The sequence below is a fragment of the Haliotis rubra genome, unplaced genomic scaffold (assembly GCF_003918875.1).
Source record: "Haliotis rubra isolate DU_JTF1 unplaced genomic scaffold, ASM391887v1 Scf35, whole genome shotgun sequence".
NCBI lineage: Eukaryota > Metazoa > Mollusca > Gastropoda > Lepetellida > Haliotidae > Haliotis > Haliotis rubra.
The window spans coordinates 259481-403659 of NW_025767024.1; the positions used below are offsets into that span (position 1 = coordinate 259481).

A 144179-nucleotide genomic window follows, 5' to 3' on the forward strand; every position below is an offset into this window, starting at 1 on the left:
GGCGTTGCTGTCCACAATTAAATGCCGCAGTAGTACATGGGCACACTATACAGTATACTGACTCCGTTAGGACCGCTCCTTGCTCCACCCCGTTAATGCCATCTGTCAGTCATGGTAACAACATACGCTATACTGAGCCAGGAACGCTCCTTGTTCCACCCTGTAATATCTGTCTGACTCATTCAGGACCGCTCCTTGTTCCACCCCGTTAATGCCATCTGTCAGTCATGGTAACAACATACAGTATACAGACTCATAGGACCGCTCCTTGTTCCACCCCGTTAATGCCATCTGTCAGTCATGGTAACAACATACAGTATACTGACTCCGCCAGGACCGCTCCTTGTTCCACCCCGTTAATGCCATCTGTCAGTCATGGTAACAGCATACACTATGCTGACTCATTCAGGACCGCTCTTTGCTCCACCCTGTTAATGCCATCTGTCAGTCATGGTAACAACATACAGTATACTGACTCATTCAGGACCGCTCTTTGCTCCACCCTGTTAATGCCATCTGTCAGTCATGGTAACAACATACAGTATACTGACTCATTCAGGACCGCTCTTTGCTCCACCCCGTTAATGCCATCTGTCAGTCATGGTAACAGCATACACTATGCTGACTCAGTCACGACCGCTCCTTGTTCCACCCCGTTAATGCCATCTGTCAGTCATGGTAACAACATACAGTATACCGACTCCGTAGGACTGCCTCCTTGTTCCACCCCGTTAATGCCATCTGTCAGTCATGGTAACAGCATACACTATGCTGACTCATTCAGGACCGCTCCTTGTTCCACCCCGTTAATGCCATCTGTCAGTCATGGTAACAGCATACAGTATACCGACTCCGTCAGGACCGCTCCTTGTTCCACCCCGTTAATGCCATCTGTCAGTCATGGTAACAACATACAGTATACCGACTCCGTCAGGACCGCTCCTTGTTCCACCCCGTTAATGCCATCTGTCAGTCATGGTAACAACATACAGTATACCGACTCATTCAGGACCGCTCCTTGTTCCACCCCTGTTAATGCCATCTGTCAGTCATGGTAACCACATACAGTATACCGACTCCGTCAGGACCGCTCCTTGTTCCACCCCTGTTAATGCCATCTGTCAGTCATGGTAACAACATACAGTATACCGACTCCGTCAGGACCGCTCCTTGTTCCACCCCGTTAATGCCATCTGTCAGTCATGGTAACAGCATACACTATGCTGACTCATTCAGGACCGCTCCTTGTTCCACCCCGTTAATGCCATCTGTCAGTCATGGTAACAGCATACACTATGCTAACTCATTCAGGACCGCTCCTTGTTCCACCCCGTTAATGCCATCTGTCAGTCATGGTAACAGCATACACTATGCTGACTCATTCAGGACCGCTCCTTGTTCCACCCTGTTAATGCCATCTGTCAGTCATGGTAACAACATACACTATACTGACTCATTCAGGACCGCTCCTTGTTCCACCCCGTTAAAATGCCATCTGTCAGTCATGGTAACAACATACTTGATGCAGCGCAAACCTCGCCCACTTTAAGGTGGTATTGAGATCTGAACCATAAACGCCAAACAATTAAATGCTATGAATCACTTGCGATGTTTTGATAATGATATGAACTAACAAATAATCAAAGTTGTCTGATCAGATTGAAGGCCAGGCAATTCTGATTGAAGACACTCAGAATCATTGCCTGAATCAAAGCAACGGACATACATAGGACACAAACGCAATGTCTGTGGACCACCTCGGTCTATGGTGATCCTAAACTTAAAATCGAATTTTATTATTCTATGGACAAACACATACAAAACATTACTTAATGCAATAATCGGTTACTCGTAAATCGACACGTCATGTCATTTCATCGTATCCAAACATTTCAAAATCTGAAGCATATTTATCGCGAATTGCTGCGATTGTTGTCAAGGAAAGCGAGTCATATGCCTGTTTCAGATGTAGCTCTTTTTGTTGATGTAAATCAACTGAAGATATATTTTGTCTCTTTGATGCATCCATAAGAAGAGTTTTAATTCCCTTTCAGTGATCGTGTCATGGTTTGACCAGGATGAAGACGTGTGATTCATCCGGGCATTTTCTGTCTTTGAAGGAATCAAATTACAAAAGGGACAAGCTATCACGTTGAAACATGTTCACAGAGCAGTGAGAACATGGATGGATTGAACACATGGTGCACACATTATTATATACAGGCCTATTTTTTAGGAGTTTTAGTTAGAGAACTGCGAGATTTTTCGTGTTAACATGTTACATTTACACATTTCAGAATCAAAATACATTTGAAAGGAATTACAGCTAAAACGTGGATAAAATGCATTTCGTAAGAATTTACACCTAAAACGTGGATAAAATACATTTTGTAAGAATTTACACTTAAAACGTGGATAAAATGCATTTGGTAAGAATTTACACTTAAAACGTGGATAAAACGTTACACCGACCATATACGTAATCTATATTAACAGTAACATTTGCTTGATAACGGTGTTCGGATCTACACTGAAACGTGGCATCTATTGCTGTAAAGCAGTTGCATCCATAACAAGTGTCCCTCTTCATCATACCAGCTTCTAAAGGCCACTTAGAGAAGTCACACTCCATATGTTTGCATCTGTTTGCGGTTAACTTGTGCGTCGCTCTCTGTTCAAATACCTGAGCCATCTTCAAACAAACATGAGCAAACATTATGGATTCCCATCGTGTGTTGGACAAATATACATGTATAATAGCTTCCTTTGTTGGGTTGTGCAGTCTTTTTTGTGTGTTTGTTTTCTCTTTGTATTCATGACAATTTCATAAACAGGGATAATTAAACGTTGTTTATATAAGCGCTTTGGTGAGTGAGTGAGTTTAGTTTTACGCCGCATTCAGCAATATTTTAGCTATATGGCGGTGGTCTGTAAATAATCGAGTCTGGACCAGACAGTCCAGTGATCAACTGCATGAACTTCGATCTACGCAATTGGGATACGATGACATCAACCAAGCCAGCGAGCCTGACCACCCGATCCCGTTAGTCACCTCTTACGACAAGCATAGGTTACTGCAGATCAGTTCTAACCCGGATCTTCACGGCTGTAAGTGCTTTGGGCTCACGAAGGCTTGTAATAAATTCAATATAAATTGATCTATTATTATCATCATAATTATTACCCTTGATGTTGTTAAGAAGATGAAGAAGAAGAAGGCCTACATCAAATAATCGCCATATTGCCAGACGACACCACAAACTGTGTATGTTTGAGCTCTCTGTATTTAACCTCAGCGTTAAGAGAATCGCAGTAAGGAGCTTGAATTGGAGAGATCGACAAAACACCCGTTGCCATGACGACGGGGTGTATTTTTCCAGCTGCACATGACTGCGGGGGGGTATTTTGGAAATGTAACAATATGTTAATGTCAAACACTCCATGGAATACCCTCCGTGTGTCACAATGTGAAGTCAGCGAACCTTTTCTGACTTCATGCTTCAAACTGAACACATTACTGTTACTGTTATAGATACTGGACAAAATAAGTTAGGGATATTGGTATTTTTATGATTGACATTTATTTTATGAGTGTGTCAATGAAAATAAATAGATCATTATTCATAATTTCAAAATTTACATATATCCCTAACTATTTTTGTCCAGTATAGATTACATTTCTACGTACAGTTGATGGTCTCTGGGGGGGTGTAATGTTTTATCCATGTGTTAGGTGTAAATTTTTACAAAATGTATGTTATGCACGTTTTAAGTGTAAATTTTTACATAATGTATTTTGATTCTGAAATGTGTAATTATAACATGCTAACACGAAAAACTCCCAATTCCGGAACAGCAACGCATTAAAAAGATAAATATTCGTAAGAATTATTTGTGTTTTAAAGTCTGAATTTTGTTAAAGTCCCAAGTCAGTACGTGTAACACTATTTGTCGTGCAAACTTGCCAGACATATGTCAAGCTCATAAAATTATGACCAGCTACAAAGCTGACTAGCTATATCTGTCCATCAGAACTGACGGCCTACGCAGATTAGTTGTTCATTTGCCTTTAAAAACGGGACGGACAGGCAAACAGAGCCGACAGACAGCGAAAAGAGCACGGGCAGATCAGAAGTATTAAGGCCAGCCACGGACTGGAAGGGCGAACTGACAATTCAGCCCATCTTCTTCCCCAGAGTCAGTCTCACTTCCATGTTAGCCTTCCCCTGGTAGTCTCAATGGGGCTCTGTAAGCTGTGTGTAAACTGTTCGGCTAGACTTGCAAAAGTCTCTAAGGCAATAATTACTAGTTTGAATGATAATTTCTAAAAAATATAAATATCTTTCTGTCAGACTTGCCTCTTTAAAGGAATGAATTACTATACATCAATGGCCTTAATCGTCAGTACAGTTTTGGAGCAAGGCTACTGTACGCCCCACACCTCAAGTTGTACAGCAAGAAATAAAACACCCATTCTTTGTACGTGACTACACCAGGTGTAGTGTCCATGGCACCATGGATGTACTAAGGGCCTGTTCGATTATTGCGAAACTGGTTTTGGTTTCTGAAACTGGTTTCTCCTGTTATAAACGAGTGTCCAGTTTCGGATACATGGCTTCAAAGTGAAACTAGTTTCTAGTTTTATAAACGAGTGGATGGTTTCACCATCCGGTTTCAAAATGGATACCCCCAAAAAATGTCTCAGCTAAATATGTGGAACGAATTGGATGACAGCATTGCCGAAGGTAATTTTTTGGTCATTTTATCAGTGAATTCACAAATAATATAGAGATGAGATACTTTGGGAGGTAAATATTTGCGTATATGTAATTATACTGCTACAAGTAATTATATATATACAAGTTACATAAAATAGTCATGTTCAATAGACTGGGGTTTTAAATAATATTTTCCTAGTTCTCAGTTGATTTTTATCATTTTTTGGTTACAGAAACTGCTGCTCTATTTTGTTGTGAGAGAAGCGAAACCGAAACTGAGAAACCTGCCTCGGAGATGGTTTCGAAGTTTCAGAACCCAGTTTTAGGTTTCGACATAATCGAGTGCATGGTTTTCCAGAAACCAAAACCGGTTTAGCATAATCGAATAGGCCCTAAGTTAAACACTGAACTGTTCAGGAAAAGCTGTAAGCATCCAGACCCGAACCGAACCATCTCATTAGCCTTATGATGCCGAGTTGTTCAATTTCCTCTCTCTCTCTCTCTCTCTCTCTCTCTCTCTCTCTCTCTCTCTCTCTCTCTCTCTCTCTCTCTCTCTCTCTCTCTCTCTCTCTCTCTCTCTCTCTCTCTCTCTCTCTCTCTCTCTCTCTCTCTCTCTCTCTCTCTCTCTCTCTCTCTCTCTCTCTCTCTGAGTAGATCGGTGTTCATCAAACAATACAAAGACAAAACATAGGTCACCTACAGTTAACCACCAAAGGTACTATTATCAAACTCATCCTATGTTTAGATCGATACGCGCCATACGATATTCTGTCATCGTTATGGTCGTCGTTAGCCTGCATCGATGTCAACATGGCCATCCTCCCTGTATTGTATCAGCTGTGTAGACTTACATCGTATACACGACGCATCACAACTAGACACTCAGCCAGAACCTCCAACACCTGCAGCATCCATTTGTTTCACAGAAAGCCTTGTGCCGACTCCCGTCTGTTGACAAGGCAGTCTCCAGTACTTCGCCACTGTAAGTAAAGTTGTGGTTGTAATGAATGCATTGATACCTTCGTAATATACTACCAATCAAAAGTTTAAACTCACTAGTGTAAATGTCGCCACTTACTTCAGTCAACTGTTCTAAACTTGATTTTGCGAATACTCCATTCAGTTTAAAGGTACTCTTTACTCATGAACTAATGTATTGAAAAACAAATTCGTAACTTTGAAAAGATTTTTGTTCAGTTCAGTAAATGATGAAAATCAGTGAAAATTGGCGAATTCTTAACAAAACTTTACACCAAAACGCAGCTGTTCACATGGACGATATTTGCACATGCTTTTAAGCAATTTGATGCATGATCCTCGTACAATTCATCTGCATAAGGTTTGCAGTTGGTTCCCCCAAGTTAGAGAAGAGTGAGTGAGTGAATTTAGTTGTACGCCGCTTTTAGCAATATCCCAGCAATATCACGGCGGGGGGCACCAGAAATGGGCTTCACACATTGTACCCATGTGGGGAATCGAAGTTAGAGAAGAAATTTACGATGTAACCATACATATAATTATAACATATAGTGAGTGCTTTAGGTGAGTCTAAACTTTTGATGGGGAGTATACATTAAACGCCCGTTAATCGGAACAGTTTTTAATGATTTTAAAGTCTTTGGCTAAACATCAGCGTCCCCGCTTCACCTTTAGCAAATGCCTATCGTACGCCTGTATAAAGCGAGATGACTGCAGAGCTGTGATGCTGGGTCGCAGGGCTGCAGCCTCCGGCCGCGTCCAGACTGGAAGTCCAGTGAAGTCATCGCATAATTGCAGATTCTCTCCTCAGAGAAGTCACTGCATGACCATTTTGTTCTGCTTGTACTGTTTGTACTGCTTGTACTATTTGTACTGCTTGTACTGTTTGTACTGCTTGTACTGTTTGTACTGCTTGTACTGTTTGTGCCGCTTGTATTGTTTGTACTGCTTGTACTGTTTGTACTGTACTGTTTGTACTGCTTGTACTGTTTGTACTGTTTGTACTGCTTGTACTGCTTGTACTGTTTGTACTGCTTGTACTGTTTGTACTGCTTGTACTATTTGTACTGCTTGTACTGTTTGTACTGCTTGTACTGTTTGTACTGCTTGTACTGTTTGTACTACTTGTACTGTTTGTACTGCTTGTACTGTTTGTACTGCTTGTACTGCTTGTACTGTTTGTACTGCTTGTACTGTTTGTACTGCTTGTACTATTTGTACTGCTTTGTACTGTTTATACTGCTTGTACCGTTTGTACTGTTTGTACTGTTTGTATTGTTTGTACTGCTTGTACTGTTTGTACTGCTTGTACTGTTTGTACTGCTTGTACTGTTTGTGCTGCTTGTATTGTTTGTACTGCTTGTACTGCTTGTACTGCTTGTACCGCTTGTACTACTTGTACTGTTTGTGCTGCTTGTATTGTTTGTACTGCTTGTACTGCTTGTACTGTTTGTGCTGCTTGTACTACTTGTACTGTTTGTGCCGCTTGTATTGTTTATACTGCTTGTATTGCTTGTACTGTTTGTGCCGCTTGTATTGTTTGTGCCGCTTGTACTGCATGACCTTTTTGTAGTGCTTGTACTGCTTGAGCTGATTGTGCTGCTAGTTCTGTTTCTGCTGCTTGTACTGTTTGTGCCGCTTGTACCGCATGACCTTTTTGTAGTGCTTGTACTGCTTGTACTGATTGTGCTGCTAGTTCTGTTTCTGCTGCTTGTACTGTTTCTGCTGCTTGTACTCATACCTTTTGTGTTTCAGAGGAGGGAGCAACTAAATGACGAATTCATCTTCACTGAAAGCACCGATGATATCAGACATACTTTGAACATGTGGTGCTTAGAGGAGCTTGTAAATGTGTGGATATTACTGAGGTTTGTAAATCTATGGATATTATTGCGGTTGATAAATATATGGAGATATTTTAGGTTCGTAAATGTGTGGGGATTATCGAGGTTTGTAAATGTGTGGAAATTATTGAGGTTTGTAAATGTGTGGGTATTATTGAGGTTTGCAAATGTTTTGGAAACATCCTCACGTTGGACTAGAGATCGAGTGGCAATAAAATCCAATGGCCCCATGGTCACGGTGAGAACAACACGATGAGGTAGTGAGCACAGAAGGGAACATAACCAAAACATGGTAAGGGACATTCGGAGGGTATGGGACATACTTGAAGCGTATGGGAATCAGCGTACAAAGCATGCAGTGACATCTGTTGATTCACTCTGCGAAATCCAGTGGCACTTTTACACATTATTTCACTACAGAACACGAGCTCACAACTACTATTTGTGTTCCAGTCAATGCTGGAAACATACTTTGTGGCACCCCCGGACAGTAATCGATACTACAATTTAGTGATAAATCTAAATAAATGGATTTGTAATTTACTCTATTCCAGCCTGGTTCCCTGGGTCTGTTGCGCCTGCGCTAACGCTCCGACACTGAGTCGGAGCGTTAGCTCAGGCGCAACAGACCCAGGGAACCAGGCTGACTCTATTCCACCTTGATATTTTTGTTTTCCAGCCGCCGATGTTCCAGTAGGCTGGGTCTGTATTTCATCCTGTTCCTCATGCTTGTAGGGCTGTTGCTCGTAGTCCGACCCTACACAGTAGGTAAGTGGCTGGTGATAATCCCAGTCTGACAATAAGACAACTTATACCAACATAAAACTATTATCTAAAATATCCAATTCTAGACTACTGGGAACTTCACGCATTTCCAGATAATGGCTTGACCAAAGTTTGTTTTGTTTCTTTGTTGTTGAACGCCGCTTTCAGAAATATTCCACCTATATGGCGGCGTTCTGTGAATAGTCGAGCCTGGATCAGATAATCCAGTTATCAACAGCATGAGCATGGATCGGTGGCATACGGTGGCATATGTCAACCAAGTCAGCGAGCCTGACCATCCGATCCCGTTAGTCGCCTCTTGTTGCAGACCAGTTCTAACCGGTATCTTCGCGGGGTTTTAACCAATGGAAGACCAAGTGGTTATTATGCGCCCGGTCATGCCCCGGGATGATTGCTCATGTCATTATATTACTTGGTGTTATTAACGACATGCTCTTTCGGACGGTTCTTTTGCTTGTTTATTGTTTAACGCCCTGTAAACATTCCAGTCTGTCGTGACTAACGTCATCAGAAACGACACACGCCGCCGAGGTAGAATGTCTCACTCACTCACTCTCTCTCTCTCTCACACACACACACACAACCACCACCACCCATCCCACCCCACCACACCCCACCACACTTGGCCACTCCGTCGTCACGTGCTACACATGTACATGCAATCATTGCAGGACATATTGTATTTGGAATCACCATGTGTAGTAGGTAGACCGGTCTGGCAAGGAGGTGCTATCCCAGATATAATTGTTGCGGTTACCATTTATTGAGTAATATCCGAACGGTCACGATATTAAACTTAAATATTTCTCAAGAAATATGACTTTCAGATTACGCAATGTCAAAAACCAAACTGGATTCCAATGAACAACGCATAGCACGGATCTACAAGTCCTGTCGGAAACCTAACGAGGCCAGCATGGATCTGATATTCTACAGCAAATCACATAACCTGTGTTATTGTGGCACCGCTAAAGCGGGATGCACCTTCTGGAAACAGATCATCAGGTACCTGAACCAAGATACCGGGAGCCAAACATACCACCACCCAAATGACATACCAAGGCATATCGTACACTGGGGGATGAAAAACACTACCCAAACAGACTTTTACGAACTGCGAACATATTTTTCGAATTACGAACGATTTATGTTTGTAAGGAATCCTTTTTCAAGATTGTGGTCTGCTTATATTGATAAGGTATTCCTACCAGACTTTTGGAAACAGTTAGGCCCTGAATTTACTTCGGATACATGTCCTTTGAATGTAACGTTTGGGGCCTTCGTCAGATGGGTTTTGGATACACCACCGGATGTAATGGATACCCACTGGAGGCCCATGTCCTATTCGTGTGACCCCTGCACATTCCAGCCGACATTCCTTGGGAAGATGGAGACATTTGCTGCTGATGCTCGTCACCTCCTCTCTAGACATAACCTGTCTTGGATCCTTGATTCACACACGTCCAAACACAATGAAAATGAAATGCTGATGTTGATACAGTATAATTTCAATTTACTTATTCATGGCAAGGTCCAGATGTGTATAGATGCGAGAGGGCTCGCACTGAGGTTATGGAGGGTGTTTCAGCTGAATGGACATCTTTCAAATGACGAACATCTCAACTTGTCAAACCATGACACTATCACTGAAAAGGAATTTAAAACTCTTGTTATGGATGCATCAGAAAGACAAAATATATCTTCAGCTGATTTACATCAACAGAAAGAGCTACATCTGAAACAGGCATATGACTCGCTTTCCTTGACAACAATCGCAGCAATTCGCGAGATATATGCTTCAGATTTTGAAATGTTTGGATACGATGAAATGACATGAGGTGTCGATTTACGAGTCACCGATTATTGCATTAAGTAATATTTTGTGTGTGTTTGTCCATATAACAATAAAATTCGATTTTAAGTTTAGGATCACCATAGGCCGAGGTGGTCCACAGACATTGCGTTGGTGTCCTATGTATGTCCGTTGCTTTGATTCAGGAAATGATTCCGATTGTCTTCAATCAGAATTGCCTGGCCTTCAATCTGATCAGACAACTTTGATTATTGGTTAGTTCATATCATTGTCAATAAATCGCAAGTGATTCATAGCATTTGATTGTTTTGCGTTTATGGTTCAGTAAGAAGTAAATACATAGATCTCAATACCACCTTAAAGTGGGCGAGGTTTGTACTGTGTCACGGATGTCAATAATTTCATACCGTTGTCTACAATTTTATGTGTTGACAATTAAACAACTTGTTTAGACGTTAGATCGCCTCCGCGGTGTAGTGGATAGAGCATATGCCTAAACAGCGAAAGTGCGGTATTCCAAACACCGTTCTACTTGTTGTTACCATGTCTGACAGATGGCATTGACAGGGTGGAACAAGGAGCGGTCCTGAATGAGTCAGTATACTGTATGTTGTTACCATGACTGACAGATGGCATTAACGGGGTGGAACAAGGAGCGGTCCTGACGGAGTCAGTATACTGTATGTGGTTACCATGACTGACAGATGGCATTAACGGGGTGGAACAAGGAGCGGTCCTGACGGAGTCAGTATACTGTATGTTGTTACCATGACTGACAGATGGCATTAACGGGGTGGAACAAGGAGCGGTCCTGAATGAGTCAGTATACTGTATGTGGTTACCATGATGATCATGACAGATGGCATTAACGGGGTGGAACAAGGAGCGGTCCTGAATGAGTCAGTATACTGTATGTTGTTACCATGACTGACAGATGGCATTAACGGGGTGGAACAAGGAGCGGTCCTAACGGAGTCAGTATACTGTATAGTGTGACCATGTATTACTGCGGCATTTAATTGTGGACAGCAACACCATGACCAGTCATATATATTTTGGCATTGTAAGTGATGTATACTTAGTTAATGATGGCATTTCATATATATAATCACAACGATTATATACATCTATTATAAATACATCTCTCGGAGCACGCGACGGTGGTCTCGTCTTCGTCCTTTGCTGAACTGCGTTCTTTGGACACACTTTGAACCAATGATCATGATGTCACGAAAGTGGTAAATATTTGAGACCGCCATCACTTCGTGCTGTCCTGCCACATTTAGCAGACATACCGTGATATAATTGGAACACTGTTACAAGCCTACGTTAAACCATTCACTCACACTAATAATAAAGAGTTGCGTCCCTTTGACTTACCATGATCCTATGATAGCTGGCCTATTTTGTTAAGTGACAAATTTCATATTGAGTTGAAGGACACGTGGATGACCATAGGTGAATGACCTTATTGAACCTTGGCCTTTACGGCCTGGCAATAAGTGGGTACCTGGTAGGAGATTTGATTGAGTAGTACTATTATATGTGAAGCTTTGGGGATTCTGATGATCGTGAAGTGGGTTTTTCACGTTCCAAGGAGCAGATATAACGTGTTGTCATTCAGGCAGGGTAAACGTTGGACATATCACTGACCTATACTAGCCCATGTCGGTGCCTGCCAGATATCATTAAGCTGCCAGTAGAGGTGAGGTGAAATTGGGTTTAACGTCGTGGTTGAGAATATTTCGCTCATGTGACGACCTGCATACGTGTGTATGTGTATGTGCGGCTGCTTGTACTAGCCCAGACTTAAGCTGGTTTTATAGTGCTAACCCACTGAGATACCATGCCGCAGTCAAGCATGAATACCCCACTCAGACACATTATACTGACTCCGACCGACCAGTCCTTGTTGTACCCATTAATGCCGAGCGCCAGACAGGGACCAACAAGTACCATATTTTAACGTCTTTTGGTATGACTCGGCAGGGGATCGAACCCGCGACCTTCCGCTCTTCGGGCGGACGCTCTAACCACTACACCACGGAGGCGGTCTGCCAGTAGAGGGCGCCCATAGTCTGTCCCCGCCCATCTGACGTCAGGTTATTCTACCAGCGCCGGTAATGTTCGCTCTCAGACTGCACTGACACGGCCTGATTTATCTAGGAGAGAGATATAGGTTGTAGGATATGTTTTCACAAACATGTGGTTTGTTGGTTTGTTGTTTAACGCCGCATTTTGAGATGGCACAATCAGGTTTTGTGACAGAATCTATCTATGCACAATAGTTATAACCGTCCACGGTTTCCAAAGATAAACATGTTGGTCCCATAGTCCATTTGATGTCATAAATACTATGAATATTAAATAAGTGGACTCTTCGGTGCCTCAATTCTCCCTGCCGGTTTACTAAAATTAAACTATTTAATCATGGCATGGTAGCATCATACCACTTCTCACTCAGCAATATTCCAGCTATATGGCGGTAGTCTGTAAATAATCGAGTCTGGACCAGACAATCCAGTGATCAACAGGATGAGCATCGTTCTACGTAACTGGGATACGATGGCATGTGTCAACCAAGTCACCGAGCCTGACCACCCGATCCCGTTAGTCGCCTCTTACGACAAGCACGGGTTACTGAAGAAAGGTGTGCCACCAATTGCAAAAGAAGAATTAATCTTTGTCAAAACTGACCCTCTCACCAGAGTCAAGTAGATGATATCACTAAATTGCTGTTTGGTATCTGGGTTATTTGGTGCTTTGAAATGTTGGAAAAATTCTTCCACCATCTGAATTTTACCTGTGCACAATGGCAAGGTTTGATAATAGTGAATGTAATTTTACGCCGTTTTACGCTAATAGTCCAACAATATCACCGGATATTGGCTGCACACATTGTATCCATCTTGGGAATCGAACTCTTATGATCATACGAGTATACTGTTATGTGGGTCTACCGATTCATGGAGCATAAACAATAAAAACACAATTGCGAAAATCATATAAAATCAGTGATGATTCCAAGTGATTGTTAAAGGGGTAAATAAGTGAGTGAGTGAGTATGGTTATACGCCGCCTTTAGCAGTATTCTAGCAATATCACGGCGAGGGACACCAGAAATGGGCTTCTCACATAGTACCCATATGGGGAATCGAACCCGGGCCTTCTTCGTGACGAGCGAACACTTTAACCATTAGGCTACCGTGCAGCCCCGTCTTTCTGAGTGAAAGAGCATGGTTTTATACCGTTTTGGCACCCTTCCTTCAGCATCACGCCCGAACATACCATAAATGGACTCTACATATTGTATTCATGTGGGGAATAGAACCTGGGTCTACGGCGTGACAGGCGAACGCTTTAACCACTGGGCTACACAACACCATTATTCATGAAAAGACTGTTGATAGTATCAGCTGAATCGCGTCTGAATCTGATCTAAATGGTATTTTCTCATCAAGAATTGAGAAACGTAAAACAGTAAATGATACTTGTTAAATATACAAATAGGTTTTCCCCAAGCTAAATCATCTACATAACATTCAACAGGCGCTGAACAGATTATACTCTTAGCATAGTCACCTTCCAGTTTATATATCGTATTGCAAACTGGAACGATACTGATTGTTTCATGGCATAATGTTAACGCAACTGACCAAGAGGATGGTGATTCCTATGATTAGATATTGGTTCCCAGTAGTCAAAGTCCCCCTCGTCAAACACGTCGTCCAGGGTCTCGACGTCGCACCAGGCCTGAAGCCCGTACTCTGAGGCGAATCGAAGGATCTGGAACGACGAGTCGTTCCACAGGTCGGCGGCATAATCATAGAAGTGAACTGTGGAGAAAACAAAACATCTAAAATATAGACGCTGAAACTGATCTAACATAAGGCTGCTGAATCTGTTCTTAAATAAAGATGCTGAATCTCATCTTAAATAAAGATGCCGAAAATGATCTTAACCAAACCTGCTGAATCTGTTCTTAAAATAAAGATGCTGAAACTGATCATAAATAAAGATGCTGAAAGGATCTTAAATAAAGATGCTGAATCTGATCTTACATAAGGCTGCTGAATCTGATCTTAAATAAAGCTGCTGAAAGGGATCTTAAATAAAGATGCTGAAACTGATATTGAATATAGATGCTGAATCGCATCTAAAATAAAGATGCTGACAAACCGAAACATGAGTCTCATTAACCTATTCAGACAATGACCTACTTTTCAGCCGATCTGAATTTTCTCGTGTGACAGTGAAAATAGACATAACAAACAACTATGGTTACACTGAATTCCAATGTCTTGTTTCATACGAAAATGGTATTTACAAATGAATTATAATTTTAAACTTTAATAACATCGTATTTCTATATTTTATGGCGAGGTTTAGGCAGCATGACCTTAACTAAGACGTCACAGACTGTCCCAGGTTGATGAGGTCGTAAAATGATTCACAATGCATCTTGCTTACTGGTTACACCTGTGATGTGTTTTTTTGCGCTTATTCAGTGTAGTTTTGTAACGCACAATGTGATTGATATCATATCAAGTCCGTACCAGACAGCCCAACTTTTCTAGCGGCAGAGCCTCGATTTGAGACTTCCACGATTTCCAGATTTTCGTTTGTCAGAGCACGCTGTACGACAGAGCACGCTGCACGTCGTGTTTGCAAGGATTATAAGCAGCGTAGTGTTGCAATATACAAGTGCTTAGATGTATCAAATAATACTGATTAATATTTATGTATCCAGTTAAATGAATTGTCTCAAAATTCTGGACTGGTTATTGTACAAAGTTGCGCAATAGCACGCAACCCAGTCAACAGGAACGAGACTGTTGTGTACTGTTTTGACTTGACTCATCATAAATATCGCTGCTGAAAAGGATCTTAAAGATGAAACTGATCTTAAATAAAGATGCTGAAAGGGATCATAAATAGAGATGCTGAATCCCATCTTAAAGGTCACATGCAACCAAAAAATCAAACATAATTAAATCACAATTATCACTTATTCATGACATATAATATACATTGCTGGTTATGAAAAAACATATAAACAAAATTATAAGCGTACAATCGCAAATCAAAAGTGCAATATTGTACTTGGGTTTACTTCCCAAGAAACGAAGCAGCCGGGATACCGAACCCAGTCAGAGCGGGTGGGTGTGCACTCAAGTGTAACGGCTGGTTCATTTGCAGATGCCCTCACGGCTCATTGTGTGTGTATATATAGAGATGTTGGGTTTTGTAAATACATGCTCATTTTTTGTGTATAACATTTTACAATCAACAGACATCATAACATGTCATGTGTTCAAGTATCACACCTGCCTGTCTGTGTAATTACATAATGTGACAGAGACCGACCTCGGGCCATAAATCAATGCATTTTGTTTATGGTGTATAGCCTGATAGGTGTTTAGTTCAAATTGCATGTGGTCAGTGATAGCAGCTGTGTATTGAATATTGTCATTAGCAGACAGGCAAGCACACAGGTGTCAATAAAACAAGACATTGAGTTTTGTCTGTGACAACGACATATCTATATCACAGTTAGAAAGTCTGTCAAAGCTAAATAATGACATTGCTTTTAAGTATCGAACTGAGAAAGTGACTCGGTAGGAAGAACGTGTGGTGAAATAGACAAATGAAATTATATAAACAGTTAATTTACTGTCATAACATATAAAAAGCTCGCGCCTGTGAGATATCAACAAAACATTAGAAAAATAGCTCACACCAAAGCCTTCACCGAGTATTCATGCACCGGACAACCCGCTTCCAAGCTGCGCGAACCTATTTCACTGCGCACGTGCTAAGAGCGCAGCCCAGCTGTTGAAACCAGTTTTCCCCCCGAAAAGTCGGGGGGATATTAGTGAAACGTTTGAACTCCGATTTCGCGCGGTTTTTTCCATCCCGTTATTTTTCAACTTTATAAGTTGAATTTGCATTTTTGACGATTTGTTTCAGTAAGTCCATACCGAAAGGTATCAGTATCTCCAAAGTTGTGTTTTACGTTGCATGTGACCTTTAAGTAAAGACGCTGAAAAGGACCTTGAATAAAGATGCTGAATCCCATCTTAAATATAAATGCTGAAACTGATAATGAACGACGAGTTATACATGTTTGAAAATATAACATTTTCGCAACAGATTTCTGGGCTATGCGTTTCCTTTTTGGGGAATAGTATATTTATTGACACCGACATTCCACACTAGTCGATATTCACATGTCCCCAACCCACAACCTGTGTTCTTTTTTCTCTCTTTGGCATAATGTGAAATGTATTCGAAATTTGGATAGTTTATCCTTGAGCGAGACGGTTTGTTGGTTTGTTGTTTAACGCTGCACTCAGCAATATTCCAGCTATATGGCGGCGATCTGTAAATAATCGAGTCTGGACCAGGCATTCCAGTGATCAACAGCATGAGCATCGATCTTCGCAAGTGGGAACCGATGACATGTGTCAACCAAGCCAGCGAGCCTGACCACCGGGTCCCATTAGTTGCCTCTTACGACAAGCATGAGTTACTGAAGACCAGTTCTAACCCGGAAACTCACGGGTAGTGTGTAGGCTAACATCATGTGAAAGTAACGTATATCATCGAACACTCGGTGTCTGAGATACCTGGTGTGTGATCTCTTGGGACACTGTATCAAGGAAGTCTGGAGTGGCAGGGTAGAAGTCATCGCTGAACATGAGATCGTGCCAGATCATGATTCCATACTCGTCGGCCAAATCGTAAAAATCGTCTGATTCATAAACCTGGAAGAAGAAATATAACGTATAAAATCATTACAAAAACACAGTTACTGAAAGACAATTGAAAAATTGACGGCGTGCTCTCCTGGTTTTAGTTTTATACCCCTACAAACGGGAAGAAGTTAATTCTGCTTAGATAAACATACACAATAACTAAAAGCGTCCATTGCATTTACAGTACATCTGATGTCAGCTCTGCACATACATATAATTGTTTTCAGTGACTCATATATTCATGTAAGTGTGTCAATATGTACTCTTAAAAACGTAAGGGAACCTGAGGTGAGGTGAAATTAGGTTTAACGTCGTGCTTGAGAATATTTCGCTCATATGACGACGTGCATGCGTGTGTATGTGTACTAGCCCAGACTTAAGCTGGTTTTATAGTGCTAGCCCACTGAAATACCATGCCGCAGTGAAGCATGAATACCCCACTCAGACACAGTATACTGACTCCGAGCCGACCAGTCCTTATTGTACCCATTAATGCCGAGCGCCAGGCAGGGACCAACAAGTACCATATTTTAACGTCTTTTGGTTTGACGCGGTCGGGGATCGAACCCGCGACCTTCCGCTCTCCGGGCGGACGTTCTAACCACTACACCACGGAGGCGGTCCGCATCAATGGGTTTTTGTTGTTTTGTTTAATTGTTATTGCGATGTTTTCACTGTAAAACTTCTAAATTGATTTGAGTATATGGCAGCAAATAAATAATGGTTACTACCACTATAAATCTACTGTCACTGTTATTTTACTTACTCCTGGTCGTCTTTTGCTTGTATAATTCTGTCCTATCGGAACGATAAACAGTGCTGTGGTTAAGACATGGATTTTACCTCGATGACTTTCATCTACATTTTCTTTATGGAGAGTGGAGAGATTTGTTTGATAAGCACCAACACTCAAAACACAGTGTACGTTAAATTCGTAATATATTATTATGAAAGAAAGAAAGATTTTCCAAAACATTCTGCCCACATTCAAACTTTATGAGGACAGAGTGCATATTCCTCAAGCACTGGTACAGTGTTTTCCATCTAATTGCCTTATCTTAGAGTGTCACATTATTCGATAAATTCTTGTTATGTCATTAACGTATGTGGCCATGTGAAGTCTCCATATGGAAGTCATGTGATTTGTAAAACTGTGTCCGTAGTGGTTGTGTGTCACATGACAACAACATGGCGGGAGGATTCAGCTGTGCGCTGATAGCGGCTCTTGTGTCTGTTTCATACGCTGACGTTGTGCAGCTTTCTGGAAATTGGACTCTTCTTAACAATGTTAGAGGTGAGTGCCACTCGGTGATTGATGAACTTGTCATACTCAAAGCAAACGTGTGAGTTTTGTGTTTTCCAAACTTTTCACTTCACAGAACCAGTAAACATGCAAAAACAATGTAATCTTTCAACAGGTGTTGACAGGTGACTCGTTTCCTAATTGTGATAAGCCTAAGTTTAGTTCTATGATTGGCATTCTAGAAGTTTAGGAGATGAAGAATGAAGACACATTTTATGGATATACAACTTCTTTATTCTGTACAGACGACGTTTTGTCGAAACGTCTCCTATACAGAATAAAGAAGTTGTATATATATATCATATCCATGTCCTCATTCTTGAGCCTGAGTTTAGTTTATGTACAGAAATTTAATAATGAATTACATAATGTCGTGTTTTATAGAACCATAGGGCGTGTGTGTATCGATATGGAGTAGACGTTTTAGGATTATGAAATATTTTTATCAGTGTATTAAACTTGTTATTGTTTGGCTCACCTAACATACAAGTAGGTTTACGTCATGCCACATGTCATCACCTGTCAGTCTGTCAGACGCATTCAAAGCACAAACACTGAATGAAACTGAACAATTCTGTCGTTATAACGATGACGTCATTCACTACCTTTTACATGTCGGAACTATCAAAATTTAAGAACAACGGTGTATTTTTATATTCAAGGATACGATGTGAAAACTACCTTATACGGTAACGGCGCATTGGATAACTCAACAAATTGTGACATTCTCAAGTCATTACACCAGTTTATTTCTAAAAGTAAACGCTTCCAGTGATTACCACCTCTCCATATACATGTATATTCAATGCAAGACAAGATTTATATAACTTGATTTTCTGCGGCAGCTCTTTTCGTTGCTAGGCACAACCAACACCATAACCAAATATTTATTGTTCAATCATTTTTCTGAGTGTAAATTTGTCTCAGTATTATTCTTTTCTTGTCGGACTGTTTCAATTATGCATCCAGCTATATTGGAACCGTGTACTGGAGCGGCGTTTATATAAGCCACTAGACGTGTTCGCCTATCCAGGTTTCTGCATTGACGGAATAAATATATGTTTAAACCAATTCTGTCGTGATATTCGGAAAGAAAAAGTGTTTTTCTTTAATCCATTTTTCCCTTTTGGGCATTTAAGGAAGAAAGTAAAAAAAAGTTATTCTTTCACATAAAACAAGAACATACTAATAGCGTCAATTATGAATTCGATGAATATATTTTTAACAGATGAGATTCAACTGCGACAGAAAGTCTGCATATCTCTTAGCAGAACTGACCAGCTGACCTTGTTTTAACTGTGCTGTGTTATTGTAATAGATGTAAACCATATTATGTGATACATTTCAGGCTTTGTTTTGTCTGATCGTTCAAGGGGTGGTGGGGTAGCCCAGTGGTTAAAGCGGTCGCTCGTCACGCCGAAGACCCGGCTTCGATTCCTGACATGGGTACAATGTGTAAACCATTTCAGGTGTCCCCCGCCGTGATATTGCTGGAATGTTGCTAAAAGCGACGTAAAACCATACTCACTAACTCATGTTCGCTACTTCCCAGAAAGATGAAAATGAAGAATGTAGTTCATGATTAGAATCCTTAGTTTTTTCATCGCCATTCTATGTTTATTAATTTAACTAAAGTGACAGTATTCAACTTGCCTCAGTTAAGGATTTTACATACCATGAATCTGACTCGTGTGACAGTGAAATCTGCACAGTAAAGGTCATCCCGGTACATTGTACCCTTTTGCTTCAGAGAACCCCGTCTTTATTTGTCACCCTACCAATAATGCAACATCCCTTCATCAGTGTTGAAAATATCCAGGCACATTAAGGTGAGCTACAGTACCTGGCAGGTAGAAGCTGATGTACCTCACCTGTGTTGTGCTTGTTCCAGGTGAGAGGATGCCAGCCAGTGTTCCAGGCAGCATGTACACAGCTCTGTACAACAACAAGCTGATTCCTGACCCTCTCTACCGAGACAACGACGTCAAGCTACGATGGATTGGACGGGAAGACTGGACCTACACGCGCACCTTTCAGTGTAAGAACACAGCTAAGGTGTGGTGAGGTGAAATTGGGTTTTACGTCGTGCTTGAGAATATTTCGCTCATATGACGACGTGCATGCGTGTGTATGTGTATGTGCGGCTGCTTGTACTAGCCCAGACTTAAGCTGGTTTTATAGTGCTAGCCCATGCCGCAGAGAAGCATGAATAGCCCACTCAGACACATTATACTGACTCCGAGCCGACCAGTCCTTGATGTACCCATTAATGCCGAGCGCCAGGCAGGGACCAACAAGTACCATATTTTAACTTCTTTTTTGACGCGGTTGGGGATAGAACCCGCGACCTTCCGCTCTCCGGGCGGACGCTCTAACCACTACACCACGGAGGCGGTCAGAACACGGCTAAACAAGAGCCACTTAAATACCTGTTTATAAGGACAATTAAGTCAGTATAAAATACTCATACTGTAAGTGCAAACCGAGTTCTTAAGTCAACCGTGTTAACATAATGTCATGACATTTCGTCGCTTACGTGATTGGGAAAATGACAGCTGGGCTGTGTTCTCTAATCATGCAACCTCAAATCTTTGAAGGGCATTTTGAAGTGGAATACTTAAGAAAGGCAAAAGTCATGGATGTCAACCTCTTTATTGTGAATAACACGACGTTTCGGAGTGTATGCTTGATGAAGGAGCCTGATGAAGGAGCAAGCAGACACTCCGAAACGTCGTGTTATTCACAATAAAGAGGTTGACATCCATAAATCTTGCCTTCCTCATGCAAGATGACCACAGGGTATTATTAACGACAGTACGGGCTGGACAAGTAGTTCTGTCAAAATCAATGTCTGTCTGTCTGCTTGCTTCAATAGGATAAACATTAGAAACGGAAGTACAGTCTCAACTATCAATTAGACATTCCAGAATGAAAGTCTAGAAGCTGATTTCTGCTTGGCTGATGCCAACTTCTTCTTAGGTACCTCACTTGCCTGTCAGTGTTCGCAAAGTTCGATTTGACATGACCTTGTTTAGAAAGTTAACTTTACATTTTCATAAGACCAATTTCATTCGCTCTAACCTGCATCTTCTCGGTGAGGTGAGGTGAAATTAGGTTTAACGTCGTGCTTGAGAATATTTCGCTCATATGACGACGTGCATGCGTGTGTATGTGTATGTGCGGCTGCTTGTACTAGCCCAGACTGAAGCTGGTTTTATAGTGCTAGCCCACTGAGATACTATGCCGCAGTGAAGCATGAATACCCCACTCAGACACATACTGACTCCGAGCCGACCAGTCCTTGATGTACCCATTAATGCCGAGCGCCAGGCAGGGACCAACAAGTACCATATTTGGTATGACGCGGTCGGGGATCGAACCCGCGACCTTCCGCTCTCCAGGCGGACGCTCTAACCACTACACCACGGAGGCGGTCGCATCTTCTCGGGTTACTGCCATGTATTATATGTGAGGTCAATCCTACATCTAATCATAACGTCATTGCTTCATTCCATGTGTTGTCATGAGGTCATTTTTGCATCCGATGTTTTGCAGTGAGTTCAGATGAACTGGCTGCTTCTGCCCTCCGCCTTGTCTGTGACGGCCTGGACACCTTCTCAACCGTCTACATCAATGACCAGAAAGTCGGGACATCCGAGAACATGTTTGTCCAGTATGTCTACGACATCAAAAATGCCTCCAAGGTAATAAATGTTCATCACGTTCTATCACATCTGTTTACAGTCTGTTTGACTAGAAAGTGTCCCGATAAATTGCTAAATATACCATATACCCGTTGCTGCCATGCGCCCCTCCGCTCCAACTGTCAACAATCATGTTTATAATGATGATAGTTTGTTAAACAACTTTTTCTGTGATGCATGACAATTTCTAATAGCTGAAAAGGTTTTGGGTATAGGTTATTCATGAACATCTTACCTCGTAATATTTATTAACTACCTTTCTAAACTGATATATTTAACAATTCGTGGTGACACTCTCTAATCAAACAGACAGTAGATGACTGCTTAAACTAGTTAACTGACCAGTCTGTACCTAAAGGTCAAAGACATCCACTTTTTTATCAGCTATTTTGGCGGGCGGCCATCTTAGATTTAAACATTGCCAACATTTAGGTGTTAAATGTTTTATATTTCACTTTAATATAATGAAGATCATTTGTGCTAAAAGTCACCTGAAACTGTTTGTGTTGTGACTTTAATGTAAATGGTCATTGGTTCAGCAAATACTAAGAATGCAGGAGTAAACAATCAACTCTTCTCCAGGTGGGGGACAACACAATCCGCATCGACTTTGAGTCTGCTGTAAAAGTTGCTGCTCAGAAGGCCAATGCTTCTGCCTATGACATCCCCAATGATTGTCCAAACAAGGCACAGAACGGAGAGTGTCATGTAAACATGATCAGGAAGGAGCAGTGTTCCTTCAGCTGGGACTGGGGACCTTCCTTCCCAACACAAGGAATATGGTAAGCTTCAGGAACTGGGGGAACTGTCCTTCCCAGCACAAGGAATATGGTAAGCTTTAGGATTAGGGGACTTTCCTCCCCAACACAAGGAATATGGTAAGCTTTAGTAATAGGGGACTGTCCTTCCCAACACAAGGAATATGGTAAGCTTTTTGCAATTGGGACTTGCCTCCCCAACACAAGGAATATGGTACGCTTTAGTAATAGGGGACTGTCCTTCAAACACAAGGGATATGGTAAGCTGTAGTAATAGGGGACTGTCCTTCCCAACACAAGGAATATGGTAAGCTTTAGTAATAGGGGACCTTCCTTCCCAACACAAGGGATATGATAAGCTATAAGGGGAGAAGTGTCCTTCCCAACACAAGGAATATGGTAAGCTTTAGGAATAGGCGACTGTCCTTCCCAACCCAAGGAATATGGTAAGCTTCAGGAACTGGGGGAACTGTCCTTCCCATCACAAGGAATGTGGTAAGCTTTAGGAATAGGGGACCTTCCTTCCCAACACAAGGAATATGGTAAGCTTTAGCAATTGGGACTTTCCTTCCCAACAGAAGGAATATGATAAGCTTTAAGGGGAGAAGTGTCCTTCACTGCACAAGGAATATGGTAAGCTTCAGGAACTGGGGACACTCCTTCTCATCACAGGGGAGTAATGGAAGCTTTAGGAACGGCTGGATTACAATTATCCTGAACCGAGAGACAAATACAATCTTATCTCATGAATGCGACAGTGGAAGTACATACCTTTAGCATGAATGATTGAACTTTTCTTCTCTCATTTAGGAAAGACATCTACATTGAGGCATTTAATACTGCAGTTATCCGTGAACTCTCCATGGCCACCAGAAAAGGTATTGCAAAACAATATGTTAAACTGAAATTAGTTTAGAGATTGGAGTGTGTGATCTTGTCCACCAGCAGCCAACAAATCAGTAGCCACCTTGTTTTCTCATGATGCCAATGCTCCTACATTGCTAGATCGCCATGTTGTTTTAATATTGCAGCAGTCTTCCAGCCAGCCTTTCGTGTCCAATTTTTACAAATGTTGAGGAACATTCTCTTTCTCCGAAGATTTCAAAGGGCGTTATAAGTTATTTTGCTGTTAAATTGTTTATTCACGGTTACGACATTCGAGACCTCAGTAAACATTTACATAAGGTTTTGTGGAATACATGTGGTGGACATGACTAAATATTTGACATATCATTGATGCAATGTTTTTACGTGAACTACATGATCCTATTTTTCAAGGACAGGAACAATGATTTATGCAGGGTTGTCAAGTAACTGTAAGCAGCTCTACCTTTTATGTTGAGGTTCTTGATGATTGTCTGCCAGGTTCCCAAGGACAGTGGTTCAGTTGCTGATTCTTGAGCTGAGCCTCGGAAACTATTGCTATTGTATCTCAAACTAGTGCATCAGTGAATGTGAACCTGGAACCGATCAGGATAATGACAATGACTACGTATTACCTTTATTAGAACATGGTTATATTGAACATAGATATCGCTAACGTTCGTAAATACATTGGCTGCTATTATGCCATACTATTAGAAACAACAATTTGTTTTATACTGTTAGACCACAAGGATTCTATGTTTAATTGTACAAAATTCACTTAACTTTTATGACCATAACTGTAGTAACGTCGTCATATGAGCGAAATATTCTCAAGCACGACGTTAAACCCAATTTCACCTCACCTCACCTGTAGTAAAAATCGTCGATCTGGTTCAAAGGACCACCACTGAATCTTAGGGGTGGGTATTGCAGAGAATTTTCATATTGCGATATATTGCAATACGAAAGCATATATTGCGATATGTATTGCAATATATTGCAAGAATTATTTTTGTCAAAAAACTACTTATAATCGAGTTAATGCTTGATTTATATAGCAAAAACACAGCAAATCACTATGCTTGACTAAGCTTTAATAAAAACTTTTAATCATGACAAAATAAATAATATTTGGCACAAATGAAACAAGGATAAGAACAATCAACACAGTGGTTACTAGTTTGAACTAGTTTTTCAACTCTCCAAAATAGCCCTGAGATTTTAGACAGCACCTTGACCTGGTCAGGACATATCAGAGATCACAGGTCATTAATGAGTAAATATTTAAAACATTCAGATCCAGAACATTGGGAACAAAACTTAAGAACACAACTTCAAACCAAATTTAACTTGGCTTCCGGTGGGTAAATGGAAATATCCGAAGACTTCCGAATGTTACGAAGTTTCCCGAATGCATGTCGAAATACCGGTTTTCAATCAGCGTATCGCAATACGTATCGATTTCATGTTAAAACCGGTAAATACCGGTAAACCGGTTATATTGCGCAGCCTTACTTAATCTAAGACTATTTGCATGAGGGAATGAATGTTGTTGTAAGCCACAGTCAGCAGTCAGCAATATTCCAGCAATATTCCAGCCATGTCCCATTCTCTTCCTACAGAGGTTACTCCTGTCATATCTTCCTACGTAACCTCTGTTCTAATACGGCCCTTTCATGGTGTGAGCGTTCAAGACTCGTGATTGGAGGCAATCAGATTTAGTTGTGCAATCAGCGACGTTGTTTCAAAAGTGATCATTCGCAAGGCGGTAATTTCCGCATGCTTCGAGAAAACCAAACTTCTTCCCCTGCGCGATGCGCAAACGTTTCTTCTAGACAGAACACAGTCATGTTATGGGGATCAGTGGCGTTTCCATCGCCCTCGTTGACAACGGACAAGCTAGCCATTAAACGTCTTGTGTGTAACATCAACACAAGTCCCCGGCAGATGGTGGATATTTGTGGCCCCACATTTGCTTGTGTTAGTCAAGTTGAATCTAAGTCGATGTAACACGTGTTCTGATTGGATAGAAAGAAGGGGAGATAACTCGTGTTGCGATCTTTTTGCCGCTAGGGGATTTTACGAGAACCCGGAAATATGGCCGTATGAAAACAGAGGTTCGTAGGAAGATATGACAAGTAACCTCTGTGGGAAGAGAATGGCCATGTCCCTGCTGCCTGTAAATGATGAGTTGTTAGGTCAAAATAATTGTGCTACTTAAATGTTCATGTTTAGCCTGATCGTATCTTATCTGTACAATCCTAGATTCGGGAGGTGAATGGCTGCTGGATGTGGACGTGTACTTCGACGTCAGCGGGGGCCCTGTGTCGGGCGTCCTCACCACCAACATCGTAGGGACATCGTTGATGACGACACTACCACTGAAACTCACCCCAGCCAATAGTTCATCAGTCTTTACAATGAGAATCCCTAGTGTAAGCATCAGAGTTGATGATTAGTGTCTGTTACCGTATGGTGAGCAGGAGGGAAGGGGGAAGACAATGGAACAGATGTAACTGTGGGACTGAAAATGATTATGTACCAAATAATCTTAGGTTTTGATCTCTATTTTGAAACTCTTAGGAAATTACTGACTGACTGATCTTCTCCCATTTTTAGACTGAGAACATTGGGATGTGGTGGCCAAATGGTTACGGGAACCAGACTCGGTACAACGTGAACGTCACCTTCACAAGCAAGAACGAGGTGTCCAATGAACAACGTCGTGTTGGATTCCGTACTGTAGAGCTGGTGCAAGATCCTGTTGGTAACAACCAAGGTGGGTGGGGATCATGTTGGCAACAACCAAGGTTGGTGGGAATCATGTTGGCAACAACCAAGGTGGGTGGGGATCATGTTGGCAACAACCAAGGTGGGTGGGGATCATGTTGGCAACAACCAAGGTGGGTGGGGATCATGTTGGCCGCAAACAAGGTGGGTGGGGTTCATGTTTTGCAACAACCAAGGTGGGTGGGGTTCATGTTTTGCAACAACCAAGGTGGGTGGGAATCATGTTGACAACAACCAAGGTGGGTGGGGAATGTGTTGGCAACAACCAAGGTGGGTGGGGATCATGTTGGCAACAATCAAGGTGGGTGGGGATCATGTTGGCAACAACCAAAGTGGGTGGGGATCATGTTGGCAACAACCAAGGTAGGTGGGGATCATGTTGGCCGCAAACAAGGTGGGTGGGGATCATGTTGACAACAACCAAGGTGGGTGGGGAATGTGTTGGCAACAACCAAGGTGGGTGGGGGTCATGTTGGCAACAATCAAGGTGGGTGGGGATCATGTTGGCAACAACCAAAGTGGGTGGGGATCATGTTGGCAACAACCAAGGTAGGTGGGGATCATGTTGGCAACAACCAAGGTGAGTGGGGGAGTTTGTTGGAAACAACGGGGATACGTTGGCAAAAGGCAGTGGGCATCATGTTGGCCACAACAATGGTGCGTGATGAATGAAGTACACTCGACTCTGTTTTTAACAGATATTTCTTATGGATGTGAAACGGGTTTTGTCGCTGCTATTAATGTATGACCAAAACAACCTGGACTGCAAAACTTACATTCTTGCGTTGGAGTCCATGTATAGTACAATAATATAATGCCTTTGAAGTGAGAGAGCCAAGTGTTCACCCAATTTGGCTGCAAAGGCCATTTAGTTTAGAATTCTAGAATAGATATATCTCCATAAATTAAGACATCTGGGGTTATCTAAAGAAATATCGTGGATGGTACTTTCTATCAAGCACTGGTGTGTGTACAATAGGAATATTGTTTTAAATGCTTCAGTAATATAGGACTCACAGACTTGTTTATGTTATTACACACAGACCATTGCCTTATGAGTCACTAAATCTCATTTATGGTACCATTGTATTGTCTCATTTGACCGGTTTGAGAAAATCTAAATTTATCTTTATTTCTACATTTTTACAGGCTTAACCTTCTACTTCAAGATAAACGATGTGCCAGTTTTCTTCAAAGGATCTAACTGGATACCTGCGGATAGTTTTCAGGAAACTATTACCAGAGAAAGACTACGCCGTTTGCTCCAATCAGCTGCTGATGTTCACATCAACTCAATGAGAGTTTGGGGAGGAGGGGCGAGTAAATAATAATAATAATTATTATTGCAAATGGTATTTGATTCAGAAACCAAGCAATTAGTTCTCAATTTAGTTTTCCTAAACATAAAACGGTTTAGGTAATGTCGAAGAAACTACTTTAGTAGGCTGTGTTGGATTATTGCCGTGAAAAACACTGTCTCTCTCTCTGTCTCACGCACGCACGCGCGCGCGAATATGAAGATGGGGAAATATGTATCTTGGTAATAGTTTGGGCGCCATGATGCACTTGTTTGCCAGGTGTGACCATTGGGACCAATATGTATATTGGTAATAGTTTGGGCGCCATGATGCACTCGTTTGCCAGTTGTGACCATTGGGACCAATATGTATATTGGTAATAGTTTAGGCGCCATGATGCACTTGTTTGCCAGTTGTGACCATTGGGACCAATATGTATATTGGTAATAGTTTAGGCGCCATGATGCACTTGTTTGCCAGTTGTGACCATTGGGACCAATATGTATATTGGTAATAGTTTAGGCGCCATGATGCACTTGTTTGCCAGTTGTGACCATTGGGGCCAAGATCATGTTTTACAGTTTTTAACAGTTTGTTTGTTATTTATTTTTGGCAGGTTTATGAGTCAGATGTGTTTTATGATTTGGCGGACGAGTTTGGTATCATGATCTGGCAGGACCTGATGTTCAGTGTGGCTCTCTACCCAACTACTCCAGACTTCCTTGGTACCGTGTCCCAGGAGATCACACATCAGGTATGACACACCCTATTACATATGCCACACATTAGAATTAGATATAGCACCAATTAAATATATCCGATTCTAGTAATGCATACATCACACAATAGGATAACATATTACACACTCGAATAACAATTCACCCCCTAACATACCATACACTTACATAATTAATATCACACACCGCTTGATAACGGTGTCAGGACATACACCGAAACGTCGCTTTCACTAAAAGACAGGTTGTTCATCCTTCCCACAGTTTCTGGCTCCGCTGTATATGTCGTGGATGGGTATTGAAGTTGATGGTTGTTATAGTAGATGGGTAATCCTGATTTTAAGCTTCTCTGAAACAAAACTGTTGTGTATAATGCACTGATACAGAGATTTGTAGAATAACCTGTTGATGACGTCTATCCACAGGTTCGACGACTTCGGCACCATGCTTCCATAGTACTGTGGGCAGGAAACAACGAGAATGAGCTGGGCCTGAAACTGGACTGGTGGGTATGAACTTCACAGATAGAGTGAGAGAGTTTAGTTTTACGAAGCCAGGTATATGGCGGCGGTCTGTAAATAATCGAGTCTGGATCCGACAATCCAGTGATCAACAGCATGAGCATCAAACTTCTCTCGTGTAGCTGGACTATTTCTGGGTATTGGGTTAAACAACACACAAAACAATAAAGCAGTGATATAACTGTCCACTGCAGACATTTGAAGCCATGTGGCTTTCAGGTATGGCATCCACGCAAACTACAAGCGTTACTACGACGACTATGTCAAGCTGTATGCGACAACACTCAAGACTATCGTTAACAAGGAAGACACAACGCGGGTGTATCTGTCCTCGAGCCCCAGTAACGGCAAGGATACAGAGAAGGAGGGTTGGGTTGCCAATGACCCTGTCTCCGAGCTCTATGGCGACAGTAAGTCATTATCTCACTAACATGTGCAATATATCTTCTTTGGCTTCCATATTCTTGTCAGTTGTAAGTCATTATCGACACAAATTGTCAAGTATGTTTTCTTTTGAGACTTCCGTGTTCCAGATGCAGCTCCGCGGATGTGCTGTTTCTTTTGATTTAAAAATAAAGTAATTCGTAAGGAAATTAGTCAGTGTATTTCTGCATATGTATTGCAAGTTATGTTTGGTCACAAGTCTCAAATTACAGCAAAATTTGAAAATGCTTTCACAGAGTTACCTACCTTTTTAAAGAGTAACATACCATTTTTACCTTGGTGTTTGTACTGTTTACGTATCGGAGTGAGGACCGTGTTAGTGTTAACATCGCTTTGTGGAAGGGCCTTTGTCTGAATATGACGTGTAAAACCCGTGCTTTTACCTATATACTGAAATGATGGCTCTCCTTCCCTATTAACTCCTCTGGTAACCAAGCTGATACAACAATGTCATTAGAGCCTATGTATATGTAACATTGCATTATTTTCTTTGAACAGTTCACTTCTATGACAATAAAGACCTATGGAAGGATTCTGAATACCGGATCCCCCGATTCGCCTCTGAGTACGGGATTCAGGCCTGGTGTGACATCGAGACCCTGGAAGACGTGTTTGACGCGGGGGACTTTGACTACTGGGGACCAATGTCCTACCACAGGAACCACCATCCTTTTGGTCAGTTATCATTACAGGATAAAATATTTTATTTTCGGTATAATTGGGAAAATTATTAGGGTAGTCCAAATTTGCATGGCATCAGTTGCGGAAGCCCAAGATATGTCACTGACTGCCTGACAAAGGCGTGGAGAGGCTGCACATTGTCTTTGTTATTAGTTATGCAATGATTGAAAACAGAAAGTTCAACGTATACTAAAACATTGCAATTCGGTTTATCCTCAATTTGCAGTTTGTCAGGAGTTAATTCTGTTAAAATTCTATTATTTTCTTCTGAATTCATACCACTCTTGCTGAGATGTTACAACATTCAAGGTTACAACATTCCATGCCTCACTATTAAGCTTTCAAGAAGTTTTATGGTAGACATGTGGAGGAACTTTCCAAATTTGATGCATCAGTGACAAAAATAATATCCGATGCAATTCCCTATTTTGACTTATACAATACGTTCCCAAATTCTTCCTCCTAAATATACGCATGAGATGTCATCAATCCATATATCAGTTGACTCATGCAATGCGATCATAAAAACCAAAACAGTCAACAAACTGATTCAGTGTGATATTTTGTTGAGTTTCATTAATCCAGAACGGTTTTCATATGCATGATTTAAAGGAAACAAATGTACAATTACAGTTTTTACAAAATTCAAACAAAGGTTTATTACATTGTACAATGTCAACATTTAGTCTTTGGTCGTAATAGACTGGCTACAAGGAGATAACAGCAGACTGAATATAGAAACAAATACATGTTCAATGTAAATACAATGATTGTGTGGGTATACTCAATGGCTCAAGGATTATCTGGCTGTTACCAAACCTTCCCTTTGATTACAGGTAATATTGAGATGATTGAGGAAATAATCCTCCATTTCAACGAACCCATCAATCCTGATACCAGACAGAAATTTAGTGACATAATCTACCTGACACAGGTGAGTGCAGTGATTGAGGTGATTAATTGTTGTTTGTTTACTTTCCACACTCCGCTATATTCCAGCTTTATAGTGGCTTCTCATATATAGAGAATCTCACCCGGTTCGCGAGTCTGTTGGACAAAGAGCCAGATTTGTGGGTGATATTTCCGAAAGGATGGATCAGGACACGAAGGTGTACCTCTGGCATAAACACGGTAAGGTAATTAATTATACTTTTAATAGACTACTTTAGATCAAGCAGTGTAATGGATAAGAGGACTCATGACTAAGCTAAATAACTTTTTCAACGATATTATACATTTAGAAAAAAAATATGTTGGGCTACAGAACGGTTTGCAGATTCTGTAGATCTAATTGTGTTTTTTACTACCGCTAAATTTGAAACAGTACAAATTTCAAAATATCATTTTGTTTGAATTGATTAACCCAACCGTTTATTTATGTGGACGGAAGGCATTAGAATCTAAAATTTCTTCGGCGTTCGATGTTAATGCATCCTCCGTTACCGGATCAAGATCAGTGGCGATATCGTTGACGAAAGCTGATAATAAATTTAGTCACGGAAATTCGTGTAGCAGGCTATTGCCATGATCTAACAGCTGCTGAATATAGAAACAAATTGCATGTTCAACGTAAATACATTTGATTGTGAATTTTTATCTCGGCTCAGACGATGTTTTGATCTTGTTCGACCAATACCTTTTCCTGTTTTCGATTACTTTCGGTATAAACACCTATTGCTGTGATTTACGCAAGTAGTGAGTCGTGCCCGTCATCGCTAAATCCATCTTTAAAGACATATGAGTAATTTCCGACAGTAAAATCGCCGTAATTTATCGATGCATCGGTAGGTTGTTCGGTGTCCGCCATGTTAGTGGGCAGTCAAAAATAGTGCATTACCGTAAACCATGTATGATTGCGCACGGAAAACATAGACCTGTATAACGTGATTATATACCTCTGAATGACTTTAATTAACCAATCACAATCCAGTGTTTACTGAAGTCATGGTAGAATATCAAATATATCAACACGATTTGATTAAAGTTATAAATATCCGAGTCTTTTCCGAGGATATTTTTACTTTTATCAACGAGTGTTGATATACATATCAGAAAACACGAGGGTGAGACTTTATTTATCATCCAAAATCATTCTTCATCAGTTATCAGTAAAAGAATATATTTATCTGAACACAAAACATCTATTAGGCTTCTTGAGCAGGGATCTCAGTGAGGACATAGCATTGTGACGTCATCAGCTTTATGACACCATAGCATTGTGGTGTCATCAACTTTGTGACGGCATAGCATTTTCAACTCTGTTGGTTTTTAGTGATGTCAAAGTATTGTGAGGTCATTAAAAGATGATGTAATAGCATTATAACAATTCAATTGTTGCGGTATCTACAATGTAGATATCGCTTGTTATTACCCACGTGGTCAACGTATGGGTAGTTGCATTATAATCACGTACGTCACACGAGTGTCGTATCGCGTTGACCTGTGTCGTAACGACTTGACCTGAGATTCTAACGATTTGATTGGGTAACCGATGACCTCTCAATTAGGTCACATTCTGACGTAACTATTTTTTCATTCATAACAAACACGTGAATTCATTCATTCTACAACTTAAATGCATTGTGGGAATGTAAACATTGCGAACGTTGCCGTGTCGCTGTTTAATTGTGAGTCGAACTGAGACATTATATCCGTCGAAAAACATAAACGCAATGTTTTCACCAGTGATGTTAGCTTAATGAAGCAACTGCAAACCAAGAAACGGTGGTCCTACGGAGTAGTTTACTGTAGGAGGCTTGTACGAGGCGATGACAACTGACATGCATCGTGACGTCGGTTACCAAAGGCAGTGACGTCATTACAGTGCGACGTCATGCAAATATTGGTACTACATTACAAAACTCTTCCGCAACCTCTTTATGAAACCGGTTTCGGTTTGAAACCAAAAATAACAAAAAATACGCTATTTTAGTCAATTTAATGCATGTAAGACGTGGTAATAAATAAAATACCACTCTCGGTCTCATTACATATGAATAATACGAAACTCGTGACCTTCCTATGTTATCTGAAGCACACTCGTTTCGTATAATCTGTGTATGTAATAGACCTCGTGTAGTATTCCCTCTATATCTAACGAAAGCAATATCTACTTTGGGAATGACAGTTTTGGATTATATATAATAAAGTCTGATGGCGTGGAGAGGCTGCACATTGTCTTTGTTATTAGTTATGCAATGATTGAAAACAGAAAGTTCAACGTATACTAAAACATTGCAATTCGGTTTATCCTCAATTTGCAGTTTGTCAGGAGTTAATTCTGTTAAAATTCTATTATTTTCTTCTGAATTCATACCACTCTTGCTGAGATGTTACAACATTCAAGGTTACAACATTCCATGCCTCACTATTAAGCTTTCAAGAAGTTTTATGGTAGACATGTGGAGGAACTTTCCAAATTTGATGCATCAGTGACAAAAATAATATCCGATGCAATTCCCTATTTTGACTTATACAATACGACCCAAGTGTCTTCTGATATCAAATATATCAACACGAGTTGATTAAAGTTATAAATATCCGAGGCTTGTCGAGGATAGTTTTACTTTAATCAACAAGTGTTGATATATTTGATATCAGAAGACACGAGGGTGAGATTTTATTTATCACCCAAAATCATTCTTCATCAGTAATCAGTAAAAGCATGAATTTATCTGAACACAAAACCTGCCAATCGGCGTCTTGAGCAGTGATCTCAGAGAGGTCATAGCATTGTGACGTCATCAGCTTTATGACATGATAGCATTGTGGTGACATCAACTTCGTAACGTCATAGCATTGTCAGCTATGTTCTTAGTGATGTCAAATCATTGTGAGGCCATTAACTGACGTAATAGCAGTATGACAATTCACTTGTTGCTATATCTACAATGTAGATATCGCTTGATCTTACAGCACACTCGTTTCGTATAATTCGTATGTAATGAGACCTCGTGTAGTATTCTCTATATCTAACGAAAGCAATATCTACTTTGGGAGACAGTTTTGGATTAGATATAATAAAGTCTGGATGAGACAAACCAGAGGTTGATGTCATGAACAGGTTTTCGCGCCACATTTCTCAATTTTCCAATAACATCAGCATTGAGAAACCCGTTAGCTATTCATATAGCTATTTTGAAATGAAGTAAACTCCTTGACTGTTCATAAACTCGGGGCGGTGGGATCGCCTAGTGGTACATGGGTACAATGTGTGGAGCCGATTTCTAGTGTCCCCCACCGTGATATTGTGGATATTACTAAAACTATACTCACTCACTCCATGAAATATTGATTGCTCTCCCAGATCAGCCAGGCAGTATCAATGCAGGCAGAGAGTGAGCACTACCGACGTTGGCAGAATAACCTGACGTCAGATGGGCGGGGACAGACTATGGGCGCCCTCTACTGGCAGCTCAATGACATCTGGCAGGCTCCAACATGGGCGAGTATAGGTCAGTTAAATGTCTGTTGTCTTTGAGCAATCGTGGCCATGTTTTACTACAGTCGTTCTTTGTATGTATTTCTTTGAAAAGTATTATTTTCAAAATGGAATTGAACAGGGTTCAAAATCAACATACGACAACTTAGGCTGATTTAAAGAAGGGCAAGTGAGACTTCGTACGACCGCTTTTGACATTAGATACTAAGATTAAACTCTTTAGGCCATACACGTAGTTTTCAACGATACTACTGAACGTGAAATATTAGAAAGCTATATTAGACACCATTTTTCGTCTTAGCTAAATAATTGGTCAGTTGAAGCTGCTGGTCCCTTTAGTGATAGCTATATTATCCATAAACATTTACTATTTTCCCACCTATGAAGATCCAAGTTAGCAATCCATTCTTGTCGTAAGAGGCGACTAACGGGATCGGATGGTCGGGCTCGCTGACTTGGTTGACAGTGAAAATGAGTAGGATCTGAGGTTAAAAGGAGCAGCATCTGAGATCTTAAGGAGCAGTCATGTCATCGTATCCCAGTTGCGTAGATTGATGCTCATGCTGTTGATCTCTGGATTGTCTGGTCCAGAATCGAGTATTTACAGACTGCCGCCATATAGCTGGAATATTGCTGAGTGCAGCGTTATACAACAACCAAAGCAAGCCAAACCAAACTAATACATTTTCCACAAATTCCATGTGTGTGCTGGGCAAGAGAAAAGAAAATCGTATTATTTTGTAACAAAACATGTTTTATTGTCCGAACTCAGACTACAGGGGCAAATGGAAGATGCTGCACTACTACGCTCGGAGGTTCTTCGCCCCCATCCTCATCTCCCCCTTCATGGACGACAACTCCCTCAACATCTACATGGTGGTGGACGAAATCCCCCTGACTGAGGTCAAGGACCCCAAGACAGGCGTCAGTGTCTTCGCACCTACCACCAGTTTTATCACGCTACTCAAGTCCAACTTTCCCCGTGAAGAAGCCGTGAATCTGTTGACAAAGACAGCTGAGGCAACCGCTGGAGTTCTCTACATCCAGATGTATCGATGGGACAACTTCACGCCTCTCAAGACGTGGAACGTTACGTACAAGGTGAAGATGTTGTTGATTCTTTACTAGACACACCTGAAGTTGAATCTCTTTTCTAAATGACTCACCCGATTATTATAATTTCAGTAAGTGAGTGAGTCAATCAGTCAGTCAGTCAGTGAGTATGTTTTACGCCGCCTTTAGCAATATTCCAGCAATATCACGGAGGGAGACACCAGAATGAGCTTCACACATTGTACATGTACCAATGTGGGGAAATCGAACCCGGGTTTTCGGCGTGACGAGCGAACGCTTTAACCACTAGGCTAACCCACCGCCCCATTTTAGCATATCAGATTGTAAGTATGTGTAAGAGATCGTCCACGATGATACAACATTATGTGAGCATGCGTGCCAGAGTGAATGTGTCTGAAGTTCATATAACATCGTTTATTCTTTACCATAGAAAGTAGAAATTGAATCCGTCTTCTAAAAGTTACCTCAATTTACTGAAAAAAATTTATTGAACACCTCGTTTTGGTTTGCAGCTGACAAAATCGTCTGAGTCAATTTTCAATCAAGATATTGACTCAATGGTTAGTGGGTCCGGCTGTCCGGACAGGTCCAGCTGTTTTGTCTACATGTACCTGAATGACCCAGCCAGCGGCATCAACGCATACCTCCCTCTCACCTACTACAACAGCGTCACTGGACTCGCCAAGGCTCAAGTTATGGTAGGTTGTGCTTCTCAAACTATTTGTGTGAAGATCTTAGTCTTGTCTTTAGGATTTACTGCCTGATTAAGTGAGTCTGAGTGGGATAGCCATGTTAAACTCCAGCTTGGTAACTAGCTATATAGAACGGACATATATAGGTTATCACGCGAGTGTGTTTTGGGATGGTTAATATCCTGCATTAGGAATAATCATTGTATTTAGCGAGCCTTGGCGATCTAAATACATAGTGTTTATTCCTAATGCAGGATATTAACCATCCAAAAACACACGAGTGTGATAACCTATTTATCATACAATGTCATTTTTGCTTTATAATTTTAAAAAATGCGATTTGAAACGCTACAAATCATGAAACTAAACTTCGTGGAATGTATATGACGTCACAAATATGTGCGGAGAAATACGTTACGTCACAAGCCCGGTGACATAAATTTTCTCCTGATCACGCAGTTGACTGCGGTAGGTCATCTAGTTCCCAGTAGGCTTTATGCTAAAGCACGTATTGTTGTCAACAAATCTTAGCTTACGTTTGAAAAATAACAACAAACTCGCGTGGAACTTCAGAAACCTTCAATTTACCTTTCGAACAACAAAATACGCTTTAATGTTCGCGTGACATTTCTCTTGCTAACACTGACAGTCGGCCGGGGAACTGATGTTGGTATCTTCGTAAGCCTATGCATTTCTATCTTCGCTTTATAATCTATTCCATCTATCATGAACAGGCATGAATTTTCTGGGATCAAAGCATTGACAGTACCGTAATCACGACCGTCAATCCGGACACGACCGCCGACGCTTGACGCCATGTTTGTTTACACTGAAAGTAGTCCCTGAAATTTGCATATGACCTCTCTAATTTGCATCGATATCCGTATATGACCCAAACGGATACCGAAAATATCCGTTGGCTTTATCCTGCCGAGAACACTATCCATTGTATGATAAAAGCCTGGACCAGGGCAACCAGTCTCACAGACAAGTGACTTGTGGACAACGTGCTGGTGAAATAATCTCAAACACTAAGAATTGTTCACATACGAGCGTAATAGTTACTTTATTACCAATTATGTCCTTATCCTTTGGTCCCTTATATTGGTAATAAACGCACTAGTCACGACCGCCATCTTTGAAAATTTGTCGAATGACATCAACAATCTGCAGCTATGACGTCATTTCTAGTATGATGTCATGCCTGCTTAAGGTTACAATAAGATTGGAATGACGTCAACAATGCCGTCCAGAGGATGTAAACTGGTGCATATGAAATCATATCTTCACAAATGAAAATACAATTTTTCTGAACTTGGTTATCTCTCACGTAAAAACTCCCTTCAATTTACCTCTGGAATGTATGTTTCCCTTCAATTATGTTCCAGGTAACAGGCGTCACAAAGATGTCGAACACCGAGTTTGAAGTCACTGTGGCGTCTAATCGCATCGCTCCATTTGTTTGGCTGGATGCAGTTGGCATCTCCGGCAGATTCTCTGACAATGGATTCCTCATGATGGCGCCTTCCAGGACAGTGACCTTCACCTCTTGGGATTCTGTTGATCTCGATATTGTTAAACAATCATTGAAAACAAAATCGTTAATGGATATTCACTTTTCATGAAAATAAGATAATACTGTTGTCCGACAAATAAAATATTTTTGCAAAAATATATGAATGACAATTTATAACGCTTATGGACAAATGTTGTGTGTTTTTTTAGCTGTTATAAGCTTGTTACTAGATTGGGATGTCACGACTGAAGTTTCTCCCAATACAATGTACATTACGATAGTGAAAAATTTAACTATAAATTGTATATCTATATACTTATCCTATCTCATGGTATTCACTTCTCTCTCTCTTGCCTCAACACTGAGTGGAACTATGTAAACTTTTCTCCCAAGGCCTCTCTTGTCCATTTGCCCAAGCACTCCATGCCGCCCTCCTTCTAAGACAGGTATTTCGGTCAAAGAGCACAGATGGTAGGGACTATCATACAGAAATGAACTCAACGGTTTTCACACAGTATGTTGAGGAACAATTGTTGCCAACTCTGCCTTACAATAGACTTGTTGTCATGGACAATGCTCCCTATCACAGTGTTCGAGATCCAAACAATAGGTGCCCAACTTCCAATACAAAGAAGTCAGATATGCAGCAATGGCTAACAAATAACAATATACAATTTTCAATTAAGGTCACTAAACCACAGTTGTCCTCTTTGATTAAACCTAACAAACCTCCTCCCACATACAACATTGACAACATGCTACGCCAACACGGGCATAAGGTCTTGAGATTACCACCGTACCACTGTGATCTCAACCCAATCGAACTTATCTGGGGAAACCTTAAAAGTACAGTGGCCAGGAAAAATCAATCATGCAAGTTGAATGATGTCAAGCACATTGTCAACACTGCTATATGTGACATTAACATTGCATGCCGTCATGCATGGGTTGAACATGTCAAGAAGGTGGAGAAAGAGTACTGGCTCAAAGATGGCTTGAATGAGCAAACAGTTAATCCAGTTGTCATTCGTCTGGACACTGATGACTCCTCTGTGGAAGAATGGAGTGAACTTGATGATGTTTAATTCTGTTATGATATTTACAGATAATAATAGTATCCAGCCAGATATGCTCAAAGAAGTACAACTTCTTTTAACAATGACAGCACTGACTAATTCCAACGACTTATAGTGTAACATGAAACACTCATTTCACATAAAATTATCATGAAAATATAAATATTAACTATCTATATGCTTAAAGCTATTAGAAATGCATTGCTTAATTTGGAATGTGAACGACATCAAAACATAACACTTTTGTCTTCATTCTATCTTTTCTTCAATGAGTGTGCATGATTGTGTGTGCTTGTGTCCGAGGATACGGGGCTTTAACAGTTGTTGAGTTCTAACCATAGGTGGTCCGATTAATGATTTAGTGTAAATATACTTTCTGTGTTCTTTAAATGCATTTCCACTTAGGTTCTGCTTAATAAAAATATTACATTAACATTGCAAATTTAAAGATTTTAACCTACAGAATAATTCTCACTAATGGGTTTTGTGATTAATGTTGAACAACTCAGAGAAACAAACTCCGTATGATGGTTAACAGTTGGCACCCACCTTACCCTATTCACGACCTGTGACACCTCTTCATACCTGTCACGTGCATAGCTGACCTACATTGACGAACGTTGACCTTTATGACCCAAAACTGCCGCTGTTACAGGTCATTGACTCCCTCCCTCTGCAAGCCGTCTGCGTTCTGCTGTTTATTTTGTTGACAGTTACATAGACAGATTCTTTAATACAAATGCATAAAATCGGTGATTTACAATGTGATTAGGTTGTCTGACAAAACATCCACTTGCACAGTTTGAGATCGAATGGATCATTGGATGAAGAGATATTTACAAAAACCGGGTCCACAGGCATTTCATGCCAAACTATAGTTGTCAAGTAAAGCATGCTGCACGCCCCACTATCTACCCACGTGACCACCTTTGATTCATCCTTCTCGTTCTTGGAGCCACAAAACAATCTGCGTAGCGGGAGGCTGGGCGGGAATCCATCGCGTAAGATAGAATAAGTATATAAATATACGATTTATAGTTAAAATTTCCAAATTTCTTATCCTATCTCACGGTATGCACTTATCCCACGGTCGGACGGCGGGACGCAGATGCTCGAGGTCTTGACAGGGCGAACAGCAGGATCTGTATAGACTGGTAACAACCGTACATAGCGATGCACAAGGGAGGCCTGTTACGACTAGCGCAACCCCTATGCTTGTGATGAGTTCTCCTAAACTCCTCGGCTTACTAAGCATAACGTCTCCCAGGGAGATGTGGTGTTCGGCCACAACCTGCAAAGACGCAACTCGGCAAGTAAGGCCTCACCTCACCACCTTTTACAAGGTACCCCTGTAAATTAAAGTCTTTTGACAATAATCGGGCCAGCCCCTGCTTCGAGAAGACCCCCACAGACACCAACCAGGGGCGGGTGAAAGAGAAACACAACTCGGAAAGCTCACAGTTTTAACGTTCAGTTCCAGTCAACATCAAATTGACCCTCACTCCTTAACATAAGCTTAGTCAAAGGATGAGCCTGGCAACTTCGGAGCTGGAACGTGTCTCACTTCTCTGACGTAATTGCTTCAAACAGTAGAGGTCAGTAAGCATGGAATGTCGAACCCTTCCACATCGTGACACAGAACCGTGCTCCAGATCCATCCAACCACCCGGGTGGTAGTATCTCCGTGTCTTGGCATAAGACTATGTGAAGTAGTTCTAACCCGTAATCAATAAGAACAAAAGGCAGACATCAAGTGCAGACTTATAATCAGGAAAATACAGGGAGAACCGCGTGGTACCGTCCTCATCTGCTTTGTTGGGCCGTGGATAGATGTTGTGCCAAAACAAGGGGTCCAAACTGGTACAGGACTTGGACGTCCTTGACCGAAAGATCTAGCAAGTAGTGGGAGGAGAAAATTGAGTCAGACCGCAAAAGGTACCATTCCATGATGATGTGGAGAGAGCAGTTACTGTGGAGAGCCATAGTAGAAGCTAACGCCCGTGTCTCATGCCGATTGGAAGCTGTCGGTGGCGGTAATCGTTCTCTCCGCCTCTAAGTGAGTGAGTTAAAATTTATCGTCACATCGGCAATATTTCAGCCATATCATGACGAGAACAATTAAATGGTATACATAGTAATTAATGGTAAATTATGAAATCCTGTCTGCGAAGGACAGTAAAATAACTAGATTATCCCAGAGACGAATTTAAAACTAGTAATTAAATCTAAAACAGTTTAACTATAGATGACAATACAATATTAAAACAGGCTATAGATTGCCAACAACTGAAGGTAGATCACCATACTAGGGACCATGGGGACTTACTGTACATTTGCTTCCTGCATGGACCCTAGCTGGATTTACACCATCCCTTCAGCTATTAGCAATTTTAGATATTCAAGCCACAAATTAAAAGAACATATATACTACGATTAAAAATAATAGTAGATTTAAATTTACATTGAATGCTTTGAGACTTACGTACCCTCTCGAGAGGACAATAATTTGACAATACTTCAACCCCCTTTGAGGGACAGCCACTAACAATCGCACTTATTTATCTAAACTACCAATAATAAAATATTTATCTATTTACAGACCATTTATCAAAATTTATCTAGTAATTCTATTTCCTTTCAAAATTCAATGATTCAATGATAATTAACATTAAAGAGATCCTTAACTGTTTTGACATTGAAATATTTATCCTTTGTGATGGAAAAATCAATACAGTCAAGCAGGACATGCTTGACCGTGATTCTTTCATCACAAGGGATGCACCACGGAGGATCCTCACCTTTAAGTAAATATTCGTGAGTGTATCTAGTATGGCAAATATGGAATACGAACTGGTGTCACAGATTTATTGAGTGCTGCCTTGACAGCAAGATCAGCCATTGTATTCCCAGAAATGCCGACATGGCTTGGTAACCAACAAAAGACGGTGTCGCATTGGCCAGTAGCAAGCTCATTATACAATTCAATAATTTCATTTAAAAGTGGATGTTTACAGGCAAGATTATTAATAGCCTGAAAACACGAAAGAGAATCGGAAAAGATTATGAATTGTTTATATTTTCGGTGTTTATTAATATATTTAAAGGGGCGGTGGGGTAGCCTAGTGGTTAAAGCGTTGGCTCGTCACGCCGAAGACCCGGGTTCGAATCCCCACATGGGTACATTGTGTGTCCCCCGCCGTGATGTTGCTGGAATATTGCTAAAAGCGGCGTAAAACCAAACTCAGTCAGTCAGTAATATATTTAAGAGCCGTTAATATGGCGTTTGCTTCTGCTGTAAAAATTGAGCTGTTATCTGGTATTCTAGAAGATATTGTTCTGGATCCAATGACAGTGGCACATGCAACCGCGCCATCATCCTTGGACCAATCTGTAAATAAGGATTTGTAAGTACTATATTTATTTTTTAATTGATTATATTTTTGTTTATATTGTAATTCATTTGTTTCAGATTTCTTAAACTTTGTCAGAGGTAAACTTAGGTCAACTTCAGGCCTCACCAGGTGCCAAGGAGGAGAAGAAAGAAGACGGGAAGGAGATATATTTTCCAGCTCAATACCGGCAGCAGAAATGAATGGTTTAATTCTTAGCCCAAGAGGCGAAACATGAGAAGACTTTTTGTTGTATAAATCCTCATAAAGAGGATTGAAAACACAGTTAAATGCAGGATTAGACTCGCAAGAATAGAGTTTTGTTACATACTGAAATGATAATTTGATACGACGTTGGATGGCTCATCAGCCTCAACATAGAGACTGTCAACAGGAGAAGTTCTAAAAGACCCAAGACAAAGCGTTAGGCCTTGGTGGTGGACAGAACGAAGTAAGTTTAGGTTGTTTTTGCAGGCTCCACCATATACGATGGAACCATAATCAAGTTTAGATCGCACAGGTGATCTATATAAGTGAAGAAGGGTAGTCTGATCCCCTTCCCACTTTGAATTGGAGACAACCTTTAACAAATCGCGTGCCTTCAGGCATTTAGCTTTAAGGGATTTAATATGTGGCAGGACCGTTAAACGGGAATCGAAAATTAGGCCCAAGAACTTGGCCTCCTTTACAACTTTGATGGGAGTGTCATTTAAAGACAGTTCTGGGTCCTTATGAGGCTTATAATTTCTACAAAAATGTACACAGTTAGTTTTGGATTTAGAAAATATAAAGCCGTTTACAAGACACCATTTATTTTGTTTAAACATAACTGCAGTTGCCGTTCAATAGTATGCATAGTTTTACCACGACAAGAAATATCAAAATCATCCACAAATAATGATCCATCAATTGAATCATTTAAAACCTTTGATAAACTATTGATCTTGATGCTAAACAGTGTGACAGACAAAGTACTGCCTTGAGGGACACCCTGTTCGTGATTGTAATGATCACACAGGGTTGTGAACCCGCTCGGACTTGAAATTGTCTGTCTTTTACAAACTGTGATATAAAAAAGAGGCAAACGATCTCTCAAACCAAAATCATGTAAATCCTTCAAAATGCCATGCTTCCATATCATAAGCTTTCTCAAGATCAAAGAAAATTGATACAGCATGTTGTTTATTTACTATAGCATTTTAACAAACGATTATAAACGTACCAAATGATCAATGGTACTACGATTTTCCTGAAACCACATTGAATATTTGTCATAAGGTTATTGGTTCAAAGATACCAAGTTAATATATTATTCACCATTCGTTCCATGGTTTTACAGACACAGCTAGTTAGAGATATCGGTCTGTAATTCGACGGATCTGTATGATCCCTGCCAGGTTTTGGTATTGGGACTACAATGGCATTACGCCATGAAGGAGGAAATTCTGCAGACGTCCATATTTGGTCAAATATATCTAAAAGTGTCATCAGACATGGTTCAGGTAAGTGTTTCAATAGCTGGTAATGTATATTATCATCACCCGCTGCAGTGTCATGAGCTTGCTCGAGAGCAGTATTTAGCTCATGTAATGAAAACACTTCATTATAATCTTCACCGTTATGTGATTCGAAATTAAGCTTTGTCTTTTCCTTTTGTTTCTGATATCTCTGAAACTCAGGGACATAATTTGCCGATGATGAATTTTTGGCAAGAGTTTCGCCAATTTTATTTGCAATTTTAGATTTGCCAGTAATTAAATTATCACCATCTTTAAGATAGTGAACAGCAGATTTTGAACCTTTGCCTTTAATTCTTTGAACCATGTTCCACAGCTGGGACATTGGCGGGCGTGAATTAATTTTGGAGACATGATTTCTACAAGATTGTCGTTTGTTTTGTTTGAAGGTACGACGCGCCTTTGCATTGAGTATTTTAAATTTATTTAAATTATGGACAGTTGGATGGCGGAAATAACGCTCGGCCTTTTTCCTCGCTTTTCTGGCTTGTCTACAATCAGTATTAAACCATGGTTTTCGTACATGTGGAGTCGTAGAGGACTTTGGTATACACTCATCAGCTATTTCATTTAAAACGTCAGCAAAAGTTTGAATGGGATCAGTTATATCACTGAAACATTCAGGTCGCAGTTCCGATTTACAAATAGTTTGATATAAAGACCAGTGAGCCTTCGAAAAGTTCCATCTTGTATGCGATGGAGAATCAGATGGAGTTATTTCTGAAAGGATAGTTGGGAAGTGGTCACTTCCACAAAGGTCATTATGAACAGACCAACCAAATTCATTCAGGAGGTTAGAATCTGCAACAGACAAATCCAGAGAAGATTACGTGCCAGTTGCACGATGCAGATAGGTGCTCGAATCATCATTAAATATGCACAGTTCATTATTGGAAATGAAATCTTTAAGTATTGTGCCTTTAGTATTAGTGTTAGTACTGCCCAGAGCGGGTTGTGACCGTTTAGCTCCGCCTCTAAAAGACTGGCGTCCTTAGATGTATTGTCCGCTTTTCTAGACTGGCCTCTCTAAAGGATTTAATTACTATACATCCATGGGTTCAGCATTCAGTACAGAATTGGAGCAAGGCTAGCTAAGACACAACTGAGGCTGTTCCTATTCTGTTCTCCCCTGCCTCGGAGACTCTCTCCCAGTCTCCGTAGGACGCCTTACCAAATAATATTAAGACCACATTAAGTAATGAAAACCCAACAGTTTATCCAGTTCGATTCTGTTTAGTTGTGGTCAGTGAGGTGAGGCACATGGAGCATTCTCCCAAACTGGTTCCTTTCACTCCTGGCTCTGGTACACGCCCACCTATGGTTTGATTTATGGCTTTTCAAAATGTCCACGGTTCACAAGTCTCAGAAGGAGGAGGGGGTCAGTACCGTGTGTGGCCACCGCGAGCCAGAATCACTGCTTCACAACAGCGACGCATAGAAGCAATTACGACGTCGAGTAGCGTCATGGATGGTTTGTCTGGAAACACCAAAGTTGTTGGCAACATGTTGTTGTGTCGCTCCTGCTTTAGGGTAGAGCTCTAGGGTAAGATGGCACTGATGGAGCACTCCATCAGCCTGTCAACAGGCCGTGTTTGCTGCCATGCTCCTGTACACATTTAACACTGGAAAACATAACCAGATTGTGCACATTTCCAAACATTTCAGGTTGAAAGAATACAGAAAAAGTATGTGATTATTTAAATATTTAATGAAAAACCAATTCAAGATGTCAATTAACATATTGCATAGGAAGTTCGTATAAGTTCATCATCAATGTATGTGTAAACATAGCTTTAAGGATCAGGAATATATTCGTTTTTGCAGCGATGATTGATCACACAATTTCATTAAAATAACACCTAAAATATTTATGATTTCCCACATATTTGATTCAGTATGCAAAGAAACCCCTTGTCCTACTAGAAGTTACGTTTACCACAACTTCAAGACAATCTGTTAGTCACCATGTATACATTTGTTTTGGTATTTTCAATAAAAATATTTTAAAAAAACACCTGCAAAATCGTGTCCGCTTTAAGACTTAATGAACTTCTTGGTTATGTTTTTTTATCCAGATTCTTTGGGTTTTGCGATAAAGCAAAAAACAAGACTATACATTGTACATTCTACATCTGACATTATTTTTACCACAACTTCAAGACAGGCGTAGCTGCAACTGTACCCTCCGAGTCAATGCTTGAGCTGAAGTCAAGAGGCCCAGAAGTTCCTGCCACTGCCACTGGATGTCTAGAGGAGCCAGCACTAGAGGACTTGGAACTTCTATCCCGGGACAACTGGCCTAGAAAAATCTGACGAAGTTCCGGATGGGATGGAGTGAAACGAGGAGCCCGTCTCTGTTTCTGTGACTCTTGAAGATGGGATTTCTGGAGTTTCAATAGTTCAAATTCAGTGTCCCTGTCCATCTTCGCCGAAACATCCCCGATCATGCCGTTAAATAATGACTCTGAAGACCATGGTTGATGAAATAGCTCGGCTTTAAACCTGTCATCCAACGAAGACAAATTGAGAGGGCCACGACGCCGAACTGCTAGAATATAACCAAAGAAATGTGACAGATGATCCAGAATGATCTGAAATTGGTCCAGTATAAGTGACATACAGCCCCTAATGTAAGCATCCTGGTCGGAGAACGAATGCTCTACTGATGCCGCTACTGCATCCGCGGCCGATATAATGCAGTTAATCGACGGTAAGGAACGACGTACAGCTGTGTCCATATGACATAATTCTTTGTCCTCGACTAGAAACGAGGAGCAGTTCCTTTTTCCGCAAAGTGTCTGGACATCTTCATCCACCGATGGGGCAGTGGCCAGGGACTGGAAACCGTGCGAGTGAGAGGCTGACAAAGCGAACCTGGGTGAAGACAGGCCATCCTCAAATCTCTTGAGACTTTTAAAGGCATGATCCAACGACGTGGTTATGTGAGCAACGCGAGGTCGTGGGGGAAGTGTAATAGACGCCAAATCCCGTTGTTTAATGGAGAAAGAACGAGCTAAGTCCTCTGCACTCCTTGACATAGGTAGATGGAGTTTATCCACAATCCAAGCTAGTACTTCGGGTTCATCAACAAAATCCACACTCCCCTCTGGGGTGGAGACCTCTGATCGTGCAGGAGACATGGGTTCAGGTTGATGTGAAACACTGGGGGCCGCAACAGACGGTCTGGGGGTAGGTGCACTCCCAGTAGATTGAGTAGACGGTGCCTGATTCCAAGCAGCGGTGATAGCGCTCAACATCGCAACCAGGTCTGGGGGAGGTGTCGAATCCTGCACCGGGTTCCACGATTCTAGTAGAATCTGAGTAGAGAGATTCGTAGAATGCCGTTTCGGAGAAGGCTGGTTTGAAGAAAACTCGTTCGGTGAATGCTGATTCGTGAAAAGTCCAGTCGGCGAAGGGCTGACTGGAGAGGTGCGGTCCGGCGAAATACGAGCCGGTGAACTGAGGATCGATGAAAGTGTTGGTTTCGGCGAAATGGATGAATGAGGCATCGGGGCACTGGAATCAACACTCCTATTCACCGAATGAGAAGCATTATGTTCCGATAAATACGAATCGGAGGAAGCTCTCATAAAATCCTCTTCCTTGATTTGAGGAGGAGACTGCGACCGTCGAGCAATGATCGTGGGACGCTTAATCAGGGCTTTCTTGGCGAGGCTGGGCCCTTCTACCGATGCTGCATGTCTGGCTCTATCAGCAGCACGTCGAGCGCAGGCCCTGGAGTAATCCCCGAATTCCTCAAAGCTAAGATGCTGGCATTTTTCACATCGAACATCCCATTTACATTGTCCCGCACAATCGACACAGTAAGAATGCGGATCGCTCAAAGAGTAAACCTTGTTGCATTGCGCACACATTTTCCTCTTCTTGGGCTGGTCGGTCTTTCCCATGATGTTGTTTTCTTAGAACGGGGGATAAAACGATGAGTACTGTAAACCACGTCCACACTTGAAGGCGCGACAAGAAGGACAAGGGTGATTCAAAGCTGGTCACGTGGGTAGATGGTGGGGCGCGCTGCCATTCGTGACCAACTCGTTTTATTCCGGGACAAGCCGACTAGCGACTCGTGACCCAAGTCATCCTGAGGCGTGTTCAGAACCGCGAGCGCCCGCGCGATTGCCTCCCGCGAGCGTTCGCATCGGCCCTGAACGGACGCGAGCGCTTGGTTACAATAAACCATTCGTGACCAACTCGTGTTGTTCCGGGACAAGCCGAATAGCTTCTTTTATTATATTCTTACTGACTGACTGAGTTTGGTTTTACGCCGCTTTTAGCAATATTCCAGCAACATCACGGCGGGGGACACCAGAAATGGGCTTCACACATTGTACCAATGTGGGGATTCGAACCCGGGTCTTCGGCGTGACGAGCCAACGCTTTAACCATTAGGCTACCCCACCGCCCCTATTATATTCTTAAGGGTGAAATACTGTAAATATTGGTGAACAGAAAAATGGTAATTTCATTTTCACCGAGTAGAATATCACTTTTGCCATTGAACTACGGAACGCGAACTACGAAATCGATGTCTCGATCATTTATAAACAATGATCAAAATATAATAAATAGAATATTTTGTTAATGTTGTCAATGGATACGCCACTCGTGAACATATCAACTTTGTCAGACCACTCGATGAAATATACATTTTATTTGACAACATTAACAAAATATCCTCCATGCCTTCTTTTTTGGAGGTTACGGAAAGGGGCGAGTGGTGACGAATGACATTAAACATGATCGCCATCTTAATTGGTTCGCTTGGCGAGGCAGCTGTGAGAAAGGTTCGCGTGCGTGCGCGGGCGCTCGAACGGGCACAGGCGTTCAGGACCGAGCGCTCGCTAGCGTTCGCGGGCACTCGCGGTTCTGAACACGCCTCTGGTTCCCGGGCCTCTCATTAGTTTATATACGGAAAGAGGCGAGTATTTACGAATGACATGCAGCAGGCCATTCGTCACCACTCGCCCCTTTCCGTAAATCCAAGAAGACTCGGGTCCATCCTGGTTCCCGGGCCTCTCATTTGGCGTAAAAAATGACAAAATAAGTTATATCTGACAAAACTTTGTGTTTATTACACATCAACAAATCATATTTTCAACAAATAACAAAACATTTATATGTAGGTTCTTCTTCAAGTACAGGCACTTTTGTACTATTAACTACTACATGGCGCCAGGCTGAGAATACCTCCTCACCTTTTCAGCAATACGGCGTCCAGACTCCTGTAGATTTGCCATGGCTGCTTCCTTCACCTGAAAAGTATAAGAATAATAATTAACAATAATATTAATTGATCAATTACGGCTTAAATTAGTTAGCGAGGCACTACTGGATTCACATCTTAATTAAGGTTACACAATGTAATCATGCACATGTTAATTAACGAGCCAATGAAAATGTGATAAATATTACATATGTTACAATGTTTATATTATATTTACATCATATCACAGAATACACATACAGTAATTAAGAACTACAATGAATTAGTACTATTATTTACTATAATATTAGATATTATCATTTCATATATTTGAGAACAGGGGAAATACCTTTTGGACATATGTGTACCCACTAGACTCAATCAGTAGAGGCTTTCCTTTCTGTGAGCCGGTCTCAAGAAGGGTAAAAATATATAAGTAACTCAAAGTATTTATTAAGAAAGCATTTCAGGAACAATATTCATTAATATGAAAAAGAAAATAATGTATGGCCATTTTGACTTTTTCTCTGGCCATTTTGACTTTTGGGTATGGCCATTTAGACTGGGGTTGTGGCCATTTTGACTATGGTCAATGGGGCCATTTTTTCGAGTGCTTTGGCGATTGGACAAGAGGGGCCTTGGGAGAAAAGTTTACATCGTTACACAGTGTTGAAGGAAAAGAGAAAAGTGCATACCGTGAGATCGGATAAATTTAACAATTTTAGTTTTAATAATCACATTTAATCCTGTTTTCATCTCTCTCTCTCTCTCTCTCTCTCTCTCTCTCTCTCTCTCTCTCTCTCTCTCTCTCTCTCTCTCTCTATCTCTTTATCTCTCTCTCTTTGTACCTCTCCCTCTCTCTCTCTTTGTACCTCTACCTCTCTCTACCACTACTTCTCTCTACCTCTCTATCTGAATGCCTTAAGCTAACCCCAGGTGACAAGTATTTATGAATTTATCCCAAAACACTAGCCCATGTGTCTTGAAGGAATCTCCCCATGCATTACCTAAAGTACTTAGCATAAGATTATAAGACAGACCTTAAACACCCTGTCGCAATGTTTAGGAGGATTATGAAAAAAGTTCATTATGTTCCATAAACTTTCTTTATAAACAACGTTCCATGCATTTCATTGAATCTTTAAGCAATGGGAACGAGTTTGGTTTTGACATGTCAAGCATTATAAAGAAATATGTGCTGTCAAAATACTATTGCAAGGTTGAATTTCAAAAGCACAGTGAGTGTAAAATTAACAAAGATAATTGTACAGTATGTTATCAGCTAGATAATGGGACGCATTTTTACTGCATTGTGAACATATGTAAATCAACGTAAGGCAATGGTGGAATCTATGACAGCTCTCAATATTGGCCTCTCATTGTTGCAACGAAGTCCAGAATGTAATGTTTGCGTACATTAAAGCGTGTGACAGCCTTGCTAATTTTAGAACCTTAGCAAACCTAAATGATGGGCAAGGTGTAAATGGGCCTAGTTGCCCCACCATCAATTAAACTTTTAATGATCAATCAAATTACGTAGATGATAGTATGGTTTATATAGATGATAATTATTCTTATACTGATGCACTGTACGTTATGCAACCATAGTCATCCAAAATGCAAATGTCATGTATGGAGAAATGTTCTTTTCATTTGAATAAGGATAGTTGTGAAGTTATTATATTTGTGATGTTGGTTTCTTTATCTCTGTATGCATCCATAGTCATCCGAAATGCAAATGTCATGTATGGAGAAATGTTCTTTTCATTTGAATAAGGATAGTTGTGAAGTTATTATATTTGTGATGTTGGTTTCTTTATCTCTGTATGCATCCATAGTCATCCGAAATGCAAATGTCATGTATGGAGAAATGTTCTTTTCATTTGAATAAGGATAGTTGTGAAGTTATTATATTTGTGATGTTGGTGTTTCTTTATCTCTGTATAGTTCACACCCGTGAAGGTCCCGGGTTAGAATTGGTCTTCAGTAACCCATGCTTGTCGTAAAAGGCGACTATGCTTGTCGTAAGAGGCGACTAACGGGATCGGATGGTCAGGCTCGCTGACTTGGCTGACACATGTCATCGGTTCCCAATTGCACAGATCGATGCTCATGCTGTTGATCACTGGATTGTCTGGTCCAGACTCGATTATTTACAGACCGCCGCCATATAGCAGGAATATTGCTGAGTGCGGCGTAAAACTAACCTCACTCACTCACTCACTGTCTAGTTCACAGCTTGCCTGTATTAGTTACTCGCTTTGAGTGAGTGACTGACTTTTACCACATTTGCATCGTGGCGGTCTGGACAAGCCGACTGTCGAACGCAGGCCTGCTGTACATCTATCAGCCGATTACAAGACATGATTCGGGGGAGAGGGTATGGTTTTTAGCAATGTTCCAGCAATATCACGGCAAGAAACACCAGAAATGGGCTTCACACATTGTACCCATGTGAAGAATCGAATCTGGGTCTTTGGCGTGACCAGCCAAAGCTTTTTAACCACTAGGCTGCCCCACTACCCGATTCAGCGGATTGGTTGATTGGTTGGTGTTTTTTTTGTTTGACGCCGCACTCAGCAATATTACAGCTATATGGCGGCGGTCTGTAAATAATGGAGTCTGGACCAGACAATCCAGTGACAACATCATTAGCATGGATCTACCATGGGACACGACATGATGTGTCCACCAAGTCCGCGAGTCTGATCATCCGATCCCGTTAGTCGCCTGAGGCAACAAGCATGGGTAGCTGAGGACCAATTCTAACCCGGATCTTCAAGGGTTCGTTTTGTATGAAGCAGATAAAACCAAAGCTTTCGGATCAGACGAATGCCGCGTAAAAGCCAACTCCAGTCTAAGTAAACTTAGGCTCAGTATTATTTGTTACACTGCTATAGGCGTTTTCTGTAATATTTGACTAATAAAAAACCACCTGAAAAACAAAACAAAAAACATCTTGATACTAGTATCATACTGAACGTCACACATATTCATTTTGTATTAAATACAAATTCATCTAAAAAGACAAAAAAAAATTACTTAGACTGAAGCCAACACACTCACTCGCTCACTCACTCACTCCATCAGCAACATGGCGGTGAGTACTATGGCATGCATCTGTAGACCTTTAACATTGGAAAACATGACAAGATTTCCAAACATTTCAGGTTAAAAGAATACAGAAACAAAATTCGTAATAAAATCTTTAATAAAAATCCAATTCATGATGTCAATTACATATTGCATTGGAAGTGTGTATGAGATCATCAGTAATGTATTTTTTAACATTCATCAAGTATCTCTTTGAACATTCATTTTCATTCATAGAGATACTCGTATACTGGGGATACGTTTTTTGCAGTGAAGATCGATCACATAATTTTTTCATTGAAACAAACCCCTAAAATATTAATGATTCCAGACATATATGGTTCAGTATACAAAGAAACACCTTGCGCTGACAGTAACCATCACCATGGTGATGCTTATGACATTTGATATTTCAAGATTCTTGTAGAAGTTATATTTACCACAACATCAAGAAAATCTGTCACTCATGTATATATCTGTGCATAAATTAAGCACCACCATATGTTTTTACATATTAAATTTGTCTGAAATGAAATTCTAAACTCTTTCCCAAAAAATCCTTTATAATTTGATAGAGCAAGCATCTAACATTTCAGAAACGAAAATATCATTGAAATTACTATGTATTTTAATTAGGATAATTGCCTATATTTAAAACAGGTGTTTTTCTGTCCTAAAACATGTTACCTTATTTTGAAAAGTGAAAGTAATAATTGATTGTTGTGTGGCCTATACATTCGTTATTTATTGTGAATGGATGAAAGTTTGTAAACTAAGACTTAGGAAAAGTTACAAACTAAAAAAAAGGAAAATTTTAAAATGCAGTAAAAGTTGCTTTACAAACAAAACAAACAGATTTTAGCTGTAATTATCAGTATCCGACAAGGAGAAGTGTGTATTCATTACAATAAACTCAAAATCATAAGAAATTTATTCCAGAATCTTATTAATGTGGCCTTTTTCAGTTTTTGTCAATTAGCAATCTGAATTGTTTGAAAAAGTTCCGAATCTTTTATATTCAGGTTCTTCCTGATTATGCATAATTAAAGCTTACTTGATGTAAGTGCCATCTTGGTATATAACAGAATTGTTATTTTTAGTCAAAACTTAATTTAATTGTGTAGTTTGAGCAGAGGAATAGTTATTTTGGGTAAAAATTCATTTCCCATCACATTTTCATCAACATATTCTTTCATAAAAAATAGAATAGGTTATGATATTTGTTAAACTGTCAGTGGATAAAGCTTCCTTAACTACAGTTTGATTAAATGGATGGCTATATCCAAACTTTTCTGTAGCATCACATCTTATTTTCAAAATACGTGTAGTGTGGTGCTTAATTAATGCACAGGTGTTAATAAACTTACAAAAAGACCTGCAAAATCATCTTTGATTTTACCTTATGAACTTCTTAGGAAAGTTTTTTCATACAAATTCTTTGGTATTTACAGTAACACAAAAAACCAAGATATACATTCTACATCCGGCATTTTACATACATTTTGAAAACAAATTTACCCATTTCTGTCAAGATATGGTATGTGTGTCCCTCCTGCCGGATATGGTTGTCAACATATAACCAATATTCAACATACAAAAACAATAATGTATCTAAAACAATGTAAACATGTTGAGTATGTGAATATCAATATATATACTACTCAAAAGAGGAAAACGGCCACCAAATTCTGTTATACTTTGAGCAAAATAAACATGCACATCTGTTGTTTTTATAACAATTTTTGATAGCCAATACACTGATGCTGTTTTAATAAAAGTTTATTCATTTATGTCATTGAGGGCAGTAGCAGAAGACAAGGTGTCACTAAACCTTCAAGCTGGAGAATCATGTCTTTTGAAGACTGAAGAACTTGTTCCTAAGCATTAGACTCAATTCACCTAACTGAATGAATATACATTCTTTTTTTTTTAGTGAGTGAGTGAGTGAGTTTAGTTTTACGCCACACTCAGCAATATCCCAGCTATATGGCGGCGGTCTGTAAAAAAATCGAGTCTGGACCAGAATATCCAGTGATCAACAGCATGAGCATCGATCTGCGCAATTGGGAACCGATGACATGTGTCAACCAAGTCAGCGAAACTGACCACCCGATCCCGTTAGTCGCCTCTTACGACAAGCATAGTCGCCTTTTATGGCAAGCACATGGGTTGGTGAAGACCTATTCTACCCCGGAATGTTCACGGGTCTATTTTTAGTTACTGCAATAGGTAGACCAGAGAGAGTGTGAGTGAGTGAGTTTAGTTTTAGGCCGCACTCAGCAATATTCCAGCCATAAGGCGGCGTTCTGTAAATAATCGAGTCTGGACCAGACAATCCAGTGATCAACAGAACAGAGAGATCTTATGAAATGGCTCAAGGTTGAAGCCATTGGGCCTTAATAAAATCAATATTCTTCATCTGTTGTCGGCTAAAGTATCCGAGATTGTTCATGAACACCGGGTGTCATCAGTGTTTGATGAAAACACAAGATCAAGATCTAATCAGTCATGCAATGGTTTTGATTGATTGAGTCTAGTTTTACATCACACTCAACAGTATTCCAGCTATATGGCGGCAGTCTGTAAATAATCGAGTTTGGACCAGACGATCCAGTGATCAACAGCATGAGCATTGATCTACGCAATTGGGATACGATGACATGTGTCAACCAAGTCAGCGAGCCTGACCACTCGATCCCGTTAGTCACCTCTTACGACAAGCATGGGTCACTGAGAATTAATTCTAACCCGGATCTTCAAGGGTCCCATGCAATTTAGCAAGATTTATTGTAATTAAGTAGGTTTCCCAAGAAGTGGGTCATGTTACTACTTTGAACAATTTTCAAGTTTCATAGAAAAACCCAAAGTCTCAAACTTTTACTATTTGTAGAAACCCACGAGTATGGTATGGCACTGTCAAACTTAATTAGGATACGTCCATATTTAACCCACAAGCATACGTTTCTGGTGACACAAAGGGACACGACTCTGAACAGCTAATTACAGAGCCTCAGCAGATAGTCTCCCTTGCAGAAGTCAAGGAGCAGAGGCAGTGAGACATACCGTATATTACCGCACGGTAATGCAAAGAAAGATTTGATATTAAGATAAGCTGTGAATATATTTTGTGCAATTTGTATCTAAGCTACTGTTGATGCTAGTTGTTGGGTCTCTATAATGCAATATTGTTTAGTGCAGTCCTATGTGATGCGATGCTTCAGGTTGACTTGGATACACCATGACATTCTCAGATACATTATACTGAGCTGATCAGTACTTGCTTAATTAATGCAGAGAGCCAGGCAAGGTTACAAGTTCCATCTTTTAATATGTATGTGTACAAGAAGATAAAACTGCCGATCTTCAGCCCTCAGAGCAGTTGGTCATTCTCACAATATTTAGTTTACTGGCGTGTGTGTGTATGTGTGTGTGTGTGTGAGAGAGATATATATATATATAGCTGTAATGTACATCAAATGATGTATTGTACCCTAAGTTTCCTTGCTGATCTGATTCACATATTACTTCCATGCACTTTATAGTATTAGGGATCTATATATATATCTATATATTGATGGACCCCCTGACACACGCACGCACACAAACACACACACACACACTTTTCAAAATTCCCCGATCCCCCCATGGTGAGTGACTTTGGTTTAACGCCGCTTTTAGCAATATTCCACCAATATCACAGCGGGGGACACCAGAAATGGGGGGGAATCGAACCCTGTGATGAGCGAATGTTTTAACCACTAGGCCACCACACCCACCGCCCTATATATATTTAGCAGAGCAACAACTTTGTTGTCCAACCTGAACTTTATATGTATCAATATTGTATCATGATCCATGTTGTATCAGGAGATACTTCAGTCGTGACCTCCCTATCTACTATCAAGTTAAAACATGTAAAATTGTTTGTTTGAAAGCGTTACAGATTGTAATGCTAACATGTTCACAAAAATATTTCAACATTGTTACAAAAATATTTTATTTTGTCTGAAAACAATACTAGATAATTTTCATGAAAACTGAATATCCATTAAAGATTTTGTTTTCAATGATTGTTTAACAGTATTGAGATCAACAGGCTCCCAAGAGGTGAAGGTCACTGTCCTAGAAGGCGCCATCATGAGGAATCCATTGTCAGAGAATCTGCCGGAGATGCCAACTGCATCCAGCCAAACAAATGGAGCAATGCGATTAGATGCCACAGTGACTTCAAACTCGGTGTTCGACAGCATCTTAACATCAGTTACCTGGAACATAATTGAAGGGAAACATAAATACAAGACGCGGGCGTGAAAGTAGATTTTCACATCATTTATCACCTATAAAATTAGAAAGAACCAAGTTCATTATAATTATATTTTCACATGTGGAAATATTATTTCATATGTACCATTTTACACCATCCTGATGGCATTGTTGACATCATTCCTATCTCATTGCAACCTTAAATAGGCATGTCATCGTACCAGAAATGACATCACAGCTGAAGATTGTTGACATAATTCCTATCTCATTGCAACCTTAAATAGGCATGTCGTCATACCAGAAATGACATCACAGCTGAAGATTGTTGACATGATTCGACAAATTTGAAAAAATGGAAGTTGTGACCCACAAAAGTTCATAAAAGTATATTTTCATTTGTGTAAATATTATTTCACATGCACCAATATATTGTTTACATCATATTGGCATTGATGTTGTCATTCCCATTTTATTGCAACCTTAAGTCGGCATGACTGTAGATTCTTGACTTCATTCCAGAGCTCCAGATAAGATTTAGCTCATGTGGGTACTGTACCCACTGTAATTTTTTGGAGTGGGTATTATGAATGTTGAGTGGGTATTTCATTTTCCGTTACCCACTGCTTTCAAATATGTGCATATTTCAGTCATTTTACTCACCTAAGTATTATGTCATTGAGTAAGCTTACTAAGCAGGTATGTTCTGCCTTATGTCATACCTAATCAAAACCAACTTAAATATAATGGAAATGATTTCATAAAAAAATCACTCATCCTATACTGACAGTACAACACTTGTCCTATACTAACAGTACAACTTGATAGCAATCGATGTCTTTTTCATTACGCAAGCGATTTTTTATAAATATATTTTGTACGCATTTGTTTTAAACTTTTTGCGTATCTAACATTTTAAATGCGTAATTGGTACGCAACAATTATTTTTCAATACGTAATTTGAAATTTTCTATGCGTATTTTACCCGGATACGCAGCTTATCTGGGCCTCTGTTCATTCAATAAATTTTCCAAGATGGTGGTCATGATCAGTGGATTCACATGAGCTCACAAGAATAAAGACATAATTGGCAATAAAGAAACTATTATGCTGGTATGTCAATCATACAGATTTCATGCAAATCATGTCATAATCTCAGTGTTCAAGATTATTTCACCCACATGGTGTTGTCCACAAGTCACTTGTCTGTGAGGCTGATTGTGCTGGTCCAAGCTTATGTCGGTTTTACCAAGCTAACCCGAGTTACCAAACTGCTGTTAAACATGGCTACCTACTCAGACACAATGAGTGAGTGAGTGAGTGAGTTTAGTTTGACGCCGCTTTTGGCAATATTCCAGCAATATCACGGCGGGGACACCAGAAATGGTACCTATTGTACCTATGTGGGGATTCGAACCCGGGTCTTCTTCAGCGTGACGAGCGAACGCTTTAACCACTAGGCTACCCGGCCGCCCCTAAGATACAATAACTCCAAACCAGGCGGTCCTTGGTTTCTCAATAAAGACAAGACTAAGATCTTCACGCAAATAGTTTGAGAAGCACAACCTACCATAACTTGAGCCTTGGCGAGTCCAGTGACGCTGTTGTAGTAGGTGAGAGGGAGGTATGCGTTGATGGCACTGGCTGGGTCATTCAGGTACATGTAGACAAAACAGCTGGACCTGTCCGGACAGCCGGACGCACTGACAAGTGTGTCAATATCTTGATTAAAAACGGACTCAGACGATTTGGTCAGCTGTAAACAAAAACACATACTCTACAATAAAATCTCAGTAAATTCACTCGTGCCTAAATATCGGTATATCCCTCACTCTCGCTCGGGAAATACCAACATTTAGGCACTTGTGTCGTAAATATAGTATGACATGGGCACTCATATAATATCCTCTATAACATCGAACAAATACAAGCACATATTTCAATTTAACATACAATAGTTGATGAAGCAAAAAGGTGTAGAACCCAACAGCATGATGCACATTTTTCTTGTGAAACTGACATAATGTCCATATACACTTCTGTTAATTGCCATATTCCTCAAATTAATCCACATCAAGTCAACTTCACTCAACTCAATGAATTACAACAAAGCTCCATCATAAATTACATTTAGACATCTTTTATCTGGTTGAACTTACTATCTTGAAACACATGCAGGGTTTTAAGGTACACATGTTTAGTGAACACAAACATATAGAGAGGCAGAGAAAAAATATATATTGTAAAGGACACACATTAATATTCACTGTACAAAAACATCTACCAGAAATAAAAAGTTTATGTTATTTATAAACTACTACAACCATGCCATGATGTGTTTTATATTCTCTAAATTAATTTCCACAGTATACTTCAGTTGGACACACACAATAACAGATCCACAACAAGTGTGGAAGTGAGCACAGCTCACATACCCCCAGCTTCCCACTTTGGGACATGGAAATGACTGATATTGATATATATAATGTGACAAGGATCAGCAGCTCACAAGACTTTCTCCTTGACTCTACTAAACTTTATATACATGTTAGATAATAGTTTTGCCATGTACTGATTACAGTAATAATTTATGGAAACATTATTTTTGGGTGTTTTCCGTTTGAACTTGACTGTCTCATGTTGCACACAATGAAGTGGACGTAGATGAAGATTGTTAGTTTTTAGCACATGGCATATCTGCGGGTCATGATTAACTTGTGTATTAAGTTTGGTGAACCTAGCATGTATAGTTTCGATGATATGCTGTGGCCAGGTAACCATCAAACACATTTTGCACCAAGTAGTGTTTCCATGGAAACAACAACAAAGCAAATTCTGAAAAAAATTAAAATAGCAAAAGGCACATCAATTGGTATTGGTTAACATGTGTGTGAAGTTTGGTGAACCTAGCATGTAAACTTTAAGAGATATGCTCCGGACAAAACCATCAAACACATTTGGCACTAAGTCGTGTTTCCATGGAAACAGCAAAAAAACAAAATTCTGAAAAAAAAATTAAAATAACAATAGGCACATCAATGGGTAATGATTAACATGTGTGTGAAGTTTGGTGAACCTAGCATGTAAACTTTAAGAGATATGCTACGGACAAAGTATCGGGATGGAAGGACAGACGGACGGAAGGACAGAATGAACGCTATATACCCCTGTTACTTCGTAGCGGGGGTATATTAACACATCCACAATAATATATACACAATCTGAATCAAACGGAATTAGTTATATTAATACATATTAACTTCAACACAGATATACAGACACACACACTCATGCAGACATACACGCATGCACGGCACACACACACACACGCACATACATTCTTGTACCATCGTGTACGATTTCCAACCCAAACCTACAATCTGACACGATAATAATTGGGTGAGACATTTAGAAAAGAGATTCAATGTCTGATTTGTTTGGTAAAGTATCAATAACATCGTGACCAAACAAGCATCTTCACCTTGTACGTAACGTTCCATGTCTTGAGAGGCGTGAAGTTGTCCCATCGATACATCTGGATGTAGAGAACTCCAGTAGTGGCCTCAGCTGTCTTCGTCATGAGATGCACGGCTTCTTCACGGGGGAAGCTGGACTTAAGGAGGGTGAGGAAACTGGTGGCAGGGGCAAAGACATTGATGCCACTCTTGGGGTCCTTGACCTCAGTCAGGGGGATCTCGTCCACCACCATGTAGATGTTGAGGGAGTTGTCGTCCATGAAGGGGGAGATGAGGATGGGGGCGAAGAACCTCCTAGCGTAGTAGTGCAACATTTTCCATGTGCCCCTGTAGTCTGAGTTCGGACAATAAAACATATTTCATCACAAAATGTACTTTTTGGCAGTTCAGCAGATATTTTAGATCTATACATCTAAACAGACTGATCAATCAGTAGTCCAGCGGATTTAACTGACCAATTATCTAGGTCAGATGATAAAAGGTGGCCAGTACTGGATTTTAACATTTCAGCACTTAGACCATTCTCTTCCCACAGAGGTTACTTGTCATATCTTCCTACGAACCTCTGTTCTAATACGGCCATATTTCCCGGTTCTCGTAAAATCCCCTAGCGGCAAAAGATCGCAACACGAATTATCTCCCTTCTTTCTATCCAATCAGAACACGTGTTACATCGACTTAGATTCAACTTGACTAACACAAGCAAATGTGGGGTCACAAATATCCCCCATCTGCCGGGGACTTGTGTTGATATTACACACAAGACGTTTAATGGCTAGCTTGTCCGTTGTCATCGAGGGCGATGGAGACACCACTGATCCGCCATAACATGACTGAGTTCTGTCTAGAAGAAACGTTTGCGCATCGCGCAGGGGAAGAGGTTTAGTTTTCTCGAAGCATACGGAAATTACCGAGGCCTTGCGAATGATCACTTTTGAAACAACTGATTGCACAACTAAATCTGATTGCCTCCAATCACGAGTCTTGAACGCTCACACCATGAAAGGGCCGTATTAGAACAGAGGTTACGTAGGAAGATATGACAGGAGTAACCTCTGTGGGAAGAGAATGCACTTAGACATTTTACACGGAAAATATCACTGAAATCCATTTTTTAAAGACAAGACATGTCTGTATCCTTGGGTCTGAAGTTTGATTAATATTCTCTAGTCAGCAAAATTTGACATCTTCCAAATGCCCAATTGGAAATCTTTCTAGAACTGAAGTTGCTTGTCTTCTGTTAATTTTGAACCCTGCTTTTTTAATATAGTTACCCACGAAGATCGGGTTAGAATTGATCTTCAGTAACCCATGCTTGTCATAAGAGGCGACTAACGAGATCTGGTGGTCAGGCTTGCTGACTTGGTTGACACATGTCATCGTATTCCAGTTGCGTAGATCGATGCTCATTCTGTCGATCACTGGATTGTCTGGTCCAGACTTGATTATTTACAGATCGCCACCATATAGCCTGAATATTGTGAATAAAAAATTAAACTCACTCACTTATTTGAATATTGTTCAACATTTCTAGTAAGGATAAGAGATACATAGGTTAAGACTAGCTAAGAAACAACACACATTAAACTGACCTATACCCGCCCATGTTGGAGCCTGCCAGATATCATTGAGCTGCCAGTAGAGGGCGCCCATAGTCTGTCCCCGGCCATCTGACGTCAGGTTATTCTGCCAGCGTCGGTAGTGCTCACTCTGTGCCTGTATTGATACGGCCTGGTTGATCTGGGAGAGCAATCAAGATTTCATGAAAAGTGAGTGAGTGAGTATGGTTTTGCTCCGCTTTTAGTAATATTCCAGCAATATTGCGGTGGGGAACACCACAAATGAGTTTTCAAGGGGTTAACTTCATTTCAAAATCGCTGTATGAATAAATAACAGGTTTCTCCATACTGATGTTATTGGAAAATTGAGAAATATGGCACGAAAACCTTGTTCATGACATCAACCTCTGGTTTGTCTCATTGTCGAAAGAGGCGACTAACGGAATCCGGTGGTCAGGCTCGCTGACGTTGTTGACACATGTCATCATATCCAACCTGCATAGATCGATGATCATGCTGTCGATCATTGGATTGTCTGGTCCAGACTCAATTATTTACAGACAGCCGTCATACAGCTGGAATATTGCTGAGTGCGGCATAAAACTAAACTCGATCACTCACTCACTCACTCTGGTTTGTCTCATCCAGACTTGATCATATATGAGATGCCATTATTAAGCTGGGATATCGCGGAGAGTGGTAATTAAGCAAACAATAATCATCACATTCACTTCACTCACCTGTGTCAGGTAGATTATGTCACTAAATTTCTGTCTAGTATCAGGATTAATGGGTTCGTTGAAATGGAGGATTATTTCCTCAATCATCTCAATATTACCTGTAACAAAAGGAAAGCTTTGCAGCCAGATAATCCTTGCATATATACATAAATAATCATTCTATTTACATTTAAATTTGTTTGTTTATTCAATTCATTGTTTATCAAAAGCAAGTTGATTTAGGAGGAAACCATTTAACTTGGAGGAAGCAAAAGTGATTTAGATGAAAATAATAGTGACTTATTCATCAAAATGTTTTTAACAATTCAGAAAAACATAATAGCTCAAAACTCTAGAAACCCCTGACAAATTGCAAATAATAACAATGGCTATTCATAAAGCGCCTGTTTCCATGCACTTGTGCCTGCTCAAAGTGCTAACGCATTATTACCCCAGATAATCCAAGCCGCCTGTGAAAAGGCAGACGCGCATAGCAAGCCAATTATTTCGTGTAAGCCCGATAGGTTGCAAAGCTTTAAATTTAGATAGTATTGAGGGTTAACCTTTTTAGCAACAATCATGTGTAAGCCCAGGCTTTTTTTTATAATGGTAGCTACGCCCCTGAATGGTAACAGTCATATGACTTTTCCTACCAGGTACCCATGCACTGCTGGGTGAACAGAGGCAATTCATCGACAAACTCACTTGCCTAAGGTGATACCACATGAGTGCTTTGTTGTGGGGCAGGACTAGTCTGTCTCACAGACCCTGAACCATATTATATATTCAGAGACTAAGCATTAGTCTAGGGCAGGGCTAAAGTCCTAGAAACTATCAGGAATCAAGCTGCCAAACACGGTCACCGACTCAAGGAGTGTCTGCGACCAACACTGCTTAACTTCAACTGATTTGTGCAGCTTATCCACCCCTTCGGCAGGCAGTCAATGACAGATCTTGGACTGCGCAAATGATGTCATGAAAATTAGTGGTTCCCTTTCAATATTTCAAATTATTCTAAAAATACAATATTTTATCCTGTAATGATAACTGACCAAAAGGATGGTGATTCCTGTGGTAGGACATTGGTCCCCAGTAATCATAGTCCCCCGCGTCAAACACGTCCTCCAGGGTCTCGATGTCACACCAGGCCTGAATCCCGTACTCGGACGCGAATCGGGGAATCCGGTACGCAGAATCTTTCCATAGGTCCGAGGCATAGTCATAGAAGTGAACTGTTCACAGAAAATCATACAAGTTACTCAATACACAGGCTGTAATGACATGGCCTCATCACCTAGGTTACCAGACAAGATAACTGGAGAATTGGGAAGTAAAGCTATCATTCCAGTATACAGGAATAAGCACAGGACAACACGTCATATGCGTATGGTCCCATTCCACAAAGCATCACTAAGACAGCCGTCACTCACATACTTTAGCACTGACATGACAAGATAGTCCTAGCACCAAGGTCACTTTGGAGAATGGATAATTGATCTCTGAAAAAGGCAGGTAACTCTACAAAAAGGTAGGTAACTCTGTAACTCCATTTTCAGAAAAGATTTTTGCTGTTTCTTAATAATTAAGACCCTCATTGTAAGTAACTTGAAAGTTGTGAACACATATTATTGCAATAAACTCGCAGATTTATACAGAGATGCCAACCACTCCGGATTTCACAGAGTTACTCGGATTTTCAAAGACAAAATCTTCTGATTTCTCTTTAAAAAAACTCTGATTTTTTAGAAAAAAATCAGAATTTATTTTTGCGGTATCCAATTTTGTTTTTATTTTTTATTTATTTGAGTGAACACTGGTAAAAGCATTCAGAAGCTCAGCATGTGATCCTTTGGGTGTCGATTGTGTATATTGCGGGTTGTTGACGATGAAGTTTCCCAAAGTTTTTCCGAATGCATGTCATAGTCCGTATGAAAGTGTAAACAAAATGGAAAAGCCGAACACGCGCTCACCCCCTACTCACTTTTGGTGCTCAGGCCAGGATTTCAGCCACATGATTTGACATGACTTTTCCCATAATGACTTACAACTGGCAAGAATATGAAAGCTAAGGAAAATATTTTGGACATGTTAGTGAGAAAATAACTTACTGTCACCATAGAGCTCGGAGCCAGGGTCCTTGGCAACCCAACCCTCCTTCTCAGTCTCCTTGCCATCACTGGGGCTCGATGACAGATACACACGTGTTGTGTCTTCCTTGTTGACGATAGTCTTGAGTGTTGTCACGTACAGCTTGACATAGTCATCGTAGTAACGCTTGTAGTTCGCGTGGATGCCGTACCTGAAAGTCACATGACTTCAAGTGTCTGCACTTGTCGGTTATAGGACAGGTTGGGTTTTTTTTGTTTTTTGGTTGTTTAACCCATACCCAGAAATATTCCAGCTCCATGACAGAAATCTGACAAAAGTCCAGTCCATGGACCAGACATTCCAGTGACACTAAGATCATGAGCATCATCAATCCATACTATTTAAGCTGGATCAGACAATCAAGTGATTGACATCTTGAGTATCAATCCATCGAATTTAGATTCAATGACACACAATCAACCAAACACTTGAGCTGGACCATCCGACCATTTACGACAAATACAGTGTGCTGGCGATTGCAATGTATATCCCCATAAAAGGGACACCGAATTAGTGAGTGAGTGAGTGTGGTTTTACGCCACTTTTAGCAATATTCCAGCAACATCAATCAGCTACCCCACCGCCCTGGGACACAAAATAAATGGATACATTTGTAATTTTGGCAAGTCAGATTACGGCACTGAAGCAACATGTAAGAGGGTCATAGAGTACGCTCAAAGATCTGTAGGTTTGCATTTTAGAATTATTATGTGCCAAGAGGAATATTTGTGTGTCATAATTTACTCAGCTAGGTTATAAGCAGTTGTAAACTAGTGGTATGCATGTCCTTTTGATTTTCCATTCAGTTCATACATTTGAATAAATTCCTTTGCAAAAAATACCTAATCATGTCTGAACTGACTTCAACATATTTTGCATTATAGAGGTACAAATGTATGAAAACAGTGTGCATATTCCTGTATGTGCATTAAAGCACAGTGTGCACTTTGTTTTGAACATTTATAACTTCATAAATGCAAAAATCACATTGTACCCATGTGGGGACCACCACTAGAATCAATCTAGAAGTATAAATCTGTAGCCCAGAGAAGCAATCTAGATTGAGCCCTTCATTGACATAAGGGAACTGGCAATAACAGATTGGGGCAGTGGGGAAGCCCATTGGTTAAAGCGTTCGTTCATCATGCCGAAAGACAACGTCCGATTTCCCACATGGGTACAATGTGTGAAGCCCAATTCTGATGTCCCCCACCATGATATTGCTCAAATATTGCTAAAGGTGGTGTAAAAGCCAACTCACTCACTCAATAACGGATTAACAGATGAGGACATGACAACTGCACCTTCCATCTGAGAAGTTCATACCCACCAGTCCTGTCTCAGGCCTTTCTCATTCTCGTTGTTTCCTGCCCACAGTACGATGCAAGCATGGTGCCGGAGCCGTCGAACCTGTGGATAGACGTCATCAACAGGATATTCTACAAACCTCTGTATCAGTGCATTATACCCTTCAGTTTGGTTTCAGATCAGCTTTATTATCATTATTGACCATCTACTGCAACTACATAGATAAGGTTGTCTGGATCGGTGATATAGGTAATGCATTATATGTTATTGTAATGCATTATATGTTATTGTAATGCATTATATGTTATTGTAATGCATTATATGTTATTGTAATGCATTATATGTTATTGTAATGTGTGATATGTTATCCTAGTGTGTGATATCCATTACCTAAGTGTGTGATATCATATCAAAACCCATATGAACTATTTCCTTCCTCAGTATTGTCACAGCGCCACTGAGCATCTCTACGGTGAATATTAGGCGCTTTATTAAATAATAATAATACATTTGTAAAGCGCCTAATATCCACCTTACAGAGGCTCAGTGGCGCTAATACAGTGATAAAACTGGAACATATATACATAAAACAGAGAATGATTATCTACTGGTACACAGATAGAAATAGGTGAGTCTTAAGCTGTGATTTAAAGGTGTCTTTAGTGGTTGTATTTCCGAGGTTTTCGGGAAGTGAATTCCAGAGTTGTGGGCTGACGAAAGAGAAGGCGCATTCAAAAAGTCCATTGTGGGATGTGGGTTGAGTCAAGAGAGTCACTGGAGGATCTGAGATTCCACTGAGGTGAGTAAGGGGAGATAAGTTCTTTGAGATAGGATGGAAAGTTTTTATTGTAGAGGTGAGGTGAGGTGAAATCGGGTTTAACATCATGTGAGGGCTTATGGAGTTTGAAGGTGATTCTGGTTTTATAGCTAGAGATGGGAAGTGACTGAACATTATACTGACTCCGACACCAGTCCTTGATATGGTCATATTTTAACGCTTTTGGTAGAGCGGGATTGAACCCATGACCTTCCACTCTCCGGCGGACGCTCTAACCACTACACCACGGAGAGGCGGTATTTATTGTAGAGACAGTACATCGGGTGATTCTTGCAGAGATGGGAAGTGACTGAAGTTCATAGCGGGAAGAACAGGAGATACATTTGGCAGCTGAGTTCTGAATTTTTTTAAGTTTCTGAATTGATTTGGATGACATGTTGGCATACAGTGAGTTGCAATTGTCAAGTTTCGAGGTTACTAGGCATAAATAAATTATTATCATCATTATTATCCAAGTGGGTGATTTACGTTTTCCTAGTGTGTGATATCTATTTTCTAAGTGTGTGATATATCTAGCCTTGTATGTGATATCTATTATCCTTGTGTGACATGAACATTCTTCGCGTGTGAAAGATACGGTATCCCGTGTTCGATATGCACAAACCTTTGTGTGGTGTATGTGTAAGAACACAACTATCAGAATAAATTCCATAGAGAGTGAAAAGTTATCCTAAAGTACTGTCGGAAATAGAAAAAAAATGTTTTTTCACATTTATATCTATAATTTAGGTAGTTAATATGTGAAAGTGTGAAATGTCTGTTAAACTAAGTTCGGCCTAACTACAGTCGCAGTGGGAGGAAGATAGGAAACGTAAAAGAAGGATTTTACTGAGGAAAGTTTAGTGCAGAAATGAGCAATGCGTTTTTTTTCTAAATCCAATGTGACTTATGTAGAACAGACCATGGCTTTATGCAAATTAGTTTGCGATGATATTATATTACAAAGGACACTTTTTAAATGATTATTTTAAAATTGGACTTAGCATTTCATGCCAGGTGAGTCAATGGTCCGTCGTCATACATGGCTGAGCGACCTAATTGCCATCTATAGTCTGATCTATTGTTTTCAGCAGCTATTCGTATTTTTTGTAAGTTTTGCCCGATTTTACGAGTAAACATGTTTTTCTGGATACCCTCTTACGCATCCCTCTGAACGCCCAGTTAGGCCGATGTGGGTTATCTCAACATACGCTGTTTGCAGTTTAAATTTTAGTGCTACAGAGTAACAGCCTAAAAACAGTTTTTTTCTGTTTCCGACAGTACTTTAGCGTGTAAGGTGATACCCCAGTGTGATACGTACATATTTCTAGAATGACACATATTTCATTAGTGCTATACATAAGTATAACATGTTACCATAATGTGTGATACATGTATTTCTAGAATGTGATATTTTTACTTACTGACATACACTATTCTAATGTGTTTGCTTTTTAAATGCAATGTTCTACCTCCAGGCATTCTGTAAATAACAGAGTCTGGACCAGACAATCCAGTGACTGATATCATGAGCATTGATCTATACAGGTAGGATATGATTTATGAGTCAATCAAGTCAGCAAACCTGACCACCCGATCCCATTAGTCGCCTCTTACGACAAGCATGGGTTCTGAAGATCAGTTCTAACCCGGATCTTCACGGAAAATTCTAACATGTGACAATATATTCTAATTGTGTCATACCTGATGTGTGATCTCCTGGGACACGGTATCAAGGAAGTCTGGAGTAGTTGGGTAGAGAGCCACACTGAACATCAGGTCCTGCCAGATCATGATACCAAACTCGTCCGCCAAATCATAAAACACATCTGACTCATAAACCTGCCAAAGACAAACAAAACATTAAATACTTTAAAATATGTGTTAAGCTCTTGGTGCTTAATGAACACATTTCAATCATTGGTGAGTGAGTGAGTGAGTTTGGTTTTACGCTGCTTTTAGCAATATTCAAGCAATATCACGGCGGGGGACACCAGAAATGGGCTTCACACATTGTACCCATGTGGGGAATCAAACCCGGGTCTTCGGCGTGACCAGCGAACGCTTTAACCACTAGGCTACCCCACCGCCCCTCAATCATTGGTGAATGGCAACACATTTGTGCATGGACTGCATTCTGAACATTATTTGGAAGCGGCCAATCTATAAAGTCCCAACTTTGTGTATTGTGAGTGTAAATCAAAACATTATTTCCTCACAATAGTTTACATAAGATATTATCGATGACACAGTGTTAAAATCAATAATCATTAATAATTCATCCCATCGACGATATATCCTATTTTCAATTTATTTAGCCAGCCCTATCATCTATATAGGCTTTTCCTCTCTTGTCATGGAATCACAGGTGATAACTTTACTATCTAATATTATGATACTTGCCCCTCCTCCCCAAACTCTCATAGAGTTGATGTGAACATCAGCAGCTGACTGGAGCAGACGGCGTAGACCTTTTCTGGTAATATTTTCCTGAAAACTGTCTGCAGGTATCCAGTTAGATCCCTTGAAGAAAACTGGCACATTGTTTATCTTGAAGTAGAATGTTAAACCTGTGGGGAAAAAAAAAATGTATAGAATTTCTAAAATCAATAATGAATTTCTCAAATGAGATAATACAATGGTTGGTTGGGTGGTTGGTTGGTTGGTTTGTTGCTTCAAAAAAATGTATCTCTTTGTTATGGATATCAGTCCGGTCAGTGTGTGGATGGGAAGTGACACTGGTAATATAAAAGAGTGACCATATCATTTACACTGTACAGGAAATCCAGGTCACCATTGTATCTTTAAGCACAGTTAACTTCAGCCAAATAGTAAATGAGCGAGTTTAGTTTTACGCCACACTCAGCAATATTCCAGCTATATGGCAGCAGTCTGTAAATAATCGAGTCTGGACCAGACAATCCAGTGATCAACAGCATGAGCATCATTATACACAACTGGGTAACGATGACATGTGTCAACCAAGTCCACAAGCCTGACCACCTGATCCCATAAGTAGCCTCTTACGACAAGCATGGGATACTGAAGACCAATTCTAACCGGATCTTCACAGAAGGTACCATTCATGGTATTTCTCCAGATAAGCCCAGCTGTCGTAATTTGTAGAGATGTATCTATTAAAGGATTCTTAAATAAATGTCCTTGGCAGGCAAATTCGGATTATACACTGTTCCATCAGTGTTTGCCAATAATTTCTGCAAGTGGTAGCATAACAGTTGGGATTTTCAGAGTGCTTCCAGCTAATGTTCATTTACTCACTGAATATATTTCGCTTCAGGACAACACATTCCTAACCGACCTTGGTTGTTGCAAAACATCATCCCAGTAGTGGTGTTAATTGAAATAATCGAAGATTGGTCGAAGTGACCAAACGACCAAGCAATCGATCACATTTTCTCATAATCGAACATAAACGATTTTGGAACTACTGTTTTTGTCTTTGAAATACTTGACAATGGAACATATCGTAGAAGTTGTCAGGGCCTGAAAACGTGCTTAATTCTTAGAAAACTCACTTCACTAACTGAAAAGCCATGACTGAATATTTCTCTAAGACTCCAGGAAGTTTATGTTCATGATATATCAACATCACTTTAAAGTAGCAAGTTGCATCATGTGATACATATCTGCAATAACAACCTGGATAGGAAAATCTGAAAAATGATGCTAACCAATTTTTTTAGATGATTGTTCGTTGGTAATGAAGCAATCATCAATTGTGATATTTCAACCAATTCCCGACACTAGATCCCAGCCAACCTTGATTGTTGCAAAACATGATCCCAGCCAACCTTGATTGTTGCAAAACACGATCCCAGCCAACCTTGGTTGTTGCCAACATGACCCCCACCCACCTTGGTTGTTGCCAACATGATCCCCACCCACCTTGGTTGTTGCCAACATGATCCCCACCCACCTTGGTTGTTGCCAACATGATCCCCACCCACCCACCCACCTTGTTGTTGCCAACATGATCCCCACCCACCTTGGTTGTTGCCAACATGATCCCCCCACCTTGGTTGTTGCCAACATGATCCCCACCCACCTTGGTTGTTGCCAACATGATCCCCACCCACCTTGGTTGTTGCCAACATGATCCCCACCCACCTTGGTTGTTGCCAACATGATCCCCACCCACCTTGGTTGTTGCCAACATGATCCCCACCCACCTTGGTTGTTGCCAACATGATCCCACCCACCTTGGTTGTTGCCAACATGATCCCCACACACCTTGGTTGTTGCCAACATGACCCCCACCCACCTTGGTTGTTGCCAACAGGATCTTGCACCAGCTCTACAGTACGGAATCCCACACGACGTTGTTCATTGGACACCTCGTTGTTGCTGGTGAAGGTGACGTTGACGTTGTACCGAGTCTGGTTCCCATAACCATTTGGCCACCACCTCTCAATATTCTCCGTCTAAACCCGGGGAAAAAAAGAATCAGTCAGGTCCTGAGACTTTCAACATCGAGGCCGAACCAAACATGTATTTGGCACAGAATTGTTTTCAGCGCTACAGCGTCTGTTCCTTTGTCTTCCAGACCCCATCTCTTACCCCGCCTACATTCCCCCATTCCCTTCCTCATCATATGGTAACAGAAAATATTCATCAACTCTGGTGCTTACGCTAGGAATTGTGATTGTGAAGACAGATGAACTGTTTGTTGGTGTCAGTGTCAGTGGCATGGACTTCGTGACCGATGTCCCTACGATGCTGGTGGTGAGGACGCCCGAAACAGAGCCCCCGCTGACGTCGAAGTACACGCCCACATCCAGCAGCCATTCTCCTCCCGAATCTAGGATTGTACAGAGGAAAAACAATCAGATTTAACATTTAAGCAGCACAGACATTTTAAGATAATACTTCACTTACAGGCATCAGGAATATAGTGGGAATATTGCCGAGTGTGGCATAAAACAACATTTATTCCCTTTCAGATTTCTAGGTCGTCCTTAGAGTTTAAACCAAATTTCATCTACATGTAAAGTCAATGTTTTGATTTTGAACTACAGTTAAATATGGTCATTTGAACTTGTGGTCAAACAGGTAAGTAAAGAATTTGTTGTAGTCAATATAATGACACAATTGCAAAAAGATCATGATTTATGAAAAGGTATAGTATAACTGCTTGCATGTGATATCTTTGTTCACTATAACCATATTCTAAAGTACTGTCCTGACTGGTTTCAAGCCACAGGTTAAAGTAGTCATTAAAGCGTTCACGCCGAAGACCCGGGTTCGATTCCCCAAATGGGTACAATGTGTGAAGCCCATTTCTGGTGTCCCCCGCCATGACATTGCTGGAATATTGCTAAAAGCGGTGTAAAACCCAACTCACTCACTCACTTATATTCACAGATGCAAGTTTCACATTCACTTATGCAATTGTTTGGGATAGACTAAACAATTGTTTGTGATAGACTAAACAATAGTTTGGGATAGTTTGAGATAGACTAAACAATAGTTTGAGATTTAGACTAAACAATAGTGAGATAGACTTAGTTTGGATAGACTAAACATTAGTTTCTGAGGTTCAAACAATTGTTTGGGATAGACAACAATCAACAATTGAACAAATGTCATTAGCAACCTAGCAGACCTAATAGTTTGAGACAGGTTTGGGATTATTTTGAATCAAATATTTAAAAAAAACTTGTTACTGCTGCTAAATGCTACTTGACTACCCCACATTGACACATTAACTTCTGTCACAAACACATGCACAGGAAAGTCACTTGTTCTGGAAAAATAGGATCAGACATCTTTGTTCACAAGCCAAAGATTTAGATATGGTCTCTGCATGTATACCATCAAACCGAACTGAAATTTTACTGAGGCCATGATTGTTGAACTTTGTATGATGCTTAGGGATGCCATGATACATTGATAAATCGATAAATCGATACGTTTTCTAAGACGATACAATTATCAATACATTCAAAACTGTATCAATATTTAGTTTTGAAAGTATCGGTTTAAATATATTTATGCATCGTTTACATTTTGCAATTGTATATGTTTTTTATGTTATTAGAGATATAAATGATTATTTTTCATGCACAAAGATGGGAAATTGGAACTTTTTAATCTCTGAGAATAAAAAATGTTGATCTTTTCAAGGACAGTTATAAAATATGAAATATTAATGTTCAAAATGTAACTAAATTTACGCAGTAACGCCGCGAAAATAGGTATTGTGATACATATCGAATCGTGACATGGGTATGGTTATACGTATCGATTCATGAAACTTATGTATCGTGACATCCCTAATGATGCTCTATGAAATCTGAGAGAGTGCGTGTTCGATTGTACCTCAGCTCGATTGTAGCTGCGGCAATATTGCTGGACAGAACAACACAGAAACGGACCTTCTCAAAATGTAGGAGCACTTGCATCATGAAAAAAGAAGCTGATTACCTTTCAACTGATTAACAAGCACACACACACACCAAGCCCTAATATGATTTTAGTTTTACATATTGTCTTCCAATACCTCTTGTGGTTGCCATGGAGAGTTCACGGATAACTGCAGTATTGAATGCCTCAATGTAGATGTCTTTCCTAAAATGAGAGGAGAAAAGTTGATTCATTCATGAAAACCACCATGTATGTCTACATTCACATACATGAGGTTAGATTGTATTTGAGTGTCGGTGTGACACAATTCTGTGTGGAAGGATGGATCAGTCTAAGTAAACTTAGGCTCAGTATTATTCGTTACACTGCTATACTGAGTCAAACAAAACCAGTAGAAGGTCGCGTCAGGTAACCTTTTCAATTGACCAATCAGAACACAGCTTACCAAATCGCGAAAGTTGACATTCGCACATACCTTTTGAACTTTTACCTCGAAATAGTTTGTACAATTGCTTCCGAGCGATGCACGTGGAGCACGCCACAAGAGTGAGTAAACAGTCGCTGAGAATAGCGTTTTGTCAGTATTCATGGATGTCAGCTTGCGGGAATATTAACCAGGGGTGGATACAGCTTTTTGAGAAAGGAGGGGTGCACACTTCATTTTCACCCCAGTTTCAATGGTCATTTAACAAACTTTCAGCACAAAAGGGGGGTTGCACACCCCTGCACCCCCCGTCTGGATCCGCCTATGTTAGCTAATGATAACCATGTCGACAGAAACCTCAAAGCGTATATTCTGCAGGTCATATATCTGTGCTTATGCGGGTTAGCTAACGCAACCTTCCATAAGGTTTTGTTAGACTCAGTATAGCAGTGTAACGAATAATACTGAGCCTAAGTTTACTTAGACTGTAGGAATGATGGTCCCCAATTATTAAAGCTTACCATACTCTTTGCGTTAATAAGGACTGTCCCCAGTTCAACAAGCTTACCATATTCCTTGTGTTGGAAAGGACAGTCCCCAGTTGCTAAAACTTACCATACTCCTTGTGTTTGAAAGGGAGGTCCTCCATTCCTAAAACTTACCATACTCCTTGTGTTTGAAAGGGAGGTCCTCCATTCCTAAAACTTACCATATTCCTTGCGTTTGAAAGGGAGGTCCTCCATTCCTAAAACTTACCATATTCCTTGCGTTTGAAAGGGAGGTCCTCCATTCCTAAAACTTACCATACTCCTTGTGTTTGAAAGGGAGGTCCTCCATTCCTAAAACTTACCATACTCCTTGTGTTTGAAAGGTCCTCCATTCCTAAAACTTACCATACTCCTTGTGTTTGAAAGGGAGGTCCTCCATTCCTAAAACTTACCATACTCCTTGTGTTTGAAAGGGAGGTCCTCCATTCCTAAAACTTACCATACTCCTTGCGTTTGAAAGGGAGGTCCTCCATTCCTAAAACATACCATACTCCTTGTGTTGGGAAGGACAGTCCCCCAGTTCCTGAAGCTTACCATATTCCTTGTGACGTGAAGGACACTTCTCCCCTTAAAACCTTTTATATTCCTTCTGTTGGGAAGGAAATTCCCAATTGCCAACGCTTACCATATTCCTTGTGTTGGGAAGGAAGGTCCCCAGTCCCAGCTAAAGGAACACTGCTCCTTCCTGATCATGTTAACATGACACTCTCCGTTCTGTGCCTTGTTTGGACAATCATTGGGGATGTCATAGGCAGAAGCATTGGCCTTCTGAGCAGCAACTTTTACAGCAGACTCAAAGTCAATGCTGATTGTGTTGTCCCCCACCTGGAGAAGAGTTGATTGTTTTACCCCTGCATTCTTTATAAGTATTTGCTGATGACTTTTAGCACAAGTGAACTTCATTATAAGTGAAATACAAAACCCTTGCATACATATACCTAAATGTTGGCAATTTTAAAATCCAAGATGGCCACCAAAATGGCAGACAAGAACGTGGATGTCTTTGACAGGTACAGATATGTCAAGATCACCAGTTTGAAAAGGTACGCTGACAAGTGAGGAAGTACAATTTGTAAGGGGTGAACATTTATTACCTTGGCAGCAGTTTTGATGTCGTAGACATACTGGACAAACATGTTCTCGGATGTCCCGACTTTCTGGTCGTTGATGTAGACGGTTGAGAAGGTGTCCAGGCCGTCACAGACAAGGCGGAGGGAAGAAGTAGCCAGTTCATCTGCACTCACTACAAATTAAAGCATCAGATGTAGTAATAACTTCATACAATACGTGGGATGTAGCAAGAACTCAGAACATTACTATTTTGGATCTAATAATGGCCTCACTACAAAAAACTAGGTATTCTAATGACCTCACAATAACACATTAAATCCAGTAATGACTTCAGTGCAATATATTTAATTTAGTGATAGCTTCTGTACATTATGTTATATGTAGTAACAGCCTGAATGTATCATAAGTAGTGATGAGATGTCGGAATAAACTTACAACTCTAGAAATGAAAAAGTATACTTCTTTGAACGAAATATCTGCTAGATTTTATGTTATTGGCAAATGTTTTTAAATGTAATTAATTATTCAATTTTTAAGTAGTAAACTTTGTATAATGTACCTTTGTACATTAACATCTTTATTTCTCATAACATATCACCTTATCTCCTTAACATCAGATCAAGTTCACATCTCAGCTAACAAATATCTCAGGACATCACACCACATCAAATGACCTTCAGTAAACATTGCCAGACCAATGAGGTGACTCAGAAGAAGCTGACATCAGTGATTCAGAAAGCAGCTTTCTCGGTCTTTCCATTACAGAACACCCTCAGAAAAATACTGATTCACAATTTGAAAACTGAACTAATCTAAATTCTGTAAATTCTAATTATAAATGTTTGCTCTATTGAAGCAAGAGATAGTGGGTGATCTTGACAGAATCAGCTGCCCAGACCATAACTGTCGTAAAGAATATCCTGTTTTAACCTTTTCATGGTTGCATGATTGGAAAAAACTTTCAAGCTGTCACTTTCCCAATATAGTAAGCATCACCGTGATTGGTGTCATGAAAGTTTGTTCTGACCTGACCCATAACGGGAAGTCTCTAGATCTTTGTTTAGCAGTACCAAGAACAAGGATCTCATTTTAATGTCATAGCATTACTGATTACTGTTGAACATTGGAACATTGTTGGTTTCATTGAAGGTCTTCATCAGCATTATTTGCACTTACAGTAGATTATATGGTCTCAATTACTTGTATAAACAGGTAATTAAGTGGCTCTTGTTTAGCTGTGTTCTTACACTGAAAGATGCGTGTGTACGTCCAGTCTTCCCGTCCAATCCATTGTAGCTTGACATCATTGTCTCGGTAGAGAGGATCCGGAATCAGCTTGTTGTTGTACAGAGCTGTGTACATGGTGCCTGGGACACTGGCCCGGAATCCTCTCACCTGGAACAAGCACAACACAGGTGAGGTACATCAGCTTCTAACTGCCAGGCCAGTAGCTCACTTAAATGTGCTTGAATATTTTCAGCACTACAGATGGGGATATAGGGTTGGGTGATAAGTACAGACAGGGTTTGCTAAAGCACAAGGGCAATACCCCACCAAAGTACTGAGGATGATTAACTGAGGTTAAAACTTTTGCTGTTAAGTTAAGATTTGGTGAGTGCATTAAGCTACTTTCAATTGTATTTCACTGACACTAGTCTGCCTTATAATGTGCCAAAATCCTAATCAGAGGCAAATTGTAGACAATTATTTCTGTGACAAATTTAATATACATGGGTTGGTTTAAAAAAAAAAGAATTCTTATCATAAACTTAAATTTCATTTTCAGCTCCCTGGGAAGTATAGAAGTCAAAGGGGCAGTGAGGTAGCCTAGTGGTTAAAGTGTTCGCTTGTCACTCCAAAGACCTGGGTTTGATTTCCCTCATGGGAATAATGTGTGAAACCCATTTCTGGTGTCTTCTGCCATGATATTGCCAAAAACTGCAAAAAGACTGACTCACTCAGTAATAGAATTCATCCTACTGGGTACCCATTCACTGCTGAATGAGTAGATACAACATGGACAAGGAGACACCATGTGCTTGAGTGTGGGGCAGACATGTCCCTGATTTGCTATTTCAACTAGCAGTGATTTATCTAGGAATCAAAAGTCTTGAATCAAAATTGAAAAAAAACAACAACATTATTTTCCTTATGCTCATATTTTCATGCAGCAAGAGGAATTGTAACTTTGTACTTTGTAACTGCATTCAACGCTTTAAAGTTAAACTCAATAAAATATTCCTCTTCCGATTGTTTGGTCCTTTGAACAATGAAATACAAAGGACCTTAACCAAACCATAATCATGCATTGACGAACACTTATTTCCAGTTTGGGAATTTTGACTGACATTTGGTGCAGGTATTAGGCCAGATAATGGCCTCTGAACAGAGCTGGATAAATCTGAATAGATATGCTGTTTCTTATCAGAGGCATGACAACTCTGTGAACTGTCAGCTGACGTATACGCGAAACAGATTCATAATAACTGAGTGGACCAGACAAATATATGGTTGATATCTGGAACTGTCCACTGCTCTCTGCGGGAATCTTCACGACAGACTAAGGGTTAAACATTAACCTTTGAGTAGGTCTAGATAAACCATTGAACCCTACCACTTCGTTCAGTTACACGGACAAGATAAGCTGACAAAACTGTCTTTACAGAACACTGACAAGGCATTAAAGAGGGGTTCTGGAATGTAATATTTTAAGCGAGAATGAGTGAGTGAGTTTAGTTTTACGCCGCACTCAGCAATATTCCAGCTGTAAATATTCGAGTCTGGACCAGAAAATCCAGTGATCAACAGCATGAGCATCGATCTGCACAATTGGGAACCGATGACATGTGTCAACCAAGTCAGCGAGCCTGATCACCTGATCCCTGTTAGTTGCCTCTTGCGACAAGCATGGGTTACTGAAGTTCAGTGTTCTAACCCGGACCTTCACGGATCTAATCGAGAATGATAAATACCCATAACATAAATTAAACTGGTACTTTGAAATTTTCCAGCTAGCCACTGCCATGTAGACATTAAATCAACATCTGTGACAGTTACATAGCATCCTGTCTGACACGTTGATAAGTTTACAAAGTCAGGTAATAAGCACTCCTATGATGACTGCAGACTTTGTTGCTGAAATGCATGATTTGTCTTCAAAATACAATCCGAATTGATGACCGATGATATTGCTATATGTTTGTGTTTCAGGTGAAAGGATAACTTTTTATCAGTTTTTCATAATTGTCTTAATTGCATGTCCAAATGGTCAAAGGGATGAAAGAAGATGATTGTGTGAATTTGAGCTACAACAAAAATACATTTGATAATGTTCTTAGAAAAATATTTCATAATCTGGCAATCCCTACAATTACGTCACTTGACTGTACAAAACACAAGATGTACTTTCCGTACATGAACTAAACTCAGACTTTTATCAAAATTACTAGATTAGGGAACGATCGCGGCTCCTGTAAACACCTGTTGAAAGATTACGTACAGTGCTTGAGCCTATCTGTTTTCCTTCTCACTCTCAGTTGCTTCTTAGCTCAGCCAGCTAAAGTTTAGCTGGCTGAACTAAGTGTTTTCTCTGATAGGCGTTTCGTGTGAAATGAAAACATTGGAAAACACATAATTCGCCTGTGCTTTGAGTATGACAAGTTCTTAAATCACCGAGGGGCACTCACCTCTAACATTGTTAAGAAGAGTCCAATTTCCAGAAAGATGCACAACATCAGCGTATGAAACAGACACAAGTGCAGCAGCTATCAGCGCACAGCTGAAACCTCCCGCCATGTTGTTGTCATGTGACATCCAACCACTACAGACTCAGTTTTACAAATCACATGACTTCCATATGGAGACTTCACACGAACACGTCCTCTATTAATAGAACAACAATTTCTCTAACTATGCGACCGTCAAAGATAAGGAACGGTGGTGGAAAAAACTGTACCAGTGCTTGAGAAATATACATTCTGTCTTTACAAAGTTTGAATGTGAGCAAACTTTCTTTCAGAAAGTCTTCTGACATTAATAATATTTTAGTTAGTGCTTGTCTAACAAATCTCTCCATATGCAGGGTCGTAGCTACCATTATTAAAAAATAGCCCGGGCTTACACATGATTGTTGCTAAAAACGTTGGGCAAACCCACAATACTATCTAAATATATTTTTTAAGCTTTCCAACCTATCGGGCTTACACGAAAAAACAGGCTTGCTACGTGCCTTATATGAATCGATATAATTCAAAAAGGAAATTAGTTACGTGTGATATCTGTACTGTTTTGGCTATGAAACTACTTGACAAACACATTCAATGCTGAAAGATTAATTTTCATGTAAACTTGACCTTTAGACAATGCATGGTAACCACAGCACTCATACCATTCATTCACCCAGAGACCATATAATAAATATATGGTCTCTGATTCACCTGATGAAGGAGTAGGTGAGGTGAGGTGAGGTGAAATTGGGTTTTATACGTCGTGCTTGATAATATTTCGCTCATATGACGACGTGCATGCGTGTGTATGTGTATGTGCGGCTGCTTGTACTAGCCCAGACTGAAGCTGGTTTTATAGTGTTAGCCCACTGAGATACCATGCCGCAGTGAAGCATGAATACCCCACTCAGACACATTATACTGACTCCGAGCCGACCAGTCCTTGTTGTACCCATTAATGCCGAGCGCCAGGCAGGGACCAACAAATTACCATATTTTAACGTCTTTTGGTATGACGCGGTCGGGGATCGAACCCGTGACCTTCCGCTCCGGGCGGACGTGATGAAAGGCGTAAGGATACATTCAGAAACCTCCTGTTCCTCACTAGGACTGCCCCACCGCGAAGCACGTGATACATGTGGTCTCACTTTAGGGAAGTGAGTTTGTTCAAAATTGATTCTGTTCACCCAGCAGAAATATGGGTACCCGGTGGGATAGGGCATGTGACTATAACCGTCTATCGCCTAACGGGCAGCTTGGGTTATCCGGGGTAATAATGTTGTGCTGTTTGTGCGCGCTTTGAGCATGCCTTTGTGGTGTGGAGTATTGCGCGGTATAAAGTACCCTCATTATTATATAACGTATGTTATATTAGGGATTACACTTTCTTAGTAAAATTACAGATTCTAGTACTTTTGGGGTTGAGTCCGATCCGGGATTCGAACCCACACACACCAGAGAGTCAGGCACCTAATCGCCAGCACACAAAGTCAGACGCCTAGACTGCTCAGTCTGACTTTGTGTGCTGGCGATCCCTCTCAAATGATTGGAATAATGAGTTCGAATCCAACAACCTAAAAAGTACTAGAATCTGTAGGGTTTACTAAGAAAGTGTAATCCCAAATATAACATACGTTACATTTGACCACTTTCTAAAATGGCATTGTGTATCTCATTATTATATGTTTTGAAACAAGATTATTATTTATTTGCTACCATATGTCTATTCAATGCAAGATTTAGAATTTTTTACAATGAAAACAATCACAATAAGAATTTAATAAAACAAAAACCCACTGGTGTCTCAACGGCGTTGGTACAGAAGAATGCGCAGCTTTAACCCCCATCCTTGAAATATTGCCAATATGCTTACCAAAGTCGATTATTCCATATAGTAAATGAAACAGGTCTTCTCCGAAGAAGGACGAAAGGACCACCTGCGTCGATGAAAGAATCACCTGCGTCGATGAAAGGATGCGGCTGCATTTAAGTACTAGCCATGATGTCAGACTGAAGCTGGTTTTATGAGTGTTAGCCCACTGATGATACCATGCCGCAGTGAAGCACTGAGATACCAATACCCCACTCAGACACATTATACTGACTCCGAGCCGACCAGTCCTTGTTGTACCCATTAATGCCGAGCGCCAGGCAGGGACCAACAAGTACCATATTTTAACGTCTTTTGGTATGACGCGGTCGGGGATCGAACCCGCGACCTTCCGCTCTCCGGGCAGACGCTCTAACCACTACACCACGGAGGCGGTTGATGAAAGTAGCTTTTAAGTACATGAAAGCATAACCTGGAAATCATTTACGTCGAGCAAAACATCACCTATGTATATTAAGGTATCTTCAGAATAGATGAAAGCATAATCTACGTGGAAATAATGTCCCATTTATGTCAATGAAACTATCCTCTACGCAGATTATAGTTTCCTCTAATTGATAATTGAATTAGAGGGTGGCACTAATAAGATTCCATACATGCAGAATAGATCCAGGATAGAATTGATCTTCAGTAACCCATGCTTGTCGTAGGAGGCGACTAACGGGATCGGGTGGTCAGGCTTGCTGACTTGGTTGACACATGTCATCGTATCCCAGCTGCAGAGATCGATGCTCATACAGTTGATCACTGGATTGTCTGTTACAGATTCGATTATTTACAGACCGCGGCCATATAGCTGGAATATTGCTGAGTGCTGTGCATGTGTAAACCTAAACTCACTCACTAACCCATACATGCAGGACACATGGGTCAATAATTATTTTTAAATTTTAATTATGAATTCCTCTTGTTGGTTACACCATACTCGGGGATGAGACAGACGTTTGCAAGAGACATAATGATTGGATAGAATACACAACATTTCACTGCCATGCTGGGTTTATTTTGCGAGTTTCCTTGTGTGCTTCTCAAAATCTATCGACAACGGGCCACTCGGTATATTTTAAGGGCGCTTAAATCGTTCAAGGCAGTTATTTCCCTTTGAACTCAGCCCGACTTGCCGAAATGACTTCCAGAAATATAATCTTGTGCTTTTCTCGGTAAGACTGAACGACAGAATATACTTGAGCTCGTTAAATACATCGATGAATCGGTTTCTGTTAAATCTAGCTAGGGCTTTTCTAACCGGTTGTGTAATCACAGAGAATGTCTAAAATTGTATTCGACAGCAAAATGTACATAAATCTCGATTCCAGAACAAGTGTGTTACGCCAGTTTATACCCCTGAAATGCATTTATTCTATGTGATTATGTGATTATCATTCATACTATGTATGCCCCTATAATCGATTTATTTATATACATTCATTAACAACAGATCTGCCATAATAATTTAGTACGCTCACGTATTAGAACGATACACATAATGAATATGAAGATCCGAGTGAACGTTGAACTTTGAGCCATGAGACAGAGTTATGTCCCTTGCCCCATTCACTCACTCTCTCTCACTGAAAAGAAATTTGTAAAATGACAAATCACATTGACAGAGTAACAAATTGCATAGTATGAATTAACACTGTATCATTAATTGTAAGGTTTATTACCTGAACACTGCTTTAGTATGATTAAGTAATATTGAAAGATACTAACTTAACAATAATTTGGACAGATTCTAAAATTATATTTGATTGTCTATTCATTGAATCCTAACTTTGGTAATAACATGATATTTAAAGAGGAACAAATTTTATGGATTGACAACTTCTTTATTGCAACAGATGCAACATTTCGGTGTTGATGCTAACATCATTGTCACTTGCTTGATAACAGTGAAGCACTAGACACTGAAATGTCGCATCTGTTTCAGTAAAGAAATTGCCAATAGATACTTTTTGTTCCTCTTCATTATACCAGCTTCTACATGGTACTTGAAGAAGAAGAAATGATTGTTACACCTACCCATTTGTTCTTGCAGGATTGCCCAGCAGATAGGCCACGGGGTGAAGCGTGAGTTCCCCTCTCCCCATCAGTGTGTTCTGTCACTGCCAGGTGGAATGTCCTACGAAGCATTTGATGGCAAAGGTAAATGAAGAATTTGACATGATCTTCAAGTATTCAACAGTCCATGTTTGGTATATGACTCTCACTGATGAAGAGAGGATGTGCCCATCTTCTTCACCGTGTCAAATGCATGTTTGAAAACTCTTTTTACACATATTTATTATATGTCAGCTATAAGTGTTCAGGAAAGTGTCATTAAAAATACACAATTTGGAATTACAGATTTCCAAATTCAAGTTTGAATTGATACTACCTTTAGCTACAGTGTAACCTGTTTAAACCGGCACCCCACGGGACCAAAATAAAATGCCGGTTTGGACAGCAGGGCTCCAGATAAGGGTCGTATTGGTGTATGTACGGATAAAAAATATCCACGATACGGTAGGAAATAATTTAAAAAGCGTAGCAGATACACACCACAGCAATGGTGTACGGTCTTAGAATCATTTACAGACGTTTTTATCTGAAAAAAAGTATTGTTTTATTGTATATTGACCTGTTTATACAAGAGTAGCAATGTTGTGGTGCATATATGAAACGAAACACAAGATTACTGATAAGCCATTAAATTCCAATCAGTACTCTCAATGTACTCTTACTGTTTTCCAGTACTCCAATATTGAAAAAAAAAAGGAGTGCGTACTCCTGATCATGAAATATTATCTGGAGCCCTGAGACAGGGTGCCGGATTAGACAGTGACGATCATTTTCCAACATGGCTGCCATTTACACTCATCAATCTCTCAATCTAGCGTGCCGGAGGAGTGTATTGGATTAAGGGACCTTGATTGGACTGCTCATACCCATGCCGACTTAGAGCGTTTGATTCATCACGCAATCACTACTTCCTGATTATCAAGTGTGCCAGGAGGATTAATTGGTGTGTTGGATTATGGGTCCTTGATTGGACTGCTCATACCCATGCCGGTTTAGAGTGTTAATAACAGTTATTTAAATTGCTTGTTGGGACCTGGAAAGTCGTGCCGGAATACGGAATGGACAGGTGCCGGATTAGACAATGTTTTAATGATCATAATATCATTGTAAAATGGCGGGACCAAAATTTTATGCCGGTTTTGACAGTGTGCCGGATGTTGGTGCAGGTTTCACCGTGAATTTTTGGTTTTGATGTCAGTGGTGTCAAGGTCACAGAGTATGGCCATAAGGGAGAGATGATGATTTTAAGGGGGTCAGCCATTTTGTTCTGGGGAGCTAGAGGGGTCAGCAATTTTGTACACACGCATTCAGGGGTTGTTGGGGAGGCTTGTCAGCAATTTTGTACATAAAAATATGTTTAAAAATATACTTAGAAATTATGGGAGGGGGTCACTGTTTTGTACATAAATTTTAGGGTAGGGGGTTGTCAGTCACATTGTACATGCTTTTCCATAAAAAGCATCATCACCCTGCCTAGCCATAAATTATGAACGGTCCCTAACAGCGATGGACACGCGTTTGGTTTAGTGTCACATTATTTGTTTGTCCGCATTACACAGACAAAAGGCACCATGTTTACAAATCAATTGAACACATTTCCAAACTGAAGACTTAGCTGGGGCTAAAGTTTGGAACTCGAGAAAAGGCCTGAAGCGGGCGGCCTTTTGGTTTGTTTATCCCTAGAACGAATGCCTGTACCAATCTAATTTTTATATTTATGTGGTTTAAAAGTCACGAAAATGCAATTATATGAACAATAAACATTCTCAAAACTATTGATGTATAATAATATAAATGTTAGTAGTTTTAACTACATCTCAAAATTACCGATCAGATGGGGTGAACCGATTCGCAACAGTCTACCGCAATATATCGTGATCGCGGAAGTTCGAATCCACCCCTACTGACCACTGAACTGCTTTGGTTTCCATGGAGGAGTGAGTGAGTATGGTTTTACGCTGCTTTTAGCAATATTTCAGCAATGCAGGACATCAAAAGTGGGCTTCACTCATTGCACCCATGTAGGGACTCGAACTCGGGTCTTCAGCATGACGAGTGAACGCTTTAACCACTCAGCTACCCCGATGCCCCTTTCCATGGAGGAACAGATTTCAAGTAAATCCCAATCATTTCACGGACACTGAACTCATCATGTTGAAAAGTGCGTACATGAGCTTAGTAGAGAATTCATTCATTTTGTCATTGAACTAAATCAAGTTAGATGTGGTGGCGTGTGGTCCTGTGCACAGAGCTCAGGTCACGAATCAGTTGAAGTTAAGCAACGTCGTGCTCGGACAGTGCTTGGATGGGTGACCGTGTTTGGCAGCTTGACTCTTGATCCTTTCTAGGATATCAGTTCTGCCCCATAACGAATTCGAAGCACATGTGATACATGTGGTCTCACCTTAGGCAAGTGAGTTTGTTCAAAATTGCCTCTGTTCACCCAGCAGAAAATGGGTACCCGGTTGGATAAAGTCATGTGACTAACAGGCAGCTTGGGTTATCCGGGGTAATAATAATCAGATTCTGATTAAGTGCCGCGAGCAATCACTTGGTGTTTGGAGACTGTGCGCTATAGAAGATGACTTATTTTTATTATTATTAGATGAAAAAAATCTTTATTGTTTTTCCTCGTGAATCTCACCCATTAGAATAGATATGGTCAGCGACTCAAGTTTGTTGAAGAGACAACCAAATATATTTGATCAAACTGAGTGACTTAGTTCATAGCATGCCATGATTACATTTCTTGTTGGTCATGAAGTCAGTCACAGGATTGTCTGGCCCAGGCTCGGTTATTTACAGACCAAGAGTTTGTACAGATTATAAGTCTTCACATTCTGGCCTTTTTAGAGCCTTTTAAGGCCCAATAATTTTATGACGGTATGGAAACATATATCAGTTGAATAAACATGAAGTTGATCGCATCTGGGACCGAACATCAAGGGGAAATAACTACATCACTCTACTGGGAAAGTTTTGCTTCACGATAGATTTCCAAGGTATTTTTGTATGAATTAGGTTCCTGCAAAATCTTGACAAGTTGTGCTAAATTTAAGGTCTTCTTCGGGTGAAATGTTTAAATTTCAGGCTTATCAAGCCCGTGTGAGCCCTGAGATCACTGTCATATCGCTGGAATATTTTGAGGTGGTGTTCAACAACAAAAAAAACATTCAGATTGTATACGCTCAGAACAAATTAAAGAACACAACTGGAAAGATGTGTGCAGTAATACCCAGCCAGAACCAGGACTACTGCCATTAGAAAATCTTACAGCCATTAAAAATTCTATAACCTCTTTTAATCTGAATATTTTGACATGTTGATGTTGCAGCCCATGTGAAGCCGTGGCATGTGATGAACCTTGTGGAATCTGGACGAGCAATGAGTTTCAACCCCATACCTCACGACGACCGTTCCTACCTTGACTTCAACACTCTCTATGAACAGTACTTGGCATTCATAGCATCTGCAAGACTAGAGATCCATCCAGAGATGTACAGTTATTCGGTGGCAAAGAGTCCCCTCCAGTTGAGTAAGGAACTCCTCTACTATGGTAATTCTTCAACAAACCTAGAAACTAAAGTTACTGAATGTAAAACTGGTCTCCTTCTTGCAAGCTGTCAGCAACAAACAGTTTCAGTTTCCAAGGAAACCCGCCGTCCTGCAGCTCTTCCTGATTGGTGGAAGGAAAAGTATTCCAAGATCAATTTAACAGGTAGTGCACTTCGTGTAGAATCAGCTCAACGTCCCAGCCAATCAGAGGTCAGCTCATATTCACTGACAGTACAAACAAGTGATACGGATACGTATTTCCATGTGAACTGGACTGGTTATTTGAAGTTTTGCCTGGAGGCTTTTGCAGGGTTTAAACATGAAACAGACATATCCGCCAATGTGCTGGAACTGTATCGACCTTTGAAGGTCGCTGAGTTGGGTTATGTGAAGGAATGCAGTCTCGGGGACCTACTGAGGGTGGACTTCTGGTCAGAGCAGACGTCAAATGATAAGGTTAATTTCGAAATCAGAAACACTGCGGATGAGGTAGTATTGTATTGCTCAGTCGAATTTTATCAAGATCTCAATTTGGATTCCAGGTCTTAGCTCCGTACAAAGCATTGATCGTTCCATCAATAAATTAAACAAGCTGCAGCAGTTGACTATGTGTAGCTTACTATTAATGTTTAATGACTGGGCATTAATGACTTTTATTCAACCATTGATTGTTCTGTTAAAATGCTTGCACAGTGGCAACAAACTACCTCACTGAATCCCATATTCTGCAGTCACAGAACAGGTGCATTTACAGAAAACAGTCATTTTTTATCACTAGTTTCTAATTTTTGTAAGACCATATATCCATTAGAGGCCCAGTGTCAGATGTCTTCCATTTTAAAATATACATTTGTTATGGTATTAACGTCTGATGTTATATTGTTTTAGACTTTGGATCTAAGTGAGATTATGATAATGAAACATGTTTGTAGATGCATGTATTTATCTGATTCTAAACTGTCCACATTATGAATCTGAATATTAAGTCTCACATGTCATAAAACAATAAACAGATCCCATCAATTGTTTTCTTCTTCAGTTTAACTTACTGAAATAGAGCCAATTTGTCTGTTGCATCGTATCACCACTCTCATTCAGAGCTTCTGATAGTGTCCAGAGACAAGTTACTGAAGCAAAGTTGAAGGCATCTACCCATGGCATGCCACTTGCCTAGATCAAAGTCAAGTAACACAGATTTGACTTAGGATTTGACATATATTTATGGACTCTCTTGGATGGTTGTTGATTAACAGCAGTATTCCAGCTATATGGCGGCAGCCTGTATATTACTGAGTTTGGACCAAACGATCTAGTGGTCGACATCGTGAGCATCAAACTATGCAATTGGATACGATGACATATGTCAACCAAGTCAGTTAGCCTGACCTCCTGATCCCTATAGCCGCCTGGTACGACAAGCATGGGTTGCTGAAGACCATTTCTAACTCGGTTCTTCATGGGTCTTGACTCTCTTTGGTTGAAGGTTGGTACCTGCTTTAACACAGGAAAGACAAGAGTGCCACAACACAGCTTCCCTGGATGTCAAAAGTCTTAATGTCAGCCCAGACAGCTTCTTAGTTCATGTTTTCAGTATTCAAAACAATGTCCGTTTAGAAACTAAGGACAACTAATGACAGGAAATCAGTCATTGATATTGAAAATATGTGCAAAATACCCCACGTCTTGTCTCATAATTAGTGATTTAACCCCAAAAGAAAAAGCAGGCCAGTTCACCTAACATTTAGACCGATTAAGGGTGTGTGTGAGGTGAGGTGAAATTGGATTTAACGTCGTGCTTGAGAATATTTCGCTCATATGACGACGTGCATGCGTGTGTATGTGCGGCTGCTTGTACTAGCCCAGACTTAAGCTGGTTTTATAGTGCTATAGTGAAGCATGAATACCCCTCTCAGACACGCCAGGCAGGGACCAACAAGTACCATATTTTAACGTCTTTTGGTATGACGCGGTCGGGGATTGAACCCGCAACATTCCGCTCTCCGGGTGGACGCTCTAACCACTACACCACGGAGGCGGTGCTGTCAGGGTGTGGTTTCTACCTTGAGGGGTGGCTTGGTTGATGAATAGGCGTGATATGATGGATGATCCAGTGAGGCGGAGATATGAGAAGTCCCCCGATGACATGGGTGTGATGTGATTTGTATCACGATACAGTACTTTTATTTCATAAGTTCACATGTTATATACTTCTTGCAGGTGGACCGCAACTATGAATCATTTGTTTTATAATTTCATGGTGTATCATAGTGTAAAAACAAGCTTTGGGTCACCTTCAGATTCTGCATTTTGCTAGTTAGAAAATATGTGTACTGAGGAATCTACATCTCTTGAACAGAATATTTTTAATGTGTTTGCATCAATATATCCTATGTGATGAAATAGTTTGTATAATAATTCAGGTGTATCAGAAGCCTCATATCTTGATACTATACTGTACTGTTGTATCTTTAAACCACTAAAAAATATGTATGAATAGTGCCAGTTTTCACATAATGTATATATGATGTTTCATCCAGAAACTCATGCCAACTTGATACTGCCCCAGAAAGCAGAACAGCAACAGGTCAGCCTGGAGGATATACAATCTGCTACACTACAACATGAACACTCCCTTCATGTTTTCATATAAATCATTAAATTTGTGTGTAAGGCTGAGAGTGATGTGTCAAGTAAAGGAAAACATACAAGTGATGCTTGAAACTGTATTTCCACAATGTTTCTAAATCAACAAGAATGGAATATTGACTATTTTTAATGTACAAAAGTTTCACCATATCTCTCAAGAACAAGTTCCCCAGGACACCAAGTATTCTTCTTGTCAGATCATGACAAACTAGGTGCACAACTTTATTCAGGTGATGCAGAGATGTCAATCCTAATTTAGCCCAATAAGTATTTTGGCCAAAATTAGTATTAACTTTTCCAAAGGGTTTTCATATTAAATAAAACATATATAGATATTCTAAGAGCTTGTTATTAACAGTGTACTCATCCAAACAGTATAAGTATCCACATACAGCTTGATACTGAATAAAATGTGGTTGAAATTTATTGTGTATGGTACATATGCTATTTGATGATTTAATTTAATTAAAAAATACGAATACGATAAAACGTATATGGGTTGGCATCTCTGGGTGATGTGACAGATTATTGTATACCTGCTTGACAACGATATAAGAATCTGTATCAAAACGTACCATTAACTGAATAAAGAAGTTGTTCCTTCATAAACTTGGTCCTTATCTAAGTATTGCAATTATTTTTAAAAAATGCAATACAATCTATGTGGTTGTGAGCAGAACCAGCCTGGGTGTATGGTCAACAGCCTATAACAGGTGACCAGGCTTTGACAAAATAGGAACCAGCTCCAGGTTCAGAACAAGGTGAATTCAATAAAAAGTCAAACAAAATAATAAATTTAGGATTTCTTTATTCATAACCTATTGGTAAATCTAAGGCTACGAACAAATGCTATCACAAATGCAACATTAGTCAACCTGAACCAGACATCAACAATAATTACTGTACTAAGAGCACCCAGGCAAACTGAAACGGTTAGGCATATTAAAACCACTCCAGAAGTAGTTTCAGTTTAACTAACTATAATTTCTGTAACAGTTACTTGGCACCCTTTTAGTGCTGCTGTTTTCTCTATTTGCCTCCAAAATGGACCGACAAATTTTTCAGGTGCTAATAAAGATTTCTCACAGATTACTTTAAGCCAAGCCATTAATATGGCGAATATAGTATGTTGAACCCTTGCTACAGCAACCATATTGTCACTATCCATTTTTCAAATAGTGTTTCCATAACGGTTGAAGGTAGAGGTCTCCAGTTTTCAGTTATTAAATACTACTTACTATTACAGCTAAATAGGATTTAAAGTAATAAATAGCCATGTACATAGGTGGTTAACTACTATAACTCAGTATATAAACAGTAGTCTTAAAAATATTTAAATATAAAATATTTAGCGGAAATAATTTCCTTTTTATGAAGGGAAATGCTAAAAAATATACATACTTTTTTGAAAAGACAAATTCATATCACATTCATTGAGGTAGAATACCTATTTATGTACACATCAAATAATGTACATCTTACATACAAAAACATTTGAAACATAAAATGCTGAAAATGAGGCAAAATTTCATCATATGAGATACTCTCTCTGTATAAACTAATTAAACTGAACCTTGCATTACATGTGTTGCGGTGACAATTTAGTCTCAAATTATAAATAATAACATCACATTCCATTCTTGATATTAGAGACACAGGTGATGTCAGTACTTATTTGTTTTGTTATAATGAAATAATCATTTTGTTTACGTACCTAAAGAAATGTACTGTATTTTACAATGTTGTTTAACTGTACATGTTCTATGGAACCAAAAAGGTATATCAACCTACAATTTCCAATAAGGCGGGATTTTGTCGGAGATTTTTTTTCTCTCAAGGTACAATTATTTACTATTAAGGTTCTGTTTTTGCCGATCAAATTATTTTCTATTTTAAAATCCAAGGCTCCCCACCCATCGGGTCGGTCTTAACTAAAGTACCTATCCATTGTCAACTAAAACCTTTTTTTTATATCCAGCATAAGACATTAAAACTGTATTTTACAAGGAAAGGTAAAATGCTAAATTTGATTTTTTTTTACCAACATTAATGCATATATAATCTTTTTTGTTTGCTATTTTGGTAATACAAATTAAAATACAACATACCTTTTTTTGGCACATAAGTTAATGACATGATTAATAAAACCATAATACACTGGGACTATTTGTTTTACCGGGTTTCCCTAATATAGATGAGACTAGAAGACACTTTATTCATACGTTATTTACAGTAACTGCACCACAATACTGTTTATCTATCAACTTGGACCGGATGTGGAAACATGATGCTTGAACCTTAGTTGTCCGATATACATGTAAAGTCACACTAATGTAAAGCCTTCATCAATCAGATAGTCCATCTTGACTGTTTATACTGTAATGTCGAAAGTCTTGAGACGTCAAACATTTCAACTCTGGATAATGTGAACTTCCGTTTGGCTGAACTGTTTTATCTCCTTTTGGCTTGGGGTTATCTCCCTTTGGATCCTCTTCTGACACACTGCTGTTCATGGAAGAAGTTCCGCTGGTATCAACATCACTGGCTTCTATTGATACAAAACTCTCTGTGGACAAAACACTGTCTGAGAGACCACTGTCATGTGACGTGTTGGGGATGCTGATTGAGAGATGTGATTGTGATTGACGAGCAGCTCTGAAATAAATTTAAAAAAATTAAAAAGGGTCTGTGTGTGATTATTCAAGTCATTCGAAAGCAAGAAACTATGGTTCTGACAAACAACAAACTGGAGCCCATCCATGGTTTCTGGTGTGCCAAGACCCGTGGAGGTCCGGGTTAGAATATTGATCTTCAGTAACCCATGCTTGACGTAAGAGGCGACTAACAGGATTGGGTGCTCAGATTCGCTGACTTGGTTGACACATGGTTCCCAATTACTCAGATTGATGCTCATGCTGTTGATCACTGGATTGTCTGGTCCAGACTCGATTATTTACAGACCGCCGGCATATAGCTGGAATATTGTTGAGTGCTGGCGTAAAACTAAACTCACACAATGGTGGGCCAAAGGGAAGCAAACTCTGCCCTGCAAATGTGCAGCACCTGAGAGATAATGTACACAAAAAAACCTCAGTGCTAAGTCATAAGTTGTGAGTTAGCACTTAGTTATAGGGACACCTGCACCCTAAACATTTGGCAACCTACCACGAGAATTTCAAGTGATACTTATATTGTGTCTCACCAGTGGGGATGAGCTTGAGAGTGTGCGTATTGCTTAAAACTGCTTTTGAAGTTACCAATGGAGGGGACACAAGAAAGAGCTTCACATGTGGGAAATCAAACCAGGGCCTTCAGCAAGTTGAACACTGAATAAAATATTTACGATCCATTTGTTTGCCAAAGTTGGCTAAGAACTACCAGGACAGGGCCATTTTGTCCTGTATGTTCAAGACTGGTTCTCACCTGTCTACCTTCTTCCTGCCCCCTGCCTTCCACACACTCTGAATGTATTCCTCTGTCAACTTCCCTGAGATGAAGTCACTGATTTCACTTCCTGTCAAGTCTGTCTGGAGGAACAGGTGCAGCACTGAGTCCGACAGGTACAACTTCTCAGCAATCACACTGAAAATGGAGAAGCATTATATACTTTCATCACAGAATGGGGGTATTGAGGTAATATTAGTTTGTGTGAATATTATATGCATCCAAAAAGGATAACTTTATATACAGGGAAAATACTCCTTCGGCTACATATTACTAGATATGTCTCCTTGGCAAAGGTTTACTCCCATAACACAGACCTCCCAAAACGCAGATAAAAATAGCACACTAATTAATTGGGCCATGCTGGTCACCCCTAATTAATGGCCTGATCCACTCACCTACCATAAGGGATTACCGCTTTGTTAAGTCACTAAGTTGTAGTGGACAACGACAACATTGTCTTAAAACTGCTCCATCTGCTATATGTTGAGTAGAAGCTTGTTCAGCCAGAAGTGTGAATGAGTGAGTGAGTTTTACACCACTTTCAGCAATATTCCAGCAACATCATGGTGGGAACACTAGAAATGGGCTTCCCACTTTGTACCCATGTGGGGAATTGAACCAAGGTCTTCGATGTAATGAGCGAATGCTTTAACCACTAGGTCCTGTGCTTGAAGTGATGGCTACCTGATAGGCTGAGAAGGAATATCAAGTGCACAGTAATCAGTTCACCTGGGTTAGATGTCTAGCCTCACAACATTCATTTTGTTCATGACTTGATACATACCTGTTGAGGAACTTTTCAAGGCCTTCTCGTCTCTTCTGGATAAATTCATCATCAAATCTCTGCATGAAAAACTTCTTTGGTGGAAGATCTGGGGGAGTCCTGCACATTAAAGCAATTCAAATAAACTAAAAGAATATACCTACACTGTTTGGGAAATTTAAAAAAAAATAATAAAAGGGAGAGCTCAATGATTGATCAACAACAGATTGTGACCATAAACCCTACCACAAAACTCATGTGGAAACACAGTGCAAGCAGACACTGATTAATACTACAATCAGGACGATCAAAGAAACTTCCTGTTGAGACACGCACACAATACGTTCCTTATATCAGTAGTTCACGTCTGGATTTAAGAAACATAAAAGATAAGAAACAAACAAATTTAAAGTTTGATTTGATATTTCTTTTTATTAAGTATTGATTAGTCTCCTGGAACCACCGATTATAAGATCACTCTATTGTTTGACACTTTGTGTACTAACCTGCAAGGGTGGTGAAACTTCAGCTGTTTCCTGAGCCACACAAACTCGGGAGAATCTGCGTCTCACAGTAGTATTGGGTAGACTGAAGGCCTGGTTGGCAGTCTGCAATCATGACACTTACAGGCTACACTCAAGACATCAAGTCCCACACAAGGGATTTGGCATGCTCTTCTCACAGAGGTTACTTAAAATATCTTCCTACGAACCTGTTCTCATACAGCCATATTTCCTGGTTCTCGTATAAACCCCTAGCGGCACAAAATCGCAACACAAACTATCTCTCTTCTTTCTATCCAATCAGAACACATGTTACAAGAGGTTCTAGTTTTCTAGCCTTGCGAATGATCACTTTTGAAACAACGTCGCTGATTGCACAACTAAATCTGATTGCAACCAATCATGAATCCTGAACACTCGCACCATGAAAGGGTCGTATTAGAACAGAGGTTCGTAGGAAGATATGACAAGTAACCTCTGTGGGAAGAGAATGGGGATTTGGTATAATTATGGAATAGTGTTTATAATTGGAATAGTAAAAATACTTTAACACACATAAAAATATCTGACCTGACAAAATTTACAAGAGATACAAAAAAAGAAAATAATAACACTGCTTTGCATTATGCTGGTATTCACACAATGCATATTGTGTGGGGTGGGGTGGGGTGTTGTTTCCAGTACAATGGGTAAAAAAGGATATATAATATAGGTTTAATTGCTATTTGTATTGTTAAACTAAACCTAATGTTTCCTCTTTAACAATAGTTTATCAGTATGAAGAAATTATCTCAGTCCTGATAATAACCAATCAAGGAATAACAATCAATTAAACCAGGGATGGTAAAACATTGCCAGTCTGAGGTTTACCTTTATAGTGATGTCGTATGTGGTGTACCGTCCCTCGTCCCATGTGTGGTGTGTCGCAGGGTTCACCACACTGACATGTGGCAAGGGACACTGTAACATAAAAATAAAAAATTGAATAACACATCAGCTTGATATTAATATTAGGGGTGAAACAGTATACCATGGTATTTTGCCTTCGTTTCGGTCCATTTCAGTTCTCTATGATGAATGTTATTTTGATTTCCGCACCATCATTTCTATCTAGTCATAAAATGACAGTTTGTTCATTCAAAATGACATTCAAGATTCATATAGAGAACTGAAATGGACCGAAACGAAGGCCTTGTACCACAATACGGACCATACCATGGTAAGAGGACCGTTTCAACCTTAATTAATATTCTGCAATTTGAATCCTGTCCTTGGTGCACATGTCGTGGTGTACATACTTGTTTATTTTTCATAAAGCACCTGCAGCAACATTGTGTCGCAAACCTCCTGTTTCGATGATCAATGCAATGTGTTTTTTATCATGATATTAATCAATTTCAACTATTATTGCAAGATTTAGTCATGTTCACAAGGCTGTTGCTATAAAACTTACGGCTGATCTGATACATGATTAATGCGTATTGATGGGTGAGTTTTACACTGTTTTTTTATCAACATTACAGCAGGGTACACTAGAAATGGGCTTCACACAGTGTACCTATGTGGGGAATCAACCCAGGTCTTTGGTGTGACAAAACTCCACACCACACCACCCCACATGATTAATGGAACTAGATTAAACAAGGTTTCAGTGGCCAACTTACAGCATAACGGGACACATATTTACGGACATGATTCCACCTTTCAAAAATTACAAAAACCAGTAACAGTGAACCAGTATAAGCGGTCCAGTTGAGTGAGGTTGTATATTACACCAGTGTACCAATATCATGCAGGGGTCACGAGATAATGGGCTTCACACTTTGTACCCATGTCAAGAACAGATCATCGTAACAACCAAAATGTCTGAATCTCAAGGTAGTTTATAACCAAAACCCTTGTACACGACATACCTTCTCAGCCATGATAATGGATGTATGAAGAATAGAATCACTCAAGGTGTTGATATCAACCAGTGGGAAACACAATACACATCAAATAGGAAGGTAAGCTCTACACTGTGCCGTTTAGCCTAATCTGCAGTAACAGTTTAAATGTCATTTCCTGTTTTAAATTTGGCTTGACATATTGTAACTAATGAACAGTATTCATGGGTTACTGGATGGGGAAATATTTTATAGATATTTAAAAAATCACAAAATGAAGGAGTTCATCCTTCCCTACAGGGGTGGAAATAACTTTAAAATTGCTAGTGTACGCCGTTTTCTTGTTGATTCTTTAAATAAACAACATAATTAACATTGGAAAGTCAACTGGACACGGTACAGTGTGATATACAAATTTGCTTGCCCGACAAAAAAAACCTGGACTCGGGCGTAGGGCAATGGGTTATTTCCACCCCTGCAGAGATCTGACCTGTGACAGGTGTTGAAAGAGAAATGAGGAAATTGGGAATCTGAATGTTGTGCTCTCTACTATGACACATGACAGACGTTGTTTCACCCGGACATTGTAACTGACATTCACGGACATACACAGGGCAAGTGTATCTACCTAAGAAAAATACAGCTATTTCCTCGTATTACATACCTTGCTAAAATCTATCATGATGAAAGTATGGTATCCAAAGGTATGTCCACTAAAGATAGCACGCCCTGTACTGGTGACAGCTACTGGGGAATGATGCTGACAGTCATGCTCTATAGCTGCTAGTCATTTGATCAGTCACATGTGGCCTCAGGTGGGATCAATTGCCCAATATACAGATTCTACATTAGAGTCACATGGCTTGGTGTTGATAACTGCCATAAAGCCCAGGATATAATAAATATATGACCACAGGTTTAAGACACCATAGCTATCCCTATATGACTTTGTGTTGATAACTGCTGTATTGTCCAGTAAATACTGAATATATGAACACAGGTGCTTTACCTTCTCTGTTGCAACTGCTGCATTATCAGAGCGGCAATGATAGATCAATATTTCAATTCCAATATTTTAATCCGGCATAAACTAATTAGTTTATTTCATTCAGTGTACTTTTGGTTCTCTGCCAGTCTGGATTTCAAGTTTTTAAATTTTAAGACATGGGTACTGTTATTCTAAATCTAATATTTCCAGTTTGTTTGGTGATGATTTAGAAGATAATGTCTATATTAAAAATTATGTTTATGTCATTTGTGTTGAGCAAAAATCATGATCACTGCTTAAAGTACTGACCAAAAATTTGTTGTCATGAAACAGTCCCAGCATACATATTCTTGACCCTATCACACAAACAGGCCACGCTCTTCTTGACACAAGCTCACATGAACAATACAGGATGACCTCAAGGTTTAAACTGATATGCATGTGGAGATATAGGTTAAGTGAGAATTGTTTGCAAACATTCCATACTCCCACTGCCACAGTTAATTTAACCATAGATAATGTCAATGATGAGTTTCCATACCCTGTCCACTATCATAGATATCTGGTGAACATTGTTAACTGCAGAAGGAACATGAAGTTATGACATTACCACAACATATGAGGAACATATATACTGCAGGGATTTACGGGATGAGAATTCCTGCGACCTATACGCATAAAGGATGCAACGAAATTTATTAACGTGTCCACAGGGACACAGAAAAAGTCCAAATACTTTCTGTAAAATTTTCGATGTGCTACTAGCCGGGTTATAGTATCATTTGCAGATTAATTACTCTAACAATGTGATGATCATAATACACAACACAATAAAAGTAACTGAATTACAACAATATGACAACATAGTATTAATAATAATATTCAAGTGTCTGGGACCCCCCTTTTGTAATCCAGGACCCCTGAAAATCCCAGGGAAGCTCAAATATGGGACTCAAGGTAAATCCCTGATACTGAGAGAAACAAATAAGTATGGGAAAATTCAAGCGTTCCCGTGAGAATAAATAAAGGAACACTGATATGAGGTGGTTTTCTCTTACTTGTTTCCCTCAGTATAATAACATTTAATGGATACAATAATTGAACAAACCTGACTGTTCCTCATGCTGAACTAGTACCTGCCTTGCTCCACAGCTACCCTTGATGACTTTATATAGTCACGCCCACTCCTAGGTCAGGGCTCCAGATAACTTTTGGGGGTGTGAGTGTACTTACACATCATATTGCAAGTGGAGGTGTACTGAGAATTTTTAAGGAGTACTGACATGTTTTTGTGGGAGCGAGTTGGTGATGATGTGGTGTGTCTGGACGATTCATCGATCACTATTTCCAACCATGTATGTATTTGTAGTCGCGTGAGAAATAACTGAGCAACCGTGGGATGCGCGAAATGTCAGGTCCGACTGGATATAAATAGCAACAGTGTAGTTTTTAGCCAATCGAAAAATAGTGACGCATATCGTTGCAACAAAAGAAACTTCAGTATTTATCCGAAATATGTTTCCATTTGCACGATACGTACAGACATTAAATGTTAGACGTACAAAGGTATTTATGTGCGTACACGATACGCTTGAAATCTTATATGATGTCGTACTTAATTGATTTTGAGGCGTACATTACGCCTGTACGCCCCTTATCTGTAGCCCTGTAGGTATTTTTCCCATAACCTCATCCAGATATAAACCATTACTGAAATTAATTTCCTACACACCTGTTGCACACTTTGTACACAACCTTCATAACAATAAGTACATATGGTTCCAATAAGTATCCTTTACATATCATTCTGTTATTCCCTTGTACGCCATTATACCATCAATGTTGTGTCTGTATTGTCTATATTGCGCTGGGTGACAATGATAAAGCAAACTTGTTTATCAAGCGACAGTACATTATCCTATAGATGACAATCGCAAACTGCTGTGGTTGGCAGTCACGTGGGCATTCCTCTGGTCATTAGAAGGCTTTGTTATCAGGGAGTCTAGGTCAAATGAACAAGAAATGATGGAACAGAGTAAATTGGAATAATTGCAAATTATATTGCACCACAATTAATAATTGAAGAAATGAACACAACCTATGTTGTGGCCTAAGGCAGAGGAAAGTCCATTTTGTTGATGCTGCAAGGTGGTGTAATCCATTATCTGTGGTTAACAGAATTTTCACATTTCCTTTACATTGATACAATAAAATACTTTACATACATTCATGAGTTCATATACTTTCTTAAATAAAAAAACCTTTTTCCTACTTAAAATACTGTATAAAATATATAAGAGCAGTGACAAATGTTCATTCTTTTATGAGTATTGAAATCACACAATCTGTGCATTCTAAATTAGAAATATATACAACATGTTGTCGTTTACAACACTGGCGCTGTTCTTGTGTAATATTCTCCATATCATCATACTATGTTTCAAATTTATTTAATATTGTTGCGAAAAAGTTCATACCAGAAATTTTAGTTATCAGTTATTCAAACACTATCATATGGTATGGTATAATGTATACAGTTGAAAAAGATCCCTGAAAATTATTATAAACTTGACATAGACCAGCTCTCTGGTCGGTTATTAATTTGTTATGGACATCAAGTGGCGATGCCATCACTGCAATTTCTCACACCTATAAATATGCACAATTTGTTCAGTATACCATCTATACATAAATGAATGCAACAAAAATGGTGTTTAATAATGTTTTTATGGAGGACCATGCCCCAACCCGTCTGGCAGGCTCGAGTGCTTTTATTTGAACAGTTGCACACAATTGGTTTGAATACAGTTGTAATAGCCTAGGTGCCTCCCTGGTGTTGCAGCGTCTAGTCCGAAACCAAAAGAAAGGGAAAATAAATAAAAATACCACCTGTTTCATTTTGTGATAGTACACTGGTATTCTTTCCAAATAACCGCTTACGTAAAGTAAATTCGCATTAACAGCTATATAGTAACTAATTTAAGGATATTTCGCGGGATTTTGTACTGTTGTAACGCGTAGTAGTAAGTATACAACCTAGATCTGTTGTCGTAATCCTAAGTGACCCAGATATGAAAATGTCTTCTTCTGTCCAAATTCATATTTACCCGATTTGTCTAATCAAAATGAATACATAATGGTTACGCTGAAAAGTAATATAACGGTGACATCCTGTAAGAAATGATTTCCGTAACTAAACTAAAAAGCTGATTCACGATAGCGCTTACATATTTAGACTGTTTTGGTTCGAAGGTACTGGCCTTCCTTAGTTTGAATGCGCTCGTGACCGTCCAGCATTGATATAATATGCATATTGTGGTGGTTCTCTAATTAGAACATATAGAAATGATAACTTACTGCCTTTCTCTTCCAAACCATTTTCGCTGCCTTCTGGTTTTCTGAACGTCAGCGTTACTTGTCAACAACCTAATGACCTGTCAGAATATGACCCCAGTGATCTTAAAAGGAATCAAGATGCTACTACTGTAACAACTAATTTTATTGCTTACTTCTTATTTTACTAATTGTGCGTAAGTGCTGATATGATATAGTAATAATATATATATAATATAACACACATATACACTGTAAAATCTATAAAGAATTGTATGTGGGATACTCATAAATTTATTATATATTTAAACATTTCTCTTGATTAATTGTAAGTAGTTTTAGAGAAAATAGTACAGGTTTAGAGCACATGATATTCATTCACGCGCTTGATTTACTATTTTTAGATCACTCGGCCTCAAAGGCTTGCCAGATTCTGTGAAACTCCTATTTTGTGGATATATTAATATATTTAGATAATTGCGTGGTCACTGAAATACACATGTAATAAATTTAAGCTTGAAGCCCCAAGCTTAACCTACTGTAGCAAGATTTACGACAAAATGTAGAAATACACTAAAAAGTGGCAGCCACGAAAGGGCATTACTCCTCGAACGAATTATTTGCATTTATCTTGTTTTAGCATACATATAAATACTTATGTAATATATTTTACCTTGAATCCCCGAGCAGAACATATTTTAGCAAGATTTACGGCAAAATGTTGAAATACAGTACAAATTGGCAGCCCCGAGAGGGTCTTGCTCCACGAATGAATTATTTGTATTTATCTATTATTGTTTGTTTTATATTAAAGTTGAATCCACCTCGTCATAGACTGTTGAGAGATGCAGTCTCAATGTCTCTAAAATCAACTGGAGTAGCCTAATTGGCTCATATTCTGGTCGGCTTATAATGTTGAGATATGGAATCATGCACAACGCATAGGGACATTATTTTCATAAAATTAAGTGTATTTCATTTGGCTTCAAGATATACTGTTTTTGTGTTGTAAAATTATTTCCAAGAAATAATATATTTATGTGGAACACCTGTATACGTTTGCGTTTCATAAAGTCAAATTTATTTCATTGGGTTACAAAAGGTACTGTTTTTGTGTTAGAAAAGAAAGCGGTTTATCAGAAATAATACATTTATTAGAAACAGTAAAATGCGTTTTCGTTGAATATGCGAATGTGTGAGGGACGAGTGCTCACCCCCAGATCTGACATGAATGTCCCTTTGTTCAATTAAATGACATACTCCGCTGTTAATTGTCATTGACCCACGTATAACAGGTGAGAATGATGACATCATTACGCAATCTGCATGTGTTTACTTAACATTTCCTGCATACCACGAATTACATATTCAAGTCCTCTTCCACGAGACAACTGGACTGTCTAGTTGATAAGTTGTCAGCCTTTTTGACACCAACTTGTCTAATTAGCTTGTGATTTTAGCATCCATAGGTTTAATTAGCACGTGACTATCACCAGACATTAATTATTCAGTTACGCAAGGAAATAGATTCTAATTTAGATCACGGAACCTTAGGGTTTAGGGTTACTACTCTTAATCTGTGTGCTAATATTTAAATTTGTTGTTAAGACACGCAGAGCGAAAGCGCTCGTTTAATCTCCAAATCATCATCATAGCAGCGCCAAGCTACAGTCTGTGGTACAATTAAGCAATGTAAATCCTCACGAAACTGACTCTTTTTCATTTACTTGTTATTTGAACGTATTTTATTCATGAAATGAATATGGATTGGCACAAAGTGGCGCAAAGTACAAAATACAATCAATAATTAAATTCAAACAAAATACACAAGCAATTATTTCCACACAGGCAAGAAATGGATAATAGTAGGAACATAAGTACAAATTTGCATTCAATGGGTCATAGTAATTGCATACATAATTAAGAGTTTAGAATAATTTGAATCTATTTGAATAGAGACTCGTTTTTAAACCAATGATGTAGTGTATATATTTAAATGTAATGATTTGGTTCTTAAAATAGAATAATTTTGAAATTGGAAAGGCGTGCTAGTATGTACAGCATCAGTGACGTGAGAGTGATCAAGATGATAATTCAGTCAAATGAAATATGGATCGCACATAGTTTCGAGAAGAAAATTGTCAGAAAGTTAATGCGTAGGGTTCGAGACACATCGCCGAACTGGTTTCGTTATTGGTCACCGAAAACACCATAGCAGGATGCCCGGTCTAAATTCGCGGGAACTTCGAGCATCAGCACTGGCGCGTTGAGCAGCTGGGACAGAAGCATTGCGTTCTTCGCCCGACATGCACCGAGTTGCAAATGATCCAAACAGGGTGAGACATACAGCTGATATGCAGTGTGAACATATCAGAGGTATCTTTGTGAACAATCACTTTGATTTGTTTATAAATCTTTTCAGGGAGAAGAAAACGAAAGCGGTGAAAATGGTCGGCCCTTGTTGCACCATGCCCATGGCCAATGCCATGTTGAAACGGAAGCGGCGCTTTCAGAGAAGAAAGGTAAGAGGTGCAGTTAGTTTATTGTTCAAGATGCGATCAACAAAGATTCATCTACGATTTAACAGGACATGCTGGTCGTCATTCATTTTAATCATGGTGTAGTCACCATTCTATAGCAGCCTATATATTAGCCGAGAGCCGCGATGCGGTCCTATACAGTCAAGACATGACCCTGCATCGCGGCCGAGAACACCACCTTCATAAATCCAATTCAGATTCTAGCGGCCGATTACCCCTCGTATTTTCTTGAGATTTTTAAAATATATTTCCTGTGGGTTTTTGACTGAAAAGTCGACATCGATGTACTCCCAGATAAATTCCCTATACATACATGTAACTGTCATATTTTTGTGATCATACATTTAGATATTAATGGGCCTGAAACCCGTTGAGTTCTTGTTTCAACGATAGCGAGCTGACATGTTGACATGTTGTGCGCATGCGCCAAATTTCTATAGTCCGTATCGGAGGACATTCTTCATTAGCGGTACGCAATACTCACTCTCGCCTCCCGTTTCGCGCGCTCGTACTTTGGGTGAATCACACTTATGTATATTATATTTATCTGCATTTATGTCATAAATTACAGATTTTCCTTGCAGGGAGGATTCCATTCATATCTCTACAAAAAGATGTGTCCTTGTGATCTAGCAGATGTATTAATATACAACGCAGTGCACAGAAGACTTAACCCCATGGATGCCGAGGTGTATTTTCTCTGAAGTTCTGAAAAATGAACGTTGAGCGAGAATTGCGTTAGTGAGGCACTGCTTTTAGCTACGGCTATAACACAGATATGTAGAGTATTTAATTTCCTATCCGGTGATGTAAATTTGAAGCACAAATACACAGGCGGTTTGGAAAGTAGACTTTGTTAAAGGTTGTCTGAAAAGCAGTAAATGTCTCCGTTTACAGCACGACGATTTCTTTATTTGGCATCTTTAATGAAACTTTGTGCGAATAAAATACTGTTTGATATCTGAACGACATAACAATATATGAAATGGATTTGTATGCTTATGTATAACTTTCTACGTTCAATATGAAAAATGGCTTGACGAAAGTTGATTTTCCTCTGACGTCAAGCGATGACAGAGAGGGCACACACACACACACACACATATATATACACGATGATCCAATCTTTTTCAATACAAAAATCCACATTGTAACCGGATACGTTTTGTTATTATCACAAATTATAAAGAATTAGGAAATCGCACACGAGAAAGGAGGTAATAGCTAAATGGATGGTCCTATCTACCTAGAAATTAGTTGTTAGATTCCCAAACTCTTTTGATTATGTAGATGTATTTTGACTAACGTTGCATCCTTATTAACAGAGATCGAGCCTTAATTTCAAATGTAATGAAATTTCTGAAAATACGACACCACATTAGTTGTATGTTGTAAATATTTGGCAATGCTGGAGAAAGATGACATCTGTATGTTGTTAGTATATATCTCACCTAATTTCCGTTCAAGGTATAAAAATCTCGGTTTATCATAGTATCAAATGTTTTTTAGCTAACATTAAATGTTATATTCGTAATCTGATGGAGAAGAAGTGAATGAGTATTTTTTTACGCTACTTTTAGCAATATTCCAGCAATATCACGGCGGGGACACCAGAAATGGGTTTCCCACATTGTGGCAGAATAAGTTGGACATGTGCACTGAAGTAGGTATCAATAAATTACATTCAATAAAACCAACTATCAGTTGACGAGGTTATTATGCGAAGATGTCGTATTGGCCACACAAGACATACGCATTAATATTTACTAAAAGGTGAGGATCCTCCGCTTAGTGTCCCACGTGATGAAAGAATCGCAGCCAAACATGACCTGCTTGACTATATTTTTCCATCACAAAGGATAAATATTTCAGTGCCAAAACGGTTAAAGATCTCTTTAATAATGTTAACTGTCATTTATTTATTGATGTTATAAAAGAAATTGACCTGATCGATAAAATTTGATTGATCTGTTTTATAGATACATGTATATGCATTTTTTATAGTCTACGTCTCGTCCGTCCGTCCGAAATCATTTTGTTTCCGGAGCATAACTCAAAAACCGTTCAATATTTTTCAACCCAAATTGGTAGGTATATTAAACAGAACCTAAAGTGGTGCCTTTTGCTACTTACAATTTTTTGTCATTTTTATTTTTCGCGGTTTCCATGGAAACGATTCGAACTGTGTCTCAAAAGGAGAGGTGCGCTTCGTTTCCGAAACACAACTCAAAACCGTTCAATATCTTTCAACAGAACTTATTAGATATATGAGACATACCCGAAAGTGGTTCCTTTTTCTGTTTGCGGATTTTGGACATTCATATTTTCCCCGGTTTCCATGTAAACGATTCTGACTTAGTCTAAAAGAAAATCAAGTTGGACTTTAAGTAGCTGTCAAATGATCTTCTTCTTGTTGAAAAATATTGAACGGTTTTTGAATTAAGACTCTGGAAACAAAATTACATGCCGTGGGGTGGGTTGGAGGGAGTGATAAATGAATTGTTTTAGTCACGATATAGCTAAAATATTGCCGGTGTGACTATAATCTTTACTCACTCACTCACCATTTGAATAATGTCCTGGATAGATAAACGATTGGACAGTTTACCATGTATCTTACTGTGTACAACGCGCGCACTTGTTTCGCTTCGGTTTCGCGAAAATCAAAGAAAATATTTCAAAATATAATATTTATGTTCCAATATTATGACCGGGTCAGGTCTCGGAATGTTCATTATCATGTGGCTACTCTCTTCATATTTATACGAAGAAAGGTGAACTCATAAATACCCCTTTGGTACGGAACTATCAGAGGGATGCTTGCGATTGGGCAAAAGAAGGACATGTAATGTTTTTTAAGTTTTTGGTAGTTCTTGCAGAAATAAAGTGAACAGTTTAATATCATGTCATGGGATTATTGGCAATATTTAGTGATTACGCCGTGTATATTATAAAAAAACAAAACGAGTATATTAAACGTTTGTGACAAGCGCGCACCTAGTGAATCATTAAACACCATTGTCAATAAAAAGATATAATACAAATTTCATAACCATGATGTTTCCTTATAATATGGTGTTGGAATTATCTTAACTTTGTCTTATTCGTTGTTCTTAACGGTAAAATAGTTTTCCATCCAATTATATTTCTATATTTCAGTATAATTTGATATCAGTTTGCCATTGTTATTGACCTCATTTTTCCCTTCAAAAGGCAATATCCTGTAACACAATGGATATTGCGTAAGGGGAAAAAATGCATGCTTTTCCAAACTCCATGTATAAAGTTCTGAGGTTACATGGATCGAATGGTTCTTCCGTTAATATGATATCAACATGATACAGATTCTTTCCATATATTGTTCATAGAATGCTGATTTGATAAGATCATGTATGTTCTCAAAAGAAAATATACTTTAAAGGATATATTAGTTTGACAACAGAATGTATTGACTTTATAGGAACAGTTATTAATATATGTTTAAATGTATATACACACATATTTATAAGGAATTATCATGGTTATGAAATTTGTATTATATCTACACAAAAATTATTGACAATGGTGTTTAATGATTCACTAATAAATGCGCTTTCATCTAAAATATACTCGTTTTTGTTTTTTATAATATACACGGCGTAAATAAATATTGCTGTAATTCTGTAATTTATGACATAAATGCAGATAAATATAATATACATAAGTGTGATTCACCCAAAGTACGAGCGCGCGAAACGGGAGGCGAGAGTGAGTATTGCGTACCGCTAATGAAGAATGTCCTCCGATACGGACTATAGAAATTTGGCGCATGCGCACAAAATGTCAACATGTCAGCTCGCTATCGTTGAAACAAGAACTCAACGGGTTTAGGCCCATTAATATCTAAATGTATGATCACAAAAATATGACAGTTACATGTATGTATAGGGAATTTATCTGGGAGTACATCGATGTCGGCTTTTCAGTCAAAAACCCACAGGAAATATATTTAAAAAAATCTCAAGAAAATACGAGGGGTAATCGGCCGCTAGAATCTGAATAGGATTTATGAAGGTGGTGTTCTCGGCCGCGATGCAGGGTCATGTCTTGACTGTAGACTATAGGACCGCATCGCGGCTCTCGGCTAGCCTGTCCCTACTGGTAACTTTCATTGTTGATAACTGTACCAGGTGACACTTGTGAAGCCATGAAGGCTGACAAATGTAGTGGTGTTCCGATTAATTGAACATGTTGAAATAATCAAAAATTGGTCGCAGTGACCAAACAACCAAGCAATCAATCACATTTACTCAAAATCGAACACAAACGATTTTGGAACTACTGGTTTTATCTTTGAAACACTTGACGAAGGAACATATCTTCGAAGTTGTCAGGGCCTGAAAACTTGTTTAATTCTTAGAAAACTCACTTCACTAACTGAAAAGTCATGACTGAATATTTCTTGAAGACTCCAGGAAGTTTATGTTCATGATATATTAGTCATCACTTTAAAGTAGCAACTTGCATCATGTTATACATATCTGCAATAACAACCTGGATAGGAAACTCTGAAAAATGAAGCTAACCAATTTTTTTCGATGATTGTTCGTTGATAATGAAGCAATCATCAATTGTGAGATATCAGCCAATTCCCAACATTACACAAATGGGTAAGAAGTCTGCGGCGTCCCCCAAAAGTTAACAATGAGTATGTTCTCTCAGTATGTTCAGATACAATTACAGAAACATGTTAAAACTCATCCTTATCAGATGAGGAATATATATATTCAGGTGATATGATTTGACTAGAATGAAATTTAAGGGGGGATACGGGCGGAAGTCTTTCCGACAAATACAACAGGTGAGCATCTACCTGGTGCTGCTATTTTCAAGGTGGGCAATGGTCCCAGCTGGAATTTGTTGAACTCCTCCATTGTCTTACATGGTCACTATCTATGCGGCACGTGTATGTTGCACTTACTCAGTCTGTAGAAGATGTGTAGGCTGAGTCGGTTAGATCGTTGCAGGGGTGGAAATAACCCATTGCCCGACGCCCCAGTCCAGTGTTTTTTTCTGTCGGGCTAGCAAATTTGTATGTCACGCTGTACCGGTGTCCAGTTGACTTTCCAATATTAATTATGTTGTTTACTTAAAAAATCAACAAGGAAATCGGCCAGTACAGTGGAAAAATTATCAGGGCAAGTGATTTTACATGTGCCACTGTACCAGAGTACATTGGCAATTTTAAAGTTATTTCCACCCCTGGGTTGGCTGTATTTGCTGGCAACTAGGTGCCTGATTCTAAAAAAAGGGTTCGAATCCCGGATGTGACTCAACCAAGCAAAAGTACTAGAAACTGTTCTCTGCTAAGGAAGTGTAATCCCAAATATAACATGTGTTAATTCAATCTGCTCCCAGCCCTACCATCAGAGCTGCATGTTTAATCTATGTATTCACTCCCTCCCAGGTTGTAGACGCAGAAAGATGACAATAATGGTGCTATGGCTGTTGCGGCTGATGTCCTTGTTGATGCTGCTGTACATGTTTGTGTGCCTGTTGTCGCTGTTGACGGCATCATTCCGGTTGCTCTGTGGTAAACTTACAGGTAATCTTCCTTATGTTATATACTTTTCAGGAGGCTGAGTAGAAAATGGATTGTGAAGTCAGTTAAAATACTTGTGTGAAGATCTAGATAGAATCGTTTTTCAGCAATCCATCTTTGACATAAGAGGCAACATAATGGATGGAGTAGTCAGGTTCTGGTGGTTTAGTCAATGGTATCTGAATATACACAGATGGCATACTTCATTGTCCCTTATAGAATTCACATCATTTACCTTATTGTCATACCTACAGTTTTCATTGACTAGATCATCTATGTTTGTCTACATTTTACCTAACCCTTTGTTTGTTCTCTACAGGAAGTGTGTTCTCAAACTCCTCCCTGCTCCAGAACCCTGTTACGGGACTGATGATAGGTATCCTAGCAACAGTTTTAGTGCAGAGCTCCTCTACATCAACATCCATTGTAGTTTCCATGGTTGCATCAGGAGGTATGTTCTCAATTACGCTATGCTTGTGTTTTGTCATTTTTTACAAGATAACAGAGTTTATCCATGTATGAAATGTTTATTATATTAAATATTTAGTGATGAGTTTTCAGCTTTAAAGTTCACAAGCAAAATAGTGCATGCAGCTTAAACTCCTATGTCAACAAAAGGAGGTCCTACTTTATAAAGTCTTTATTCAGGGTTGAAGGACTAGTGGCCCAGATTACAGTGGAAGCTGTCCAAACCGACAGTCATCGTGACTAAAGAAATAATCCAGTTTAGTCATCGTGCCGGATTGTAGAGATGACACAGTTTCCTATGACTAGAACTGAACCAGCCTTGTCACTCTCATATACATTGTTGTATCACATGGTTCTCTGTTACTGCACACATTGACTCAACTCACATTTGACATGTACAAGTTGATACACACTGAACTAAGATTACCTTATCTCTGTCGGCAACCATGTAGTTTCAACGCCGGGGTAATTGGTGACAATACACATCTAGAGCTGGTAATCGTTACATTTTGTCAGATCGATAATGGTCAGACGCTTGTGTCAGATCGATAATCCATTGATTATAATCATTTGGACAGTCATTTCCCTAGTCAAATCCCTATGTTAGCGAACTAACTTCCGGGTTGTAGGCAGCACCTGTCAACTTGTAGTATTTCAATGACGACGTGACCTTTATGGGAAAGGGACACCTCAATCTAAATATATCTAGCATTGCTGGTGGCTGACATGCACACTTGTGTAGTACACAGCTTCCGTTTAAGAAGTAAACAAGCAATGACGACCTGATAGTTCGGTACAAAAAACACTTCAAGGTAGAATAAAACGTTATAATGTATGTGCATCCAAATAATGATTATTTCCAATTATCGATCTGCAGTTTATTTGTAATAGACAATCATTCATTTTGACTTAGATCGAACGATTAACCGATCCTACGATTAATCGCTCCAGCACTAATTAATGGCAAACTAACATTAGTGCTACATAACCAATACTGTCAAGCATAACTACTGGTTATCAACATGGATTGCAATTCCAACCTTGGCACCCCTCTACAAGAAGTAATGACCCAGATGTCATAGTTTCTTGACACAAAATGTATGCAACAGTTAATGAAGTTGGACGGAACAGGTGGACCACATTGACGGGGACCGAAAACCTTTCACCCATAAGACACTTATATTTCTGTCATGTAAAGTTTAACTAACTCTAGCTTGATGAGATGGTGACTGTAGGCTCAACAAAAATTTCTATTAGACTTCTATAGTAACTTTAGGCACTGGGCATTAAAACACCATTGCTAAACCAGGGTTTTACTTGACGCATGATACCTGCGTATTTGACGCAACAATTTTCTAAAAGACTCTCAAGATGTTATCATACGAGTCAAGATTGACGCAAATTTTATAATTTTCTGAGTGAATTCAGTTCAATAAAATTGATTAGATAAGCAAACAGTGATAGTTTTCGTTTTATTGCAAACTGTGTTGAAAACGCTCATGTTATTAACAGAAAGTATAGGAACACCGAGTGACTGAAAATGGAGCCATGCTGCAATGTGGTAAAGATACCAGCTAATAGGATATCCATTGAATAAAAAGCTTGCAATTTGTCAGGTATATTGATGGTGAACCCTCTGGGTGAACCTGCTGGTATACAGTATACTGGACTGAACAGTGAAACATATTCTATTTATTAACTAATCATTTTAATGACAATGTATCACAAAACAGCAAAATCTTGACAAAACTCTTGAATTTTTATTTACACAAAGAAATATTACCCTAAAATTTTCATGACTGCCAAATATTGAAAATGACTCCCAAAAATAAATACTGTGAGTCACCATGACTCTCATTTTTCCAAGTCTGTGTACAACCCTGCTAAAGATGTATGTAGTCTGGTTTTGAAGCTGCTGTAAAATCATGAAATTTGTACCTTTGTGAGCTCAGCTTGAGAAGACAAATCCAGTTCTGCTGCAATGGTTGATTTGAAACAGTACACAGACTGGTTACACAGTAACATCATTCAGATTAAGCACTAATAGAAAATCGATCTCAGTTGTTGGTGTGTGTAATGTATAATGTGAGTCTTGCTGTATATGGGCAGAAGCATTGGCTGAAGTCTTGCTGTACATAAGCCCATTTCTTGTCCCCGCCGCCATTGATGTTGCTGGAATATTGCTAAGGACCAAAAGATCCAGTCTTGATAGTAAAGGTCTTCAATGTAAACCTGGGGTAGAAAGGTCCAGCAACCCATGCTTGCCACAAAGGCTGACTATGCTTGTCGTAAGAGGCGACTAATGGGTTCAGGTGGTCAGGTTTGCAGGCTTGGTTGCGCAGATCAATGCTCATGCCGCTGATCACTGGATTGTCTGGTCCAGACTCGATTATTTACAGACCACCGCCATATAGCTAGACTGTTGCTGAGTGCAGCATAAAACTAAACTCACTCACTCACTATATAATCTTGCTGTATACTCTTATATAATGTACTGGGTAAGTCTTGTCACATGATCAGTAAACATTTCTTACTTGCAGTTATTACAGTACAGAATGCCATACCTATTGTCATGGGTGCAAACATCGGCACCAGCGTCACCAACACCATTGTGTCAATGGTGTCTTTGAAAGACAGACAGCAATTCGAGAGAGCATTTGCTGGCGCCACTGTCCACGACGTGTTCAACTGGTTGACTGTCATTGTCTTGCTGCCGGTGGAAATTGTAACAGGTAAGGTCGGCACTCTTACCTATTCTCATTTCAGTTGTTTTGCCATTTCCACTTTTAGCTTAGATTTTCATTAACCTACAAGAATTAATATCAGCTGGGAGGCGATGGGGCAGCTAAGTAATTAAAGTGTTCACTCGCACGCCGAAGACCCGGGTTCGATTCCCCACATGGGTACATTGTGTGAAGCCCATTTCTGGTGTCCCCCACCATGATATTATTGGTATGTTGCTAAAATCGGCGTAAAAACCAAGATGGCATTCTTACCTTTGTTCATTTCAGTTGTTTTGCTATTTCCTCTTTTAGTTTCATCTTCGTTAACCAACGAGAAATGACATCAGTTGTATTTGAAATGAATAGTCTATTCTGCTCATTTTGGATGCTTAAATACATGTATGTCATGCACAGTGATAGTTGTTGAAATTCTTTCTGTCTTTATGCACTCAAATCTTGAAGGTCAGGATTCCATGTCTGGCCATATCTGAAAAGACAATACTTTTGTTACCTTGCCTCATGCTTGGCCTTCAAGAGATATAATAGGGACTAGTCGGCTGAATACACTATGTCAATTAGAAGTGGTCAATTGTAACATATGTCATATTTGGGATTACACTTTCTTAGTAAAGTACAAATTCTAGTCCCATTCGAGAGTGTCAGGCACCTAATCACCAGCACACAAAGTCAGCCGCCTAACCCTCTCAGCCAATGTGGAATCTGAATCTGTACTTTACTGAGAAACGTAATCCCAAATATAACATGTTACATGGGACACTCCTGTCAAACTATACCATGGTATTTTAGTAGTAGTGTGACGATTCATCGATACACATCAATACATCGATCCATGGGCCGCCGATAGGGTGAATCGATACAAAGTTTTACATTGTCTTATATCCCGATACAATACTTAATAAGGGTAACGATACATCAATGTTTAACTTTGAATATGGCCGAATCGCGATATCTGTCAAGAAAAAAGACTCACTTTTGTTCGACTGACTGACTGACTGACTTACTGACTGAGTTTGGTTTTACGCCGCTTTTAGCAATATTCCAGCAACATCACGGCGGGGGACACCAGAAATGGGCTTCACACATTGTACCCATGTGGGGATTCGAACCCAGGTCTTCGGCATGGCGAGCCAACGCTTTAACCACTAGGCTACCCCAGCGCCCCCACTTTTGTTTGATGATTAAGATATTTGCTTACTTATTTTCCTTTATAAGTAAACGTTTTCTCGGAAATTTGTGCGTCAAGAACTGTGTCAGACATAGCGCTCACATGTTATTATCATTCACAAAGTCTGTGTATAAACTTATTATCTCGTTTCCGAAATGAACATTGAAAAACGCTGGCGGAATTTGACGTAAAAATTTAAAATGTTTTTGTTTTGATATTTATGTGTTCTATAGTTGATGTTAGAATTGAATATTTTAGTATCGTGGTGCATATCGTATCGACAACCTTATATCGGGATTCATATCGATCGCAGCTTCAGTGCACGATACTTTGGTAATATATCGCCGTGACTAAAATTTTAGCATCGTGATGTATCCTATCGCAAGTTGTATGCTAATACCAGCACTATATTTTAGTGGGCTGGCACTATAAAACAACATAGGTTCGGACAAGTACAAACAGTCACACAAATCACCTGAATGCACCCTGTCTTCCAAAAGGTTATCTCTACCAGCTGACTCGCAGTATCATCAACTCCAGTGACCTTCACACCTACAAGGCAGGGAAGAAGGACATGCTCAAAGTCATCACTTTCGACCTCTCACAGACCTCATTGTCCAGGTATGGTATTCAGCGTAGAAAGGTCTTCAGCAACCCATGCTTGCCACAAAAGGCTGACTATGCTTGTCGTAAGAGGCGACTAATGGGTTCAGGTGGTCAGGTTTGCAGGCTTGGTTGCGCAGATCAATGCTCATGCCGCTGATCACTGGATTGTCTGGTCCAGACTCTGATTATTTACAGACCACCGCCATATAGCTAGACTTTGCTGAGTGCAGCATAAAACTAAACTCACTCACTCACTATATAATGTAAGTCTTGCTGTCACATGATCAGTAAACATTTCTTACTTGCAGTTATTACAGTACAGAATGCCATACCTATTGTCATGGGTGCAAACATCGGCACCAGCGTCACCAACACCATTGTGTCAATGGTGTCTTTGAAAGACAGACAGCAATTCGAGAGAGCATTTGCTGGCGCCACTGTCCACGACGTGTTCAACTGGTTGACTGTCATTGTCTTGCTGCCGGTGGAAATTGTAACAGGTAAGGTCGGCACTCTTACCTATTCTCATTTCAGTTGTTTTGCCATTTCCACTTTTGGCTTAGATTTTCATTAAACTACAAGAATTAATATCAGCTGGGGTAGCTAAGTGGTTAAAGCGTTCGCTCGTCACCCGAAGACCCGGGTTCTATTCCCCACATGGGTACATTGTGTGAAGCCCATTTCTGGTGTCCCCCACCATGATATTATTGGTGTGTTGCTAAAATCGGCGTAAAAACCAAGATGGCATTCTTACCTTTGTTCAGTTCAGTTGTTTTGCTATTTCCTCTTTTAGTTTCATCTTCGTTAACCAACGAGAAATGACATCAGTTGTATTTGAAATGAATAGTCTATTCTGCTCATTTTGGATGCTTAAATACATGTATGTCATGCACAGTGTTAGTTGTTGAAATTCTTTCTGTCTTTATGCACTCAAATCTGGAAGGTCAGGATTCCATGTCTGGCCATATCTGAAAAGACAATACTTTTTGTTACCTTGACTCATGCTTGGCCTTCAAGGCTTATAATAGGGACTAGTCGGCTGAATACACTATGTCAATTAGAAGTGGTCAAATGTAACATATGTCATATTTGGGATTACACTTTCTCAGTAAAGTACAAATTCTAGTCCCATTCGAGCGCGTCAGGCACCTAATCACCAACACACAAAGTCAGCCGCCTAACCCTCTCAGCCAATGTGGAATCTGAATCTGTACTTTACTAAGAAAAGTAATCCCAAATATAACATGTTACATGGGACACTCCTGTCAAACTATACCATGGTATTTTAGTAGTAGTGTGACGATTCATCGATACACATCAATACATCGATCCATGGGCCGCCGATAGGGTGATTCGATACAAAGTTTTACATTGTCTTATATCCCGATACGATACTTCATAAGGGTAACGATACATCAATGTTTAACTTTGAATAAGGCCGAATCGCGATATCTGTCAAGAAGAAAGACTCACTTTTGTTTGATGATAAAGATATTTGCTTACTTTTTTTCCCTGCATAAGTAAACGTTTTCTCGGAAATTCTTGCGTCAAGAACTGTGTCCGACATAGCGCTCGCATGTTATTATCATTCACAAAGTCCGTGTATATAATTATATCGTTTCCGAATGAACATTGAAAAACGCTGGCGGAATTTGACGAAATAATTTAAAATGGTTTTGTTTTGATATTTAGGTGTTTTATAGTTGGTGTTAGAATTAAATATTTTAGTATCGTGATGCGTATCGTATCGCCACCCTTATATCGGGATTCGTATCGATCGCAGCTTCAGTGCACGATACTTTAACATTTAATAAAATTTTAGCATCGTGATGTATCCTATAGCAGGTTGTATGCTAATACCAGCACTATATTTTAGTGGGCTAGCACTATAAAACAACATAGGTTCGGACAAGTACAAACAGTCACACAAATCACCTGAATGTATCCTGTCTTCCTAAAGGTTATCTCTACCATCTGACTCGAAAAGTATCATCAACTCCAGTGACCTTCACACCTACAAGGCAGGGAAGAAGGACATGCTCAAAGTCATCACTCGACCTCTCACAGACCTCATTGTGCAGGTATGGTATTCAGCCACGTTTTCAGAGCTTCAGATGACCTATTAGCAGTAATTACTAGCTCACTTACACTTATACACTTAAAGTACCAGAGAAGAGTTAAATAGTTAAAGATTGACTGACCCATAAAAAGCTGGATTAGAATTGTTCTTCAGCAACCAATGCTTGTCGTAAGAGGTGGTCAGGCTATGCCTTGGTTGACACAACTCATCGCATCCCAGTTGTGTAGATCTACGCACATGCTGTTGATCACTGGATTGTCTGGTCCAGACTTGATTATTTACAGACCCGCCGTCATATTGCTGGAATATTGCTGAGTGCGGAGTTGAACAACAAACCAATCAATAAAATATTGACAGAACTGTTGTTGATGTTAAAACCTTGATGTTAACATAAAATATTGAGAATCCATGATATAGCAATAATACGTCTGAATATTTCTATCCACAGGTAGACAAGAAAGTAATACTGAAAATAGCAGAGGGGCGCACAGAATATAAGAGTAAGAGATTGTTGAAGGTATGTATTTCCTACAGATCCATGGGTTGTTAAGAAATTGGACTCAAATGCCATGATTTCCTCAAACCGCTAATTGTCTTTTCTATCAATCCTAAAATATTTCACAGACAAATTGTGATCTGTCTAGTAAGAGGAACAGTGGATTTATTTTTGAAATCCTTTTTTTTTTTTCATTTAAAAAACACAAATGTGTTTGGCACTGACAAGTTTGAACAGAAATCTGCTTCATGTGTCAATGTGGGCACTGCGTAGTCTAGTTGTTAAAGCCTTTTACTCGTCACACCGAAGACCCGGGTTTGATTCCCCGCATGGGTACAATGTGTGAAGCCCATTTCTGGTGTTCCCCGCCATGATATTGCTGGAATATTGCTAAAAGCAGCGTACTCAACGTACATGTTTTAAGATTATACTTTGAAATGCTGTGTTCTTCATAAGTCTGAAGTTGATATCCATAAATTTTCCCTTTATTCAGTGCAGTAGTCATGACAATAAAAGAGATGCCCCAACCCATCTATCAGCAAACCTGGAAGCAGAGGTCTGCTTGTCAGCATGGGCTGTTATGAAAACAAACACAAAACTAAATGAGTGGTTAGCCAATCAAACATGAAATGCCTTGATGTTGCAGTTATGAATAGTGAGTGAGGTCTTACATCGCTTTTAGCAATATTACAGCGGGGGACAGCAGGAAAGGGCTTCACACATTGTACCCTTTTGGGGAATCGAACCAAGGTCTTCGACATGATGAGCGGAAGTTTTAACCACTAGGCTACCCCATCTTGCCTGGTTATGGATATTTTTGTACATTGATCACAATATGGACCTACCGACTGTTCTCTACTCTTCAGGTGTTCTGCAGATTCAGTGAAGTGTCATCAGCTGTGAATGTCTCCCACGACAACGGAACAGTCACAGAACTTCAAAACACACAAGAGGTTGGAATGGAGAAATGTACGTAATTTGTGGTTGTGCATGCATTAAGAGAAATATCTTGGTTATAGTTTGCAATGGGTGTGCTTATTATATTTGGATATGTGCTCTGCAGGAATTAATAGGGCCAACAAAAAAATAACTTTTCTGCCAGTAAATGGGAATGTGTAAAGTCAGAGGTTTAACATACATATCAGAGTGAGTGAGTGTGTTTCATGCCACTTTTAGCAATATTCCAGCAACTTCACGACGGGGGACACTAGCAATGGGCTTCACACACATACACTTCAGAGGGTACACAAAGTATATGATCTAGACTACCTGTTCTCAGACCTCCATTTTTGTGGTGGCTGGGTGGGTTAGAATTGCTGACGTTGTATGCTGGCGATTACGTTCCTGACTCAGGGATGGAAATAACTTTAAAATTGCTAGTGTACTCCGGTACAGTGGCACATATGAAATCACTTGCCCTGAAATTTTTTCTTCTATACCGGCGGTTTTCTTGTTGAATTTTTTAAATAAACAACATAATTAACATTGGAAAGTCAACTGGACGCCGGTACAGTGTGTCATACGAATTTGCTTGCCCGACAGAAAAAAACACTGGACTTGGACGTCGGGCAATGGGTTATTTCCCACCCATGTGACTCTGAGAGAGTTGGTTCAAATCCTGGATGGGACTCAAACTGAAAACATACTAAAATCTATACTTTACTGAGAAAGTGTTTAATCCCAAACATATCATATTAGTAATAAATAAATGTACACTCAACATTCATTTCACAATTAACTGATTTATCCTCCCCAGTATATATTCTGTAATAATAAAAAAGAATCTTTCTTAGGCCTCCATTGACCCAAAATATTTACTTTCAGGTTCAGCCCTCTTCAGTCATCTTGGCCTTTCTGACACACAATCAGGAATATTACTCCTGGTTGTCTCCCTTGTGCTACTCTGTGGATGCCTTGTTGCCATGGTGAAACTACTGAACTCTGTTATGAAGAACCATGTTGCAACAGCAATAAAGAAAATGGTGAATGCTGACTTTCCTGGGAGAAGTTCCTTCTTGACTGGCTACCTCGCCATCTTAGTCGGCGCTGGTCTCACCGTTGTCGTCCAAAGCAGTTCTGTCTTCACGTCAACACTTACTCCTCTGGTAGGCATCGGTGCCCTCGACCTAGAACGTATGTATCCTCTGACTTTAGGATCCAACATTGGTACCACTGCCACTGCCATTTTGGCAGCGCTGGCATCCCCGTCGGAAAGACTTTCGACAGCTCTTCAGATAGCGCTGTGTCATTTTTTCTTCAATATCTCAGGAATTTTGATATTTTATCCCATTCCCATACTAAGAAGGGTTCCTTTGAAGTTGGCCCGTTTTCTGGGTAAGACGACAGCGAAGTATCGATGGTTTGCTCTATTTTATCTTTGTTTGATGTTTGTCCTTCTACCTCTATGTGTATTCGGGTTGTCCTTCGCTGGATCAACCGTCATCATCTCTGTTACGTCAGTAGCAGGTCTTGTAACCATATTCATCATCATTATAAATATCTTACAAGACAAACATCCAAAAGTATTGCCAAAAAGTATGCAGACTTGGGACTTCCTTCCCAAACCCCTGCGCTCATTACAACCATATGATGATATTATCCAGACAACTGGTTATGCAATTACAAAGTGTTGTAAGTGCTGTGTTCCTTGTGCTAAAACAGAGTCGGAAGCTGCAGAGTCATTTGACCTGACCTTGACCTCAGGGTCAAGTTCACCTGACAGCAGTTGGTCATCCACTTCCTCTTCTGACAGCACAGACTCTGCAGCATCTGTGACATCATCTACACCATTGATGGTGTAGGTGTATGGAACAGTTGGTAATAACAATTGTATACCAAGTAATTAAGTTATTGAACATGTACATGTTTTAACTGCCAAGAAGGGAAGTGGGGGGGAGATTAGGAACTTGAAATTCATGCTAACCCACGACCCAGCGATAACTGAATTGTGTGGTGGACAAGAAAACATCCAATGATGTCACTGACGAGCACCATTTAAGGGTTATAATTAACCACTTAGTGCTTCAATTTTGCCAAAAACTAGAATTGGAAAAACTGTCAAAACAAGGTAAACATTTTTTTCTATATCTAGATCAGTTGAGATGTTTATATTCTTTTCCAAGTCTGTTATATTCTATTCCAAATGTTAACAGGAATTCCCCAAAGGAAAAGGACAAAATTCAGTATATATGAATGTAGTTAAAACTTCTGTGATAACTTGATCGAATGACTTGTATTTAACTGATAAAAAGACCAAAAAAGAACATGCTGAAGTTTCAAGGATGAATTTGAATGTATTGCAGCAGTATTCTATACTAATTACTACTTAGCTTTCAATGTAGACACTTTATTTTGTTTTGGATAATGGTTATTTTGTGAATGTGTTAGTGTCTTTGAAGTTTGAGGTAAGACAATGACAATTTACAGTCAAGGAAAATCATGAATATGTTGGAGCATTCGGTTATTTGCTCTTTGTTTTACTGCATCTGGTCCTACAGATTGTGTTTTCGTACCATGATTCTTGACTCTCACTGTGCACTCCACCCAGATGCTCTCGAGTTAAAATAATTTCATGGCCGGTTGGCACTTGCATTGTTTTTAGCTCAATTATCCCATAGTGATGGTGAAATATTCTTGCCCCTGAACTCCATGGTGAAATCAGGTGCTGTTTGGATTCTTCAATTTTCTTGGGCAATACCGATCCAATCAGTCTTATATGGTCAATGGGTGTTTTGGTCTCTGGTCCCTTTACTGGTCTAGAGGTCTGTTGGAGTTAAATCACCCTTCTTGTATTCTTGCTCCTCCTCTCTGGCCAAACTTAACTTTACCAAACTTCAGATTGGTATTCCTGTCTCTGCCCCTGACCTTGCAACATTAGGGTGTAAAAAGCAGAACAGAGCCGTTCTCTAGGTCATGTATTTTATTATACTGAAGATGGACGACCTAAACAAAACAAAAACATTCACTATAGATGGTAACATCATGGATGGCCTGTCACAGATGAAACTTGTACATCGTAATCCCATATTACAAATTGGTATAAGAACCATGTATGTCTGAAAGTATCAGTTATCATACATAATATCCGATTGTGTAATATATATAGTAAATTATTTTAGATTAGCACAGTGCATAAAAATACAATATAAACATTCACATGGATGAAAGCATCTTTTACATACAAAGTCAACTGTACCAATAGCACTTGCAGTAACTTCCAGCAAACATACAGAAGGGTACGAGTATTTCTATAAAATCATCGCCTGTGAGTGACGACCGAAAACTAACGTAGGTCAACACACTTTAATCTGTGATCATCAAAACAACAATCGCCGGGGAGGAACAACCGAAACACGAGGTTGCCACGAAATAGGGTTTTCCCAACAACTGCTGGCAATTAACATAAAAGTGAAGGGCCTCTACTGGCGCATGCTTTATGTGGAATTGTGTGCAATTCATTGTTGCAAACTTTAATTTGACAATTATTGCCTAAAGCTGCGTATAACTAAAACTCACTCACAAATTTGTCAGTTGGACGTCAGGGCCTGCTTCTGCTTGCCGGCTTTAAAATATATAGCCCCTGAATGAAATGCAGCATTCACTTCAGGAAAGGTCATTCTGTGCATGTAATAATGCCCACTTTGTACGCAGAAATCACGGCCATGATAGCCACTGTGACCTTTAGTGCACTTCACAAACGATCGTGCTGGTGTGTCACAAACAAAGTTTACTATGGAGACTTTGTATGTTTTATTGTCAAATGATACACCATTTTCATTGATAGCTTTCATCTCATCGACAAAAACTGAAGGTAAACATTAGCGTGGGAGGGTTTGGAAGACCCAACCCATAGTCCAATTACAAAGCGTTCTGGGTTGATCACTGGTGTACCCGATGCATTTGAAACAAATTGAATCTGGATACGGGAAGTTTGCCCAGTATTTCCAGTCTTCTGAGTTCATGTTGACGAATAGGCAATTCGTCGTGCAGCTTTCTGAGAGCATAGTACGACACAAATCGTTCATTCTGGAACAGAGCTACGCAGCTCACAAATGTCAATACGGTGACGAGTGTCCTTTCAGGCAAGGCCTTTGGTTTCAATTTGTTTGCACATGGCAGGATCCATGGAAAGGGTCGAGTGAATTCTCGTCGAAGATGACTGACGTGTGCGAGTTTCCGGGCTTCCATTTCACTGAGCACAACTTGTGTAAGAACACTTGCCCTATGCTGTCCTTCTGTACAGCTTTCAGATATGGCCAGGTACTGAAAGCTTGTGTGCCACATAAAGTGTGGATGTCTCTGACTGTCATAGAGACGAAAAGCTGGGAAATAGTGTAGGTCGAGCTCTTTAATGCCAGCTTGAATGATTTGACCTAAATCCTGGCTCCTTAACATGTGAATGATGGCACCCCAAACCATTGGAAATTTCACGCCCTCCGCTTGGGACAGCTGGTGTGTCAACTGGTTCATTGTAGTGGTTCCTGATGTAGGGGGTGTTCGGCCCTGTCCCTTCAGAAAGAGCAGGAAGTCACTTTCTGACATGCCAAACCTCACACCCATCTGGTAGAAGTCTTCAATCAGTATAATCAATGCCCGTCGACCAACAATGTGAGAAGGCTCACCCACCAGGTCATGGAAACCAAAAACTCTTCTCATTTGATTTTGTGTCAGGTCACTGGAAGACCACACTGTTAGTGGTGGTGGCACGTCAGTAGACTGGGTTGACTTTTCCCAGGGTTCCAGAGCTAGGAATCCTAGAGAGTCTGTCTTGCATTGCGACGGATTACCAAGGCCAACTCCAAGGTTCACAGCACACTGATGAGATTGCCAGGAAATTGGATTGCCCCACAACAACTTCTCCAGGGCCAGCTCTAGCTGGTAGGCAGACCACACCGCAGCACAGTTCCCGGTACCTTTATAAACATCCAAAGTTGCATGAAGCTTGTGGACGAGGCACAGTCCAATGTTAGCCACAACCGATGCAACGGTGTCCGAAAACAAACTTCCGCGATGAAATGGTGTCATTAAAGCATGGCTGCTGATGAGATCCTGAAGGTGCTCTATATCCATCAGATCGAGTGGCTTCAGTACATTGATGCTGGTTAGAGTACGGGTGACAAACTCAACACGACACTGGAAGTTCCTCATGATGGAGAAGTTGTTTCCAACCACACTGAGGTATTCCATCGAATCTCGTTGGAATGATGCTCTAGTGACATGGTTCACTGCTTTGTTGGCAGCCATGCAACCAGACACGGGGGTGATACCTTGTTTTGGGTCGCTGATGTGGAATGTCCGCATATAGTTGAACAAACTGGACGTCATTTGGTCTTTTGCTTATTTTCAACAGTTCTGTTGTCACATCCATTGACCTACCATCGAGATTCGATTGAAAGTTTCCACTTTCATAAAACGACATACAGCTGCTCAGCGTACCCCTATTTCCAACTAGGCTGGCAATGCCACACCGCGACCACATGATGTCTGTGCATGGAGGGGGGGCGTATATTAACCCCGACATGGGCAGTGATGGCATCCAGGGCCCGGCTGGATCAAGTGGGAATGTCGATTCCTTTCTGTGCTTTTTCGCCAAAACGGAAGCTGAAGACAATCTTTCTCAAACCTGGGGGACTATCCACTGCATTAATGGACTCCTGCAGAGCATTGAGAATGGCTGTTTGGTCGTCTGGAAGGACAGTGACGGATTTGATCGCCGATAGATTGTTCTTGCTGATAGTATTTATGGCCAATCCATCTTCAAGCAGATCTCGGAGATTTTGTGACAGCTGGGTCCTAAGTTGTAGCACGAAATTGTAAGTGAGTTTCTTCAACGTTGTTGCATCGTACGGCATGTGGCCACCGTCCGGCGGCACCAAGCTGATCCAATACTCCCACCCAGCTTCGTACATGAGTTGAAAGCCACAGCACTTCCGTAGGTTGCTGGCCAATTGTCCTGATAAGCTGAGGTGTTTCCTTAGGAAAGAGTGGATTGCTCTTACACTCCTACTGTCGTCTGCACACAGAGAAACCTTTCGTATGGGATGTTTGATTCAGATTGCTCCTCACGGCTGACCTTGCTGCTCCTGACCGACACGTATTCATCCCGTTTCAGAAAGGAATGCACTGATGAGAAGTCATTGAAAACTTCCATAAAGTTCTCAGCGTTTTCTTTCCCAGTTTGCAGGAAGACGTGACTGGGGGTGGGATTCATCATTGTATGTACTGGGACGGCGGTAGGCGATGGCACCCGTGCTTGATGAAGCCTACTACATCCCACTTGAGGCGTAAACTGCACCTGAAACAAGAGAAAAGCAACGATGACTTGGAGGGTAGCCAAGCAGAGGAAATGGGGAGCATGATTGTGAGTCTGTGACTTTGATGAATTTAATTATGCAACTGTTGACAGCTAAACTTGGACCAAATACTTAAGCACCTAACGCAGGACTTGGTTTGGGTGTACAACACACACCTAAAGGACTCTGGTTACTCATGGCCAACAATTCACAGTATCTCACCTAGGGCAGGGTGAGCGATCCCCCAGAGCTACAGCGACGACAGATGAAATCATTCCAAGTATAGGCCTGATGTACCCATCAACGCCGAACGCCAGGCAGGGACCAACAAGTACCATATCTTAACATGTTTTGGTATGACATAGTCGGGGATCAAACCCGCATCCTTCTGCTCTCCCGGTGGACGCTCTAACCACTACACCACGGAGACAGTCATGCTTAACTCCTGATGCTCCATGCAGGCACCATGGCAACAATTCACAGTATCTCACCTAGGGCAGGGTGAGCGATCCCCCAGAGCTACAGCGACGACAGATGAAATCATTCCAAGTATAGGCCTGAATGAGTGGCTGGGGCAAACCATCTATATTCAGCTGAATGCGTATTTCTTCAAAATGACACAAGTATGTTGGCCATGTTGCATAACACACACGCGAGTCGCATGACAATAGTAACAAGAAATTAAGCATATGTACAAAAATGTCAAAGCAAAAAGCAAACATTACCTAGGCACCAGTCTTAACAGCTGGAGCATGACATTGACTAAACTACTGACAAAAGTAACAATAGAGACAAAACCTAACCATATATACAGAAATATGATAATATATAACATTAATATTGTGATAGATATATGTACCGATCTCCAGAGTCTCCTGACATTTTGTTATTACTTAGGAGGATGATGAATCTGGGAGTGTCTGCTTGGTCTTCATCTGTAACTAGGGACCTGAATGGAAATATTATATTATGAATTGGTTTGGCAGTAGTTGTGTATAAACAGTAAGTTGGTACTGGGAATGTGAATGAAATGGAAATTGGAATTAATTGTTACATATTGAGGTCAATACTGAATTATACCTTTGGAAAAATTCTTCTCTCTCTCCCTCTCCTCTCCCTCTCCCTCCCTCTCCTCTCCCTCTCTGAATGTTATAAGAAACTGCAATAACACTAGCCGCAGTGATATACTCTTGAAGGCGGCATTAAACACCCAATCAGGTTTACCTCACCTCAAATGTTCAATGAAAATGTATTACAGGTTCTGGAAGTCAAAGATATTATTGTAAATCCATCTGTAAATAATCATTGTCATTATACAACTCATGACATCATACAATATTATTAGAAATAGAAAGCTCTCTTCAGTTGGCCACCTGAGCAGGAGCATAATTCAACAAACAGGCATTAGACATGTTATTCATCTTTAATTAGATCACAGTAACATTTTTATCACATTCCATTGAATTACGACCTACCTCACCAAAGTACTGAGCGACACTAAACTTCTACCCCTGACAACTATAAAACTACCTTTTTTTGCCAAATGTATCTATTACAAAACTACAGCATTGGTTGCTGTTAAAACTGTTAAATCTGTTTGTTCTTCAAATGACAATAGCATTAGCTCAAAGAAAGTAATGCATTGAAATCTCATGTTTTAAATGTTTTACAAGAAATACACTTCAAGGGAAGACAATTGTTCATCTCATCGGACCAAGGCCCCCATACGAAATATTCTTATAAGTTTCTTACAAGTTTCTTATAAGAATTTCGATACTTATAAGAATCTTATAAGAAACTTATATGTTCTTATAAGATTCTCACATATTCAACCAGTACCAACCATAGTTACAGCTGATGACCGTTTTCACAGCAACGCAAAGCTACACTGGCATTGCAGGCTTTCTCCCTGCAATAACACTTGAAGGCGGCATTAAACACCCAATCAGGTTTACCTCACCTCAAATGTTCAATGAAAATGTATTACAGGTTCTGGAAGTCAAAGTTATTATTGTAAATCCATCTGTAAATAATCATTGTCATTATACAACTCATGACATCATACAATATTATTAGAAACAGAAAGCTCTCTTCAGTTGGCCATGTGACTGGAGGGACGCTCGGTGTACAAGATGGAGCCGGGTCAGCGTTAGCGCTGGAATTTCGAAGTGGAAACGTCCGTAGTGGTGGCATTTGTGTATTTTGGCGGACCATTATCTAGAAACAAGCATCATTAACTTATTCTTTGGCTGAATAATAATCTTTAAACTTGGAATATTGTACCAAATTAAATACTCGAATGCTTGAAATTTGCGGAGCAGTTCATTTGTGAATAAACATCATTGAAGGATATTATTTTATGGCTCTTTAATCACTTTACTATTATCTGATCACATATGATTATGTGCCATGTGATTGTATACACCATCATCTTTGAATAATTCTTCCAAGAATTTGTCGTCTTCAAAGATTGTATCAAAATCCCAGAGAAAGAATTTGAGGTGGTAATGTTCCTCAATTATGCAAATTCATGCAGCGAAAATAGAACGGTATTAGTGCCAATGTATTAATGTGCGGTTATTAGGCCATCATTTTCAGGTATGTCGAACAATATTCGACAAGGGTAAGTAACCAATCAGATTGCGGAAAGCACTCACTATTGGTTTACAATATTGATTCAACAAACAAAATTCTACATACAGGCATTAGACATATTATTCATCTTTAATTAGATCACAGTGAACAATTGTCTTCCCTTGAAGTGTATTTATTGTAAAACATTTAAAACATGAGATTTCAATGCATTACTTTCTTTGAGCTAATGCTATTGTCATTTGAAGAACAAACAGATTTAACAGTTTTAACAGCAACCAATGCTGTAGTTTTGTAATAGATACATTTGGCAAAAAAGAGGTAGTTTTATAGTTGTCAGGGGTCGAAGTTTAGTGTCGCTCAGTACTTTGGTGAGGTAGCTCATGATTCAATGGAATGTGATAAAACTGTTATTTTTTACCAAGGCCAGACTCTCCACTCCCGACATCACTGAATATTATGTCAGTGCCATGCTACAATACATGGTACAATACATGGTGCAATACATGGTGCATGACATAACACAGATACAGTTTTACGGCCTTTATCTGAAGCCCTGATGTACTACAACCTGTATCACTGGTCCTAGTAACAGTCAGAGGTCAGTAGCGATCACACGGTTCTTGTTCTTTTTACGTGAGTCCGCACACTGGCAGTTGATGATTTGTACCAACTCTCTCTCGGTTGTCTTCGGGCTCTTTGATAACACAAACGCTGTAATGAAAAGATTGATTATAATCAGTTTAATTTAGCTGTATTATGTTGCACAATATTGACAATGTTTGTATCAACAGTGTTACAATATTTCATTTGATAACTGGTGCAAAGTAGCTTGAAATGTAGAACTGTTTAAAAAAAGATTTTTATCTATGTATAAATGATGTGACAAACAATTTATAACTGAGTAGAAACACACTGCTCAAGTTACATTGAAGAATTTAGTTTGCTTTACCTTCCTTATATGAAATTATATTTAAATATCCACTCTAACTTTTATTACAATTGTTTATATTTCATTGCTGTGGACCTTTTTACACAAACTTGTATAACACAATAACTGTATATAAATACAATGTATAGAGATGTTCAATTCTATATTTCCATATGCTTTAACACTTTTTTTGGCTAAATTTTGCAAGGTCTTTAATAGAATTACCCTTTATTGCTGCCACTGTCATTGTTGGCAAAGCAGCCTTCGTCCCCTTCCCTTCTGCCGAAGATCCCCCAAGCTCCTGGTCAGAAAAAAATGCATGGAGCAAATTTCTGACCAGCTTGGAGGTCGATCCCTTGGCGGAAGAAAGGCAGGCGTCTAGGACCATTTTCTTGACCATTACCCCTCCGCCAAGGTCAACAAGGTCAGCTTCACATGATGGCGATGACTGAGTGATTGCCTGGGGTGACATAGGTGACAGTGATGGGGAAGGCGGCGGCGGGGCTGGTGGAGACATAAGCCTGGATTTCGGGGGAGGGGAGAAAGCAGAAGGTCGAGGAATTAATATTGATTTGCTTGGCTGCGGCAGTGTTTCTGTGGCTTGAATGACTGGACATAATCCTGCCAGTTGACTAATAAATTTTGTACACCTTCTGACCTCAGAGAGGATGCCAGAGCACCATTGCATGGGCATGCCTGAATTGTCTTTGGCTGAAGTCTGGCAAGGTTGGCTTGCATGGCAAAGAGTTCCTCATCCTTGTCCTTTATTAACTGCTCCTTCTCCTTTATGATTTCTTCCTTCTCCTTGATGATATTATCTTTCTCCTCAAGGCTGCGCTTCAGCTCCTCCACCTCATCACTGTCTCCATGGCCGTACTGCACCACCAGGAGCTCCTCCATCTTCTCCTGGGCTCCAATCTGGGCCTTCTTTTCAGCCGCCTTTGTAGTCTTAGGTTCTTTCTGAAATATGATTTTAAAAAATTCAGTATATCTTTAAAAGCTAATAAAGTCAATATAATAATTTTAACAATAAAAAATACTTGAATTATTTCATACAAACATCACAATATCTCTTTATATCGTCAAAACTTCTTTACTTTGAAACGGTCTTGCAGTCAATTATATTTGTGATGAGCAAAGACAGTTTTAATTTGTTTTATGACAAGGATTCCAATTATTTTGTTTTCAATGTTTACTTGCCACAGGCCCTGATAGTTTTGCATACACTTGCCCATAAAGAACTTTTAAGTAATTGTCAGTAAATTACATTAATTTCTGACATATATATGTAACGTAATATTTGTAAACATCATAAAGATTCACAATCACTGGTTAATTGACCAAGGGAAAGTTGACATAAGTAGTTTTTGAGTAGAATTAATCAATATTGATTGTAATATATCAAGTTTTTGCTTGTAGTTACTTTGGTTTTATATGCACACACTCTAGTTAAACTCTCTAATGTCTAGTCCCATAGATCCAAATTAGACTTCATGAAGTGAGATACCTATTTGGGTTTTGTCAAGCTGATTTTTCATATACTTTGTTACCAGCCAATATTATCTTAATCTATCCCTCCCAAAGGCCAGCAATGTTGACATTGGATAATTTCTGAGCATGCTAGACACTGGCAGGATGGGACTTTCACTACATATGAAGGACAAAGTAACGTGTCTTAGTAATGTTAGGTTTTAAGTAAATTGAAATCTACAATTAACAAATCCTTTATCCTTTTCCTTATGAGAATTGTGTCCCTTTCAAAGTATTGCATACCTTTGTAGGTTCTGTTACACGTCAGGGTTGGCCAGTTTCCTCTTTTTGGGTTCTGATTCCTTATCAGAATCGTCTTTCTTTTCCTGCTTCTTCTCATGCTTATCTGGATAAGCTACCTTCAGCAGAGTTGCCTGCTTTGCCGCTTCTTCTTTGTCAGCTAAAAGGACAGAACAAACTCCAATGCAGGTACGATGTTATAGAAAACAGATTTCAACTGATAAACACTTTGACAAGTATAACTAAGGCAATAAAAACAATAATTTCTTGTTTTTACCTCTTCAAGGAGCTAGGACACTATCACTTGTTCTTTTAATGTCCCATTTCTAAAACATTTCAAACTAAAGAAAAGTCTTTTCCTGATCATGCGTATTACATCACATGAAATGTTTTTGAAAATATGATAAATGTTTTTCAAATAGTGTTAAAGATATCAAAATACTTTCTGAATGAACTCATCTTCTCTTTCTGGGCATGGCCTAGACTAAGGCTAGACCCAGCCTAAGTGCTATGTTTTTTATTCGAGATGTATGATTACATACAGAAACAATGATAATCATGATACTGTATCTCACACAAAAAATATATCAATAATTTTTTTCATTACTGTGGTTTATATTTTTTGGCTAAAAATTGTAGAGTTTCACAACTAATTCAGGATTATTCATAAGCTACTATGTTACATCCTATACTACTCACACTTTGTTAAGGATCACAAAAATTCACAACTTTACTTAAACGTAGATTTATAATTTGAATTTTGTGTCCATTTAAAACTGGATAAATAATGATATGGTAACACATCTTTAGGAAAATAGCCACTCTAAGCTAACTTGATACATGAGTAACCATAAAAATGGTTTTCATGGCACCAACCAACCATTTTGCAAATCATGGCACGGGTCACTGACAAACCCACAACATCTGTCAATAGCAGGTATGGGATCCACATGATGCAGTGACATACTGAAAACTTGGATCCATGCTTACAATAGGCCTAGATATTTAAACCAAATTTGACCCCACATCATAGTTTTCGGTTGAATCAATGATTTGATCCTTAGCAAAGTGTGAGTAGTATATTGCAACACATTAACGTTGGTAAATATTTGAGATAAAGTGTGTTATGCATTCAATCTTATTACTCATTGAAGATACTGCAGTGTTAAACATTTATAGGGAAATATTGCACTATTGTAATACCACTGCCCATAACATCATAACGTTTTACAGCTGTGACGTCACAATGTTAGTACCGCCATCAGAATGCCATGGTATTTATCATAATTTGAGTCAAGAAACTCTTAGCGTCAACAAACTGTCAGCGATTTCGCTTGTTTCTATTTGACAAGTAATAAACATGATACTAAATTGACACTTTCGTGAAATACCATTTTTAGTATACTGAAATGTGAACAATTTAGTATCAAACTTGCTTTTCGCTCACTAAATGTTACCACATCATTAACTTGTTTAGTAATGATGGTATTGTAACATGGCTCCTCGCTTAGTATCCTCTATTTATTGTATCATTCCAAGATATCATGATCTGTAATATATCGTGGAAGTCTGTATCCTCGGTCCAATCTCTTGTTGATACCTTGCTGTTTTGAGAATGTTTTTAGCGAGACATTACATTTTCACTTAGTCCAAACACAATGCATCTAATTTATAAACCAACCACAGCGATGAAATGAGACCCAGGAAAAGCTGATCCAACTACCACTAACAATCAAAATGGAAGTAGCTCTTGCTAACTCAGGATCAAAATGACCTCTAACTTCAGTCATTCATGTCTTTTATACCTACATCCTAGAAAGAGAATCTTGGCCCTGTACATATTCTTATCCAATGGCCATACACCAGTCTCCTTCCTGTAGGTCGCCCTTTTGAAGAGTCACCACTGTCTCTTCATCCTCCACCTCTGTTCCCTTGAGAACTCCACTCAACTGGCCATCGAAATATCTCACAACAGCCCATTTCACTATAATGAATTAAAATAACAGGTTTTATTTAAAAAATCAGTGGTATATTACTCACATCTTAACAAGTAAAATCCAATGACAACTTTAATAACAGTAGAAATAGGAATGTGTTTAAATTATGTCAAATATATATACATTGTAATTTAATTGCTACGACGGTACCAAACCATGTGCACTGGTAGGCAGAAAGCATGAGTGGCCACCAACAATAATGTGACTTGCTGTTGGGTAAAAAGTGCCATATATTTATGAACAAACATGCCTGACATCACTGGCAAGACCCAGGGCAGCGGCAAATTCAAACTCGCGTAACAACCAAATTATTAAAGAACTTACCTTAATACTTGGTGATGTATCCCTTGGCAGCATTGTTTCTTGCACCATTACAAATACAGAAAAGTTCCAGGTTTTCCTCAGACCAGTCTTCTCGCATTAGGTGAAGTTTTGGAGGACTTTGATACAGCTGCCTTAGCCTTGGATTTGGATTTCTTCTCTTTTGTGGCTTGTTTTGGTTTGTCAGGCTGTCTAAGGGGCTTCTTCTTCATTGACTTTTTCCTGCAGATGAGATTTTCTCCTCTCCACTTGAACTGTAGAATTTTCCAACAAGTTCCGGAAGAATGACTGTGGCAAAAACCTTGTTGATCCATCCACTAACTTGTTCCACACCTCATTTTTGGACTCAATCCGTTGAATGAAAATGTCTTTTGGAGTCCATACAGTAAAATCGCAGTAATCTACATCAGCAATATGGACATGAGTCTGAACTTGTGAGTAATATGCATGGGTTTCCTTCAGTTTAAGTCCTGCACTGGTATTCTCAAGACAAGATCCTTTCCCAGCCCTGACGTCCTCATCTCTCATGGAATACAGACACGTCACTTCAACACATCCTCTTCCACAACAGTCACATTCCACTATGCCATCGGGAGAAGCCCCGGGATGAGGATTGTTGAGGAACAAGGTCGGGTCTTGAAATTCACATGATCTTCCAAGGAAATATCAGTGTAGTGTCTCCTGGCATCATCTTCATGATCACAACCCCATTGCATAGCAGCATTTGTAAATCTGTTCGTGTGGATAACGAATTTGTTTCACTAGGCTGTATGATGGTTCGTCACATGATGTCGCACAGGCTGCTTTTATCCTCGAAGATGTTATTCGTCCTGTCCGGAACCGAAACCACAAGTTACAGTCAGTTCGTTGCCTGGTAGCTGCCTCAACACTGATGGCTTCTTCCTCTGTAATGGCGATACTGGGAAGTAGTGTACTACAATGTTCCAATAGTTCGTCACGAGGCATTCCTTCGCACTTGTCATCCCTCAGTTGAGTTACCACCTTTGGGTACTTGGCCTGAAGACTATCTGGCACATAGTCTGTGCTGTACTCCTTCTTCACTGCCAAACAAACTGGTTTGTCTTCCTTCAGTGACTTGAAGAAAGTGTCATACCTTGTCTGAGAAATGTTCACAGATAGATTCTTCGATGAGCTCTCATCCCTATTTACTTCTGTGTGGGTTTTAAGAATCAATCTGTTTATCAAGTTGTTTTTTAAGTGTCTTTACTGATGATCTCACGTAGTGGAGCATTATATAACTGAACACTTGTCTTTGAAGCAGGACATCCAGTAGGCAGGAGTCACTGTACTGTCCTCTCTCATCCTGACTGTTGCCTCTACATAAAACAAAACTGATGCCACGTGAGAACAACACTCTCCCAATCCTGCCTTACAGTCACAGTGGGCTGACGTCACCTTAGATTGATTATCCGTGATTATCCAGGGTGTCAAACTTGGGCCAGATAATTTCTGAGAATGCATGACTCTTGCCTTGATGACATGATGTCCACTGGGCTTATGCAGATAAACACATACGTCACGAACCCATCCACAAACAAACCGGTCATAGCTATCAAGACTCTTGTAATTCTGAAAGTCTTTCAAAGTGTAAAGTGGGCTGGGTTGAAAAATCAAGTAATTCACCAAGTTCAGGTGTGAAACTTCAGGGAAGATGTCGTGATCTTTACTCCACTTAGACTTGTCGATCTGGTAATGATCTTCACCACCAATTACAGATGTTTTCTCCTTGTAACGGGTAAAAGCCTTCTTGTCTAGTGACTCGGAATACTTCTCCATGCTCCAAATCAGGTGAACTGTTATTTTCCACTGAATACCTTGGAAATATCACATGTGTACTGGTAAGCGCTATTGTGAACAGATTGACACGGTAAACAAAGCCTTCCAAACTGGCTGACCGGATGGCCTTGTGGGATACTGTTACTATTTTTAGTAAAAAGGACGAAGCTCTCTATAATGTGACTTGCTGTTGGGTTAAAAAGTTAAACGATGGTCAGATTATGTGCTAAAGTTATCTGTTGAAGACCACAAGCGGTATGTTTCAAAGCTGAATTATCTTGAAGTTTGCCAGATCCCTACTTTTTGGCGAGTAGTTAGGTTGACGACACATGTTCTTGGCTGGCCATAAGATTTACGGACATTTATTTTTATCTTGTGGATATGCCAGACTTCTACACAACAGTCTGTTATCACCCACACTTTCTGCAGGACTGTTTGATTATTTCGGCATGTTTCGTATTATGTCTTCGCTTTCAGGCCAGTGTATTAGGAAAGCTAACTTGCTGGCAAGTGGTCGAAGGGCCATACTGATCAAGTCATTGACAGTTTGTTGTGATACACAGAATCTGTAGGTCAAGTTCATGAAGATAATTCATGAAGTGTTCACAAAGAATCTTGTTTTTGCAACACCACAAGAATTGGTGACTCTTAAACACAGAATTTGACATCTAATCCTCATGCTCTCTAAAGATAAAAAACATCAGAGTGACATTTAGTAGAATACTATTTAATTAATGGTGAGTAATTCCTCATTCAATAGGTTAACAAAAATAGAACATACCAGGTAGAAATTATTGACTGAGATAAAATAATTACACCAGCAATCAATGACAAAACTACAAGGTAGAGAGAGATCTCAAATTAGTGTCCGATCTGTTAAACAAATAAGAAGGGATTATGACTTTTCCACATGGTCACATGGTCGACTGCAGTGACCTTTCCTGTCACTCTTCAGACAAGACCACTTTCGCAAGTATAGGTTAGCAAGCTTTCTATCGCAACTGCCACAGTCTGTTTCGAAGAGTAAGGCAAGTATGCATAAGATGATAAGAGTTAAGTTTAAAATAGTTTAAAAATGTTATGCCTTATTCAGTAATACTAATGTTAAACACATTTGTTTTCGCCCTTGAAGCCCGGAGATGTTTCTTTTTGAAATTTCTCCACAAATGTTTTCATGTCAAAGGCAAGTGACAGGTGCTTGGAAGCAGCCTGCTCAATACAGTTTTACAAGTTTGGGATTGTGCGCTGGTCTTGCTTGTTCCTTTGTGAAAATAGACCTCTTCCCAGAGAGTGAGCAGTTACACAGTTCCTCCTTCGAGAAGACACTCAAAGCCAGTTTTTTAACTGTTCCTGAGAAATCAGTCTTCGGAAACTTTTGTAAACTTGCCAAGAGTGTCTTCACGTCCAGAAAATCTCCATGTCTTTCACTCCAGCATCAAATGGCAGTGGTGAATCACTGGAAGCTCAGACTTTTCATCTCTCATGCAGAGGGAACACTTGATTTCCAGACTTCATTTCCCACAGCAATCACATTCAACCAGCCCATCTGGCGACACCCCCAAATGCAGAAAATTGGGATTCAGATAAAGACCACTAGTGTCACATCTGAAGTTCTGATGATCAAAGGCAACAACTTCTTTGTATTTTTGCTGGTCTCCTCATGATCACATCCATAAAGTGTGGCAGCAGTAATAAACTTTGTTTCTGTGGGATAGCAAATAGATCTCAAATGACTTCATAAAGGGTCCTGACAGGGAGTGTAACAGGCTGTTTTCATCCGTGAAGCTGTTATTTGACAGAACACGAAAGCAGTACCACATACTTGAATCTGCCTGATCCTTGGTTGCAGATTCCACATTTGTTGCTTTTTCTTCTGATACAATTATTTTTGACAATACGCTTTTGCAGTGTTCTAGAAGATCTTTGGGCATATTTACACAGGTTTCATCAAAGAGTTCTGTGAATACAAGGGGATACTTATGTGGGCTGGAAAATATGACACAAGGAGGTTGAGTGGTCAGTTCATCTTTTAAATGCTCTCAACTTGAGACAACGCAGAGAAAAACCTACAACATACAAATATCACAAACTCTTAGGCAACAGTCACTGTATAACAGAATGAAAAAATATTTCTTAGTACTGCTACAACAGCATGCTATACACCTACACCTGACATTGTATGTTATGCACAAAGTTCATTGATGGTATTGAACTGACATATGGACGGAAATATAGATATAAATTGCCGACTATTTCAGCTTACAGATTATACAAAGATGAATACTGAACATATAAATGTGTGGAAATATTATTAGAATTTCAGATACAAAACAAGTTCTGCTACCGTTGGACTGACATACATATGACTGTAATGAAAAGTATTTCTATTTTACAGTGCAATGAAGAAAAACACCATTCTAACAAAGCTTGTTCATAACAAATTCTGGAATACATATAAACAATATACATTACAGATTAATAAACTAATAAACTCACCCCCAGGTGACCTGCTCAACAGCGAGGGACGAGCATGGAGTTACATCCGTCACCACTGGCGCGTTCAAGCTACCTAACAATAACAATTTACAATACTAGAAAACCAAAGTTCTAGGTTGGCACAAATGTTACAATGGCTAAATAACAATGACTAGATTTGTAAACAAAATATAAAAAAGAAACAGACTCCAGAGAAATGAAATGTAAATATCACATTTTGCCAGCCTGAGTATGTTGACATTTCCTATCACTATTACCACAACACAGCGTGTTGGCAAAGGGAAGTAACCGATGTGGGCTATCACACAAACAAAGGACTGCACTTTTGGCGCCAAGTCTAAATTCACAACACAATATATACTTGGTAGCTGCACATAAAACAAATTGAAACTTACAACTGCATCAATACTACATAAGGATAAAACTACAAAGCTATGTTAATTCTTATTTCAACTGATATTGACCAATGTACTTTGGTCGGCCATTGAACACATGCACTGCAAATACAAACAGGCTATTCTCATCTCTACAATCTATTATGAGAATTGACATATACATAAACGGTGTTTTCTGCAGTCAATATACAATGTACATATAAGATATAGCTCAGGGAGTGTGCTTACATGAATTAATAGGTTGAAAGACGGATAAACGCGGAGCGATAGTGGAGCCTGAGAGTTCTGCGACCTGCCTTGGCTTAAAACGTACTTACTTCTCCGATGTCGTGGGACGATTGTCGCAAAAAATAGTTTACAATTTAAAATATTCTAGTGAAAGATGGATCGATTTGTAGCCAAATATTAGTAACTATAAAAGATATGAGGAATATTACTAAAACAATACTGGAATTAATTATTTGTAAGTTGTAAGATCACGGAATTTGCGTCAAGATAGGCGGTTAATGAGCTATTTTGGAAACTTGAAACTCTCTTCACACAATCCTGTTATCATCACATATGATCCAAGGATGTAAGCTTGGGTCCGACAGGTGGGTCCGACAGGTGGGTCTGACAGGTGGGTCTGACAGGTGGGTCTGACAGGTGGGTCCGACAGGTGGGTCTGACAGGTGGGTCTGACAGGTGGGTCCGACAGGTGGGTCCGACAGGTGGGTCTGACAGGTGGGTCTGACAGGTGGGTCCGGACAGGGACTGTGACTGCATTACTGGTACTCTTCCCTCCATTATTTTTCTCTTGACTTCTCAGCTGTCTTGTACTCATGAACTGACACTTCCCTCACCCAACGACAAGCGATCACAAGCCTCTAAGCTCTTGTAGTTTTGAAAGTCTTTTATGGTATAATAAGGACTTTGATCAAAGATCAGATAGTTCATGAGGTCCAGATGGGTCACATTTGGAAACAAAGCATGATCCACACTCCATTCACTTTTATCAATCTGATATGGATCCACATCTGGTTTAAACATATTTATTCATGTGATCATGACGGATTGGCAAACAAGCATAAAACATGCTTATGTCAATTCCTCTCCCTAACAATGATACAGGTAACAATAGTATTAATAATAATGGTAGATAGTGACGTACACATGAACTGGGTGCAAAACATAATGGGAATCTACTGGACAGTACTGACGATATAATGTGACAATTTGCAAAAAATTGCCGGAAGGCAAATAAACTTAGTTTAAAATTTAGTAGCTGTTGTGATGTCAAGATATCAGCAAGGCATGGCATATACAATAAAACTAGGTAAGATAAATTGCGAGAATCTCTGGGAAGATATGATATAGTTATGTATAGATTCTAATATTTCTGGATTTACCTGTCTGTTCTGATGAGCCTGAATGACCATATAAGACAAGTTAAACCCTCTAGTAAAGAAAGTATACATTTATATCTTATGTCATTAAATGTGGGACAGATGGGAAAGAAATGAAATGCATTTTTGGTGTGATGCCTGCTGTTACATTCAGGACTATCAGATTGCATCTACATCTCCAATGTCCGCTAGTTTTGCCAAATAACTTGCTTATCTAGTGTCTCATAATTCAACATTGTTGATAATCCCGAAAGTAGGCAAATGGTATGCAGAGAACCGTGGTTGAGAAATGCAGTCATGGCTTCTAGTAACGCCTGTACCAAAAATAACAGGTTTTTGTCATGCTTCCTGGTTTCTGTATGGTAAATACAACATGGAGGATTAAACTCCATGAAATAAAGTTATTGGATAATTACAAAATAAGTGTCAAGTCTTGATGTGGGAACTTTACTGGCCATTTTCGTGCCAGGTGTCCTATGTGGAATCGCTGCATCAACACCACCTTCTTGGGCTTGACAGAATTTTTGTCCAGCTATTTCGTTAGGGGACTGACCCGTGAAGGTCCCAGGTTAGAATTGGTCTTCAGTAACCCATGCTTGTCGTGAAGAGGCAACTATGCTTGTCGAAGAGGCTAATTTATGGGATCGGGTGGTCAGGCTCATCATTGACTTGGTTGACATTGATGTCATCGGTTCCCAACTGCGCAGATCGATGCTCATGCTGTTGATCACTGGATTGTCTGGTCCAGACTCGACATTTACAGACCGCCATATAGCTGGAATATTGCTGAGTGCGGCATAAAACTAAACTCACTCACTCACTCACTCACTCACTCACTCATTCCTTAGGGACTTGGATGAGGTAAAATCAATCTTATGTAGTGGGGCATACTCCACAGGTGTCCTTGAAGTTGGAAGCATCCAGTTAGCTGGGGCTTGGGTGACTGTACTGACTTCCCTCAGTCTTACTGTAGCTTCTGAGTAAAATAAAATAGATGCAACATGAGAACAGCTGTCAGTGAACTTTATAGTTGCAGTGAGCTGACACAATCCTGTTATCACATATGATCCAAGGATGTAAGCTTGGGTCTGAACTTGGTAATAATATGGATGATTCTGCTTCAGTTGTAGTCCAGTGACAGTCTCTTCCAGACGTGAACCTTTCCCAGCTCGGACTTTTTCATCTTTCATGCAGAGGGAACACTTGATTTCCAGACTTCAATTCCGCAGCAATCACATTTAACCAGCCCAATCCGATGCCCCAAATGCGGAAAAATTGGGATTGAGATAAAGACCACTAGTGTCTCACATAAAGTTCTGATTATCAAAGGCAACAACTTCTTTGTATTTTGCCCGACTGTCTCCCTCATGATGACATCCCCAAAGTGTGGCAGCATTAATATCAACGATGTAAGGTGCTTGGCAAAGACAATGAGTTTCTGGACGTCCCTTCAATGACCTCTTCACTGGAGCAGTCTCCAAGAATGTTGAGGATAACAAGATAAGCTTCTCTACTTTTATGCCCTGCACATCTGCCTTGAACAGGATAGAGATGAGATTTTTGGTTGTCATCCCACCAAAACTCCTGATGTCAACATTCCTGGGTGAATATTGGGATTTATCATTCGCAGGTCAGAATCTGATAATATGAGTAGTGGTGATGTCTTGGGCTGTTGGACATCTAACCAGCCACACTGTTTTGCTCTTCTTCTCCTCAGTTGGATCCTTGGCAAGGAATTCTGGATTGAGTCCAATTGCTGTCCCAAGTTGCATCAGGGTTAAGATGTCTTGGTGGGTCGTGGAAACACCCGCATCCTCTTAGAGACTCTGACTCATCCCTTGGACAACAGTTCCATATCCGGGTCCTCAGGTGGACCTGAGGATAATGGTCCTGCGCTTTGGGTTTGTCTTCCTGGGTTCTGAGGCCAGGCTGGCAATTTCTGCAGTGGTTGGACTGGCAACTAATGGGGTACCAGTTGCTGCAGGTGAATTCTGCTGTGGACAGCTGCCGTCTGGATCACTAGGCCGGTTGAGGGAAGCCATGACACCTGAGAGGAGATCTTCTGTCATTTTATGGCAGACCCTGGCCTGGTCTCTCTGCACACGAAGAGGTCTTTTTCTCTCTGGACAATTGCAAGTTCTCGGAGGAGAGATGCGTTGGCTTCCATGGTCATAACTGAAAACATAGTGAGAGAAACCAGAACATCCAAGTGGCCCATGAGGTATAGCATTAACACATGTAATTAATAAGCTAGATTCATTAAGTTCAATGATATAAATAATTCATAAACTTATCAATCGTTCTCTTTTAGGATTACACATGTAGGACCTGGCTATATTTCTTCTCAAATGGAGACCAGAACAAACGCCTTGTGCTTTGTCGCTAGTGCTGGGATTGACAAGGAACTTCCGCCAAGGTTGTGGTAACAGTCTCCTCATAGGGAGTGACTGGAGTGGTTCAGTGGCAACTGGACCATTTATTACAGACACTTCTACAGTGTCCACAAGGTTCTTGAATGGTTCTGGATCCGCATCAGATGACTCTACAAGATCCACGGGATGGTTGACTGAGGAACCCTCATTGACTGGATCTTTCAGCAGCCCATCTTTTCTCTCATGCAGTAGATTGGAGTACCCACTCCCTTAAGTTCTGATAGTGCAGCTTTTGCTTCCACTGCAACCGTTTCCCAGGTGAGGGGTCCTGCAGTGGTTGCCTCTTTCTGCACATCGTGGGGACTTCCTCCACTGTAGGTTGTGCTCATGGTTGCGTCTGATGCGGCTGGAAGGGTTGAGCCTCTGGGTCCATGCTGCTGGAAGGTGCGGCTGTGATGTCTTCAGGCGGTGGACAGCATGCACTGACAGTCTCGAGTTATCATCAACAGTCCAAGATTCTCTCTGGTTCTTGATTTAGGGCTCTTGATCTAGAGTCTCACTTCACCAGCAACTGTTGTGGGTCTGAGCTAGCAACGTGGCATTCTGAGTACCAGCAGTCCCATTGTTTGCTGCCAAAACATTAGAGTTGCTAGCAGCTGGGGATTCTGGATCCTGCGCTGGTCGTGGCAGATTGAAGCTGTTGTAGTAATAGCTGAAACTGTTCCAGCATCTGCGACTTCATTGCCTCCATCATCAGGGTAGTCTTCCTGTCCAGCGCCTGATCTACAGCCCTGCCTACGACGTCTTTTAGATGGGATCCTTCAGGAACCAAGTTCACTGTCACAACACGATGCTCCTCCTCCCAGATGAGTATACTGTCCCCAAGCTTCATAGGGACTTGTGTTCTAGTTTTTCTGCTTGAATCTTTTGGGATCTTTTAGCAAGCACCTGTACATGTGTCTCATGGCATTTTGCTGACAGGGAGTGGAATTGGGTCTTGTCATGATTGACATTTGCTCTTCTCTTAAGCAGGGCTACAGATAAGGGACGTACAGGCGTAATGTAAGCCTCAAACTCAATTAAGTACGACATAATATAAGATTTCAAGCGTATTGTGTACGCATATAAATACCTTTGTACGTCTAACATATAATTTCCGTACGTATCGTGCAAATGGAAATCTATTTCGGATAAATACTTGTCAAGTTTCTTTTGCGAAACACGATTTGACACATGAGGAAACCCCGACAGTAGGAATCACTTGCATTGTCATGCAACGATATGCGTCACTATTTTTCCATTGGCTAAAAACTACACTGTTCCTATTTATATCAAGTCGGACCTGACATTTCGCGCATCACACGGCCGCTCAGTTATTTCTCAAGCGTCTTCAAATACAAATACATGGTTGGAAATAGTGATCGATGAATCGTCCAGACAAACCACATCACCAACTCGCTCACACAAAAACATGTCAGTACTCCTTCAAAATTCTCAGTACACCTCCACTTGCAATATGATGTGTAAGTACACTCACACCCCCAAAAGTTATCTGGAGCCCTGTCTTAAGGATAGGGCAATGGTGTTAAATAGACATGTTGGTGTTATTCACAGGTGCATTTCCATTTTCCTGTTAAGTGTCGTTACTAAGGAGGTCTTCAGTATCAGGAAGTGAGATGTGAAGCCCTAGTTCCCCAGTTCAATAGCACTAAGGTGAAAATTGGTGTAGATATACTATAACATATTTAAGTTTGATGGACCTAGTTCAAGATGCATGCACTGCTATAGATCATAGCAAGTGCTGTTCCTTAAACAGATTGTAACCTTGTGATCAAAACTTAATGACTAATAACACTAGCAAAATAACCATATCTTTAAAAATGTACATATCAATTTTGGTCATTATTGTAAATAATATTCCTTATTACCAGAAATCTTGTTCACTTTTCATCATCACATGATATTAGTAATTGCAATATTTTGTAATTCTATTTAGAGGGGAGAAGGTTATCATCAATGGATTTTTCTTGTCCTCAGCCCAATTTCATATTATTGCATGAATTTCAAAGGTGGTATATTGTAGAGGCAGATTGAAAATATTATTGATTGGAGACATTTGTGTTTCAGTTGTGCTCCATGAACCAATTAACTACAGAATTATTACCTTTCATGTAGCAATTTTATCTGTGACATTTTACCAACAGAACTGTGCCATGTGTGTGTTGATGTATTTTGTTTGAATAGTTAAGTGGTTTTGTTATTGAACATATACTGGTTAAACCTTCATTCAGTGTGGAAAATGTACCATTTCATTTGTGCTAATGTCAAACAGTATTAGTTGGTGCTTTATTGTGACTTGCATTTGGCATGGTTGGTTACATGTTTTTAATGACCATTCATTATCAGAGTGGGTGTGTTTGGTTCTGATTTACTCAGTATTCCTGTTATATCATGGTGTGTCAGCTCCGTGTAGGATGAAAGCCTGGTTTTATTCAGGTCTCTGATGTTTTTATCACTTTGTGAAAACCACAAGTATGGGTATGGTGCTGTCAAACCTGGAAATATTATCGGGGAGATCTCTGATTTGAACCCATGATCATAGGTGTCTGTCACAACTAAGGGAGGTAACTCTGCATTTGCTAATCAGACAATATATCCATATATATCTTTGAAAAAAACAATGCCTTTTTAGAAAGTGATCATATGTAACATTTTATAGTTGGTGTTACATTTTTTAAGATTTTAGTATTTTAGGGGTCAAGTCCCATCCAGGATTCGAACCCACTTTCTCCGAGTGAGGCACCTTAGTACTGGCACAAAGTTGGACATCTAACCCACTCAACTACTGCGGCTGAAAATGTCAGACAACTGGTAGTTTAGATCATATACTTAGCGTGCCCAATTGACAATATTGGCATGACTGTCTAAAAGCTATGAATACACAAATTATGAATTTTAAAAAGAGATAAACTGTAGCATGTTATATTTGGGATTACATTTTCAGATTCTTGTACCTTCACGTTTGAGTGAGGACCTATATACTTGTTATGTTTTCGTTTTTGCAAACTGGAAAACTAACATAAATTCACTGTATCCTTGCCATACTCATCTGTTACCATAGTTACTGGTTATTTTGATTATTTGTATTATTTTATTGCATTTACCATTTTGTAAATTTATAAATATTAACAACTATTTTTGACAAATATACTTCTGTTTCTTTGATTTTTGTTGAGCTCACCTGAATTTCTTTTTGAATTCTTTATCATATAGTATTCAGGAATCTTTTTTACATCTGTGACTCCATGAAAATAGCTTACTATGAAAGATTGATGAAAAGCATGCATTTAGGTGTAAGGTTCTGTTAAGATTTCACCAATTTTCACTGAGTTTCATCATTTACTGAACTCATGACAATAATCTTTTCAACATTATGAATTTGTTTTACAATACATCAATTCATATGAAAACAGTTCCTTTACACAGTTGACTGAAGTAAGTGGCTACATTTAGACTAGTGAGTCTAAACTTTTGATGGGTAGTATATTACAAATGAATTGGCTAGTCTCTAACTTCTGTTGGGTTATAGCTAAAAAGGCACCACAGCAAAACGGCACTAAAATCGTTTGGCGAAAACGGCTACTGATTTCTGAGCTAAAACGGCACCATATATAAAACACAGTATGACGTTGACTTTATGTTTTAGTTCGTTTCATTATAACATTAGCAAGCTTATATCAACATATATAAAACAAAGTATGACATTGACTTATGTATTATTTCATTTCATAACATTAGCAAGATTATAACACGTGATATAGCTAGAATATTGCTAAAAGAGGCGTAAAACCATAACTCACTCACCAATTGCATTAAAATAACAAGATTATCAAGACGATAACAAAGCACCGTCCACATAACACATGTTCTTATACAACGGTGAAGTCCATATTTGGCCGGATGCTTATATATCCCATGAATGTCTTTTCATGAATTGCAGCAATTCACTAAACGATTGGCCCGTGGATAATCCACATCTTGACAGTAGTTGTGTCAGAGACAGGTCACCATCCTTGAACAAACTCCAAAGTTCGAATACCTCCTCCTGCCTAGCTGTTGATGATTTGCGGATGTATGCCTTCAGCCTTCCTTCTTGTATAAGCCTTGTCTGGAAGGGTAGGGGGCGACAGCAAACACATGCAAAAGGGAATTCCTCTTCATTTTGACAAATCTCACGGTACCGGTACCGTGATACAGAAAGGCCGGTACCACAAACACGATGAGTCCATAATTCACACTCGTCACAAGATACGGCATGTTGATTCTTCCTGACAGTCCTATCTCATACAACACAGTGGTGAGACATTGTGATGAATGATATGTAATGTGTACATTCTTGCGTTTTAAATACAGTTTCATTTTGACACTGAGTTTGGGCGATTTCAGTTGTACTTAAAACATCAAAGGTTGTGATGTTTTCATGCTAAATTGGCATGCTTTTCCAATCACTGTCGGCACAGTAGATGTTTTGACTATCAAAACATTCTACAAGCCGATTATCGGCTATGGGATTCACTTTACAATCACTGTCGGCAGAGTAGACGCATTCATTATCTAAACATGCTGGAATCCGATTATCAGCTAACACAAACTTTCCAATCACTGTCGGCAGAGTAGACGCATTCCAAAATTCTGTATTCAGATTATCTAATGACAAATAAGATTTTCCCAATAATTAAGATTTTATTTGGTGCCGATTTCGCCATAAGATTTGTAGCTGTTTTCACCAAGTCGAGGTTCTGTTATGTCCAAATGGTGCCGTGTTGCTGTGGTGACGTTTAGCCTAAACCCCTTCTGTTGAGTAGTATATAGTGAACAATGTTCAGTTCGACTATTTTATGAATGCTCCCCAGGGTGTTAAGGACACTGTATGCATGAAGCCTCAGATAGAGATAATATAATGGGAGCTTGAACACCATACTTCAGTATGGATTCAGCTATCGAAGTGAACAGTCACCATCACAAAACACTTTCAAAAAAGAAATATACACATTCAGAAATATACAAATGGACTTCATCTAAACATCTTTTCATTTATTTATTGCCACTCACTGCCATATTTCCACTGATTGAATACATAAACTCATATTATCATTATTTTGCCACTCACTGCCATATTTCCACTGATTGAATACATAAACTTATATTATCATTATTTTGCCACTCACTACAATATTTCCACTGAGTGAATGAATAAACTCATATTATCAGTATTTTGTTTAAGTATATTATTACTGTTGTTATTGTTGTAAATGTTATTATCAAGAGCCAATATGAAACATCCACTGCTTGTTGATTGCTTAGTCTAATATTTCCCATCCTGGATTCAATTTAATTTAAGGCAACATGATATAATTAAATGAGGAATCTTATTTGCATCTAATTTAAAATATATCAATTACTGTTTTATAATTCATACAAACAAGGATTACTCCCTATACCTCAGTTTCCTAGAGATCTAAGTCAATCCTTGTTTTGGAAAATTTATATTGTTGTGTTAAGTTTCCTGTGTTCAGCTGTGCTTTGTATTTATTGCCATATTTTGCAGTATTTGTGCTTTTTT

General features: G+C 39.7%; 6 protein-coding genes across 11 annotated transcripts; 3 read left to right on the plus strand and 3 right to left on the minus strand.

The window, feature by feature from the left end:
• Positions 1–18066: 18066 nt before the first annotated feature.
• LOC124285026 (beta-mannosidase-like) lies at positions 18067–37876 on the plus strand. Its single transcript, XM_046721168.1, has 17 exons — positions 18067–18191; positions 20092–20238; positions 21756–21904; positions 22487–22686; positions 23473–23540; positions 25795–25964; positions 26149–26308; positions 27469–27635; positions 28234–28371; positions 28777–28856; positions 29092–29282; positions 29815–29991; positions 30834–30931; positions 34304–34451; positions 35211–35539; positions 36025–36210; positions 37593–37876. The coding sequence occupies exons 1-17, from the start codon at positions 18086–18088 to the stop codon at positions 37827–37829; spliced, it is 2751 nt and encodes a 916-aa protein (XP_046577124.1). The 5' UTR covers positions 18067–18085; the 3' UTR covers positions 37830–37876.
• Positions 37877–55996: 18120 nt separating this feature from the next.
• Positions 55997–78571, minus strand: LOC124285013 (beta-mannosidase-like). Its single transcript, XM_046721156.1, has 17 exons — positions 78417–78571; positions 75978–76125; positions 74754–74902; positions 74285–74484; positions 72824–72891; positions 70953–71122; positions 70586–70745; positions 68707–68873; positions 68008–68145; positions 65509–65588; positions 64139–64329; positions 63083–63262; positions 62052–62149; positions 61345–61492; positions 59758–60086; positions 57847–58032; positions 55997–56281 (listed from the first exon to the last, which is right to left on the minus strand). Exons 1-17 carry the CDS (start codon positions 78462–78464, stop codon positions 56045–56047), a joined length of 2697 nt encoding a protein of 898 aa, XP_046577112.1. The 5' UTR covers positions 78465–78571; the 3' UTR covers positions 55997–56044.
• A 2872-nt stretch (positions 78572–81443) lies between these two features.
• LOC124285023 lies at positions 81444–86988 on the plus strand. The gene is made up of 3 exons (XM_046721166.1): positions 81444–81506; positions 82385–82491; positions 85742–86988. The coding sequence occupies exons 1-3, from the start codon at positions 81472–81474 to the stop codon at positions 86509–86511; spliced, it is 912 nt and encodes a 303-aa protein (XP_046577122.1). The 5' UTR covers positions 81444–81471; the 3' UTR covers positions 86512–86988.
• A 2411-nt stretch (positions 86989–89399) lies between these two features.
• LOC124284966 (sorting nexin-11-like) lies at positions 89400–94790 on the minus strand. Its single transcript, XM_046721095.1, has 5 exons — positions 94775–94790; positions 93325–93379; positions 92840–92938; positions 92032–92190; positions 89400–91263 (listed from the first exon to the last, which is right to left on the minus strand). The coding sequence occupies exons 1-5, from the start codon at positions 94788–94790 to the stop codon at positions 90954–90956; spliced, it is 639 nt and encodes a 212-aa protein (XP_046577051.1). The 3' UTR covers positions 89400–90953.
• Positions 94791–95238: 448 nt separating this feature from the next.
• On the plus strand, positions 95239–118009 carry LOC124284968 (sodium-dependent phosphate transport protein 2A-like). Its single transcript, XM_046721096.1, has 10 exons — positions 95239–95327; positions 101951–102050; positions 107515–107652; positions 107969–108100; positions 110658–110849; positions 112527–112647; positions 114593–114713; positions 115161–115229; positions 116075–116177; positions 117033–118009. Exons 1-10 carry the CDS (start codon positions 95259–95261, stop codon positions 118007–118009), a joined length of 2022 nt encoding a protein of 673 aa, XP_046577052.1. The 5' UTR covers positions 95239–95258.
• A 1933-nt stretch (positions 118010–119942) lies between these two features.
• On the minus strand, positions 119943–130470 carry LOC124284982. Of its 6 annotated transcripts, XM_046721116.1 has the most exons (7): positions 130115–130470; positions 129603–129777; positions 127797–127953; positions 126249–126983; positions 125664–125806; positions 123360–123449; positions 119943–122502 (listed from the first exon to the last, which is right to left on the minus strand). In XM_046721116.1, the coding sequence occupies exon 7, from the start codon at positions 121530–121532 to the stop codon at positions 120087–120089; it is 1446 nt and encodes a 481-aa protein (XP_046577072.1). In that variant the 5' UTR covers positions 121533–122502; positions 123360–123449; positions 125664–125806; positions 126249–126983; positions 127797–127953; positions 129603–129777; positions 130115–130470; the 3' UTR covers positions 119943–120086. The 6 variants fall into 5 exon arrangements, with proteins under 6 accessions (XP_046577072.1, XP_046577071.1, XP_046577069.1 ...); XM_046721115.1 differs by lacking the exon at positions 130115–130470 and having other exon boundaries at positions 129603–130051; XM_046721113.1 differs by lacking the exons at positions 129603–129777; positions 130115–130470 and having other exon boundaries at positions 127797–128179.
• Positions 130471–144179: the final 13709 nt, after the last annotated feature.

Excerpts from the sequence above, each read along its gene's own strand:
- LOC124285023 (XM_046721166.1), top strand. The coding sequence starts at position 81,472 with ATGACTTCCAGAAATATAATCTTGTGCTTTTCTCG. Across the intron at positions 81,507-82,384 it reads ATAATCTTGTGCTTTTCTCG|GATTGCCCAGCAGATAGGCC; the intron begins GTAAGACTGAAC and ends TTGTTCTTGCAG. Across the intron at positions 82,492-85,741 it reads CGAAGCATTTGATGGCAAAG|CCCATGTGAAGCCGTGGCAT; the intron begins GTAAATGAAGAA and ends TTGATGTTGCAG.
- LOC124285013 (XM_046721156.1), bottom strand. The coding sequence starts at position 78,464 with ATGTTGTGCATCTTTCTGGAAATTGGACTCTTCTTAACAATGTTAGAG. Across the intron at positions 72,892-74,284 it reads TTCCCAACACAAGGAATATG|GAAAGACATCTACATTGAGG; the intron begins GTAAGCGTTGGC and ends CTCTCATTTTAG. Across the intron at positions 68,874-70,585 it reads TCCTGTTGGCAACAACCAAG|GTTTAACATTCTACTTCAAG; the intron begins GTGGGTGGGGGT and ends TTTTCCCCACAG.
- LOC124285026 (XM_046721168.1), top strand. The coding sequence starts at position 18,086 with ATGGCGGGAGGATTCAGCTGTGCGCTGATAGCGGCTCTTGTGTCTGTT. Across the intron at positions 34,452-35,210 it reads TCCAACATGGGCGAGTATAG|ACTACAGGGGCAAATGGAAG; the intron begins GTCAGTTAAATG and ends GTCCGAACTCAG. Across the intron at positions 36,211-37,592 it reads TCGCCAAGGCTCAAGTTATG|GTAACAGGCGTCACAAAGAT; the intron begins GTAGGTTGTGCT and ends ATTATGTTCCAG.
- LOC124284968 (XM_046721096.1), top strand. The coding sequence starts at position 95,259 with ATGAAGAATAGAATCACTCAAGGTGTTGATATCAACCAGTGGGAAACA. Across the intron at positions 95,328-101,950 it reads AATACACATCAAATAGGAAG|GGAGAAGAAAACGAAAGCGG; the intron begins GTAAGCTCTACA and ends AAATCTTTTCAG. Across the intron at positions 112,648-114,592 it reads TCACAGACCTCATTGTCCAG|GTTATCTCTACCATCTGACT; the intron begins GTATGGTATTCA and ends GTCTTCCTAAAG.
- LOC124284966 (XM_046721095.1), bottom strand. Across the intron at positions 92,939-93,324 it reads AAGTTTCACCACCCTTGCAG|GACTCCCCCAGATCTTCCAC; the intron begins GTTAGTACACAA and ends TTTAATGTGCAG. Across the intron at positions 91,264-92,031 it reads GGCAGGAAGAAGGTAGACAG|AGCTGCTCGTCAATCACAAT; the intron begins GTGAGAACCAGT and ends AATTTATTTCAG.
- LOC124284982 (XM_046721116.1), bottom strand. The coding sequence starts at position 121,532 with ATGACGTCCAGTTTGTTCAACTATATGCGGACATTCCACATCAGCGAC.